At 38.2% G+C, this 144179-nt stretch overlaps 1 protein-coding gene across 4 annotated transcripts; it reads right to left on the bottom strand.

Moving 5' to 3' along the window:
- Positions 1-28806: 28806 nt before the first annotated feature.
- Positions 28807-141467, bottom strand: MYLK4 (myosin light chain kinase family member 4). Of its 4 annotated transcripts, none has more exons than XM_054591980.1 (16): positions 141366-141462; positions 139813-140083; positions 57394-57472; positions 56575-57025; positions 56210-56257; positions 55084-55385; positions 53831-53936; positions 51754-51847; positions 51573-51682; positions 50493-50634; positions 47712-47782; positions 46773-46901; positions 46020-46172; positions 42584-42662; positions 36948-37013; positions 34064-34125 (listed from the first exon to the last, which is right to left on the bottom strand). In XM_054591980.1, exons 1-15 carry the CDS (start codon positions 141380-141382, stop codon positions 36972-36974), a joined length of 2094 nt encoding a protein of 697 aa, XP_054447955.1. In that variant the 5' UTR covers positions 141383-141462; the 3' UTR covers positions 34064-34125; positions 36948-36971. The 4 variants fall into 4 exon arrangements, with proteins under 4 accessions (XP_054447953.1, XP_054447954.1, XP_054447955.1 ...); XM_054591982.1 differs by having other exon boundaries at positions 36948-37010; XM_054591978.1 differs by lacking the exon at positions 36948-37013 and having other exon boundaries at positions 28807-34125; positions 141366-141467.
- Between the last annotated feature and the right edge of the window lie 2712 nt (positions 141468-144179).

Here is a 144179-nt window from a genome sequence, read left to right as displayed (position 1 = left end):
TGATTGTGACAATGATATGGTATTTTAACTGTTGCTTTATTATTTGTTGAAACTAAACCTGTGTTTGTATATTTCTTGCCTATTTCTATTACTTTTTTAAAGCTTTAAATGATTTTTTGGTATTCTTTATCCATATTTTGATTAAATGTTTGTAGAACTTCCCCCCAAAAAAAAACTATTAACCCTTAAAACAATATATTTTACAAAATCCAATCATTATTCCTGATAAAATTCTCTGAAAACTAAAAATGGAAGAAAACTTAACCAATAAAGGGCATCTATGAAGAATCTAAGGCTAACATTATACTTAACATTGAAAAGTTGAATGCTTTTTCTCTAAGATCAGAAACAAGACAAAGTTTTCTGTCTTCAATATTATATTAGAGATTCTGGCTGATGTCATAAGATAAGAAAAGAAATAAAAGGTACCCAGACGGAAAGTAAGAAGTAAAATTGTCTGTATTTGCAGATGACATAAGCAACTATGCAAAACGTCAGTGGAATACACAAAGCTGTGAGACTTATTGAATTCAGTAAATTCACATGACATAAGGTTAATATACAAAATCAATTTTATTTTTATAATAGCGATAAACAACCCAAAATTAAAAATTTTATTTTACTTTTTCCTTTTAGATTTTATTTATATATATTTTAGAGAAAGGGAAGGGAGGAAGGAAAAGAGGGAGAGAAACATTAATGTGTGGTTTCCTTTCACGCGCCCCCCAACTGGGGCTCTGGCCCACAACCCAAACATGTGCCCTGACTGGGAATCGAACAAGCAAACTTTCAGTTCGCCAGCCAGGCTCAATCCATTGAGTTATACCAGCCAAGGTCCAAAACTAAAAATGTTAAATATTACATTAGCATAAAAAATATGAAATAGTGATAAAATCTGACAGAAAGAGCAAAAGACCTGAACACTGAAAACTACAAAACACTGATGGGATAAATTAAAGAAGATCTAATTAAATATATCAATACACTGTGTTCACATGTCAGAAGATTCAGTATTTTTAAGATGTTAACTCTCCACAACTTAATTTATAGGTTTAGTACAATTCCAATCAAATTCCAAGTAGAATTTCTTTGTAGAAATTAACAAACTTACTCAAAACTGTATATAAAAATGCAAAGAATCTAGAATAGCCAAAATAACTTGAAGGGAAAAAAAGACAAATACTTAATTTCAAGATGCTATAAAACTTCAGCATTCAAGACAGTGTGGTCTAAGCAGCCATAGATCATGAAACAGAATAGAGTCCAGACTACATAAATATGTTAACTGGTTTGAGGCAAAGGCATAAAGTTGTAGGCGGCCGCTTTGAGTGGCATTGGGGACTGTAGTCCTGTGCAAGCTGAGGCCTGGGCTAGGCTCCATAAGTCTTGGCCAGAAAACTGGTAATGCAGTTGATAGGCAGGACCCGATAATAACTCCAAGGGCCCCCAGAGAAATCAGGCCTGGAAGTAAATTATACTCCTTGAAGCATACCTTGTTTCTCCCTCAAGCTCTGTTAATCTTATACCAGATAACCAGCTAATGCTGGGAAGGAAATTTACATAATTCCTGGACCCTGACCCAAAACCCATTTGGCACCATAATGTTTACTTATCTTGGACCCAAACAATTCTATGTGTTCCTGCCATTTGTCTTCTTCAAACATTACTTACTCTTCATAGTTTACAAACGTAAGATACTTATGTAATTAGATTACCTATACATTCCTGCTAAGTATCTCCCACTGGTAACTCTCTCAATAAAAGCCATTGAGCACGGGGACTCGAGGCATTCCCCACTAGATAGAATCACCTTCCCCTTTCCTTGACAGGCAAACAGTGTATGGAATGATTCTTCCATCCACAGCAAATTCAGGGACTTTGTGGGCTGGAGTCTCCCATATAAAGTCAGTGTAACACAGAAAGGATTTTTTTCAACAAATAGTGCTGAAACTATTGGATATACATAGGCTAAGAAACAAACTTTTATCTAGACCTTGCACTATATACAAAAATTAACACAAAGACATTATGAATCTAAAAATAAAGTTTAAAATAACAAAACTTCTGGAGGAAAAGATAAGAAAAAATCTTTGTGACTTTGGATTAGACAAAGATATCTTAGAAATGACACCAAAATTAATGCATACAATAATAAATAGGTGAACTGAATTTCAAAAGATAAAAAATTTTAACACATAAAAAGATACTCAAGTGAAATAGTTATTAGATTATTTGAATTAAAATCACAATGAGATATCACCAGCTATCTATTAGAATAGCTAAATTAAAATGGCTAACCATACCAGGTGTTGACAAGGATGTGGAAGAACTGGTCAAAATGTCAAATGTCACAACTAGTATCAAAAACAGTTTGGTGGTTTCTTAAGAAGTTAAATATTTATCTACCATATGACACAGACATTCCAGCCCTAAGTAGTTTAAAAACAAAAATGAAAGCATTTGTTCATATGAAAACTTGTACATGAATGTTAATAGCAGCTTATCTATTATAGCCAAAATTTAAGCACAACCTAAATGACCAACAGGTCAATGCATTAAAAAGGTGGTGTCCCCATAAAATAAGTTAGTACTCAGTAATAGAATAAATAAACTAATGGTACAACATGAATGAATTTATAGATATAACAAGGATAAATCTCAGGGTAATTGTTGCATGAAAAGAGCCAGATGAAAAATTAGTACATACTGTATGCTTCCATTTATATAAAATTCTGGAAAATGCAAAAAAAAATCAGCTTTAGATCTGTTATAAAATAGATCAGTATCTGTAATGGAATGTGCAAGTGAGCTAGAAGGGCTGGAAAGTAGGCTTACAAAGAGGCATGAGGAAATTTGGAAGGGTGATGGCTATATTCACTATTTGATTATAGCGATGGTTTGATGGTCTTATGCTTTACGTTTGTGCAGTTTATTTTCTGTTAAGTATATCTCAATAAAGCTGTTAAAATTATGAAGACATTAGCTATTTTTCTATATGAGTTCCCTACATGCCCATTTTCAATGAAGAGTATACAAGGTCTGTCTGGAAAATGTCCAGTCATTATTAATACACTGAGAGCAGTTTGTGTGACATCAGTGTGACCTGGCAGCCAAGGAGAGTCGACTGGAATGTGCACATAGAAACAAAGATAACCTCACTGTACTAGTCAGTGGGGGCAGTAGATGCCATTAAGTGAGCATGTGTACTGTGTGGATGTCTGATTCAAAATGACTGAATGAGTAGAACAATGAATCTGCATCAAATTATGTGTTAAACTGGAACATTCCTCCACAGAAACAATTCAGATGATTCAGAAGTCTGCAGCAATGGGCAACTGGAGATTGGCAGCTTCATCACAGCAACGTACCTGCTCATGCATCACATCTTGTGCAGAGTTTTTTGGCAAAACATCAAATCACCCAGGTGACTCAGCCCTCCTACAGCCCAAATTTGGTGCCCTTCAACTTCTGGCTTTTCCCAAAACTAAAATCACCTTTGAAAGGGAAGAGATTTCAAACCATCAATGAGGTTGAGGAAAATATGATGAGACAGCTGATGGCAATTGGAAAAATGTGTGAGGTCCCAAGGTGTCTACATTAAAGGGGACTGAATCATTATTGTCTTATGTACAATGTTTCTTGTATCTTGTATCTTCTTCAGTAAATGTCTTTATTTTTCATAGTACATGATGGATACCTTCTGGACAGACCTTGTATATATTTTTACAACTTTTTTATTTCCTGTCTTATTTTTATTTTTTATATTTATTAAAGTATAGTTTTATGTCTGTTGCATCTAATAATGAAAAAATAAGGCTTATATTTGGATTGTTTTGTTTTTTATTTCATTTTGTTATCAATTAATTTTTCATTGTAATTCAGAAAAGTATCAAGTTTTAAATGGATTGGAAATTAAATACCCACCCCCCAAACTTAGTGTATCTTGAACTATAGATTAAAAAACACTGCTTTAACATAAGTCCTCTGTATTAAGATTGGGTCATATGGTCATGCTCTAACTACAACAGAATCCAGGAAAGGAAGAGAAGCAACTGACTCCCTGAGGTCAAAATATCAAAATAAGTGTGACCCAAAATGGTGGAGTAAGGGTTTCTGAATATTCACTGCTCTATTAGAAAAACACTGGAAAAAATTGTAAATATTAACCTTTTCAGACCTTTGGAAATTAATTAATGACTTGCAACAATCCAAGGAATGTTTATTCAAGAATGGCTGAATGTTATAGTACAGTCAGCTTTGCAGCATTTTAACTTACCTTATTCCCATTCTCTTTTCCCCACCTCTGTATAGTCTTGAAAACTATGAGCTTAGTAGTCATGGGAGGAGGCATACTGACTTCTGACTTTGAAGTTTCTCAAGAAGGGCTACCCAGAGAGCATTGTCATTATTAGTCTTGTCTGCCAACTTCCTGGGAAACCCCATTCAGAGCTTATTTTTAGTTTACCTGATTTAGAAATTCAGTTAGGAAAGCCCTATCCCCAAGGCATTTGTCAAAAACAACCAATTTTTTAACATCTCAGCTGCCTAATGTGGTGTTATCAGTTGGGGTAGACAAGAGGCTGGCCAAAACAAATAAAAGAAAAAAATTATACAGAGAGATCTGATCAGATCACAGGGGAGGAGGGAGGGAGAGGCCGGCAGGAGGAGGTTGCCCAAGGCAATGGTAAATAAGCTCCCACAGCACCTGACAGATCTCCCTGCCCTTGGGCAGAAACGTGGCAGGGAGAGATGCAAATTTGTCAGGTTAGGGAAGAACTGGCTGAGAAGTTGAATGCCTCTGGAGTGCATGGAATTATGGGCTGGAAGATTTAAGCAGAAGGAAGGCAGAAACTTGCTCTTTTTCTCTTCCCCGGAGTGCCTGGATAAACCTGCTGCAACCACCTGCATTTCCTTAAGGACACTGTTTTAAAGGGAAAAGGAACCCCGGCATAGCTTAGGACTGGCCTGGCCTGGCAGAGGATGGCAGGGTTATTTTTCTTTGTGTGCTCTAGAAGGGACAATCTGTGAGGCAGAAGCCTACCATTCTTCCAAAATTGTGTAGTTTTTGTATCTTATATTGTTTTACTGTGTAAACTAATCTTATAAAAATAAGATAAGTGAAAACTAACAAGGGGAATTATAAGATAATTGAAAACTAACAGCGGGAATTATAGAAATAAGATAATTGAAAAATAACATGGGGAATTAAACAGGGGGAACTGAAGAGTTAAAGATTTTAGCCTTAGTAGAGAGGCTTAAGTGATTAAAGCTAGAACTCAAGGATTAAAGATTTTAGCCTTAATGGATAAACTTAAGCTAATGCATGTGGAAAGCTGCTATTCCAAAATTGTGTAGCTTTTGAATAAATACGACTTTCCTTTTTCACCAAACTTCTGCATCCAGAATTTTGCCTAGAGGGTGGCAGCAGGCAGCAGAACCCCACATGCAGTTTGGTAACAAAATCTAGCGAGTTTTTAAAAACTATGACATATTTTAGGAGATATAGAAAGTCATGAATATGTAAAGGGCCATGTTCATAAAAAGTTAGAAAAGAGCTTGAAATTGGAAAAGTTGGTTTTCATACTGCCTATCACTGCCCGAACCAATAGGAAGAGACAAAGACAGAATCTTTATGAGTGCTTTATTCAGATGTCCAGTGATCTGAGAAGATGGCGGGCTATGTACCCTCAAAAACTGTCTTAATATCTCATTTCAAGCCAACATTTTTATAAGATGAAGAAAGGGTGGGTAAGGGGTTTGGAAAAAAGTTTAATTGGATAAAGAGTTGCAGTCCAGTGGTGATTTTCCTAGTACTGCTTTATCTGTTGATCAGCAATTCTTTATCTTAATTATGGATGTTCCCTTCCTAGAACACAATGGCTCAGATACCATCTCCATCACTTGCAGAATCCCTGGGGCACAAAAGTCAAATTGCTTGTTGACCTCCTGGAGTCACATGGTCATGCATTCCAGTTCCTGGAATAACAGCCTTCCACAGGCATTAATCATTTAAGCCAATCAATTAAGGTTAAAATCTTTAACTCTTGAGTCCCCCTTTCAGCTGAAAAAGACTTAACCTCCCAAGGTCTCCAATAATGGCTGAACTTGAAGCCCTGTGTGAGCAGAGAGGAAAGGCTAAGACAGAATTTAAATTTTAAATTCCGTTTTATTGAAGATGTGTTCCAATACAGTAAGAGCACCCCTCAGCAAAGGGTTTAATACTAATTGTTTAGGTCATTTACAAAAATCACTTTCTAATCATTAATTAACCACTGAGCTAACTGAACATAGACTTAAGTGGTCACAAATAAAAGGGAATACAGACTTTACAAAACTAGTCCAATAAAGTGATAAGTATTATCATCATCTTAAACAATAACAGCAAGAATCAATTTTCAAGTGGAAGGAATCTGATTTGCAGATTAACTATGTTATTTAAAATGTCCAATTCTAAACCTAGATTATGAAACACTAAAAGAAAAAGATAAGTATGACATGAAAGGGAACAAAAGTAATCAATAGAAATTGTCTGTGAGGAAGCCAGATTTGAGAATTTATTAGAGATACTTTTAAAGAGCTATTAAAGCCCTGGGTGGTGTAGCTTAGTTGGTTGAAGTGTTGTCCCATAACCAAAAAGTTGTGGGTTTGATTCCTAGTATGGGTGTGTATCGGAGGCAACCAAATGATGCTTCTCTCCCACATCATGTTTCTCTCTCTTCCTCCCTTCCTTACTTTCTATCTAAAATCAATAAAAAATAAAAATAAATAGCTATTAAAAATTTATCCAAATATCTAAAGTAAACCATGTCCGAAGTATTAAAGGAACATAGGAGAATAATGTCCCACCAAATAAAGAATATAAATAAAGAGATAGAAATTTTTAAAAATTAATAACTCTGAGGTTGAAAAGTAATAACTGAAGTAAAATTTTCACTGGAGAAACTCAACGGCAGATTTTAATTTGTAAAAGAAAGAATCAGAAAACTTGACAATAAGTTAATTGAGATTATGTAGTCAAAGAAACAAAAAAGAAAAAAGTAAAGAAAAACAGAGGCTTAGATACCAACATAAGCTCAATGGGAGACTCAGAGGGAGAGGAAAGGGGGAGGAGGGGAGAGAGAGTTGCAGAAGTGATGGCTAAAAACTTTCCAAATTTGATGGAAAACATCAAGATGCTTAACAGACTCCAAATAAAATATACTAAAAGAAATCCATACCTAGAAATATCTTAGTCAAACTGCCAAAGACAATCTCAACAGCAGCAAAAGAAAATGACTCAGAAAGTATAAGTGATCCTCAACAAGGTTAATCAGTGAGCATAGATGTCAGAGAGCTGTGGACTGGCATGGTCAGAGTACTGAAAGAAAAAGATGTCTGCTAATAATTCTGTGTCTGGTAAACTATACCTCAAAAATCATGGGAATTAAAAAAATAAAATACAATAATGGAAAAGTAAGACATTTGAAGAGAAACAATAATTGAGACACTGCATTGTTAGCCAATCTTCCCTATACAAAGTACTAAAGGATATCCATTTGTATGGCAATCATGCCTTAATAACATGGTTTTAAATAATAATAATAACAATAATCTTTGAGGCTGAAGCAAAAGGGCACTAGACAGTTACTAAAATCCATATGAAGAAAAAAAGAGTACTCATAGGTACATAGGTAAATATAGTATCCTCTATCTAATTTAAAAGGTAACTGTATAAAGGATCATTATAAAGCTTGTATGTTGATAGGCTGATAATATATAAAGATATAATTCATATAATAAAATCACAAAGGAGGAGATAGGAAAAGAGTTATTTTGTAGCAAAGTTTTATATACCATTGAAATTAATTTGGTATTAAAGCAAAGTAGATTGTTTTGACTTAACATCTTAACTGTAATTCCCAGAAACACCTCTAAGAAAATGACTCATGGTAAAAGAGACAACAAAAAGAGATAATCAAAATGGTACACTAGTAGATATTGTAACACAAAAATGAAACAGTAATAGAGAAGAAGAGAAATAAAAAAGACATGACGTGGAAAACAAGTGACAAATATAAATTTTATTTTAACAGTAATTACATTAACTAAAAATAAATTCACTACTATAATTTAAAAGCAGAGTTATGGGGAAGATGGTGGAGGAGTGAACGGGAGTCACGCTGACCTCCTCCCAAGACCAAACTGGAATTGCGACTAAATAGTGGAGAAATCACCTGGAAAACGATGGAAGGATAGAGGGAGAGGAGCTGCGGAGCTGCAGACAGACAGTGGATTCAACTCTCACACATCCCAACGTGTGAAAAGTGCAGTGGAGGCTCGAGAGGGTAGGCTGGGTGCTCACGGGCACCAGGAACAGAGGGACAGTGAAATGGCCAGTTGGAGCCCCCTGAGAAGAACAGGGTCCGAACCATAAACAGGGACCCCTAGACTACAGCAGCTAAAACCAGGAAAACACACAGACAAAATGCAACCCTGAAAAGCTAAGGGGCACTCTCTGGCAGAGACAGGCGGCTGGGGATGCAAAGAGACATTTAAACGGCCAACGCAAAAATTTGCAGTGGCAGCCGCCCTCCTTGATCTCTGGGTAGAGGCGGCAGCAGAGTGGGCTGGTGCCTAGGAAAAGATTGGTGAGGAAAACTGTGAAGAGAACTGAGATGTTGGCCGGCGGAGCCTTGGTGACAACTCATCTCCCACTATGCAGCTACCATCTTGCTCAGGCATAAGGGAATCAATTAACCTGCCTTTTGTGCGCTCAGCACACAGCTTGTGCAGGGGCAGGGGACAGGGTGCTAAGTGCAGACAAGCTGGAAGAAATAGAGGATCCCTGGCCAAAGGGGTCACACAGCTGCATAGAGAACCTTGAGGAGAGACTGGAGACAGGGGCGTTGGGGAAAGAACGGGAGGAGGAACCGGGGTCCTTGTTACGATCCCCGCAAGTATGAGCTCAGAAATTAGAGTTTGATCACACACTTTTTATTATTTGGCCAAGTTTTTACCTGCGCAGGGGCCACCTTTCCCTCGAAAGGAAAAAGGCGCGCTGCTGTTAGATTACATGGATTTTTATAAGCAGAGCAAGCAAGCAGGATACAAGGGCAAGAGGTGGCGGTTAGCTATTGGCTGTTTGGTTTTTCTACATTGTTACTGGGGGTGTCACAATTCTTCCATCATCTTGGGGTATTGTTTGTTCTAGTGTGGGTCAACTTGTTCCCCTTAGTCTGCCCATATCCGTATTGTTCTTGCCCTATGCCTCCTCCTTATTCTTGTCGACTCTGGCCCAGCTGCATGGGGGCTGCACCCTGATATGTCTTTCTTGGTATTAGTTCCTCCCTTATCCTCAGCTCTGACCCTGCTTTTACGGGCTGTTTATCTGAGTCAAGGCTCAGCCATTATCCTATCTTGTTACTAAGGGGGGCTCTAATTCTTCCCTTCATAAAGTTTGGCCCCTTCAGTCCTGACTCTCCCCATTCTGTAGTCTCCATTTTGCACAGGCAGGAGGCGCCCCCCCAAAGAGGCAGATGCGGGGTGCGCACGAGCCATACAGCCAGCAATTACAACGCCGGTCCACAGAAATAGTGGATCCTTCGCCGAAGGGGTCACAGAACTGCCCAGAGACCCCTGAGGAAAGACTGGAGACAGAGGCATTGGGGAAAGAACAGGAGGGACTGAGGAATCTCAACTCCTTCTCCTTTCCCCAGTCTCCAATGTGCACGGGCAGGACACACCCACAAAGAGCCAAGAGCTGAAAGCACACAATAGACAGCCCAAAACCACCCACTGCAGGCGCGTGTACACACGTGCACCAAGTGGTGGATGAGGGTTGGTGAGGTGTGTGCGGACCCACGCAGGCTAGCGAGGACTCCCCCAAGTTGGTGCTCATGAGGCCCGTGAGGGAGTGCACAGATCCGCAAGGGCAGGCGAAAACCGGCCCGTGAGTGCAGAGCGGTCTGCAGAAATAGTGGATCACGGGCTGAAGCGGTCACAGAGCTGCCAAGAGACCCTGGAGGAAAGACTGGAGACAGGATTAACCAGAGAATCCTGGAGCTGACTTCCTCCCATTTCTGTAGTCTCCGTTTTGCACAGGAAGGCGATGCCCGCAAAGAGCCAAAAGCAGGAAAAGCGCACTATAGAAGACCCTAAACTGACCAGTGCGGGGGTGTCCGCTGGGCAGGGGGCCAGACAAGTGCGCTAGGTTGTGAATAAGAACCCCTATCCTGGGGCAAGCACGGGCCCGCCCAGGCCTGTGGAGGATCCTGCTGGGCTTGGGAGCGCACTCAAGAACCCATCCTGAGCTTGCAGAGCGATCCACAGAAAGAGTGGATCCCTGGCTAAGGAGTCACAGAGCTGCTCAAAGCAGGAGTCAGACACTGACAGTAGACTCCTGGAAGGCTCAAACAAATGATCCAAGGTCATATAGGGTCAACAACTGACATCATCAGAGGCAGGCCCAGAAAGAAAAGTAAAGCAAAAATAAATAAATAAATATAAATAAATAAATAACTTATAGACTCTCACAAAAATGGGAAGAAAAAGAAGTTCCCCCAAAATGAGTGGAAAAGGGGAATCCCCACAGAGAGACCTAAATGAAATAGAGGCAAGGAAACTATCAGATATTGATTTCAAAACAATGGCTCTAAGGAAGCTCAATGAGCTCAGCCAGCTCAAAAATAACTATGAGAAACTGCAAAGACACTATCAGGATCTTACAGCAAACTATAGCAACCTGGAAAAGGACATAGAAACTATCAAGAAGACAAAAGAGGATATGAAGAATACCATTTCTGAATTAAAGAACACAGTAGAAGGAACCCAAAGCAGGCTGGATGAAGCCGAGGATCAAATCAGTGAAATGGAGGATAAGGTAGAAAAAAGCTCCCAGAAAGAACCAAAAATGGAAAAAAGACTCAAAAAGAATGAAGAGGCATTTAGGGAAATGCAGGACAACCTGAAACGCAATAATATCCATATAATAGGGATACCAGAAGGAGAAGAAGAGGAGCAAGGGATAGAGAACCTCCTTGAAAAAGTAATGATGGAAAATTTCCCTAATTTTAGGAGAGAAAAGATCTCATGGATCCAGGAAGCACAGAGGGCCCCACCCAAGAGGGACTCAAGGACGTCTACTCCAAGACACATCATCATTAAAATGGCAACTATCAAAGACAAAGAGAGAATCCTCAAGGCAGCAAAGGAGAAGGAGAAAGTAACATACAAGGGGGCCCCAATATGCCTAGGAGCTGACTTCTCAACAGAAACACTACAAGCCAGAAGGGAAGGGCAACAAATACTCCAAACCATGAAAAGCAAGGGCCTGCAGCCAAGGCTGCTCTACTCAGCAAGGCTCTCAATTAAAATAGAAGGGGAAATAAGGAGCTTCCCAGACAAGAGAAGGCTAAAAGAATACATCTCTACCAAACCAGCACTCCAAGATATGCTAAGGGGACTGGTTTAAGAAGATGAAGGAAAAGAATGAGAGAAAAACACAGGTACAAAAAGAAAAAATGAATAGGTTTCTATCAGTAATAACTCTCAATGTAAATGGACTAAATGCCCCAATCAAAAGACACAGGATAGCTGAATGGGTAAGAAAACATGACCCACACATATGTTGCCTTCAAGAGACCCACCTCAGAGCAAAAGACCTACACAGATTGAAAGTAAAGGGATTGAAAAAAATATTCCAAGCAAATGGGCAAGAGAAGAAAGCAGGGGTTGGAATACTTATATCAGACAAAATAGATTTCAAAACAAAGGCCATAAAAAGAGACCCAGAGGGGCACTTTATAATACTTAAAGGAAGTATCTATCAAGAAGAAAAAAACATTGTAAACTTATATGCACCCAAGATAGGGGCACCCGAATATATGAGGAAAATCTTGTACCACTTCAAAAAAGATATAGACAGCAACACACTGATAGTAGGGGATTTCAACACCACACTGTCAAAAGTGGACAGATCTTCCAAACAAAACATCAACAAGGATATTGTGGAGCTGAATGATGCAATACACCAATTAGACTTAACTGACATATATAGAACCTTACAACCCAAAGAGGAAATATACACATTCTTTTCAAATGTGCATGGAAGTTTTTCAAAGATAGACCACATGATAGCACACAAAACAAGCTTCAACAAATTCAGGAAAATTGAAATAATAACAAGCATTTCCTCACACCACAAGGGCTTGAAACTGGAAATCAACCTCAAGGAAAAACCTCAAAAGCTTTTCAACTCATGGAGAATGAACAGTTCACTATTAAACAAAGATTGGGTCAATAATGAGATAAGAGAAGAAATCAAAAAGTTTCTGGAAACAAATGAAAATGAACAGACAACAGTCCAAAATCTATGGGACACAGCAAAGGCAGTCCTGAGAGGGAAGTTCATAGCAATACATGCTTACCTAAAAAAAGATAGAAACATTTCAAATAAAAGACCTAACACTACAACTTCAAGAACTGGAGAAACAACAACTAATAAATCCCAGAACAAGTAGAAGGAAGGAAATAGTCAAGATTAGAGCAGAACTGAATGACATAGAGATGAAAAGAACAAGTCAAAGGATCAACCAATCCAGAAGCTGGTGCTTTGAAAAGATAAATAAAATTGACAAGCCTTTAAGCAGACTCATAAAGAAAAAGAAGGAGAGGACCCAAATAAATCATTTCAGAAATGAAAGGAGAAATAACAACTTATACCACAGCAATACAAAGGATTGTAAGAAACTACTATGAACAATTATATGCCAAGAAATTTGAAAACCTTGATGAAATGGACAAATTTCTAGAAAAGTATAACCTTCCAACACTGAAGGAGGAAGAAACAGCTTGAACAGACCGATAACAGCTGGGGAAATGGAAGCAGTCATCAAGAAACTCCCAGCACACAAAAGCCCTGGGCCGGATGGTTTCACAGGAGAATTTTTAAAAACATTTAAGGAAGAGCTAACCCCTGTCCTTCTCAGACTCTTCCCAAAAATCCAAGAGGAGGGAAGACTCCCAGACTCTTTTTATGAGGCCAGCATCCCCCTAATCCCAAAACCAGATAAAGACCCTACAAAGAAAGAAAACTACAGGCCAATTTCGCTGAAGAACATAGGCCTGTCCTCAAGAAAATCCTGCTAAAATCTTCAACAAAATATTGGCAGACTGCATCCAGCAATACATTAAAAAGATTATCCACCACGATCAAGTGGGATTCATCCCAGGGATGCAGGGATGGTTCAATGTACGCAAGTCAATAAACGTAATACATCACATAAATAAAAGACAAAAACCACATGATCATCTCAATAGATGCAGAAAAAGCATTCGATAAGGTACAGCACCCATTTATGATCAAAACACTCAGCAAAATGGGAATAAATGGGGTATTCCTCAACGTAATAAGGGCCATATATGAAAAACCTACAGCCAACATCATACTAAATGGGAAAAAACTAAAAGCTTTCCCACTAAGATCGGGAACACAACAAGGATGTCTGCTTTCACCACTTCTTTTCAACGTCGTATTGGAAGTCCTAGCCACAGTGGTCAGACAAGAAAAAGAAATAAAAGGCATCCAAATAGGAAGGGAGGAAGTAAAACAGATGACATGATAGTGTACATAGGAAACCCTGTAGACTCTACCAAAAAACTACTCAACCCAATAAGTGAATTTGGCAAAACAGCAGGATACAAAGTCAATATTCAGAAATCAAAGGCATTTTTGTACACCAGCAATGAAATAGAAGAAGAAGACATCAGGAAAAAAATACCATTCGATATAGCAAGAAGAAAAATAAAGTACCTAGCAATAAATTTAACGAATGAGACAAAAGACCTGTATGCAGAAAACTATACAACATTGAAGAAAGCAATTAAGGAAGACACAAATAAATGGAAGCATATACCGTGCTCATGGATTGGAAGAATTAATATGATCAAAATGTCCATACTACCCAAAGCAATTTATAGATTCAACACAATTCTTATTAAAATACTAGTGATGTATTTCACAAAATTGAACAGACATTTCAAAAATTTATATGGAACCATAAACAACCCCGAATAGCTGGAGCAATTTTAAGAAAGAAAAACAAAGTAGGAGGGATTCCAATACTGGACATCAAACTATACTACAAAGCCACTATACTCAAAACAATCTTGTACTGGCACAAGAACAGACCCATAGACCAGTGAAACAGAATAGAAAGCCCAGAAATAAGCCCAGGTCTCTATGGGCATCTAATATTTGACAAAGGGGGTAGAAGCATAAAATGGAGAAATAATAGCTTCTTCAACAAATGGTGTTGGGAGAGCTGGACGGCTACATGCAAAAAATTGAAATGTGACCATCAGCTGACACCATACACAAAAATAAACTCAAGATGGATAAAAGACTTCAATATAAGTCACAACACCATCAAAGTCCTCGAGGTGAACATTGGCAGGAAACTCTCAGATATCCCACGCAGCAATTTTTTCACCGATATGTCTCCTAAAGCAAGGGATATAAAGGAAAGAATAAACAAGTGGGACCTCATCAAAATAAACAGCTTCTGCACAGCTAAAGTAAACAACAAAATTAAAAGGGAACCAACCCTATGGGAAAATATATTTGCTAATGATACATCACATAGAGGTTTGATCTCCAAGATATATAAAGAACTCACTCGACTCCACTCCAAGAAGACAAATGATCCAATCAATAAATGAGCAAAGGACCTGGGCAGACGCTTTTCCAAGGAAGAGATACAGAGGGTCCAGACACATTTGAAAGGATGCTTGGCATCACTAACCATCAGAGAAATGCAGATCAAAACACAATGAGATACCACCTCACACTGGTCATAATGGCCATCATAAACAGATCAACAAACAACAGGTGCTGGCGAGGCTGTGGAGAAAAGGGAACCCTAGTCCACTGTTGGTGGGAATGCGGACTGGTGCAGCCATTGTGGAAAGCAGTGTGGAATTTCCTCAAAATGCTGAAAATGGAACTGCCTTTTGATCCAGCATTCCCCTGCTCGGACTGTACTCTAAGAATCCCAAAATGCTAATTCAAAAGAACCTATGCACCCTAATGTTCATAGCAGCACAATTTACAATAGCCAAGTGTTGGAAGCAACCTAAATGCCCATCAGTAGATGATTGGATCAAAAAATTATGGTACATTTATACAATGGAATACTACGCAGCTGGAAGAAAAAAAGAACTACTAAACTTCGTGTCAGCATGGATGGAACTAGAGAGCATTATGCTAAGCAAATATAACCAGGGGGTGAAAGACAAATACCATATGATGTCACGTATAAGCGGAACCTAACCAACAATACAAAGATGCAAAGAAAATAAGACCAGCAACACTGAAAGGAAAAGAAACGAACAGACACAAGAGGGATGGAGGGAGGGGGTGAGGGGGGAAGAGGAAGGGAAGGGGAGGGTCAAGGAACGTGTAACAAGGGTCATGGACAAAACCAAAGGGGAAGGGTGGAGGGAGGGAGAGGGGAAGGGCAAGGGAAAGTGGTGGGAGGAAGGCAGAGACAAATGTATTTGAAAAAATAAAAAAATATATTCACTTCAAAGAAATAAATTTAAAAAAAGAAATTTTTAAAAAAGAAAAAATAATCTAATGAAATACATAAAATTTCTATAGAGTAGTTCAATAAAATGGTTGGACCCCACTATTTCAATTAATAAAGATTAGTATTTTCCTGAAAAAAAAAAAGAAGTTCTGGGATGGGATCCCGGTAATGTTTTCAGTCTGAGTGTTGGTTGCATGAATGTATAGTTTTTTTAAATTTATCAAGCTATATATTTAGGCTATGTATACTTTTCTGTATATGAGTTACATTTTAACAAAAATCTTGTGTTTAAAAAAATAAAATAATAGCAAATATTGGCAAAATTAATTTTTTAAAAAATACAATCTCACTATATGCTGTCTGCAAGTGACAAAACTTAGATTCACAGTTAGCTTGCGTGGAAAAAGATATATTGCACAAACAGTAATCAATGCAGAGCTGGATGGCTATATTAATATCAGATAATATATACTTAAAGACAATTATTGTTACTAGTAACAAAGGGAGACATTTTGAAATGATAAAAGAGTCAGTTCATCAGGAAGACAAAGGTTATAAACATACATGTGTCTAGTTTCCGCCAAGATGGAGGAGTAGGTAGATATGCTTCACTTCCTTACACAACCAAAAGTATAACAAATAATTTAAAAACAAAAAACAACCAGAACTGCCAGAAAATTGAACTGTATGGAAGTCAGATAACCAAGGAGTTAAAGAAGAAACATTCATGCAGACTGATGTGCTAAAACAAAGAAATACAGCCCAAATGAAAGAACAGATCAAAATGACAGAAAAAGAACTAAACTATGAGGAGATAGCCAACCTATAAGATTGCAGAGTTCAAAACAGTGATAATCAAAATCCCCATAGAAAATGAGTATGATCACAAAATAAAGGAAGAAATGAAAGCTATACAAAGTAAAATAAAGGAGAATATACAGGGAACCATCAGTTAAGGGAAGGAAACCAGTACTCAAATCAATGATTTGGAGCAGAAGGAAGAAATAAACATCCAGCCAGAACAGAATGAAGAAACAAGAACCACCCCCCCTAGCCAAAAAATGAGGAGAGGCTGAGGAACCTCCAAGACAACTTTAAACATTCCAACATCTGAATCATAGGGGTGCCAGAAGGAAAAGAAGAGCAATAAATTGAAAATTTATTTTAAAAAATAAGAAAAACTTCCACAATCTATCAAAGGAATTAGACATGCAAGTCCAGGAAGCTCAGAGAGTAAAAAAGAAGTTGTATCCAAGGAGGAACACACCAAGACACATCATAATTAAGTTACCCAAGATTAAAGATAAGGAGAGAATTTTAAAAGAAGCAAGAGAAAAGGAGAGTTACTTACAAAGGAGTTCCCATAAGACTATCAGCTGATTTCTCAAAAGAAACCTTACAGGCAAGAAAGGGCTATTCAAAGTCACAAAATGCAAAGACCTACATCCAAAATTACTCTATCCAGAAAAGCTATCACTTAGAATGGAAGGGCAGATAAAGTGCTTCCCAGATAAGGGCAAGTTAAAGGAATTATCATCACCAAGCCCTTATTATATTAAATGTTAAAGGAGCTTATCTAAGAAAAAAAAGAAGATCAAAAACTATGAACAATAAAATGACAACAAACAACTATAAATAACTGAACCCCCAAAAAACAAAACAAACTAAGAAACAATTAGAACAGGAACAGAATCACAGAAATGGAGATCACATGCAGGGTTATCGGTGGGGAAGGGAAGGGGGAGAAAGGGGGAAAAAAATACAGGGAATAAGAAGCATAATTGGTGGGCATAAAATAGGGGGAGATTAAGAATAGTATAGGTAATGGAGAAGCCAAAGAACTTATATGTGCAACCCATGGACATGAACTAAGGTAGATGAGGGAGCATGCTGGTGGGAAAGGTGTGCAAGGCAGAGGGAGATAAAGGGGAGAAAAAAGTGGGACAACTGTAATAGCATAATCAATAAAATATACTTAAAAACATATATGTGCCTAATAACAGAGCCATAAAATACAGAAAACAAAAATGGAATTGAAGGAAGAAATAGACATTTACAATAACAGATACTGTAAAACCCCACTTTCAATGTTGAATAGAACAGAAGGCAGAAGATTGATATGGACATAAGAGAATTGAGAAACGCTATCAACCAGCTTCATCTAATAAACATCTATAGAGCACTCCAACCAACAATAGCAGAATATAAACACTTCTTAAGTGCACTTAAAATATTCTCCACAATAGATTCTATGTTAAGCCATAAAATACACCTGAATAAACTTATAAGAAATGAATTCACACAAAATATGTCCTCTGATTACAATGGCATTAAATTGGAAATCAATAACAGGAAAGTTAGAAAACTCACAAATAAGTGAAAATTAAGCAATATACTCCTAAATAACCAATGAGTCAAAGAGGAAATCACAAGGGAAATTAGAAAATACTTTCGGATAATTGAAAATGAAAACACAACATATCAAAACTTTCTGAATGCAGCTGAAGATGTGTTTATAGCCAAATTTATATCTGGGCATGGACATCATCATGGAAATAACTTGAGAATTACATCTAGTCAATTGTACTATCATATCACAAAACCATTTTAAAACTTTTTTTGGAGTATTTATTAGGTTATTCATTATAGTTTTTTTAAAAAACATATTCAATAACCACAGTTCTTTAAATTTAAATGTTTTATGTAATTTTTGAAAACAGAAGTCATTTGGAGCCACATTAATGAATAAGGTGAGTGGTGAGGCTAAATGATTCTATTCTTGGCCTAAAGATTAAGTGGCAGTTAAAGAAATGATGCTGATTTGCACTGAGGAATTTACAAAACATGACAGTGGGAGTTTTCTTCAGAAGAATTCCAAACATGGGCGAACTAAAGAAAACATGATTAAAATAAATGCATAGCAATAGAGAAGGACTATTTCGAGTACAATAGTCATTCAAATGTGTAAGCATTAGGCATATTTCTAAAAGTATGCTCAATAGCTCATTACTTATTATACCCATTGTTTCAAAATAATATTTATAAAACATAGGATAAGAGGCAATCTTATTACCAGGGGGTTATCATTATATCTGTCTCTGTTGCAATAAGAAACATTGGAAATGATGAGTAGGCAAGAGCTAGCCTAAGAGTTTGGCTCTGGGGTCAAATTTATGTTGATTAAATGAGTTCTTATTTGATCTTTATCTGTTTCATTGTTTTGACAACAGATCATCTCTACATAAGTCTAGGAATGTGTGCACATGTGCATGCATGCACATACAAAACATAATAGATTATTTTTAAAGTCAGAAAGTTCATATGTCATCTATGCATATCTAAACTTAACTCTTTTGCCCCCCAGCCACCTCTGTAGTGTTACCAAATATTATCTGCCAATAATTTATAACAATGCCTAAGTTACTATGCAACAGAAACTGCTATATAAAGTCTATAGAGTAAACATTGTTTACTGTTTACCGTAAGAAAATTGGAAATCTCATTCTGCCAATATGAACAAGATCTCTTCTCAGTCTATGTTTTACATGTTTTTTTTGAAATTACAAGTTCAAATAGATTGTCACAAGAGAAACAATTATCATGTGATTTGTTCTCCTTTGCGTCCTAATGCTGTTGAAGTGCCTCAGAGGACTGGTGTTTTAAGAAACATCTAGAAGATAGCCAGATTTGTAAGATAGAGCAACCTAAAGCAAAAGGACTGCTGAATGAGAGAGAAGGAAAATGCAACTATTACTGGAAAACAGCAACCAAAACTGTGGAACCTGACTTAGGGGAAGTTAGCAGAAGGTAGGTTTGGCAGAGTAGCACAACCCATGTTTTTCTCACCTTGGAAAGCTGTGAACTACTGCACAAGAGAAAAGCTGCTTACTAAAGAATGATAAAACTTGAGACGAATAGGAAGATTTTCAGTGAAAGTATTTTTAAAAACTATTTTTAAAGCATTAATGAAAGCAGACCATATGTTGTCTTCTGAAACCTTAGGAAAACTTCATAATTTTTGAAATTTAAAGTTCAATTTTATTAAACATATGGGTAAGTTTGCAATTATTCAGAATATTTAAATTAATTTGAAAATAATTAAAATTCAGAAAAACCTAATGTGTGCGTCCAAGTTCTGGGCAATGTTAATATGGTATAAAAATTGTGAAAGAAATTTACAGTGAACAGGTGTGTGAAGTAATTGAGGGGAAAAAGGTTTCAGACATTAATTAGCAAGAATTATGAATACCCTTGTTGGATTGTTTTCTCTCAAGTTGACATGTATTAAGCATATGTATAGGGCAAATGATTTTTTAATTATGAATACAAATGGAAAATAAAACATCATTTTTAATATTCTGCACTTTTGCCATTAATCACTTCATGAGACATGGAAGAAAAACAAAAAAATGGGGTCTAAACCAAAAAAATATGATTCTAAATATTTTTTAAAGTTTATTCAATAAGTCTTGTGAATAGTGTTGAAATGTTTTCATTCCAAATACAACAAAATAAGCATTCTTTAACTTCAAAGAGTATCTCTGTTGAAACTTGGAGAGAAAAGAATAATTATGCCAAAATAAGACCCCAACTTCTATACTCAAGTGAATTACAGCAGGAAGGAAGCCAGACGAAAAAAAAAAAGCCCAAGTTTAGATAATAATGTAACAACTGTTATAAGAAACATACAGAGGATGTCACAAGGACATAAGGACTTTACCCTGGATTGGGAGAGATGGTGGGATTTGAGTGTCCATCTGGTAGACAAGAATAGCAGAAAAAAATTCAGACAGGAAAAAAAGAGGCTGTATAAAGCCTTTGAATTATAAACAAGACTTGGACAATGCTATCAGAAGTTGTAGAGCACTACCATAAGAAAATCCCAAAAGGAAGAAAGCCTTTGAAAACAGCTGTGGAGAGAAGCTGGAAAGACTTTGGGGAGTGTGTTAATGAAAGCCTGAAGAACATTGAAGAGTGATTCATAAAATCCTAATGAACTTTGAGAAGGAGGTGAGTAAGGGCTTGAAGAAAATATTATTTGACACTGGGAAAAAAACAATCTTTGTCACATAGTGTCAGAAAGTGTAGCCCACAGTCACCTGTAAGAATAAGGAAAATGGAAAACTCACCATCATCAAAATGTCCATACTACCCAGAGCAATTTATAGATTCAATGCAATCCCTATTAAAATACCAATGATGTATTTCACAGATACAGAACAAACATTTCAAAACTTTATATGAAACTATAAACAACCCCAAATAGTTGCAGCAATTTTGAGAAAGAAACACAAAGTAGGAGGGATCACAATACCTGACATCAGACTATATTATAAGGCTACTGTAATCAAAACGGTCTGGTACTGGCATAAGAACAGACACATAGATCAAGGGAACAGAATAGAGAGCCCAGAAATAGCCCCATGCCTCTATGGTCAATTAATATTCGACAAAGGGGGCAGAAGCATAAAATGGAGTAAAAACAGCCCCTTCAACAAATGGTGTTGGGAGATCTGGACGGCTACATGCAAAATACTGAAATTGGACCACCAACTTACACTATACACAAAAATAAACTCAAGATGGATAAAATAATTAAATATAAGATGAGACACCATAACAATCTTAGAGAAGAACATAGACAGGAAACTCCCAGATATTCCACACAGCAATATTTTCACTGCTATGTCCCCTAGTGCAAGGGGAAAGGAAAGAATAAACAAATGGGACTTCATCAAAACAAGAAGTTTCCACACGACTAAAGATAACATCAGCAAAATGAAAAGGGAACCAACCATATGGGAAAATATATTTGCCATTGATACCTCGAACAAGGGTTTGATCTCCAAAGCACATAAAGAACTCACATGATTCCACTCCAAGAAGACAAACAATCCAATTAAAAAATGGGCAAAGGACCAGAACACACACTCCTCCAAGGAAGACATACACAGGGCCCAGAAACATATGAAAGGATGCTCAGCATCACTAGCCATCAGAGAAATGCAAACTAAAACCACAATGAGATACCACTTCACACTGGTCAGAATGGCCATTGTAAACAAATCAACAAACAGCAACTGCTGGTGAGGTTGTGGAGAAAAGGGAACCCTAATACACTGTTGGTAGGAATACAGACGGGTGCAGCCATTGTGGAAAACAGTTTGGAATTGCCTCAAAAATCTAAAAATGGAACTGCCTTTTGACCCAGTGATTCCACTGCTGGGATTATACCCTAAGAATACCAAAACACCAATTCAAAAGAACCTATGCACCCTAATGTTCATAATAATACAATTTACAATGGCCAAGTGCTGGAAGCAATCTAAATTCCCATCAGTAAATGAGTGGATCAAAAAACTATGATACACTTACACAATGGACTACTATGCAGCAGAAAGAAGGAAACTCCTACACTTTGCGACAGCATACATGGAACTGGAGAGCATTATGCTAAACGAAACAAGCCAGGTGGTGAAAGACAGATATCATGTGACCTCACCTATAAGTGGAACCTAATCAAAAAACCAAATAAGCAAGAAAAATATAACCAGCAACAGTGAAAGAGAAAACAAACCAATGGTAATGAGAGGATAGGAGATAGATGAGTAACAGGGAAAGGAAGAGAAAGGGTCAAGTCAAGGAATGTGTGTAAAGGACCCATGAACAAAGCCAAAGTGAGGATGGAAGTAGGGTGGGTGGGGCAGGGGAAAGTGGTAGAGGGAAAATGGAGATAACCGTACTTGAACAATAAAAAAATTAATTAAAAATATAAAAGTATAACATTTAGCTAAAAAAAGAAAAAGGAAAAGAAAACTCACCTAATGAACTCTGTTATGTAGCTAAGAGCATTTCTATAGACTACTGAAAGTGCTTCCTGGTTTCTTATTTCTGCCTGTCATAAAATTTGAAAAGACAGATAAACTAAAGGAAGGACTTTTAAGCAAAAAGGAAATTAAAAATGTCAGCCTTTGAAGACAACGATTAACACTATAGTTAAGAAAAGACTTCCTGGTAAAGATCAAATTCAGTGCACTCTGAAGAAAACATGGTCTAGTCATAAAGCCAAAAATTTTAAATTCTTTGTTAAGACTTCAGAAATATCCAAGACAGTGCATCAAAGAATCATTTAAATAATAGAGCTTCCCTAAAATGTTTGAAGGTGTCCCTCAAAGGCTCAGCAGAAGTCCAAGGAAAAGGAGAGAGAATCTCAGAGATTTGTGGGTAAGGTCTTTGACTAATGGAGTCAACCCCAATAAAGTTCACAGAATACCTACAAACTCTTAAAGAGATTTATGTTGCCAGGTGCACCACCAGCTTGGGCTGAAATGGATAGAGAGAGAACAAAGAGGACAGAGGGCTTTGTATTTTCAAACTTCTACTGGCAGGAAGTAGGCTAAGAAACCTACACAGCTGCTCAGACAGACTAGCTTCCATGGAAAAGAAAGAGTGACTCAGAGGCTAAAACCAAGAGCCTTCAGAGTGGAGCCAACCATCACGGTCAATCAATTCTGAGAAGGAGTAAGACTGAGTCCTTAAAAAGGAATTCCCAACACCGGCCCTGCTGAATTTTATAATTGTTATGAACCAGTGATTTGTGAATGTTGTTCCTTTTTCCTCATTTTGAATAGGAATATTTTTAATGGCTGTCCTATTCCTGTGCATAATCATGTCTTAGGTATGGATGTGCTGGGGGAGGAATAAAGTTTCTCTTTAGTTTTCATGTCTTTGGACCAAGCAGAAATATGTTCAAGGAGCTATACTTAAGGCATTTCAGTCAGTGAGACCCATCTACAAGTAGTCTTTACTGAGAAGATGGGATTCTTGACTTTTAGCTGATGTTGTAATAGGACAAGACTTTGATGGGCAGTTGAAGTGGATGAATGTGTTTTGCATATGTGTTTTGCAGCTGCTAGGATGAGGGATGGGTGTTGGGTGATGGGGGATGGGCAATTGTTGATAATCACCCAAAGAGTGCCTGATGGTTTTCACCTCTTGTTATTCTTGCCTTGAGTAGTCCCTTTCTGCATTTTATAGGGCATTGTGGAAATTAGGGAGTGTGAATGCTGCTGAGAATAGGTCATAAAAGTGATTGAGTTTTCTATTAATTTCTGTTTCACTACTTGCTCTGAGAAGCCAGCTGTCACATGAGCAGCCCTGTGGAGAGGTTCATATGGCAAGAAACTGAGGCCTTTTATGAAAAGTCAGAATCAATTTGCCAGCTATGCAAGTTAGCCATCTGGGAAATGGATCCTCCAACCTCCCTCATGGTCTTCTCCAGCGCTAGTCATCTGTGATAAGGAGAAATAACAGCACAAATTGTCTGAACCATTTGTTAGTGACTGAATGGTCTAAACACATTAAATTCAAAATTTTAGCAACTGTGGTGTTCAAAAAGATCCATGTCTACAAACCTAGTTTGGTCAGAGATTCCATATGATGACCCTGCTGAGGCCAAGGAAATAACTCCTATACCTTTAGAGTAGAGAGGATTGGGGAAAATGCGGTGAGCGGTGTTGAAAAGTAAGATAAACCATGTTAGTACATGAGATCTTAAACATGACACTAAGGAGTTTAATTATTTTTTTAGGTAAAGGTTAAACTTTAAAGTGATATAATTAGATTTGTGTTTCAAAAATAGAATTATCATCAATATGAAGGATTAGAGGAGAAAGAGACTGGAGTCAAGAAACCAGTCATGAAATCCAGGGAAATCTATAAGGTATGAAGAGTGTAACAGTTTATACTCACCAACACAAAATTAGGGATTAGGGATGAAGAAGTACAAAGCAGGTTGTTATTTAAGCAGGATATTTGCTCATCACTAGTTTAACTCTCCACAGAAAATCATAGAATCTTCATTTTAAAAAGAATGCAAACACGAAAGGGCCATCTCTCTGGAAGAAATGAGTGTTCCCTAGAGTCCCCTCGTGCATAAGGTTCTTGCTGTTCCATATCTACTTTAGGGACTTACTTCATTAGGCTGTTAAGAGGGATGGAAAACATTCTTATTTAATAGCTCTGTGATGATTCATAAGCATTAGCTAACTCTATAAGGTAGAGATGTCACTACAGATAGCAGGCAGAAATTCAGGGATTCAGACAGGCCTGATGGCTTAATGAGATGTGCATTTTGGAGCAGACAATTTTCATGGAAGAGAGGGAAGATGAAGAGGATCTGTAGCCCATTCCTGTATGATCCTCAATAGGCTAAGTGAGGGCTAAAAGCTGAAAGAGATTGTTTTAGAAAAAAATGTGTGAGACGTTGTGGCAAATCTATGATGTCTGTGATTTACTGTAAAATACTCTGGCAGAGAAATTGGTTAACATTTGAAAGATACTAATCTAATCAATAATATATACTTCATGGTTTGGTAGGTAGCATTTAAAATTAGCATAAGGTGGCTGGTTGGTTAAATCTTGACTTATATCCTTATGTGCATTTAACACCCAAAGAATTTGAAACTGGCATAATGATACTAGAAAATGACTTTTTTCAAGTGGTGAAGTATATTGTGTTTAAAGTATATGGATTGGCTAGAATTGTTGTGCAGACATCGACACTTTTAAAAGAAGAATGAGAATATAATATTAGAATGATAACAATAATGTAATAATTCTTACATAATAGTATAGGAATCAAGAAAGCTCAGAAGCCTATGTGCTTGGAAGTGGTCCCCAAACCTTAAAATTCCACTGGGTTCTCTGTTCAGCCACTTACGGAGGATGAGATAATCTGATCTAACGACTCAGTTACCTGGATCTTGCCATTAGAATACCATCACATCTTCTTGAGTGACCCTTTCATGCAAAGGGCCTAAAAGACCATACAGCTGGGACTTCACTGGGCTCACACAGCAGTGTGTGTAACTGTCTGTACTAACTGTTCATCATTCAGCCTGAACCTGGTTGAATTTCACTGCACCAAATACCATCTAAAAGTCAGGTTATGGGGGGACTGTTGCTTCACTCATCTCTCCCTGCTGCTAATAGCTCACAAGAAGATCCTAATAGTTGTGATGACCTAGTTTTCTGAGCTCTGAGCATGAAGAATGAGGTTGACAGGGTAGTGAACATTCTTTGCACTTCTGTGTGACTATGTGACTGTGCACATAGCGTTAGTGTAATGGGGATTCCAGGAAATACATCACTGGTACCTAGAAGGCTGGTCTCTTGAGGGAGCCAGGAGGCAGTGCCCTTGGCTAAGCCCAGCTGTTGTTAGGGTGCACTGGTGCAGCAACAGTTGGTGTCCTGAAGAAAGAGGTCACCCTCCCTGCCACACTGGTTCCTAAACTTTAAGATTATTTTGGAAAGCTCTAGAAATAACTGGGTAAGTTTTGAGAGGGCTCAGAGGACCTCCACTCTGCACTTGAGGCCATGAGCTAGCTAAATACAGATTAGTATGTTTCATGAGACCCTATTTGTACCCTCAGCAGTGTCTGGGAACATACATTACAAGTTCTCCAGAGAGTCTTACAGCTCCATGGGAAGCTATAAAAATAAGTTATTAAGGGAGGAACCTCGAGAAGCCTTTATCTTCCCAATGGGTCTGGATCCTAAGGTGAGGTTGGTGCTCAGAGGAAGTGATGAAGTGGGTTTCATTGCACTTCCTTTGTGGGAATGGTGAGGGGGACTTCCCCACTCCACTTTACCCCAGGAGAAGAGCCAGGGAGGATGACCGATTCTTATCTTCCAGGCCTAGGACCTGAAACTCTAGTCTTTTTAAAAAATATATTTTATTGATTATGCTATTACAATTGTCCCAATTTTTCCCCCTTGCTCCACCTCTACCAGGTATCCTCTATTTCCCCCAGGAATCCCCAACCTACTTCATGTCCATGGGTCATGCATATAAATTATTTGGCTACTCTATTTCCTATACTGTTCTTAATACCCCCATGCCCATTCTGTACCTACCAATTTGTACTTCTTTTTTTTTTTTTAATATTATTTTTTTTTATTTTTTAATTAATTTATTTACTTTTTAAATACATTTGTCTCTGCCTTCCCCCCCCCTCTTTCCCTTGCCCCCTCCCACCTTCCCTCCCTCAGCTCTTCCCCTTTGGTTTTGTCCATGAGTTTTTGCTATATGTCCCTTGACTTTCCCCAATTTGTACTTCTTAATCCCTGCACCTTTTCTCCCATTTCCCCCCATACTGGCTCTTAGCTGATAACCCTCCAATTGATCTCCATATCTATAATTCAGTTTCTGTTCTGCTTGTTTTCTTAGTTATTTTAGATTCAACTGTTAATAGTTGCAAATTCATTGCCATTTTAATGTCCATCGTTTTGATCTTCTTTTTCTTAAATAAGTCCCTTTAACATTATATATGATAATGCCTTGATGACGGTGAACTCCTTTAGCTTTACTTTGTCTGGGAAGCACTTTATCTGCCCTTCAAGCCTAATGATAGTTTTTCTGGATAGAGTAATTTTGGTTGTAGGGCCCAGCTTTTCATCAGCTTGAATACTTCTTGACAGCCCCTTCTTGCCTGCAAACTTTCTTTTGAGAAATCAGCTGAGTCTTATGGGAACTCCTTTGTAGGTAACTCTTTGCTTTTCTCTTGCTGCTTTTAAGATTCTCTCCTTATTTTTAACCTTTAGCAGTTTAATTATGATGTGTCTTCATGTGCTCTCTTTGTGTTCATCTTGTTTGTGCTTCCTGGATTTGTATGCCTGTTTCCTTCATCAAATTAAGGAAGTTTTCTTTCACCATTTTTTCAAAAAAATTTTCAATTTCTTGCTCTTTCTCTTCTCCTTCTGACATCCCTATGATTTAGATGTTGGTATGCTTGAAGTTGTCCCAGAGGCTCCTTAGTCTGTCCTTCTTTGGGGGCATTCTTTTTTCTTCTTGCTGCTCTGATTGAATGTGCTTTGCTTCTTTATGTTCCAAATCATTGATTTGATTCTCAGCTTTATCCGCTCTACTGTTGGTTCCCCGTAAAATTTTCTTTATTTCACTTAGTGTAGCCTTCCTTTCTTACTGGTTTTTTTCATCTGTTGAAGTATCCAGTGAGTTCCTTGAACATCCTAATGACCAGTGTTTTGAACTCTGCATCTGATAGATTGTTTATCTCCATTTTGTTTAGTTCTTTTTCCGATGTTTTGTTCTGTTCTTTCATTTGGGCCATACTTCTTTGTCTCCTCATTTTGGCAACTCCCTGTGTTTGTTTCTATGTATTAAGTAGAGCTGCCTTGACTCCTTGTCTTAGTAGCATCGCCTATTGTAGAAAAGTACACTGGTAAGTTGAATGGGGTGGAGACTTAGGTAATCAGCAGAACAGGGCAACCTATGTGAACCAGTTTGATGGATTTTCCTATATGCTGTCACCACTCTGTGGCTTTGTGTGGGAGAGAGGGGGGCTCAGAAAGGGCACAAATCTGTTGCCTGACCTCAGGAGTTTTGTCTGGGAGAAAGCTGTCCCCTGGCACTCACCCTGATGCCAGACACTTCACTTTCTCCCCATATGCCACTGGTGCCCTTTCATTGCTGCCCCAGTGCTGGAGCCCAGACAGATTGAGTCTGTGTACGTCCTAAGTCTATTGTGTGCCCTTTAAGAAGAGACTCCTGAGAATTCCACAGTTTATTCTGCTGCTCCAACCCCCACAGGATTTTATAGGTAGAAGTTATGGGGACTTATCTTCCTGGCACTGGAACCCTGGGCTGGGTGGTCTGGTGTGGGGCTGGGATCCCTTGCTCCCAAGGTATTCCTCCCATATTTTTATTTACCACATGTGAGTAAGGGACCTCCTCTTCCATGTCTCTTCATCTTCATGTCTCCACACCTCTCCGCCATCTCTGCGTCTCTACTCCTCCTACCCATCTGGATAAATATGACTTCTTTAATTCCCTGGTTGATGGACTTCATACCACTCAATTTTCTGATGATTCTGTGTGATAATTGTTTTGGACATTTAGTTGTAATGTTTGCTGTGTGAGGAGGCAAGTTGTGTTTACCTACGCCTCCATCTTTATCAGAAGTCCCCTGAAAACTCTAGTTTTGAGAATCTAGGAAAGGGTGGAGCTTTCCATTGGGATCTACCGCATGCCAACACTGGAGGGTAAAGGAAAACTATTTCTCTACTCATTACATTTTGACCCTAAATGTGTGGGGGTTTTTTTTCCTTGCATTGAAACAGTTCTGACACTAACTACTTGGGGTTAGCACAGACCCCACAAGTTAAGGGCTCAGTCCCACAAGACTGTCTCCATTTTGGACACAAGTGGTGGGTCTCCAGGTTACCCAAACTTCAGTCTGCCTTGGCCATAAATAAAGGCTTCCCACAACCGCCTACTAAGGTTAAGTAATTTTCTCTAATTGCTTACAGAAATCAAGGAAAAACTTTACTATTACCAGTTTATTATAAATGACATAATAAGAATACAAGTGAACAGCCTGATGAAAAAGTACACAGGGTAAGGTTCTGGGAAGGTTCTAAGCACAGAAGCTTCTGTCCCTTTGGAGTGCCACCCTCCTGGCATATTAATGTGTTCTTGTTCACAAACCTAGAAACTCTCCAAACCCCTTTGTTTAGGTTTTTTTTATAGAGGTTCCATTACATAGGTATGATTGATAAAATCATTGGCTCTTAGTGATTAACTCAATACCCAGCTCCTTTCCCCTCCCTGAAAGTGGAGGGATGCAGCTGAAAGTTTCAACCCACTAATCATATGGTTGGTTCCTCTGGCAACCAGGCCTACCCTCCAAGAGCCACCTCAGTTGAGGAGACTCTGGTATGATTGAAAGTGGCTGTTTATGAACAACAGCAGATGCTCCTCTCACCTCTGTCACTTAGGAAATTACAAGAGTTTTAGGAACTCTGCGCCAAGATCCAGGGACAAAGACCAAATATATAGTTCTTGTTATATCACAGAATATCAGAGGATCAATAAGTTTTCCTCACTTCGGGGAAGAAGTTAAAATGCCTGCCTCACCTAGAAGTTTAAGGGGGGAAAGCCTGGGGCTCAAAAAAGATGGACAGGATTGCTTTACATGAGAACACATGCCTGCAATTATGACAATAGATAATTCTGTGGGGCTGTCTCAAACCAAGTTGGGGTGGAGGATTTTGTTGACACCAAGAGAGTCAATCACTGCCAGGCTAAAATGTCAATGTTAACATGGACCCAGATGTCATCCTCAGATACGTAGGCAGGCCTGGGAGCTGAACAGTCACAGTAGCATTTCCAAACAAGACAGTGGTAGAGTTTCTGAAGCAAACATTCTTTAGGGTCTGAAAAATATTCACTGAGGTATATTAAAGGGATTGAACTGCCACTAACTGCTTTAATAATTTATTAAACACCGTTCTGACACTATATACTTTATATCTCAGTAAACAGGGAAGTTTTTTTCCTCCATGGAACTAGCCTATATTCCTGCAGATGGTTCTGGGGTTCCTATAAGTGTGACACCACTCTTTTAAGGTATCTCGAGTTCTTAATGCCATATGTTTTAACATGTCAGAATTGTCATAAAGGAGAGAGTTTGCATTGCATTTGTGAAGACCACTTACTTGAATAATTTGGCTCATTAACCAAAATATGTATAAGGTCCACATTTATTCTTCAATATAAGACATATAAATGACTGTATTACATCTTTGTAAGGTGATGAAATACAGCTGAATGAAATGATATTCAGAAATAAAAAATGTACATGAAATATGCAATCACCACATTATGAATCCATTTTTATTTATTATCCACCCAGATACACTCCATCAGAAGGATCCACTGATGTCTACCAGCTGAAACAACTACAAAATATATGTAAGGCAACACATGAACACTCAATATATGTTTTGTGCTCTTCTGAATAAGTAGTAGTTGAGTTATAAGCCTTCATTGAAGGTGAAACTGCTTATGTAAAAGACCACTTATGAAAAACACACCTGACTAAAATGGAGCTAGGGGAAATATATAGAATTTCTAGTATGAGACACTGTAGACTCATGCTATGCAAGGAAGTAATCTTAATCTAGGAATTGAACATCTAGTAAATTCAGTATCAAGTTTTCTTTAGGAAAGAAAGCAGTTTGACTTTTGGAAATAAATTTTTACTCTAAAAAGGCTTTTAAGGGGACATCATAATGAATGCAAAGATGAACTTTGACTCTAAGTTAAGAAAAAGAGAAAGAAGTAAGAAATAAAATAAAAAAGAGCAAAAGTGAAGCTGGAATCATCATGGCTAGGGAGGATTGAAGGGCAGTGGTGGTGTACCCTGTACCCATGACCAAATTACCAGAGAACGGAGAGCTAAACTGGAGAGGTGTCCTCGGTCTCCTTGCCACTTCACTTTCACAGGCGAATTTTCCAAATGATGCTCCCTCAACTGGCCTACAGCCAAATGAACAAACACATTGTATGTATACTGGCTACATTTGCCAAACTGCTGTGGTAAGGTAGTGGGGCAGGAGGGACAAAAAAAAAAGGAATGAAATAAAGAGCAAGACCCTCATTTCCTTAATATCAAATTCACATTTTGATTCTAAAACAAGATAAAGTTTGCTACATTAATTTTCATAAAAATTATGAAAATATAAGTATTCACACACCTTTCAAAACACACATCAAAGTATGCCATGACAGTGGCAACATGCCTATTTACATTTTTGAGGAAAGAAAGCAAAGTAATATTAAGTCAGGCAAAAACAACTGAAAAAGAAACCTATGGTACTCAACAAACATGAGAATTATCTAATTTTATCCTAGAAATCTATTTCCCAAGTTAGTTCAGATGATAATCCATTTCCATTTCAGAGATTTTTGTGCCAAAAATAGGAGCATGAGCTCTTCCTCCCTGATTTTTAAGTAGCAACAGATTCTGAGTAAATGCAGGTATCATAAATTATAAATGGGGACATGCTTTTGCTGTAATAGTTTGTGAGGTTTATTTCTCTCCAGGCAGTGGGAAGTGCCAATTCAATGTTTAATTTGCTCCATTTACTAAAGGAATGGCAACTGCCTAATTCAAGTGAGTGAAGCCATGTAACCTCATTAAGAGGCTGGAGCAGAAATATAGGCCCTCAAATCTTAATGGATTCTTGGAAAAATCGATCACAATAGCTCCAGTCTAGCCAGGCTCAGCTTATATGTGTCCATGCCAGTTGACCCCTCTGCTGTGCAAACCCTCCTTTGCCATCACATTGGCAATCTACCCAGTTGGGGTTCTTGCTGGAACAGCCACACGTGGGTGTGGAAGAAGGCAACAGAACAAGCAGGAGACTTAAAATTATCCCCTTTCACCTAACGCTAGACTGTAATAATCAACTCTGCACTGCAAACTATCCTCAACTCTCCTGTAAAAGGCACCCTGCTGGCATGGGGAGGCCTCCTCATCCAAATGTGAAAATTCAAAGGAGATCTACTTTCAAAGTAGAGTCCCCATTCTAAACCTTTTGTGAAAAAAAATCACACCCACTAAATATAGGATCATCGGTGGATTCATCTGGTGAAGAAATAATTCCTTTATCTCACCTAAGCTGTCTCTTCCATGTGTGGTGGGGCTTGGGGAAAGTTTTATCTGCCAACATGAGGCAGAACGGGAGCTGGATGCAAACTGCACGTCACACAAAAGACCTCTGCTCCATCTGGTGGAGAATGCACACCACAGGACTGAAAAGCCTTCCATGTGGGCTTTCAAATCAGACCCTTGTGTCTTATTTAGCATTTGAGTTAATGCCAACTCTCTGTGGTCTGAGTATTAATGCGTGTACTGGCTTGTATTTTTCCAGACTCTATGAATACCATCAGCTAAAGATAGCACAGCAATATAACACTTCAGTCACAGGACTTTTTTTAAAGGAAACTAAATTAAACATTTTAAGCATAGTCACATAACAGGAACAGGAGAAACCAACCTTGGATAAATGCATAGGCCAAAGGAAAAAAAAGAAATGCATTATAATGTAAGAGCCAAGGCTAGAAAAGAGTAAGTTTTATAGCTAGCATGACCACTAAATTGGCATGTGGCCTTAACTAAATTAAACATTTTCTTCTTTCTCTACTTCCTCTTTACCTTACACATGAAAATAAGGACATTGCTCAGATAGTTGCTCACAGGCAATGCCATAGCGATTCACTAGGTGCATATGAGAAATAATGCAGAAAAGCCAATACAAGTTAAAACTGCCCTCACTTATATAGCCACCAAGTTATTCTTATTTCATTCCATTGTTTTTGTGACAGCAAGAGCCTAGAACAATTTACAGTAAAAAATAAGACACTTTTTTAGCTGATCTCAGTAGAGCAGTTATTTGGAAACGGACAGTGTGAGGACAGTATAAGAAGCTGAACGGTGAGCTTTGTATTGGGTGTGTAATTGGAGTTAAGTGTAGCTTTGCACTACGTCTTTTTCATAAAGAAACCATTCTATGCTTTATTCTTGAGTGACCCTGTGCCCCTTTGTGCCTTACATAGTAGAGCTTATTTCCCTCATTAAATATCTATTATAAAATGGTACAGGAGCTTGGGAACAAGAAGTTTCCAACTGGAAATTCTATTTGTTAGGTCAAAAAAAGTGAGCAGTGGTGTCCCTATCACCTTTGATTTCTGAATGTCCTTTCTTCACAACCACCAAGCCTTGTGAGACTCCATGTAGGTAAGATCATGAGGCTTGACAATTGTTTGCGTTTACTTGAGGACCATTTCCCAAGTCACTTCAACATTGCAAGCACAGCACTGTCCTTCCACAAGATGCACAAGACCCATATTTTCTTTTTGACAAGTACAGCGTGAGAAAAGCTCTCATCACTGTTAACATTATTCCAAAGGTTTTTAAAAACCAACCATAAATAGATATCTCTTGTACCACCTCTCAAAACCAGAGTATTTCACACAGATGAATATTAATTCAGAAGAAAGTGAGGATGCATTATAAAAATACATGTTATTCATTTGAAATAGAATCAGCTACTTGGGAGAAACTGATGTACTTGGAGGAAAATGAGTAATAAATGGAAAATAGAATGTCTGATGTCTCTTGCCTCAGAGTTCAAAGAAAGCTTATGTTCCAGAAAGCAAATTATTTATCATTGGATTTACCTGATTTCAAACCATATCAAAATAATGAAACCTGAGAAACTTAGTGTTCAAGTGTGCACCAGACTTTGAATTTTTTTCCTAGTATATAATTACCCTTTTGAAAGGCATGGTGTATTGACTGTAAGCAGTTTTCTCCCTCTAAATGCATCCTCCAGGTTTTAAAATAAATCTCCAGTATGAGTATGCTAGTAAACTGAGAAATGGCAGAAATAAGCACCCCTTGTGCCATAACTAAAATCAAGAAATAAAAATAAAAAGTAAAAAACTCAAGATGGCAGGAAAATATCTTCTCAGTTGTGCACTACCATGGAGCGTGGAAAGTGAGGAAAAAGGTTTAGGGCTTGTCTGTACCCCTGGAACCAAAGCTCTGGGAGTCCCCCCGGAACAGGGTGCTCTGTGTTCCAGTGCAGCAGCCCCCACGTTCCCAAGGCCACCAGTCATCATGGAGGTCAAGGCATCAGAACTGCTGATTTTTCCAAAAATCTCAAAGCAGCAGCAACTCCAGCAGTTTTCCTGCAAAGCAAACAAAATATGACTCTTGTTAATTCAACAGGGCTTTTAAAATTGTAATTAGTTGGTGTGCCCTTAGGAAAACCACACATGATTTTTTTTTTATAATATATGTGTGAATGTGAGAGAAAAAAAGAAACCCCTTGAAGGATTCCAAATCTTTACCAGAGTGAGGTTGGGCTTTTTTCTTTTTTTCAGTTTATGCAAGATATTTTAGTACTATTTGCCATATCGAAGGACAAGGCCTCTTTGTTCTCTCTAAAGCACAGCTAGTTCCTGAAGTTGTTGCCTCCTGTCCATTCTGTCAGCTTGATCTGGCATCAAAAGGAGACTGCGGGCCGTGCGTGGGGATACTTTCATTTGCATTAGGACCACATCTGACCCGGGGCCCCACACACTATTTGCTGCCCTATATCATTCCTATACACTGAGGAGGCGTCCTAAATTTATATCTCACAGGCTAGTAAAAGATGCAATGGAAACAGAAAGTAAATCTACAGTGTTTCTTCAGTGCATCAAAAAGCCTTTAACAAACTGCAGGAGATTTATATGCCACAATTTACATTGTGGATTATGCCTTATTCATAGGGCCCAGAAGTCATAATTTTTCCATAGAAGTAATCTTTCAACCACCAGATTTCTAAAATCAATATTATCTCAAAGTTGGTTTTACTCATAATATATCTTGCCAAAAACGCCACCTTAGCCTAGCAGAAAACATTGTGAAGAATAATCTATTTTTTAAAAAAATAAGGCTGTTCCTGGAGTTACTATCTTAAATTTATATTTTAATTTGAAAAAAAAGTAAGAAATAAGACTAGGAAGTGTCCACATTGTGTGGACCTGTAAACACTCTCCTGCCTGCCTGTGGTGGGAACTGGTGAGTTTCTGTAGCAAATGGAGTTGAGGGATACAGGGAAGGAAGGCATCCAGTCCATGTGATTATCAGGACACTGACATGACCAAATTCAGAGAGCGATTTCATCCATTTATTCTAACAAAGATGGTGCTACCTAACCGCACCAGTTCAAATGCTTTAGTCTTTGTCCTCTGTATAAGTGTCACTGCTTGGGCTGCCACCGTCTTCCACAGCTTTGGACTCAAAGTACCAACATGGTATGGACAGACTTTACCACCTTCCACCAGCCATTTCCTCCCATCTTCCCCAGCCACACCCTGGCCACAGGGTTGCCTTGCAATGCAACCTCCTGTCTCCCAACGCGTTCATTTCCACCAGGCCTCAAAAGTGACTCCAGTGTTTATGGTGGGAAAGTGGTTTGTGCCAAACCTTCAGGGTTTGTGGTAGCTGGGGACAAAACTACTTCTGCAGAAAGTGTTGGGAAGGAGACAGAAGGAACCACACAGGCCCACTGCCTGTAGACTCTGGCCCTCACCACTCACAGCGAAGGCTGGACTGCATCTCAGCCCTGGCAGCATGCAAAGTCCTTTCTTTCTGCACATTGTGACAACATACAAACTACCACCTACTCTTCCCAGAATGTTAATATTCTTGCTAAAAGCACAAGCCTTCCTGTTGACTTTTCATAGATCTCTAGATGAGTGATAGACTCATATGTAAGTGACCCTTATACCAAAAGTCAAATGCTTTTCTAATACTAGTTTGTGACTTTTATTATGACTTATTGATTACTCAATCTTATTCTATAAATGATTCAAGGCAGTTTACAAGAATATATACCGTCAAACAGACTAACAGAAACCTCAAGACCAGAATAAATACAAATTAGAATAAAAATTAAGAGCCAGTGGGTCTCTTAATTGGCTCTTAATTGGCTCTGAAGCAGCTGCTGAGTGCCCAGGAGGAACTGGGAAGACCCTGGGCTATTGGGAGCTCATGGGGATGCTGGGTCCCAAAGCTACAGAGACACCTGCAAGGGTGGCCACGGCCTCTGAGTTCCCATCCCCAGACCCAGCCTGAGCTGGAGCCCAGCCCAGCTACCAAGCACTTGCTACCTCTTGCACACTCCTGTGATTCATTAATCCCGAAGATGGCCACATCTGATTATATAATAAAAGAGTCAGACCAGGGGGCAGCAACAATTCAGGTTCATAAATTTTAAGTCCTATATAGTTGTTAAAATTTAGTTGCAAAAAGGACATAGACTTACTGCCCAAGATTAGGAAGCTGACTTGCTGGAGGGTGAACGGACCCCCAATAAGGACATAAATGTTCGGATTTTTAAAAGTTCTCTGTAATAAGTACACTTTCTTAGGATTCTCCTTTAGGGCATAAGTTGGGCAAATTTATTGATATAACAGAAGATATTCATGTGTAAAACTATTTCTTAAGAATTCCAGCAGCTCAGGGGAAGAAAAAGAATGGAGGTTTTAGATTCAGAGACACCTGAGAGGATTACACTCTGCAACTGACTAGCAGTATGACCTTGGGTGAGTTATTTAGTCTGAGTCTTTGAGACTTGGTTTACCTGTCCATGCAAAAAAGATATGACTTCCTCTGATCTAATACAGTTGTGGTAAGGACTACCAGGAACAGTTTCTGTTCAGTTACTGAAACCTGTTGAGTATCTTGTATGTTCCAAGCCCTGGTCTCAGGGCTTTGCTTGAATTATCTCATTGAATCCACTCAAACGCTTAGGAAATAAGACTATCCCCAACCCACAAATCCAGATACTGAGGTTTCTCAGCTAGAAAATGGCAGATACAGGGTGCAAGTATGGCAGTCTGATTTTGCCCCCACCCCACCTCAGCCAAAACACTTCCCTGCTTCACACACAGTGCAATGCACATTCAATTTCTCTTCAGGTTTTCACAAATACCTCTTCAGGAAAAGACATGGGACCAACCTTTCAATGAGCACCTTCTGTAGACTATTTGGTGACAAAGTCCCCAGCATTGGAGTTGCGATTCTTCTAGGAAAACCAGAGACATTTTGGAAAGGATTAGAACTTTTTTCATCAGTTCCTGACTTACAAAAACACTTGAGTAAATAACTCGTTCTTGAGTAGAAATTTTCTTCAAGACAAGGTTTTGAAGCCTAATTGCTAATGACTCTCTGACAGATACAATGACCTGCCTTAAGAGTCTAGCTTGAAAATGTCCCCCACTCTCCTCTAGTGGTCCTGTCATCACTACCCTTCCCCTCAGAGTCAGGGACAAAGAGCTCAGCACTTCATGACACTTAAAATTTACACATGTTTTTGTCAAAACTTCCTTTGACAAATACTCACTTAAACAAAGCACAAGAGTCAATACTGAAACTGGGGCTGCAGTTACTACAATGAGTAAGACACAGAAACTGCTTCTTCCAAAAGTTTTCAAATCTAGTGACAAGAGTTAAGTGCAACAAGAGAGCTTCAAGAAGACAGAGAAAGCAACTCCAATTTAGGGATAGAGAAAAGCCATCTTAAAGGAGGTGGCATTTAAAATAGGCCTGACCACTTCTATTCAACACAGTGCTGGAAGTCCTAACCACAGAGATCAGACAAGAAAAAGAAATAAAAGGCATCCAAATTGGAAAGGAGGAAGTAAAACTGTCATGTTTGCATATAACATGATAGTTTACATGGAAAACACTCCATGTAGACTCCACCAAAAAACTACTTGACATAATAAGTGAATTGGGTAAAGCAGTGCGATATAAAGTCAGTATTAAGAAATCAAAGGATTTTTTGTACACGAACAATGAAATAACAGAATCATAAAACAAAAAAAATCCCATTTGCTATAGCAACAAGAAAAATAAACTATCTAGGAATAAACATAACCAAAGAGGTAAAAGTCATAGACTCAGAAAATGATTACAACACTGAAGAAATAAATTAGGAAGACACAAATAAATGGAAGCATATACCACATTCATGGATTGGAAGAATTAACATCATCAAACTGTCCATATTACCCAAAGCAATTTATAGATTCAATGCAATCCCTATTAAAATACCAATGATGTATTTCAGATACAGAACAAACATTTCAAAACTTTATGTGGAACCATAAATGACCCCAAATAGCTGCAGCAATTTTGAGAAAGAAACACAAAGTAGGAGGCATCACAATATCTGACATCAGACTATATTATAAGGCTACTGTAATCAAAACGGTCTGGTACTGGCATAAGAACAGACACATAGATCAAGGGAACAGAATAGAGAGCCCAGAAATAGCCCCATGCCTCTATGGTCAATTAATATTCGACAAAGGGGGCAGAAGCATAAAATGGAGTAAAAACAGCCCCTTCAACAAATGGCGTTGGGAGATCTGGACGGCTACATGCAAAATACTGAAATTGGACCACCAACTTACACTATACACAAAAATAAACTCAAGATGGATAAAATAATTAAATATGAGTTGCAACACCACAAAAGGTGTAGAGGAGAACATAAGCAGGAAACTCTCAGATATTCCACACAATATTTTCACTGATATGTTCCCTAGAGCAAGGGACATAAAGGAAAGAATAAACAAATGGGACTTGATCAAAATAAGAAGTTTCTGCACAGCTAAAGATAACATCAGCAAAATGAAAAGGGAACCAACCATATGGGAAAATGTATTTGCCATTGATACCTCGAACAAGGGTTTGATCTCCAAAGAGTCACCTGACTTCACTCCAGGAAGACAAAAAAAAACACAATAAAAAATGGGCAATGGCCCTAAACAGACACTTCTGCAAAGAGGATATACACAGGACCCAGAAACATATGAAAGGACGCTCAGCATCACTAGCCATCAGAGAAATGTAAATTAAAACCACAATGAGATACCACTTCACACTGGTCAGAATGGCCATCATAAACAAATCAACAAACAGCAAGTGCTGGTGAGGTTGTAGAGAAAAGGGAACCCTAGTGCACTGTTGGTGGGAATGCAGACTGGGGCAGCCACTGTGGAAAACAGTGTGGAATTTCCTCAAAAAGCTAAAAATGGAACTGCCTTTTGACCCAGTGTTTCCACTGCTGGGATTATACTCTAAGAATCCCAAAACACCAATTCAAAAGAACCTATGCACCTCAATGTTCATAACAACACAATTTCCAATGGCCAAGTGCTGGAAGAAACCTATGTTCCCATCAGTAAATGAGTGGATCAAAAAACTATGGTACATTACACAATGGAATACTACTCAGCAGAAAGAAAGAAAGAGCTGCTACACTTTGCGACAGCATGGATGGAACTGGAGAGCATTATGCTAAGTGAAGTAAACCAGGTGGTAAAAGACAAATACCATATGATTTCACCTATAAGTTGAACCTAATCAACAGAACAAAGAAGCAAGAAAAATATAACCAGCAACACTGAAAGAAAAAACAAACTGGCAGTAAGGAGAGGGAAGGAGGGAAGTGAGTAATGGAGAAAGGAAGGAGAGGGTCAAACTGAGGAACAAGTATAGATGACCCATAGACAAAGCCAAAGTAGGGAGGGATTGAGGGTAAGAGGTGGGGATGGGTGGGGCAGGGGAAGGTGGTGTCCAGAAAAATGGAGACAAATGTATTTGAACAATAAAAAAAATTTTAAATAGATAAAATAGGCTTAAGACAATCACCATGATTTGGGCTGATCTGGAAGGAGCAGTGGAGACAAGACTGGAAACGGAGATCAGGAAGTATTAGAGCAGGCCCAGACTGTTTGGTATGTCTGGTGTGGATAAAGGGAAAGGCTTGAAGACTGTTTGATCAGGCATGATATGATCAGAGTTGTAATTAAAGATATTATGATTGGTGAATTAAAGAAGAGAGCTGATGGAGATTGAATATCAGCTCATGGGTTATTTTTATTAGTTCAGTAAATTGAAAGGAGGGCATGAGGTAAGGGAGGAGCACTGGGAATGGAAAGGGACAGTAGAAGGTTTATTATTTAGCTCTTGGAGAAAGGAAACCAGGTTGCTGTGTTCAGTTTTTCTTCCTTTGGCTCCAAAGCATTCATTGTCTATGGAAGGGGCTTGCCAAGTTCTAATAGATTTGTAGTTTGGGGAACACTTTGATCCACTCCAGCTAACTGTGTCTGATGGAGGATAGGTTATGCGTGGATGGCGGGGGTCATAAGAAAAGCTGACAACCACAGCATGCCATCTTGAGCTTAATACAGAAGGCACCTTAATTTTTAAGAAAAAAAATTCATTCTTTTTAAATTCAGTGACTGAGTAGGGGCATGCTGAGTGATTATGAAGCAGTAAGTGCTTTTAAGCATGACACTATCAAAAGAGATAAGTAAAAGTTTATAAATGGCTTTTTAAAAACAGAATTAAGATTTAAATAGTAAATAGTTTGGGATAAGGGTTAAATTTTCACAATAAGTTTAAATTCTCCGTTTATAGAACGTAACAGAACCAAGATTTTTCCAAAAATGAATATTCTAGAACAATTTAGTCTTTAAAAAAATGAAATATATCGAGCTTGAGTATTGGCTTTCAATAATACCAAAACTGTACAGTAAGTACATGAGTCCTTCTGGAAACATCATGAGGCTCCCTTCACACAGTAGCCCATTGCCCAGCGGGATAGCAGAGGGAGGAAGCTCCGCCCAGACGCCAGAGCCTGCCTGCCTCCTTTGGGATTCTAGGTTGTCACTTGCTCCTTGTGAGATCATGTACAAGTACTGATCCCCTGTCCTCAGTTTCCTTGTCTAAATAATGAGGAGAATAACAGTGCTTGTTCCACAGGATTGGCATGAGAATTAAATGAGTTAATTTGTATAGCAGTCAGAACAGTGCCTGGAACAGTGCCATACAATTACGATTTCATGATAACTAACCTGATTTAAACAATGAAAAATGTTTAAAATCCTTACACCATTTTTTAAATATCTAGCCACCTTAGGTACCAGAAGTTAGATAAAATAACAAAAAGGTGATTTTTTGTTGTTGTTACATGGTTTTAGAAATATTTTTAAACACTTTATAAACTGCATAATGTTATTAATTATCTGCTGTGGTTTCCATATTGTCCTACCATGTCAAGGTGTATTTAGACACCAATAAGCTTGGATAAAAATACATTGGTGGAAAATTGACCCAAAATAGATTGGTAAACCTAATAAGCAGTTTATGTAGCCTGGGTAAGGTACCAACTAGGTAATAGGTCTATTTTTACTTGACATCAGTACCAATTATCAAGGAAAGGTATATTCAGACATAAATAAAATTTAGTACTGATGCTGAATTTAGAAACAAAGTTAATTTCAATAAAAACTGAATGTGGAAAAAATGAATACCTGAAGCATAGTCATTCCAAGGTTTGCTGCTCAGTGGAAAAGCTCCATTCCAAAACCCCAGGGAACTGGGGGGGGGACAAGGGGCACAGATGAAGGAAAAAGAAGTATCAAATGCATGCTACACCGGGATGTGATGGAGGCATTCTAGCTGATGCTTGGTCAGACCTAACTTCAATGAACCTGAAGGCATAGACAGCTTATTGCCTCTGAATGTATCTTGCCCAGCTGAACATTCTAAATGTTTGGAAAGTTAATTAAATGTTACACATCTGCTTCTATGTCATTTGTACGATCCACAGTGATTTGGATGGAGATAGTCTAGAGGAGGCTATTGTGGTCATTCAGGTGAGGGGTGTCCAGAATCAGGATAGGCATGGGGGTGAAGAAGTAATTAGGAAAAATTAGGTAGAGAACTGGGAGATAAATATGAGATGAGAGGATTGAGGAAGAGGGAAAAATGTCCTGAGGTCTAGTTTAGACACTGAGTGAGGGTCGTTCTGGGAGGATGGTTGAGGTTGAGGTGATGTTGGGGGAGATGAGTTCAGTTTAGGAAGAGATCCAAGTGGAAATGTGCAGTACACGCATGGATATATGCACCTGAAGTTTAGGAAAGAAATCCGTACAGAAGGAACAGACCGGGAGTCAGAATATAAATGGTAACTAAGGCAATGAGAGTAGATAGGAAATTTATTATACGAAGTTATTGCGGAGTGCAGACTCAATTATTCTCAACAAATACTTTAATTATTTTCATGTAGTCTTTGGTAAGAGTATCCTTCACATATAATTACAATATATTAATATTTGCACCAATGAACAACAATAAAAAATTTTTTAAAATATTTGCACCAGGCTGAATATTATAGTTTTTGATACCCGGAGCAGACTAAACAAAGTAAGTGTAGAAGTTAGAATTCTGAGTTCTGTTTTAAGGACTCATGACCATATAGTCTCCCAAACTTTATGTTTATATAATCTAGGCCGTGTGTGTGTGTGTGTGTGTGTGTGTGTGTGTGTGTGTGTGTGCGCATTAAGTATGTATGCATAGGATAGTTTATAATGAATACAATGATTTAACAATAAAAATAATAACATTTATTTTTAAAAACAAATTGCGCAATAGAAGCAATTTAATACTAGCACAAGATTTAAAGGCTGTGAGAAAAAGAATTAGAAGGAACTTCTCTTAAGGTTAAAACACTTCTATCATCTGATCATCAAAAGACTGAAACCAGCTAAGAGAGGAAAAACAAAGAACCCTGGTTACCTGTGTTTTGAGTCTGGAGTGGAGCTTTTGATCTGACAACCAAGGGTGCTTGAGAGCTTCACTTGCACTTATTCTCCAACTAAAGGGAAATTCAGAAGGTTACTACTGGGAACACGCCTAATGAGCTCTGCAACTGCCATTCAGCCTCATCTCTGGCCACTGCCTTTGGGAGACCAGATGCCGAATGTTAAATTCAGCGTCAATCTGACTTCTCTGGAATTGTTATCAGTGTTGTGTAGGTTACCATCTAATTCAACCAGGGTAACAACATGAGTAAGACAAATCAAGGCAAAAAGTTAAAAATTCTTGTTAATAACTGAACAACTACCATTAAATATAATGTGGAAGAAAAGGGACCACATGTTAAGCCCAACAAGCTGAGGGGAGACCTGCGTGATGGCTTTGCAAACCTGGAGACCTAAAGTAACCACATAGGGTGGTCTGCAGCTAAAAAATTTTCTAACTAAAAGCAGGTCATGGTGGGCAGTCATGTCCTAGGCTGGAATCTTCCATGGCAAAAGTCAATCTTTACCTTAATTGAGCCTATTGCCTTTTTGCTTCTACAATAACACACCTCTGGAATGTCAGATTTCCTTTTTCTGGACCCCTCAAAGCACAGGCACCACATCAGAGGGGACCACAAATCTTCTCCTTGTTATTGTTATCATGTTAATTGTGACTATTAACTATCCTGTAACTACTCGTGTAAAAGGAGTATATGTCAATCATTTTATTTTTTTATGTAGTCTCAGAGGTTTCCCTGCTTTGCATTCCATCAATCACCCAGTGGACTTCATGTAACCCACTTGCATCTTCTCTTTTGATTGTAATGAATAAAATAAAGTGCAAAACTGCCATTTTCCAAAGCATTTTCTCAATCCTTTGAGGTTTTGCTTCCCAGTAATTGTCATCAGTTTGACTCAAATAAACTCCTAAAAATTCTTACAGGTTTGGACATTTCTTATGTTGACAATAAGTAGCCATTCTTGATGTAATGTCTAAGTTTCATAAATTGAACTTTTATCAGTCAGTTGAATAAATGTATGTTTATTATTGTAAGAAGAACATGTTACAATGATTCTTGATGATTGCAAAAGCAATTTACATATTAAAACTGCTGAATATGTATTACTAACTTTTTAATTAAGAAGTTGTAAAGAGTTAAATAGAGAAATAGCTGGAAAGTTAATATAAATACTGAGAGAGAGTGTCTCATATTCTGTGATAGTGGTATTTGACATTGGCCTTAAGTTCAAATATTGACCTGAATACTTAGCCAGTTGTCAGTCTGCCCAAGGGTGTATTTGTGGCCCTTTCGATATTAAGACAACCTTCAGACTAAGGGAGCGGGAAGGACATGAGGGCAGAAGTGGACCAGGCCTGGCTCTCAACCTACTCTAAGGAGCTTTGTGACCTCTTCACTGCTTTCAACCTGTCAAATAATGGTGATAATAGCGATGCACCTCAGGACATCCCGATGATTAAGTCAGATAACACATAAAAGTATATAACAGGTCCTTGAATAATGTCATTTTGGTCAATGTCATTTCCTTATAATATTGATGAGAAAAAAAATCTCTGTCTGCCAGGGCCACTGTCTTTGGAGTGTGCCCTCTGTCCCCACAACTGCGAAGGTTTTCTCTGGGGACTTTGGTTTCCTCTGACATCCCAGAGCAGTGCATGTGAGGTGAATTGGCACGTTTACACTGTTCAAGTCTGAGTGAGAGTGGGTATGTGTGTGATGTGCCTACAATGGAAGGGCGTCCTGTCCAGGGTAGGTCCTGCTTGAGCCCTCAGCTGCTGAATGGACTCTGGCCACTTTCCACCATGAAGTGCAATAAGTGGTGAAAAATCATTACTGTGTTTTTATTAATTTTTCTTAATATATGTATAGCTCTCCTTTATTTTTGGTGTTTTGGGTCTTTATTTAGAAGTTTGTTGATGCTATGACCAGAAATATGTCATAGGAGCTTAACTCTTGTTTATATCAACTAGCCTAAGGTAAAATTGGTTTTGTTATATGTCATTTTTCTTAAAGTTGAGTTTCCAAGAACCTATGAATGACATTAAGTGAGGACACACTGTATCTCTAAATAGGTTCTCAGTAAATGTGTATTTCTTATCTACCAAATATTTGATAGTTCTCCCTTTCTCCACTTCTTGGCATTCAGTATTATAAAAAATATTAAGATGAGATTTTCATTAATGTGCATTTCCTTAAAAATAAAACCAATGTCTATTCATTACCCCTTCTCTAAGACTGAGACATCAGCCTCACTAAGTCCTCCTCACCTTTTAGGACTCAGCTCTGGCCTTTGTCAAGATACTCTATCTTTGCATTACCTACATTGTATTACATCTTTTTAAAAACGCATATCTCTTTTATTAGATCATAAGTTACCCAAAGGCAGGAACTGGGCTCTATACATTTTCCCTCAATGTATGAAACATATTTCCTGGTAGATTGAAGGTAATTAATTAATTGCTTGAGGAAAAGAAACTTCTGTGTGTCAGGCACTCCCCACACCCTTTCCGCATGTTGTTTGTTACAAGCCCCCGCCCTGTACCCTGCTATGTAGTGGCTCCCAGCCATGTATATTAGTAACTTAAAAGCCAAATGGATCACAAAACAATAAAGCAAGTATTGTTGGCCCTGAGAATCTTAAAAATTACCTATTGTAGTATGTTTTAGATTTGAAACAGTGTGTTTGCCAAGGTAATGGTGATGTCCTTTCTCTACCCATAATTTTAAAATGCAAGCCCACTCTTCTTCATCCACTAAATTTTAAGTAAATGTTGTCTTATCATGACAGAAAACAGAAGGCAATGTAATGTGTAACAGTTAAGTGCATGACGTTGGGGGAAGGTAGGCTTGTGTTTGATTATAAGTCCTACCACTTATTAGCTGTATAATCTTGAGCAAGCTACTGAATTTTATCCACAAAGTAGTAATGATAATTTCTACCTTATGGAATTAGGTGGAAATTGACAGAGATAATTTCCATAAAGCACATGGCATAGTCTGGCCCATTGTAGGTTCTCAGGTGAAATGATAGTCAAGTGCTAAGCTCTACAGAGCTGTATATGAGCTTTGTAAATATGAAAGGTATCATAGAACTAACTTATCCCAAGCCCTTCATTTTGAGGGTGAGTCCACTGAGACCGAGCAAGAGCCCCTAATTGCTAGAGCCTTATTACAGAAATCAAAGGAGGGGTAATTTGCAGCTCCATTCAAGCCTCGTGATCAAAGCAGTACTGTATACCAGTAAATTTGGTTAAGAGCATCAAACCCTCCCTATTCACAACTTTGCACAGGCATCAAAGGTTTTACTAAAGGAATTCAATAGTTATCTGACATGAATTCTAATATGCCTGGTAGTATACTGCTCCTCTATTACCCCAATTTCTTCTGGGGCCCAGGATGAACTTGGGTTACCTCTTCTCCTTAATTAGAAGCTTGGAGATGAACTCCTTGGCCTCCTCTGAGATGTTTTGAAATTCTTCCTCCTCTAAGTCCCACCTGCAGGCCAGGATATTGTTCAGGGTCTCAGCATCGTTATCACCCAGGAAGGGGGACAAACCACTAAGTCTACAAGAGACAAAGTCCAGAGTGAGTATTTTTAAACAGCTTCAAACCCTTAACAGGTAGGTTGCTTTATTTTTCGGTGCTGTCATTTAAAATTGAAAGAAAGCAAATAACCTAAATTTAAATGTAATTTTATCCTATACCTTTGCAATGAAAAAGATGCTTTCCTCCCCCACCTCCACTCCTATTAAAGAACTTCAGTTACACAGACATCAGCTGCACCTGAACGTGCACCCCACAGACCAGCACACTTTCTCTTATAGCATTTACAGAGCTGCAAAAGTTTGACACAGACACATATGGCAAACACCAGAGTGTCACCTCTGAGTAGTAAGGCTAGCATTACCATTTAGGAGATCAGGACACAGGGATGGTTTGTTGGTTTGTTTTTTACTTTCAACACATTGGGTGGTATCCTAGGAATAAAGTGACCCTTTTCTTAGACCCCCAGGATTCAACAGAGTCTAGAAAGTAACTGCATATGGTACAAAGTTATTTATTTTTAAAAGACCTAAATTAGAGCTTTTATTCAAAGTAGCAAAGCTTCATAGAATATGCATGATGATTAAGAATAAGTATCAGAGAAATTGGAGATCTGCTTACAACATATAGGCAATGACCCCCACGCTCCACATGTCAGTGGGAAAGGAAACAAAATCATAGTTCACAACTTCAGGGGCAAGAAATTCTGGAGTTCCAAAGTTCACCTTCAGCTTCTCTCTGGGTTTGTATCTGGAATGTAGAAAAGTAGAGGGATAGAAAGTGTCAACCAAAGATTATGGAAATTTAAAAGATACATTCTATAAGACAAAATAACTTTAGCCATACAGTAAATTTAAAATAAATAGACTTTAAAGGAAATCACATAGTGTCAAAAACTTGTGAAAAAGTTCTAATATTTTTAAGTCATAATTCATACAGTAAAAATCTTAGTAACCTGAAACAATTATGAGAAAAGCCACTCAGAATAATTAGAACACCTGAATTATAGAATATGAAAAGAACAACTTACATGACCCTTGACATATAGATGTATTGAATAAGCCTTTATTAATGAATAAATTAAATGCAATAATTTAAAACATCTAGGTTATATTCATCGTTAATGTGTTACAGTCCATATAAATTCTTGGTCCCTTAAGAACCTTAGGCATGCCAGAAGTCTTTGCAATATTGTTTACATTTTTTATTTTTTTCTTTATACATGTGTTTTTTTATTAATCCTTAAAGTAAATATCTTTACTGATGGGACAAATATAAACGATTAAGACAAACTCTTACAAATTGTAAATTAATATTTTCAAATTCAATAACTTCACTGTATTAGACTTTAATTTTTCTATTTTTCTTGCATGCACTGTAGAAAATTCTAAACATTCAACTCTGACAGTCAGGAAAGAAAGCTGAAACAATTTTTGTTAAGTTAAATCTAAATAAGGATATGAAACCAATGGGTACATCTATCAGATTTATCTTTGTAAAGAAAGAGCACCCATCATGCTCCCTAACTCCATTTACACACCTATGTTTAAATAGACATACCTTCTGGCCAATCCAAAATCAATAATTTTTATTTGTTTAGTATCCCGATTCACACACAGGATATTCTCAGGCTGCCAGGAGAAGGAGACACATTAGCAATGAAAACAACCATCATTCACTCAAATTGTCCTTGAACCACAACTAAAAATACAGCGATGCTCAGGAAAAACATATCAGGCCTTTCACTTTGGGATTGGCTTGTCTGTGTGGGTATTTTCTCTTTTAATTATGTGGTAGACGAGGTTTTGGGTACTATGCCAAACTTGCATTACCCTGACTGTTCCCCTCCCTGGTTCTGCAGTTTACCATGATGTGTGAGTTCAGGCAGAGGCCTCCTTGAGGGAAGAAAAAAAGGGGGGACTACTTCAGTACTTTCTAAATGCACTGGTGGGAGGTGTCTCAGGCTTGAAATTTGCCCTCCTAAAATTATTAAGTATGAATTTCTCATTCTTGGAAGAATATTTTACCCAAGGATTTATGACTTCTAAGAGAAATGGCCTGATTCATTCAGACAGCCACCCTGAATATGCAATATAATGTAAACGCTCCTGGCCTCCAGATTTTCCTTTGTGCTTAGTTTACGGGAAAGTCATACGTCAAAAGAAGGCTTTCATTCTTCATTCTCTGCAATCCCAAAGTTTTGCTGAATTCGGTCTCCATGCCTAAAACCCTTGACTAAATGTTTCCTTGGAGGTTGACTCTGGTAAGACTTTGCCCTGCCCATCTGACAGCCTTGGGATGAAGACAGAGAAACAAAGACAGAGCACTGTAACCAAGTGTTTATAGAGTGTCTTACAAACATACCTACACTTATTAGGACCAAAAACTGAGGCCAGAGATATATAAGAGATTTAATTTCAAGTTAAGGTTATTAATAAAAGAAAAAATTTTCAACAAATTTCCTGGAATTCTCAAGCTCCAATCCATCCCTACCCCTCCTTGATTGCTGCAGGGCATCAGCTGACCCACTGGATCACCAGGATCCCATGTCCCATCCTTTAGGTGGGGCCATGGCTGCCCCTCACCCCCATCTGGGTGGAGAGGAAGTTCAAATGAGATCAGAAACTCAGAAAACACTTTATGAAATAACATAGTCCATTTGGTTAGGTATAATGTCTTTGGAAGCTCTTTTCTAAAATATCTTTAAAACAGATGTCTATGAGTAAAAACTATTTATAGAGAAGTGGGTGCTATGTAAGAACATTTGGTTTTATGCTTAAATAACTGATCAATCATGTGTAAAGGGGTCCAGTTATCAAAAACTACTACAACATAAAAAAATGTAGAATGTAAAGAAACAGCTTTGAGGGCACACCAAGAGATAATTTTTTAAAATTATGAATAAGATTTATAAAATATAGAAAAATATAAAGGAAGCCATTTTTAAGTCACCTGTAATCTCTACATATGACAAGCACTCCTAATATTTTTGGTCTTTTTCCTTCCAAGGAGCTTTCTGAAAGGGATGACTGCTCCTTAATGACCCATCCAGCTGTCTCCTATATTATTATCTTTACATACAAGCCATAACTAAAATTGCTCATTTTCAATCAGCATTATGAAGCCACATATGGAGTTGTTTGACTTATGATGGGTCAGGTCCTAGTTCCAGTTGCCAATCAAATCCCTTTAGGAATATCTGTAGAATATCCACACTCAATGAAATGCTCCATGAAAATACACATTACCAAACTCAGTTTATAGCCAAGGGCTTTGCTAATGATTTTTAACCTCTGACTTTACCATTTTATATACCACTTACTCCTGCCTTGTAGATGCGAGAGGCAGTGCACATAAACCGAGGCAGTGCACATAAACCAAGCAGTGAGGGAAGCCAAGTTACAGGAAGAGAGTCCAATGGGACACGGTATAAGGAAGTTAAATGTGTTTAGCTCTACAACCCCTGGTGACTTACCATAGATGGTATGTTATATGGAATACTTTATCTCACTGCCATGCTGTGAAAACAGGGAAATGAGAAACTGACTTAGCCACACAGAAGATGTACTTCATGATGCTAAGCTCCAATATCAGAGCTGGCCAGTTATTAGCCCTGGGTCTTTCATTGGTTATAACTAAGTACAGTTCTAGGGACTTCATAATGGGAGAGAAATCAAAAGGAAAGAGTCATTAAATAAGAGAAGAAAGGAAGACATTTGGACTCCAGCTCCTCACAAAACCTTTCCACCATTTCCAGTGTGGTGTCCAGCCCCACTGCCACTGCCTTTATCTGCTCCTTAACATTTTACCACTATTATTCTGGGTGCCCTATATCTCATTCTGCCATTGGTTACTCCTCAATGCTCTAGCAGGTCCACAGAAAAACAAGTCCATAAAGTCCAGAGCTTCCTGAATGAGTTTTAGGAGAATGCTGGGGACTCTTGGAGAGCTGAAAAGTGTGACTACTACTAGAACATTTTGAGTTTGTAAAATCCCCCCACATACTTAACATACAATGACAGGAACACAAGGGTACCATGTTGGTGATGGTGGTGGTGGTTTTGATTCTAAAGTTTTAGGAAGGAAATTATCTCCCATGTGGATTCCTTTAACACAGGCAAGTTACAAGAATCTGAATAGTTGTCTCTAAAAAAGGAGACATGTAAATGTTAAGACGTGACAGAAGTTGGGAAAGGTGAGAGGAGGTTAAAAATCTGGACTTTTATTAATTCTTGAATATGTACCTAGTGGCAGCATCAGTGTCCCAACATGGTGTGTGGTATCTGATGGGGCCCTCTGATCCACATGAGGGGAAAGGTTGGGATACAAAACATACTCTACCTTCAGGTCCAAATGGAGAATGTACATCTGATGCATGTGTCGTATTCCTTCACATATCTGCTTGATGAAGAGGATGGCATCAAGCTCAGTCAAATTGTAGTTGTCATCAATGATCCGGTCAAACAGCTCACCTCCATCCACACTGCAGAGGGAAGAAGAGTGGAGTCTGGAGTCATGATTCTTTTATGAACATGCCTTTCTTGCAGTTTAAGCTCTTCTAACTCTTGCAACAGAGGTACACACACAGCTATTTCTCTGCCTTCTTTGCTATCTCAGTTAGATGACTCAGGTTGAAGGCCCTTGTCTTACCCATCATCAGTTTCACAAAGTCTCCAATTCTCTTTGAACCAGTGGCTACAGTTCTTCAGTGAGTCCACATCTGACATTTTCTAACATACATGGAAGATTAAGAGGACTCCAAGAAGGCAGAGAGAGAAATTCCAAATACCAGCCAAGAGTCAGGAAGGCTCTCCTCAGACTAATTTCAGTGATAAAGTCCTTCTATGTGGCTGATGTTAAATATTTAGTATTCAAAATTCCTTATTGAACAATGAAAAAAGAAACCAAAATGAGGAGGGAAAAATGAACTGAATCACATCACTGATTCAGTGTTAGAAGTACTCACTTTCTGACTAAACATGTATTTAGTTTTTATAAAGCTGATTTTAAATGGAAGATTCTTAGCCTTAATTATTAAAAGTTTGACATGAACTTTGTATTCATGATTAGGGCGAAAGTGAAATGCAGTTCAAAAATCACTTTCCTCCAGGTTAACCAGAATAATATTTAAGCTGGGTTTTTGACAGTATAGTTCACATATAAAGTTAGACATATGTTGTCATCCTACTTCTTATTAATAAAATTATATATAAACATATTTATTTCTAAATAATTTCCTTCCTGAAACTAATGAGATTATCTACTACCCACAAGTCAAAACCAGCCATGTAACAAGTGTGGATCTAGCAACTTCTGAGGTAGGACAGAGCTGCACCCCATGGTCACTGGTGCTGAGGGACTTTGAACATGTGTGCACAGCTTTGCAGGGAAGTGGAAGAGGGAGAAGAAAGGAACACATACTACTCCATGACCAGGACAATGTCATTCTTAGACTCAAAGGCATCATAGAGCTGAATGAGGTTCACGTGATCCAGCTGGTTCATGACAGTGATCTCATTCTTCACTTCATCCTGAGAAGAGGGACAGACACTTAGTACAGTAAAGACAACAACAAGGAGATACCACATTGCAGGGCCTTTACCTTATCCTTCCTGCCTCTGGTCTTGATGATCTTGGCGGCCAGCTTCAGACCTGTTGCTTTCTCCTCACACTTGTGAACCTGGCCAAAGCGCCCCCTGCCAAAGAAGAGGATGAGGTGCAGCATGGGACTCTGTCTCTACCAGATCTGGCTCAAATCACTGCCAAGTAGACCAGGCAGTTGTCCTAGGCATTTGTCTTTTTGAGTTTGCAACTGTTGTAGCCAGTAAATGTCTGCAACAGTGTCAGGGTGTGGTCTGTGGGTCACTGGCATCAGAATCTTCTAAGGTTAGGAATACATGTTTCCCATCTCTACCCCACACCTGTTGAGACAGGAGTCTGAGGTGAGGCCCCAGAATCTATATTTCACAACATTCCTTGGGTAATTTATATGTAACCTAAAACTTTGTAATTTCTTACAAATTAATCACACACAGAAATGCAACCTCATCAACAATTTTTTAAATCTGACTTGCTTGCCTTGATTCCTAATTTAGGAAAACAGATAGAACACTGGAGCCTGCCTGTACACTGGTGGCTATCACAGCAGGAGCAACAGGGAATCTTCCCTAACAGCATTGTCAACCTAAGGCCACTGCAGTCCTTGGAGGACTGCAGAAGTGAGGGTCTTCGCAACAACCAACAGAGGCAGGGCGATGTCTACCACCACATCCCATTCAACTCAGCCACACACTGCAGGCAGAATCAGATGGGTCCATAAACAAGCTAAGTGATGCCTTCAACTCCAACCACCACTCAGGCATTCTTTACTGGAACACGTGAACACAGTCCCAGGAGCCTCACATGTGGCTGCTGATTAAGAAAATGCTTTTTTCTCTAGACTAGCAAAAGCCACCAGAACTGCCAGGCCCAATAGAGGTTCCATATCATGTTTAACTTCAGCACTACCCCAACTGCCTCACATGATTTATTATGTAAGTGCCTTGAATGATTAAGCCACCTCCCAGTATTCCTGCTGTTCCACCATACTGATAAATTCACTCTAACTGAATATGTTGAGTTGGGATTATAAATACTCCAACAAGATGGGAGGTGAACTCCAGGAAAATTTAGGGGCCTGACAATGCAGGCAAGTTTTTGGGATTCAGTGGTCCCTTGCCAAAACTGAAAAATAATTTGCTGCATCTGGAACCTCTTATTACTGAAAAGGAGATACAGCAGCTGATGTTCTTTTTGCACTCTAAGGCACACAATATACATTTGATTGTCTTCTTCTAACTCATTTACCAAGTGAGTATGACACCAGTTCTGAGTAGAGCCCAGGCAAGAGATGACCAATAGCTGGTCCAGACTGCAGTGTGACCAAAAAGATCCAACACTGCCCGAATGGGTGGAAAGGAACTTCTTAAGAAACCATTGACAACCTCCACCAGAAGCACAGCACAAACCTGGGTACAGTTTCAAAGCTACTTCTGCCAAACAACTGCTCTCCTTTAGAGAAACAGTTGCTAGTTTGCCACTGAAGTCCTTAAAGATCCAAATAAGCTGCCACAAGCAGTAATACTTCAGGCTCCATGGCACCTACTCATGTTTCAGAATTCCCATTGCTCCCTCAGCTCATCCTCACAGTCTCAAGGGGAGTTCTCCACGCTCAGCCAGCTGAGGAGGAAAAAGTTCAGATGGTTCTGTGTGGCAAAGGGCAAAAGAAATAAATAATGGGAAGAGGAAGAACAAATAACCATACACTCAATGACCAAATGCAGATACATGTATTATAGTAGCTATGGATATTTTCCAATGTGTTGTTAAATAAATACATATTTGTACAAATTTTCTGATTTCCTCTTCCTACTTTATATATATGCTTATGGTAATAAACTTTATAATTTAGGCTTTAAATTACAAGATATTAAATGTTGAGTTTAGTCACTGTCACCACATTAACCTTTCTGGCATCAATGATGACTTTTCAGAAGCGGTTAAAATCCCTTAAAATGTTTGTTTATGACGTTTCTGATTCTCAGGCTGAGATTGGCAAATATTTATGAAACCCTTAGAGTCAGCCTCTTTGAAAGTTCTCTTCTATTGCTGAAAGTGTATTAAAATAAAGCACAACTTACCCTCCTAAAATTTCTGTTCTGCTCATAGTATAAAAACTGTTGATGGCTGTCTGTTTAGCTGTTACAATCCGGTGATGGAAGGGTGCAGGAGGAGCCAGGCAGTCATCTAGAAGGTGAGAGGGAAAGAAGGGCCATCTGTTAAGCAGTCAAAACTTTTTATGGCATAAGCATTGGGCCTCAGAGTGAAATTTTGCTCATTTAATAATAAAATACAACAGGCCATCTGTTTTATTCCTAATGATCCAGGGAGTATAAATTTTCATTTCATATTATGATCTGTGATTCACAAAGGTAACGCCTGACATCTTTGAGAAAGAATGTCACGACCACTAGCCTATAGTTCATACTATCTTCAGGATAACTTTTAGAAATATCAAAATAGTTGAAAATCTCCAACCTCAATACAGCCCAAACAGGTTACACTTCCAGGCCTGAGGCCATTTAAATTCAAACATGAGATATTGTTTGTTCTATTTCTTAAGAACCACAAATATAGAGAGAAAAAAGTAAAAACTTCCTTCATGTCATTGAAATGTTTGACATTATTACATATTATTTTCCAAAATATTTTAGCCTTTATTTAAGATACACTTAAGGCACAAAGATGGATTTTTTTTTCTGGCTGGAAATAAAAAGCCCAGTAAAACTGGCTAACTATAGATTCCACAGCTCTCAAATTTCTCCCACTTTCTACCTTCTATCCTAAGTGTTTAAACTATAGTTCACCTCAGGATTAGTTCTAAAGTACAAAATTGTATTCTTCCAGTATTCTTTTTACTTCTCCATGATTACTGTTGTTAAAATTTGCTTGCTGTGAACCTATTCATTTCCCCATTTATTCATTATTTAGCATCTACTGCATGGACCTTCTTACATGCATACAAAAGATACAAATGGAGGTGAATAGATAATAACTTTGCTTTCAAAAATTTGTATTTATTCAGCATAAAATTCTTGAACACTTGTGTTAGGCACTCTTCCAAGTGTTAATATTTTTTAATTGAGATAATATAAATATCTGGGAATCTGATTTGATATGGACATTCACTTCTCACATCATAAAGAAGTCACAAAAGAATTCTCTTGGTGACATTCATCTCTTTGGATCAAAAAAGTGATCAAGTTACATTCACAAATAGAATCAATATGGCATAATGTCTCCTTCAGGCTGTTAGGCTCAGTGAAATTTAGCTGGAAATGCTTGTGGATGAGGTTAAGGAGCTTGAAAAGGCTGAAACAAATCCATTTCCTACCCAAAGGAGTCACCAGATCTTGCTGCCTGGAGGTCTGAATTCCAGCGGACTCCAGGGGTTGGTCTTGTGAGTGCCCCTGGACTTGTCTGGTTTCCTGTGTCCTTCTCAATGTGTGTCCTTCAGCTGTCCCCGCTACATCTGTTCTGCACTTTTTGCTGTCCTCTTTGATGAATCGCTCTTCCATCACACTCCACTTACTACTGATAGCATGTTCTGTTTGTTCAGCATCCTGGAAAATGGGTCTTATTGCTGCATTTCCCAGGACTTGTGATGTGGAAATGGCTTTTACATTGGTGATACACCTGGAAAATAAAACTCAGCTGCAGCTCCCATAGTTTTGGTCAAATTGCTACCTAAAGCTTTCTCAAAATAGTTCTTTGGTGAAGGGACTGAAGCTTCATGAGAGACAGTTGGCAGTGTCGTTGTTTGGGGATAAAATGGAGTACTACGCTTCCCCATCAGATCTAAGTAGCAGAGCAATGGGTGTAGGCAATTAGGGTGCCAGAGAATCTCCCCAGTGACCTCATTGGGACCCCAAATTATTCCATTGACCCTTTACAAAAGTAGTCATTTCATGAATACTTAACTGACTTGATTTTTATTTTTTTCACTTCCTTTATAAAAAAGAGAGATAACTAAATTAATGCACAATAAAAAGAAGTTATAATCTCTCTGAATAATAGCAGTGAGAGTTAACCTTTATGGGTGAAAGTATTGAAATCATTTCAGGTTTGCAAGAACCTGAAACGTGAAGCACATCTTTGAGGCAATAGACTTTCTTAGTAAACATAGTATTTGATTCTTGGAAAATTAGACTTCTCTATGACTAGGTTTCAAATGCTGTATTAAAAGTTAAATAAGAATTATATCTTCAATCCCTAAAAAAAAGACATAGATGTTTGGATATTTTGTATTCCAAAAAGATTCTGTGGATCATCATTGTGCAGAATAATTAATTTTAATTAGCTACATAATTACCTACATTTATACGTGAAATTTTGCAGTTGAGTAGGATTCATTCAATAATCTCCTTCTTACTCAATCCTCACAGTGTTTGGGGGGAAATAGCCAATTTATCATGCATAAAGAGATAGGTAAACTTTTTAAGAATTAAATTTTAACTTACAGATAAATCTGATCATCACTCAATTCTTGATCTTCGAAAGGATATGCTCTACATTTTAAAAATAAAAAAAATTTTACTTGATCTTTTAAAAATTTTTATTTATGTGAGTACTAATAATCACTATCTTTGTCTTTGGGTTGGTAGGAAGCTTAGAAAACAATGCAATGCATAAACATGTTGCAGGCATGAAGAAAAAATAATGGCATGAAAACATGGCTAAAAAAAATCTACACAAGTGAAAACTGGTTTCTAAACCATTGCCTTAAAAATTTACTTCAGTTATCCCTTTGATATGCCCTTAAATTGCAATGACATGTAGATCTACAAAAAAATCACCTGTAGATGTATAATATTTTTACCCCTACCTTTTACAGAACTGATCACCATTAGTTTTATCATCATTTTGCTTTTTATTTGAACACTTGTCCATCACTGCTTCATTTGCAATCAATGACCCTCTTTTTTTCTCAGGTTCTCTTTCATTGGTATCTTCCTTAGAATGAAGCCCCTTTTCCTTTTCTTTGAACACTGGACATTCAGTTTTATCCACAGTAACTTGTTTATCATCTCCAGCACTATTGTTTTCTTGTCTTTTCACTCTCTGTGTGCATAAAATGTCTCTTCTATCTGTATCTTCTCTTGGCTCTATGGGCTTTCTTAGAACAAAATCTTCTACCTCATCTTGTTGTCTTCTTGTATGAAATGTGGCAAAATTTCTCTGAACTAGAGAGGCATTGGTCTTCTCAGAATTTTTCTTGTTGAGTTTATTAACATATTCTTTGTCAGAAGACAGCTGGTTCTTCTGGGAAGATCTATCTAAAAGCCACCACAGAATACAAATTATTTTAATACGGGATGTATTACAATATACGATCAGTATAATTTTATCTTCACATAATGGCATCTCTATTCAGGTTTGTCTTTATCAACAGAGATAAGCTTTGGAAACGCAAAGTAGAAGTTGAACATGCCCTACTAACTGACAATTAAATTCTCAAAGATTTTCTAGTTTGTAACCTTTTCTAGTTTGTAGGACCCAAAGCCAATCTAATAAAGATATTAAAAAAGCACTTCTCCAGACATGGGACTTTATGAATGTGTAACTTCCTCTGAATAAGAACAATAACAACTTTTACAACAGAGCTTTCCTTCTTCAAAAATATCTAATCTTCTAAAGCTGTTACCTGTGAGAGCTGATGTCCTCTTTCCTTTGACAGGTGCCGTTTCCTTCAGGTCAGAGTATAACCACACCTTCTCCTCAGCCTGAGGATACACAATTGAGTAATTGAGATTACATATCACATCAGGGTTTCTCAGCTTCAACCAGTACTCAGCAACACCCAGAGTATAACCCAGTACTGACACCTGGGGCTGGATAATTCTTTATTGCAGGGAATGCCATGAGCACTATAAGATGTTTAGCAGCATCTCTGGCATCTACCAACCAGATGTTAACAGTATCCTCTCTCCCAGTTGTAACTTTCAGAATGTCTTTAGAAATTGCTAAATATCCCATGGGGGCATAATCACCCCAGACTGAGAACCATATATTATGTGATTCAAACACAGGAAAAAATTAATAGTATTTAGTGGGTGGAACAGTCTGAATTAATGGAACTCTATATAGACTACAATATTAGAAGACAAATGAACTCACTATTTTAAAAGAAATCCTGTAAAACTCTGGCACTGTTTATACAAAAAGGCCAATCTTTATGAATAGATTAAAGAATATTGATAATAGTCAAGTCATCATTGAGCTCTGTTTATATTGTCTTGATGTGGTTCATATATAAATCAAATGAAAATGAGACAACATTTGTGATTGGGTTTTGTAAACCAGAAAGCAGAAGACTAAAGTAAGCTTTTACAAATGGATCTTTTACATTGCTTAGAACAGATGGCCCCTTTCCTAAGCAGATAAACATTCTTCTCACAGTCCTGGCTTCTCTGAATTAACTTAGCAAACCCTCTTTAAATACTGCATGAATGGTAAACCAATCTGCCCAAATTATCATAAATATTAAAGTTATACATTGTAATTAATAAAATTTTTCAGATATCCAAAGAATCAGCCTTTTTTTCCATTGGAAAAGAGAGCAAAATTTGCCTTAGGGTGACTTGAAAGCACGAAATGCCATGTTAGCACAGCTCACAGATTTCAAGACAAATTGCAAATTGGTTTGGAGCATTTCCATTTTTCAGACAGGGACCTTGAAACACAGAGGCATATTAAGTAAGTCTGTAAAAAAACAAAATTAGAGATTACAGCCTCAAAGACTGTAATTTTCTCTTCTCAGTGACAATGTAGGGATGATGGATGCCTATTTCTCCCTTTGTAAGGGACAAGTCCTTTGGCCTCCTCAGGCACCAGCCAGTGGCCCCCTTACCTGAGCTTGTGCAGCACTCAGCACATACCCCAGTCCAGCATTCCTTGCAATGTTTTATTAAGCTTCTTTTCATTTTTCCTCAAATAACCAAGAAGACTGGTTTAATCTTTGAATTCCTGATGTTTACCCAAAGACTGAGACATCGTGATAATGATAATGTGGTGATGATGATGGTAATAATGATTATAGTGGTGGTGGTGACTAACATAGACCAAGCACTGACTACATACCAGGCACTTTTCTATTCTTGTTATGTTATTAACTCAGTTGTTCCTCATAGCAACCCTTTGGGATAGGTACTATTAACTCTATTTTATAATGAAGTTGGGTAATTTCACAGGGTTGTATAGTTCAGAAATGGTATAATCAAGATTCTAACTCAATTATCTACTTCACTCTGTGCTCTTAATTCCTTCATTGTACCGTCACTCTGAAAAAAGAAATATATGATTATAGCCAAGGTATATATTGGTAATATTTATTGAATATCTATATACAGCCAACCTACTGGAGATTAAACAAAAATAAGATTAATGCAAAAGGGTATAAAATGAAAACAAATTAGTACAGTGAAGAAATAGACTTCCAGTTAAGATGGTAGCATAGACAGACATGGCTCACCCTTTTACACAACATCATCAAAATTACAACTAAAATAGAGAACCACCACCACTCAGAACTGTCATAAATCGAGTTGAACAGAAGTCTAACAACTACGAAATTAAAGAAACCACATCTATCCAGAGTGGTAGGAGGGGTGCAGATGCGGAATAGGCTGGTCCCTGTGTGGTGGTATGTGGTCATCCATGTGAGGTAGATAAAAATTCAGGAGGGATGCCTCAGAAGCAAGGAGTCCCAGCCCCACACCAAGCCCCCCCCTGCGCAGAGTTCCAGTGCCAAGAAGGTAAATCCCCACAATTTCTGGCTGTGGGGATTGAGCTGGTGGAATAAACTGCTAGAACCCCAAGCAGTTCTTCTTAAAGAAACCACACATGGACTTACTCAGACTCACTTCCTCTGAGCTCAAGCACTGGGGTAGCAGCTTGAAAGATACCAGTGGCATAAAAAAAAGAAACTGAAGTGTCTGGCATCAGGGCAAGCAGAGGCCACTGTCCCTTTTCTAAACCATCTCCCAGCAGAGCCACAGAACTAGCAAGCTGGTGCCATATCTGAGACTCCATCAACCTGGCTAACACTGTTAGACCTGCCTTGGAGATTCCCACAGACTTTGCCCCACACAACTTATGGGCCCACCCAAACTGCTTTTCCATATGAATGGCTGGTCCTGGCTTATACTGCAAAACTTCCCAAATCCTCTCAAACAAGCAACAGCTGGTCTCAGTGAGTCCCAGACTTAACACTAGCAGCAACCAGCCTAGATTCACAGCTTGGCTTTGCCTGGGAATCTCCAAGCCCAGCACAAGTAGCAGCCTTCTCAGATTGCTTTGTAGCTTGGGCAGTGTGGCCTCATGCAAAACATAGATGAGGGCTGACCTTGGCCTGCACCACCCAGGAAACCCCTGGGCCAGTGAACCAAGTGGACAGCTACAGACTACATCAGAGCACCACCACTCTCCCCCTGCACAGCTGATCCTCCACAGAGGGCAGAGGTTGGTGGTAAGTGGTCACAGCCTTCCTTGCAGCTGACTGTTCCCTCCCATTGATCTGCCAAAAGCAGCCAAAGCTCAACTACAAGAGGAGGGTGTACTCAGCCCACACAAAGGGTGCACCTCAAGTACCCAGCTTGGGCAATAGGGGAGGCTCTGCAACGGGACCCTAAAGGACACCTACTACATTAATCCTACCAAGACATGGAGTCAAAACACCTCTATGTAGTACATAGAAATAAACACAAGGAGGCCGCCAAAATGAGGAAACAAAGACATATGGCACAAATGAAAAAAACAGATCAAAACTCCAGAAAGAGCTAAACGAAATAGAGATAAGCAATCTCTCAGATGCTAAACTCAAAACACTATTTATAAGGATGCTCAAGGAACTTACTGAAGACCTCAACGGCATAAAAAAAGATCCACTCAGAAACAAAGGATACACTAATTTAAATAAAGAACAATTCACAGGGAAACAACAGTGGCGTGGATGAAGCCGAGAATCAAATCAATGATTTGGGACATAAGGAAGCAAAAACAAACATGAAGAACAACAAGAAGAAAGCAAGAATCCAAAAAACTGAGGATAGTATATTCAGCCTCTGTGACAATTTCACGAGGTCCAACATTCACATCATAGGGGTGCCAGAAGGAGAAGAGAAAGAACAAGAAATTAGAAATCTATTTGAAAAAATAGTGAAAGAAAACTTTTCTAATTTGGTGAAGGAAATAGACATACCAGTCCAGAAATTCCAGAGAGTCCCAAACAAGATGGATTCAAAGAGACCCACTCCAAGACACATCATAATTAAAATGCCAAAGAATAAAGATAAAAAGAGAATCTTAAAAGGAGCAAGAGAAAATCAGTTAATTATCTACAGGGGAGCTCCCATAAGGCTGTCAGCCGCTTTCTCAAAAGAAACTTTGAAGGCTAGAAGGGATTGGCAAGAAATATTCAAAGTCATGAAAAGTAGGGACCTACAGCCAAGATTGCTCTACCCAGCAAAGCTATCATTTAGAATGGAAGGGCAGATACAAAGTGTCCCAGACAAAAAAAAAAAAAAAAAAAAAAAATCCAACAAACCCTAAAGGAATTCATCATCACCAAACCATTATTATATGAAATGTTGAAGGGATTCATTTAAGGGAAAGAAGATCAAAGCTATGAACAATAAAATGGCAAAAAATACATATCTATGAACAATTGAATCTAAAAAACAAACTAAGCACGCAAAAAGAACAGAAACAGAATCATGGATAGAGAGAGCATTTTGATGGTTACCAGATGGGAGAAGGGTATGGAGGAATGGGTGAAGAGGTGAGAGGATTAAAAAGTATAAATAGGTAGTTACAGAATAGCCATTGGGATGTAAAATACAGTGTAGGAAATGAAGTAGCCAAAGAACTTATAGGCATGATGCATGAACATGAACAATGGTGGGGGGACTGCCTGAGGGAGTGGGGCTGCTGGATAGAGTGGGGGAAAGGGGAAAATCAGGGTGACTTTATTAGCATAATCAATAAAATATAATTTTAAAAAAGAAATAGATATTTATTGGTCAAAAAATTAGAGTTAACATGGAAGAGAGACAAGAAAGAGAGAATTTAAGTCTAATTTTGAAAGCATATATCCAAATTAATCAAAAAAGATAGTTCAACACGTTTTTAAGCTATTTTGTTACTTTGTCTTCCAATGCTTCTCTTTTGAAATGAAAATTCCTGGTGGATTGGCATTGTGTTTCTTTCTGGATTTATTCTGGATGGCATGAATACAATGGTAAAAGTATATGTGGATTTAGTCATGAAAACTGGTATGTTTCAGTCAATTTCAATCCATTAATGTGTAAAATTGAGAATTTGGTTTAGGACTCTCCAGGGTGATGACCAATCAGCGTCTGCCTCTAGGGACAACTAGGGTGTCAGTGGCAAATGTCCACAAAATGAGCCAACATATTCTGGGTACAGCAGCCTGATGAACAAGAGAAGCTGTTGTTCAATCCTGAGGAATACAAGGAGCCAGCTTCCACTAGAGACTATTTCTTCTTCACCATATATATTACATATGTTTTACCATTTAAATAATGTAATGTCTTTATTCATTGCCATAGACTATTATATTTTTGTTTCCCTATGTAATACTGACATCTAGAGGAACTTCCAACTGAAGAGATTCCAAGAAACACAAGTTGTATTTCTCCTTTTCTGTTTCTGGACAACTTCAATATGAAGTTACATGTGAAAGTTGCTGAAATAGGAAACACAAGCCTGTGGGTCCATCTTCTTAGTTGTCAAAAACTGAGCCTATTTTTTCCTGATTAAAGAGGAAAGGACAGAGCTGTTAAGCATGTTGCTCCTGTAAGGATCACAAGCACTCTCTGCTAACTGATTAAAATCATGTCAGACATTGTTTCCTCTGCTAAGTTCACACTGATGACCCAGATCATGAAGAGGGCCTCAGTTCACCAAATTCACTCATTATTCATTCACTTAGTAATTGCTGTTACATTTGCATATGGATTCCTTTTGTAACCATTTACCCATTCCTTTTTTTTTTTTAAGTAATCCTCTCCTGAGGACATGTTTCTATTGATTTCATTGATTTTACAAGAGGAGGGGGAAGAAAGAGAGAGAGAGAGATAAACACCAATTGGTTGTCTCCCATACCATCCCCAACTGGGGATCAAACCCAAAACCTAGGTATGTGCCCTGACTGGGAATCGAACTGGAAGCCTTTTCATGAACTGAATGACACTCCAACCAACTGAGCCATGCAGCCAGGCCTACCTGTTGCTTTTAAAATAATATATCAGTGAATTTAAAATGATACAGAAAGAGGACTTGGACCAAATGCCCAAGAATTCAAAACACAGTTCTGCTCCTTGCAATCTGCCCAGTTTCCTATTCTGGCATCTTCGATGGAGTGTATGTACACAGAAAGTGTTCAAGGTTACCTTCAGGGAGTGTGAAGGAAATGTTAGAACACTTATCTTCACCTTTCCTCCCTCCCCCAGCACCACACAGGGGGTCAGTGTTCTAAAATGCTTGCTGAACCTGCAAAAAATGAAGGGAAGAAGTGCTTTTATGACTGGTGCTCCCATTGTGAGAACATCCTTTCAACATCATGGAAAAGCAAGGCTATCCTGGGAACCACTGGAAATACATCCCTGTCACTGACTTTAATAGTCTTTGTATCACTTAACTGGTGATAAGCGATATCCACATCTCTTCCTTTTTGGATTATAGTTGCTGCAGAAAATTGTTTTCTTAACATCACAATGAGATATGGCTAGAGTAACTACATACCCTCAGCTAAGGGCTTTTCATATTACTGTTTATGAAGATGCCAAGATGAACACTTCTTGGTCATTTTAACCTAATGACTAGAAGTATAAAAACAAACTTATAACATTTTATAATAACTTATTAAACTTTGATTAGGCTTCCCATGGGGGAAAGGAAAAAATGAAGCCTAAAACAATACAAAGAGAGGAATTTTTATAATAAATATTAAAATACATTTACTTACCTAAGCATAGAAAATAATTTTAGAGATCACTTATAAAATAAACCTATTTTCTTCATCTTCAGGACATACTCAAATTCTGTGTAAGTGATAAAATGAAAAACTCCCTAAAGTCCCTGACTGATGAAAGAAATTCACAAAGTATAACCCATTTCATGACCTGCAGGGAATGGCAAGGAAAATGGACAGGACAGAATTTGACTGACTGAATCCAGAAGGGAAAGTGGTAAACTTGACTTCTGAACTCAGTAAGTGAACCTTCCCTGAGCTGCTGAAAACACCAGGAATAATCAAACAGTAACCTAAGAAAATAACCCTGCCAGGAGAACCAAAGCCTTTGATGCATCCATTATGACACAGACAATGCTTCATTCGTAAATCAGGTAAACAGGACTCCTCAAGGATACATATATATCAAGAAAGAGTCTGAAATTAAATGTGTTAGTTCAGAAAAGTCTAATAGGACTAGAGCATCTGACAAATGAAGATACATGGCTAATTTTACTTTTATTTGTTTATACTATGTATTGTGCAGTACCATAAACAAAAATAGGTGCTACCACATTTAATAGCCTCTCCAAGCATGCATAAATAAATAAATGAATAAATAAATAAATAAGACACTGAATGGAGAACAGCGTCAGCTGAATGGACTGCATCAGGTTATTTCTAATTGACTACAGATTTTTCTTAATTTAAATACACTTTCAAGTTTTCTTGTCTCAATAACCCCCTTGTTATAGCCTAGACCATATGGGCCATATGTTCAGACCTGAGGAGGTGTGTGAAGACCAAGAGCTAAAGGGAATAGCTGACTCCTAATATCTGCCCAGCCACTATCAGGGGCAGGCTATGGATCAGAGATACAAAGTATTTAAAATATTTGTTCTCCTCCATTCTACCATCCAGCCTGTTTTGTTGATTTTAAAGTAACAAGTTAGAAATAACTTGGAACAAATTAAGAATTTTTACCTAAATATTTAGTCACATTAGGTACTTTGATCATATGGGTTTTACTTTTTTCCCTCATCAAATATCTGTTGGATGAGCTTACCTCAGACATCTACTAACGGATTCATATTTTTTAATTTCCTTCTCACCACCCTGTTTCCTGTCCTCCCCAAACAGAAAATGGTGAGCCCTCTGAATTGTACCTTCTCATTTTTCCCACTCAAATTGCCCACATGACATCACTGTGCCTGCAGGCCTGTGAGCCATCCCAGCCCTCCCAGCCCAGACTCTCCTTTGCTCTGATACAGGTTCTCAACCACCTAGAAGAACTAGTGATGCCTGAGTCTTGTCCCTAAAGAGTGGGTGGGAGTGGATGCTGTTATTTTTACTTCCTCTCCCTATGCCTCCTCCTCCCCCTTCTCCCCTCCCCCATACACACCCCAGTGACTATACTGTACTGTGAGATTTGGGAGCCTCTGCCTCCCTCAGCTCCAGCTCCTGTCACTTATTTTTTAGTCCTTACCACCCAAGCTGTTCTTTCCACCACAGTTTTTAATGATATATTAAAACTAGAGAAACAGTGTTTCTCTTAATCCTTGACTCCTTGGCCAATCAGCAAGTGTCTTAAATCTTCTCCCAGATTGATTGTCCAGCAAACCCCTGCTTCTTCTTGACTCCCTACCCAGGTCCACACATGTGGAACGAGTCTGAAATATACTGCCCCAAGACCACATCTCCCCTCCAAAAGTGACCTCAAGGGCCCCCAGGGAAGACAGCCAATAAAAAGCCAATGTCTCCAACCAGATCTCTGATCCTGAGCCTGAAAGCTTCTGCTTTACTTCCTGGTCAAAATATAGTAACTGAAAGTGATTTAATTCCTCCACCACAATGGAGGTGAGCAGACAAGGGAAGGACTCACAAAGGGCATGGAGCTATTTACAGCACTTCACACAGAAGTCCATCTCAAAACCATGTGTTCTGGCAAGCTTTTGTCTTCTTGGGAGTCTGTCACCAGAATAGCACCTGAGGACTTCAAAAACTGTGCATAGAGATTACTAACAAAGTACTACCGGTGTGGAGGGGGAGGCAAGGGCGGGGTGGGAAAGCATGCATGCGCCTTAGTAACCAATTTTATGCACAGATATAAATAGGATTATAGCTCCTTGATGTTCACTTGATAAAAATTAGTCTTAGTAAAATTCCTTTTTTATGCTGCACAAAACCAAACATTGAAATGTTTTCACATGAAGTTTACAGTAGTTTTCATCACTTAATGAAACTGATTTCTTACTGCCTCAGGCCGTTTTCATAAGCATTCATTTCAAATGGTGTTCTCAGTATGCTTTTTAGTGTTTATGTTAAGCTCCCTTTATCCTTCCATCTCCTGTCTCCTGCCCCCACTAATCAGTGCGGCTCAACCACTCCCACCCCCACCCCACAGGCTGCCTCATGAAGGTGGCACAGGCTGGCAGAGGTTCACAGAGCAGTGTTTCCCAAAGTGAGGTGATGTGTGGTCCCGTGTGTTAGAAGGAAAGTTCAGAGATCTGAACTTAGATTCACTGAGAAAAATATTTCACCTCCTAATGGTTTACATCTTTCCCTGTGTAGCAAATTGCACAAGCACACTACAAAGTGGTTTTCAAAAGCTATCTCTGAGAAACAGTGAGAAGCTTCAAAGCTCTTAAACAGTCTCTGAATTTGGAACATGTATCACAAACTCAGTAGATATAAAATAATCATTTATGACTATCCCCAAACATTTAGTTGTCTAGTCCCTTCTACTCAAAGTAGACAACAGCCACAGCATCCCCTGAGAGTTTGTTAGAAACCAAGTATTCTCAGCCCCTCCCTGTTTCTACCACAATATGAATCTGAGTGCTAACTAATCCCTGGGTGTTCCCATGCACATTAAATTTTGAGAGGCATTGGTCTTGATAATATAGTTGATGATTTGCTATGAAGAACTACTTTACAAAATACCTTGTGGCCTAATGTATTTGTTTAAATCTTGCCTCCATTAACAAAGAGCTAGTGTCACACTTGGGTAAGCTTAGAGAGAGGACAGTGGAGAAAGAAGGAAGGAGCCAAGGCAATGCTTAGCGGGTCTGGGTCTCAGTTGACCTAGAGAAGAGTAACCAGTGGAAGACTAGCATCATGATATTAGTGAGCTTCAAAAAATGTCCAGAATCTTGACACTGACCCAGGAGTCTTGGAAGAAACTCAGAAGAGAATGTAACACATGCTATCATGTGCCTAGAATTTTTTATTAATCTTTACATCTAACGAATGCCTGAATTTGGGCCTCAAAGAAAAGTAACACTAAGGTATACAAGTTCTCTTATGAACTGAATGTTTGTGTCCCTTCAAAATTCATATATGAAACTTCCCATATGATTTTATTAGGAGGAGGAGCCTTTAGGAGGTACTTAGATTTAAATGAAGTTATGAAGGTGGTGTCCTTAAGATAAGTATCTATAAGAAGAGACAGACAGAGACAGACTGAAGCTTTCTTGCTTTCTCTCACTCCCTCCTTCCCCAACCCCACACAAAACCCCCACCCCTGGCCATGTGAGGACATGAGAAAGTCTGTATCTGCAAGCCAGGAAGAGGATCTGCGTCAGAACCGCACCTTGCTGGCGCCTTGATCTTGGACTTCCAGCCTCCATAACTGTGAGAAAGAAACATTTGTTGTTTAAGCTATCCAGTCTATGGTATTTTGTTACAACAGCATGAACTAAGAAAGGTACAATGAAAACTGTGCCAACAGTAATCTTTAAATAATTAGGAATATATTATGATCGACTCCAAATCAAAGAATACAGTTAAGATTAGTAATGCAAGTGCTATAACTTGGTTGCTATAAAGGTGACTATCAACTTTAATAGGAACAAAAGTATTTTTATTTAGCCCAGTTCTTATGAAACAAAAATTTTAAAGCACACTGATAGTATATACTTCCTAATACCATATAATTGTCTGTGCTTTTATTCTTAAAATAGAATTAAACTGTAGTTGATGGAGAACATTAATATCCACTGAACTCTTCATGTTTTTATCTTATTGTCTTTGTTTTATTGTGTAGATCCAGAGGAAATATTCATCTGGTGCCCTGGTACTGTACCATTTATCAAAATAGAGAAATTTCCATACTGGCTGGTAAGGAATAGATGTCCTGAAACTTCCAGAAGCCCCATTTTCAACTCCTGACCTCACCATCCTGCCCAGCCAAAGTACCTTCAGAGGATCCAGTAACTAGAGGGTTAATATCTAGCCTGGAGGAAGACCACCAGGACCCTGCTCCAACTCAATCCATTCTGATAGGCCAGTGACAGGACTCCCAGTTACTAAATTTAATACTGCACCAGGCAACATCAATATAATATGAATGTGCACCTGGCCACAATGGTAGGCTCCTGGCCATGTAACTTTTGATATTTGATTAAAGTCTTTTTATTATAGTTACGCTATCCCTGCAAGTTAATTATAAACAGGAAATTGGAAAGTGTGCCATGAAAGTCAAAGAGAGAGCAATGGCTAATGAGTGAAAAAAAGGTACAGTAGTTAACTACCAACAACACCTATGCCTACTTCAGACCTTAGGACAGTGGTCTTAAAGCTATCTTATCCTGCCCCAGAAAGTTTTCATCAGTATGTCTGAGTTTGAGCTCAAGAACATTTTTCACAAGTTCTGGAGTGGTTCTGATGTAGGTAGTCCTGGGATCATACTTTGATAAAATGTATGGAATTCTTACTCATCATTCAAGACCCTATTCAAAAAGATATTTCTTTGTGAATTCTTCCTTGAAACACTCCCCCTGTCCCATTCTTATACCAAAAGAGCAATCAATCTTTCCTCTACTTTTGTTAGCCATGCATTTGTCTTGTATATTTCATGCTGTGTTAAAATTATGTGTTTGCATGTTTGGCCTTCCTTAGGCAAACACTGATTGATTGATTAGTAAGAAGTGCGAGGGCAAGGGGGGCAGGGAGACTAATGCCAGGCATCATTTACTGAACATCTCAACCACCCATATAAATATTTTCTTAAGGGACACCATAGTGTGCCCTTTATTATATCTTCCTCAATTTTAATCCAGCATCCTGCCTCCTGTGGCACCTGGGAGTTCTCACTGTCATGCAGTGCAACCTGGTGGCCTGTGCCTCCGGGAAAAAGCTTATAGTCTTCTCAGGCCTTTTAGGGAATTCAAAATGTGTCTGTCACCAATAACACCAGAGAATCTATCCTCAGTGTTGGTTTTGAAGTAATTTAGCATTTAACCACCTTCTTAACATGTTTTATACCTAATGAAAATCAGAACTATAACATTCATTTGCTTAATGTATATATTTAAGATATATTACTCATATTTGTGCACTGATCATAACTTCTTGAACATTCTTTAACATATTAGCACAGAGAGACACAACGAATACTTTTGATGGAAAATGAAAAGAGGTTTGAATTAGATTTTCCTGCTGCCACATTTTATTATTATTTCATTATGATTATGGAACTTAATTTTGCCAGAAGGCAAAACAAGCTATTTTTTTTAATGTCTGACTAAACTTTTTTTGTGCATCACCTAGCCCAACACTAAAATAGATGCTAAATAAATGTCTTTCGTTTTTTTTGAGAATCAAGATGGCGGAGGAGTGAGTGGAAGACACACTGACTTCCTCCCAGGAACAACCTGGAATTACAACTAAATTGTGGAGAAATCATCTGGAACAAACAACTGAACAATAGTGAGAGAGAAGCCTTGTAACCTTGAAGACAGGAGAATCAGCTTTAGTTCAATCTAACTGGTAAGGAGTGCAGTACAGACTTGAGAAGGCAGGCAGGGTGCCCACGGGCAGCAGCACCAGAAGGATATTGAAGCGGCCAGTTGGATCCCCCTGAGAAAAGCGGGGTCTAAACCAAAAGTGAGGATCTCTAGCCCACAGCACCAGAGCCCAAAAAGTACATAGAAAACAGCCAGCTGTGAAAAGCAGCAGGGTTGCTCTCTGCCAGAGACAGGTGGCTGGAGACTCAAGAGCCTTTTAAAGGGCCAGCAGAAAATTTTTATTTGCAGCCACTTACCCTGGTCTCCGGCAAAGGCAGGGGCAGAGTGGGCTAGATACACCTGAGGAGACACTGGGGAAGGAGTCTTTGGGGAGAGAACTGAGAGAGTAGCCAGCGGAATCTCAGTGCTGACTCATCCCCCATATGGAAGCAGCCATCTTGGTCAGGCAGAGACCACTCCCCCTAAGCAGCACCAATGTCAGAGGACCCAAAAGTCCTGCTCCCAGGTGGGATTCCACCCTGCCCTGTGCTGCCTAAGCTGCCTGCTGAGTGCAGTTGGCAGCCACAGACAGTAGATCCCTGGCTAAAGGGGCCGCAGAGAGGTCTGGAGACACTGGAGGAGAGACTGTGGACAGAGGCTTAGGGGAGAGAATGGAGAGAGTAGCCGGCGGGATCCCAGTGCTGACTCCTCCCCCATACTGCAGTGGCTTGAGAGGACCCAATAACCCTGCCCCCAGGAAGGACTCTGCCCTGCCCTGAGCGGTCTAAGGCAGCCTGCTGAGGGCAGAGTGACTAGATGAACAGGTGAAGGAGACAGCCACAGCAGTAGATTACTGGAAGTCTTGAACAGACTGCCTAAGGTCACACAGGGTCAACATATGACATCATCAGAGGCAGATCCAGAAAGTAAAAACAGCAGTCTCCTACCACAGAAGTTCACACCACAAAGTCAGGAAATCAAGACAGATCAACTTAAGAAGCAGACACAAAAGAAAAGAGTCTCACAAATAATGGGAAGACAAAGAAAAATGCCCCAATTGAAGGGAAAGGAGGACTTCCCAGAAAGAGAACTAAATGAAATAGAGGCAAATAAACTATCAGATACTGAGTTCCAAACAACAGTTCTAAGGAAGCTCAATGAGCTCAGTGAGCTCAGAGAGAATTACAAAAAACTACAGGGAAACTATGAGGAACTTACTGCAAATTATATCAGCATGAAAAAGGACATAGAAACTATCAATGAGAAACAAGAGGAAATGAATAATACAATTTCTGAATTGAAGAACACAGTAAAGGAATTCAAAGCAGGTTAGATGAAGCTAAGGATAGAATCAGTGAGCTAGAGGACAAGGTAGAAAAAAGCTCCCAGAAAGAGCAAGAAAATGAAAAATGACTCAGAAAAAATGAAGAGGTATTTAGGGAAATGCAGGAGAACCTGAAACGTAGTAATATCCATATAATAGGTATACCAGAAGGAGAAGAGAATGAGGAAGGGACAGAGAACCTGTCTGAAAAAGTAATGATGGAAAACTCCCCTAAATGGAGGAGGGAAAAAGTCACACAAGTTCAGGAAGCATAGAGGGTCCCATTCAAGAGGAACCCAATGAGGCCCACTCCAAGACACATCAACATTAAAATGGCAAATATTAAAGACAGAGAATCTTAAAAGAAGCAAGGGAGGAAAGAGGTAGTAACATATAAGGGAACCCCAATACGGCTAACATCTGACTTCTCAACAGAAACACTACAAGCCAGAAGGGAATGGCAAGAAATATTCCAAGCCATGAAAAACAAAGACCTGCAACCAAGACTGCTCTACCCAACAAGGCTCTCAATTAAAATGGAAGGCAAAATAAGGAGTTTCCCAGACAAAAGAAGGCTAAAAGAATACACCTCTATCAAACCAGCACTGCAAAATATGCTAAAGGGAGAGACTGCTTTAAGAAAATGAAGAAAAAGAGTCTATGAATGCTCAGTTCCTTTCACAGTTGCCAATACTTGATATTACCAATATTTTTTAATACGTATTAATCTGATTATGACAATGATGTGTTATTTTAATTGTTCCTTTATTATTTGTTGAAACTAAACCTGTGTTTGTATATTTCTTGCCTATTTCTATGACTTTTTAAAAAGCTTTAAATGACTTTTTGGTATTCTTTATCCATTTTTTGATTAAACGTTTGTAGAATTTTTTCCCTAAAAAATACAAAAAACCTTTAACCCTTTTTTCGATGTGTTTCAAATACTTTCCTATTTTATTACTTGTCCTTTAACTTTTTTATGTGTATATTACTGTATAGTCTTAAATGTTTAATATAGTCATATTGTCAATATTTTACTTTATAGCTTCTGGGTTTGAATATTTTACTTCAGAGTAAGAAAAATATAATTTTATGTTTTCTCCTAAAACTCCTTAGATTCTACATATTGATTTTTAACTCACCTGAATATTTCTTGTATAATGTGTGAAATAGGTCTCTATATTTGTTTTATTTCAAGTAAAAGTTGTCTGTGCACCTTATTTGTTAAATAAATCTTATTTTACCCATTGATTTGAAATATCAACTTAATCATATATTACATTGTTAGATATACACGTTTGTCTCTAGAATGCTCATTATATTTCATTGATCTACTTGATTATTTCTGTGCTGGTGTCATGTTAGTTTAATTGCTGAGACTTTATAATGATTTTAAATTTTTAAATATTTTATAATTTGACATTAAAAAATCAATCTGTATGAAAGAAAGAAAGAAAGAAAGAAAGAAAGAAAGAAAGAAAGAAAGAAAGAAAGAAAGAAAGAAAGAAAGAAAGAAAGAAAGAAAGAAAGAAAGAAAGAAAGAAAGAAAGATGGAACTCCTACCTTTTGCAACAACATGGATGGAACTGGAGAATATTATGCTAAGAGAAATAAGCCAGTTGATGAAAGACAAATACCATATGGTCCCACCTATAAGTGGACTCTATTCAACAAAATAAACTAAAGAACAAAATAAACCACAGGCATGGAAACATGGAGCAGACTGAAAGTGACCAGAGGGGATAGGGAAAAAGGACAATGGTGGAAAGGAGGGGAAGTGAGTAGACAAAGAACATGTATGAATGACCCATGGACATGGACAACAGAGTGGGAATTGACTGTGGGAGCAGGTGGTGGTGGTGGAAAGGGTGGAGTGGGTAAAGGGGGGAAATAGAGACAACTGTAATAAAGTAAACATGATTTATAAATTTTAAAAAATTTAAAAATAGATAAATAAATAAATGCTTTTGTATGTACTATTAAAGTCCCTTACCATATTTCGAAAGGTGATTAAGTAGTCAGCCTAACTGTATATCACATTCATTACTCTAATGTTCCTTCAGCTCTAAGTTCCATGATGACACAGAATCTAGAGAAACTTTGGCCCAGTTAAAGAGCATGCACTGAAGCTATATATGCTGGCAAGAAACTACTTCTCAGGTGCTTTTCCAAATATCTTCATCTCTGGAATCTATCCTCCATTGTGGTGATGATTTAGTAGCAACCGGATGCCTAAGTAAAAATGTCTGTATGGACTATCATAGAAAGAAGTATGTTTGTTTGTTTGGTTCTGCATTATTTATTTAATTCTCCCTTTCTCAGCAGGTGAGGGCTTTGCTTCAATGTAGTTATATGGCTCTCCCTACCACATTAGTCCCTGTCAAAGCAGAAGGAGTTCTCTTGAGGAATTTATCAACAAAGTTTTCCATTTTCCCCTTTCTATAGGGGAAGGGAATGTGATGGGAATAGTCCTCGGGTTCTTCTAATGTTTCTTGTCAAATGTTGCTAAAAGGCCATACACAGTGATCTGGATATGAGCTTCTAAGGCATGCCCTTCCAACCTCTTCTTCAATTCCTGGTCTCAGGCAGCCAAAGCCAGGAATCTACCTCCCTCTTTAAACAAGCAGCTTCCTTTGCTGATTCAACTAAAAATAACAATTTCCAACATTATCCTCCAAGACAAGAAATTGCCATTTCAATGAGCACAACCAAAACAAAGCAAAAGGTAGCATTTTGTTGTTGTTGTTGTGGAAATCAGCTATTTATTGTCCATGTTGACTGAAGACAGAATAGAAAAAAAATCTAAAAATTCGGCTTAAGTTTAACATCACAGATTTAAATTAGACTTTAGAAAGAAATCAGAAGAAAGTGCTTTGTATTCCCAATTACACAACTTACCACAAAAGAACACAACATTCTAAATGTTCTAAATAAAATATTCTAATTAAGACAAAGAAATAGAGTCCTTTCTAAATCACAAAATCTACTTTGAATTTGAAGAGACTTTAAAGACCATGCAACCCAAATAGCTCAACTGAAGATCAGAAATGAGGTTTATCTGATTTTACCTAATTATAGATTTTAACAATTCCTAAAATGTTTTCACAAAATGCAATTGCTACTCAAAATACCCAATATTTTTTCTACAATATCATTATTCTTAAAAATGTAATAAGACATTGTGGCAAATTATCTCAGTCTTTATTTTCTCTCATTAGACATCCACCTACTGCAATACATTTTTCAAATGTACACATAGTTCTCAATATTCCATTTCTTAATATACCTCAATATTCTTTGATGTTTAAAAGTAAGTAACTATAGATTAATTTATGTGAGTTATTGATATAAACATTGGATTGCTATAGCAAGAAGTACATAGCTTGGTCAAGTAAACTTTAAAGTGAATATTTTTGTTTGGTGGGGAAAAATCTGGATTAAGCATCTAAAATAAATCTGTAGTACCTGCAGTAAGCATCTAAAGTGAATTTGTAGCCTTAGGCTAGACAGCACCTAAAACTCAGAGGGATTGGTACACTCTCCTTGGCTTGTGGAGAGTCCCACTTGGAAATTTCTGTGTGAGAGGAAGAAGTGATACCATGCTTGGCATGGATTTATTTCCATAGGAAGAAAAAAAAGTGCAGACTTGCTCTTCTATCTTTCTGGAGGCTGTTTACTAGCCTAATAAAATGTCTACAGTGTGGGTATTCCAGAAACAGGGTTAAAGTCTGTTTTCAGTTAGTAACCTCATATAAAACTGTGCTCCATCTATGTTTACTACATGCAGCTGCACCTCTCCCAAAATGCTTAATTAACTTTTGTGTGTGTGTGTGTGTGTGTGTGTGTGTGTGAATGCTGACTTATACACAAAGATAGCAACCTGAAGTAAATACTGTGAGCAAAATACTTGCATGAAACAATATAGGCCAATATATGTTCACTTTTCTTCCATTAACTGAGAGGTACTACGTATTTCATACTCATGTGCTAAGCTATTTCATCAAATTCCAAAAACTAAATCCAAACTGCAAAAGGAGAAACTGCTAAAATAAAAACAAAATAGAAATTATTCTTGCCATTTCTCATTATTTTCACATATTAAAATTTAGGTGGTAGGCTAAATATACTTAAATTTCATATTTAATGAGATAAGTTCAATTTGGCAATTAACACTGTAAAATTTTTCATTTTGATTTTTTAATTCAATTATAAGCAATATATTTTTCAAACTGACCTCATTATTGGTAGAACACATTTACACAAATATATAACTTACTATAGCAACATCAGTCAAATCTGAACATACAAAGTTCTTCATGTATTATTACTTTGCTGTTGTTCATTTTTTATTCACACCCACAAAATTACTCATGTTGGCAACAACTTTTCCCATCTAAGAGAGAAGTAGTGTTACTTAAAAATAAGTTTCGTTTTCAGGTAGATGTTATAAAAAGTGTTAACTACATTTATGAATTCTACTTTTAGTAAAAATCACCTCAAAAATTTTCTCTACTAAAGGTTATTACAATAAATATCAAAGTCAAATGCATTTTTTTAATTTTAAAGAAAATTAACAAGATGATGATTACAATTTCTATGAAAATCCACATTCTATAAATAGGACTCCAGCTGCAAAAAATTCCTCAAATAAAAGTCCTAAAATCTGTATGTTTCTTCAAGTTAGTAAATTACTAAAACTAATGTATTATATAATATAAATGTATATTTTTAATGAAATGGCATACCATTCATACACACTTTATAATCATCCATATTTTATTAAATATTGCTCCAATCAATACTAATTTAACCAAATTTATGTATGCAGTATATATTCTTTACCCCAGATGATCTAATATCTTTAGTAAAATTAAAAATATGAATTTTGATAGAATTATCCAAACCTTATATCTAAATATACTTGCTAAAAACAATATTTTATTTTAATAATTAACATATTACAATGTTTCCTCCCAAGTTCAAGTTCTAATCAAAAACACCAACTCAGGGATTAAGAAGTACAAATTGCCAGTTATAAAAACAGTCACAGGGATGTAAAGTACAGCATAGGGAACATAGTCAATAACATCGTAATAACTATGTATGGTGTCACATGGGTACTAGACTTATTGGAGTGATCACTTCAGAGATATGTAAATATATAATCATCATGTTATACACCTGATAGTAGAATAATGTTGTATGTAAACTGTAATTGGAAAATAAATTTTTTAAAACAAACCACCAATTCCAAAATAGAAGTTAGAAAAGTGACAGTGAATCTATTAACATATCTGTGCTTAGGAATAATAGAAATGTATGCTTATATTCTTTGCTGAAAACTCCATTATTTTAAAAATTGCCTTTAAAACTTCTGGTCAAGATGGAGGCATAGGTAGCCACGCTTCATCTCCTTGCACCACCATGAAAAGAATAGCAACTATATCTCAAAGTGAGTAACTTACTGAACCATCAGAAAAGCGAGCCATGTGGATGTCTGACAAGCAAGGATTTAAAGAAGCCACATCCATCCAAATGAGTAGAAGGAGCAGGGTCATGGAGGTGGCAGGAGGGGTGAGGAAACATGTGTGACATGGAGAGACACCACAGCAGTGGTGGAATATGGGCAAGGGCAGTCCTATATTCATATGTGGTGGATTAAAAATCTGGAGGGATACATTGGGAGCGAGTGATCCCAACCCCAGGCCAGACCACACAGCCCAGGGTTCCAGCACCAAGAAGATAAATCCCAATAACTTCTTTCTGTAAAAACCAGTGGGAGTTGGGGCGGCAGAAGAAACTGCCAGATTTTCAGGAAACCCTGCTTAAAGTGGCCTCAGTCTTAAAACATACGTGAACCCACCCACTCTGGGCTTTGACCCCAGAGCAACAGGTGTCAACTGGAAGGCACCAGTTGCATACAGGGAGTGGATGAAGTGACTGGAAACTGGGTGAGTGCCAGCAAAACCTCCAGAAGCCAGAAAGAGGCACACTATCCTCTCCAAGCCCTCCTCACACACTGAGCCACAAAGCCTAAGGCGGGTTGCCCCACCTGCATGATTACCTAAGGCTCTGCCCACCCAATTTACAGGTGCCTTTTCTACCCTAGGCCATGCTACTAAGACAGGGAGTCAAAGCAGATCTATCTAATACATAGAAACAAACACAGGGAGGCTGCCAAATAGACAAATTGAGGAAACAAAGAACTATGGCCAAAATGAAAGAACAGAGCAAACCCCAGAAAAAGAACTAATCAAAATGGAGGAAACAATCTATCAGATGCAGAGTTCAAAACACTGGTAATCAAGATGCTCAAAAAACTCATTAGGTACAGCAACAAAATAAAAAAGACCCAGGAATAAATGAAGGTTACACTAAAGGAAAAGAAAAATATACAAAGAATCAACAGTGGAGGAGGTGAAGCCAGGATTCAAATCAACTATTTGGAACATAAGGGAAAAATAAGCATTCAACCAGAGCACCTCAAAGAAAAAAGAATTTTAAAAAACAAGGATAGTATAAGGTGCATGGGGCATCTCCAGGTGTAACAACATCTGAATCCTAGGTATGCCAGAAGGAGAAGAGAAAGAACAAGAAATTGAAAAAATTATTTGAAAAAGCAGTAAAAGAAAATGTCCCTAATTTGACAAAGGAAATAGACATATAAGTCCAGGAACCACAGAGAATCTCAAACAAGTTGAACCCAAAGAGAACCACACCAAAACACATCATAATTAAAATGCCAAAGGATAAAGATAAAGAGAGAATCTTAAAAGCAACAAGAGAAAAACAGTTACCTACAAAGAAGTTCCCATAAAACCATCAGCTGATTTCTCAAAAGAACCTTTGCAGGCAAGAAGAGACTGGCAAGAAGTATTCAAAGTGATGTAAAGCAAGGACCTGCAACCTAGATTGCTCTATCCAGAAAAGCTATCATTTAGAATGGAAGGACAGATAAAATATTTCCCAGACAAGGTAAAGCTAAAGGATTTCATCATCACCAAGCCAGTATTACATGAAATGTTAAAGGGACTTATTTAAGAAACAGAAGATCAAAACTATGAACACTACAGAGGCAACAAATTCACAAGTATCAACAACTGAATCTAAAAACAAAACAAAAAACAAACAAACAAACAAAAAAACTAAGCAAACAACCAGAACTGGAATGGATTTATAGATCTGGGGATCATTTGGGGGTTTATCAGCTGGGAGGGGTAGGGAAGAATGGGGAAAAGGTGCATAGATTAAAAAGCATAATTGGTAGGTACAAAATAGACAGGGGATGTTAAGAATAGTAGAGGAAATGGAGAAGCCAAAGAACTTATATGCATGACATATGGACATGAACTAAAGGAGGGATTGCTGGAGGGAAGCGGGGTACTGGGTGGAGGGGGTCAAAAGGGGAAAAATTGGAGCAACTGTAATAACATAATAAAATATACTTTAAAGAAAACTTTAAAAATATATCTTTAAGCATTATATTGTGTTATATTCTCCTTCAATGGTTGTGTGAATCATTTTTCAGAGAATACCAAAGAATTAATCTTTACTTACCAGTTTAACTTCACAAATTTGTCATATAGTATAGGCATCATTGTCATGAGTTTTGGCTGTGGGGGGAAAAAATCATGGCTCACTTTTCTATTTTCTCTACTAACAAAACAGGAGGAATTACCCAATCTTAAAAAATATATCTTTATTTTGACTTAAGCCATTAGTTTCATTAGTCTTAGGTATGACTATTCCTAATAGGCTCAGGGATCTTGTCAGCTCTCAGCTTCTCACAAGAGTTGTTTTGTTTATACCCAGGACTATGTTCCAGTCCACTTAATCCTTTGGCTTACTACTTTGTACTCCAACTCGTAACTAAATGTTCTGATCTCTTCCCTACATGGATCCCTCAGTGCAGAAATCATATTATAGAAAGGCCAGGGTTCATTGTCTGGCTTCTATACCTCAGTATATTTTCCAACATAGCTCATATCCTTTAAAATACTATCTTCTTTCTTTCTAAATGAGCAATTCTCATATGGCACTTTTAAAAATATTTAAAATGTTTGCCCTTTCTTCATAAGCCATGTGCCTATCAGCTTCAGATGGTCCTCATTCTCTTAGAAGATCCTTTGATTTCTTTAGCCTAGACATTATCCCAATACTGATAATTATTACTTATGCATAATCAAAAACTGATAGTTGTGTGACATTCCTTCCTGCCTTGGCCATAATAACATTCTACCAGCTTTCTCATTTACTAGTGTATTTGACATCTATGAACCTTGAGCCAAGATTTATTCCTTTTGGAAAATTTACCAACATTTTCAATTAAACTCTGTACAAGTGAACTCAAAATTCTGTCTTTCTCTATACAATTCCAATTATTAGTAGATCTTAAGATTTGATCATACTATAAGAATTTTGAACTGTACATATCTAAAATAAAACTCAACATCTTATACTCCACATTGTTTTATCTTTCTGTTGTTCCAATTTTTGTCAGTAGTGCTGTGACACTTGTGTCTTGTTTTTAGATCTTCCAGAGAAGCATCAGATCCCACTCAAAGCAAGAAAGGGCCAGAACTGGATCTTGCAAAGAGATCCCCATCTTTCCATTAGGTACAAAGGAGGCTCAGCCACTTTTGTGCCTGAGCCATGGCAAGCAACAGTGTTTAGACTGGTGCATGGCAAGTGAGCACAGCAGAAAAAATAGAATTCCAGAGAAACACTGGTCTGAATTCCAATTAGAAAGACTAAATATTAAAATTCTAGACTCAGTTCTCACATGTACAACCATAGCTTGAAATGGGGACTAGCAGAGACTAGTCCTAATATTTGGGGCTTCCTTGGGAAATGCGGTGCTCAGGTGTGAGTATTTGTCCAGGAAACCAATTATGAGAATTCGCAGTGCCCGCAGGGAAGAGCTACACATTTGTGAACTATGTAGATGCCAGGATCAGCTGAAGCTTCATGCAATGGCTTGACCAAATGAAGCCCAGTTTCTCTGTGGAGACACTTCATTTCCCCAAAATTCTACTATGGAAAAATTCCTAAAATAAAAGCTCCCTTGTCTAAGGAAATGCAGAGAGGTTATACCTGCCCAGAAGTTCCTACTTCACACCAATCCTGTGAGTCTACAGCTTACTGAGGTTGGTCTGTGGGAAGCTAAAGCACAAGATACCTTGGAAAGGAGATGAAGCTTATACTTGGAAGTCATAGTAACAAGGTTCAAAGTCAAAACACATAGATAGAACAGTGACCCTCAACCCTAGCTGCATAATAGAATCACCTGGGGACCCTTTGAAATATACCAATACTGGTGTTCCACTCCACACTAATTATATCCAGATCTCTAGAGTGCAGCCCACATGTTGGTATTTTATAAAGGTGTAGAGTTGTCATATTAGCAAATAAAAATATAATATATCCAATTAAATTTAAATTTTAGATAAACAACAAATAATTTTTAGTATAAATACGGCTCATATGACATATGGGCCATACTTAAACAACATCATTCACTATTTATCTCAAATTCCATTTTAATGGGTGCCTGTATATTTTCTCTGGCAATCCATGGCACTCTAATGTGTAGACAATGGTTGGGAACAATTGTCCTAGGGCCAGCTTGTAAAGCCTGTCTTAAGTGGAAAGGGTACCTTGTTTCCCCAGTTAAATCTCTTCTTTTAGGTTTGGTTAACTAGGGTTTAAGTCACAAAATTTAATAGTATGTGTTGAAGATGCATTAGGATTTGACAACAGACATAAATAAGATATTGCCCCTGTCCTCAAGAAATTAACAGTCCAAAGGTTAAAAGACAAAAAAATCTTCCATACTTAAACATGTATTTCATTAAAATAAGAAATACTTTATCTAAACTATTTACCTAAATAGTAGTTAATCATGTAGACATTTCCATTTATAAGAGATGGGCATGAACAAGCTTTAACAGGATAGGATTATCTGAAAAGCTCTGAGGTCCAAAAATGGTTTGGAAGAGCAGCTAAAATAGGCATTTAACATGTAACACTTTCACTGATAAAACACAACATTTCAGTAAAGACAAAGTTGGATATCTTTGGTTAAAAAAAATAAGGCAAACTTTAAGGTATATATATTTTAAACTAAGCTTTGAGAATTTCATTCCAACAAGCATGATACAAATGATAATTGTTTTTCACAGTAACTAAAGCTCTTCCATCCAATCATGGTATCCCTTAATAGAAAGTCACTTCTGTAGATACAAATGATAAAAATAAAAGTTACACATTATGCAGGTAAATATATATAAGACTATATGGCAGAATTGGCCATTTGAAATTTTCTTATTTGTTGTTTTAAAGCAGAAGAGAGACTGCTGTTAAATAGTTTATTGAAAGAAATCATCGCCAGGGTCCCCCTAATACTCACTGTAATCTAAAACCTTGAAGCACTGATACCACTCTCCCTGTAACAACAGATTCACCATGTTCTGAGGCTCATTTGTAGCAGAGGCTACCCAAGCCAATGAATGACCTCTGTGGAAAGAAGCCGTAAATCTCAGCTGGTTCTTTTTGTCTATCAATGGTGTACACCTGCTATATTTGTGAATACCCATGTGCCCTCTCTGATATGTAGGTCTCAAATTAGCAAGTTCCAGAAGATGGACTATTTATGCATGGGCTTGCATATTTGCAAATAGCCTGATAAGCCCTGCCCAGATCAGTGTGTCTACTCAGGCCATTTAAAAATCTGGTTAAAAGCCACCAGTTACTCAAAGAACATCATCAGTGATATAAAGTTTCAAGTGACCTCTTACTTGAGCTAAGCAGAGCAACAACAACAACAACAAACAAAAAAACACAGAAAATTCATTAGTCTATGTCACTCATGTTTTGAGAAGTTGATTTTAATGATCATAAAAATTAAAAGCAGTGGTTCTAAATTTAACCTAAGTAGAATTAACCAAACTGATTATCTAGGGCTTTGAGGAGTGCTCAGTAGTATCCACTGAGGTTAAGAAGGCCTATCTGAGAGAGATGCCTAGACTTCACAGAGCTGGACTCCTGCATTGGGCTTTAACACCAAGACTTTATGGAGAAAGGGCTAGACATAAAGCTACTCTCTGCCACCTCTCAAGAGAGCACCTTGCTTCAAGCCATAAAAACTTCTGAAGAAAGAAGGCTATTTAAACCCATGAAAAGTTAATTCTCAGAAGGGATTATCTCCATCAAAACTGATTACTGGTCTACAGTTAGGATACTGGGTTTAGTCCCATTTCTGCTAACCAACTGTGTCCTTGAGGGAAGCATTTAATATCTCAAAGACTATGCTTCTCTCTGTCAAATGGGCTTACTTTCCACCAGTTCCAAATACTGTGAAGAGCTAAGATACAGTGACAAATGTGAAAGTGATTTGAAAAAAGAAAAGCAATAAAAACACTAACTCAATTTAGTCTTTCATGAACAAACATTTCAAGTGTCTACGCATAATGTCTGTTCTGAATCCTCTTTCTACTGACAGAAGTGAAGTTTCTCCATGTCACTGTGTCAAGTCTATCATCACTGCTGAATTAGGACTGCTTCTGCATGACCCTGACACATGTAAGAACATTCTCCCTTTTATATAAAGGGTGGCAGAAAGCTGCCAATGGCATTATGTTAAACAGGGTGCATCTCCCACCCTGAGAGTCAGGACAGGATTTAACTTTCAGGGATCCCTTGGGGAGGTCACTGAGGATCAGCATAACAAGGTGGTGCATGGTTTCCCAGGCAGTACCTTTTAAAAGTTGTATCCCATAGTAGGCCCAAGCATAGGCTGGCAAATGTTCTCTGAGCTACCATTCAGGAGAGAACTTTACTTTTATTATATTCCTCTTTGAAACACAAACAAGTCATGGCCACACCCAAACCCAATGTGATGAATAATTTTTCTTGACTGAAAAGTAATAAAAGCCAAAACCATAATGAGATACCACCTCATACTCATCAGATGGCTATTATCAAAAAAATTAATAATTACTGCACAGCTAAAGAAAACATCAGCAAAATGAAAAAGGAACCAACCGTATGGGAAAGTATGTTTGCCAATGATATCTCAGACAGGGGTTTGAGCTCCAAAATATATAAAGAACTCTCACAACTTCACTCCAGGAAGACAAACAATCCAATTAAAAAATGGGCAAAAGGCCTAAACAGACACTTCTGCAAGGAGGACATACACAGGGCCCTGAGACATATGAAATGAGGCTCAACATCACTAGCCATCAGAGAGATGCAAATTAAAACCACAATGGGATACCACTTCACACCAGTCAGAATGGCCATCATAAATAAATCAACAAAAAATGGGTGCTGGTGAGGCTGTGGAGAAAAGCAAACCCTAATATACTGTTGGTGGGAATGCAGGTTGGTGCAGCCACTGTGCAAAGCAGTTTGGAATTTCCTCAAAAAGCTAACAATGAAACTGCCTTTTGACCCAGCAATTCCACTGCTGGGATTATACTCTAAGAATCCAAAAACACCAATTCAAAAGAACCTATACACCCAATGTTCATAGAAGCACAATTTCCAATAGCCAAGTGCTGGAAGCAACCTAAGTGCCCATCAGTAAATGAGTGGATCAAAAAAGTATGGTACATTTACACAATGGAATACTATGCAGCAGAAAGAAAGAAAGAGCTACTGCCATTTGCAACAGCATCGATGGAACTAGAGAGCATTATGTTAAGTAAAATAAGCCAGGGGATGAAAGACAAATACCATATGATCTCACCTATAAGTGGAACCTAATTAGCAAAGCAAGCAGGCAAGGAAAATATGACCAGCAACGTTGAAAGAAAGAAGAAACTGACAAGGACGAGAAGTAGGGAGGGAGATAGGTAGAGGGGAGGTGAAGGGGAAGGGTCAGATCAAGGAACAGGTGTGAAGGACACATGGACAAAACCAAGATGGAGAAGGATTGAGGGGGGTGGTAGTGGGAGGTGGGGCAGGGGAAAAGTGGTGGTGGGGAAATGAAGACAACTGTATTTGAAAAATTTTTTTAAATTAATTAATTAATTAAAATAAAAATAATAAAAAAATTAAACATAGTAAGTGTTGGTAAGGATGTAAAGAGGTTGGAACTCTTGTACATTTTTGGTGGGAATGTAAAATGATACAGCCACTGTGGAAAACAGTGTGGCAGTTCCTCAAAAAATTAAACATAAAATTACCATATGATCCAGAAACTCCACTTCTAGGTGTATACCAAAAGAATTAAAAGCAAAGACTCAAAGAGACATCTGTACAGCCATGTTCACAACAGCATTTTTCACAAAAGCTAAAAGGTAGAAGCAACCCAAGTGTCTACTGGCAGATGAATGGATAAGCATGACATGATGCATATATGCAATGAATATTATTCAGTCTTTAAAAGGAAGGAAATTCTGACACATGATACAACATAGATGAACCTTGAAGACATCATGCTAAGTGAAAGAAGCCAGTCACAAAAGGAAAAACATTATGATTCCACTAATACAAGTTACCTAGAATAGTCAAGTTCATAGAGGCAGAAAGTAGGAGAATGGTTACCAGGAGCAGAGGTTGGGGATGGGGTGTTAGTGTTTAATGGGGACAGAGTTTCAATTTGGGAAGATGAAAAAATTCTGTGGATGGATGGTTACACAATTATGTGAGTGTACTTAATGCCAAGAACTGTATATTTAAGTTAATAATAGTTAAGGTGGTAAATGTTACATTACATATATTTTATCACAATTTTTAAAAGTAATAAAAGCTAATTTCATGTTTTGCTTTTTGAAAAGTTTCTGAGGAGAAAGTATGCCAGACAACAGTGGGCAGAGAAAAGTGCTGTGTTAGGGTTTCCCTTCTGCACCAAAGGCCTGAGCACCAGAGATTTTATTTACAAAGGGAAAAGAGAGTATATTCCTAAAGAGTATGTGAATCAAAGCTTTTTGCTGACTTCCAAGAATGAACTATTCATGCTTCAAGTGTTTGGTCTGTGGGTGATGATCAAAATCATGAACAAATATGTTCTTCTCAGGCTCACCTTTGCATAAAGTCTTGCTCACTCTCTATTTCTGAGAGAGGTACATATTTGTAATGTGTGGCAAATGAATGTATTTTCCCTGCCAGAGAAGGAGATGAAATGCTTGAATAGAAAACCTCAGAACATGTGTGAAACTAAAGTCCTTGGAAACCCCAAGATTTATGGATACTTTTCTGTGCTAGCCAGGAGTCCAAAACTTGTTATGTACCCCAGCTACGCAGGCTCCCAAGACTGTTGCTGCCATAGATTTTAAAGCCTTCATACTCTGCTCAAAGCTTTCTGCTCCCCGGCTCCTTTTTTATAAAAACCTCAGGTTTCTTTGTAAATGTGAAGGAAAAAAAAAGGCTATGAGCAAGCAATCCTGAATAATACTTTGGTTAAAATAGATAATTATCTTTTCCTTACTTCTTTCCCTCTTCCCCTAAGGATTCAGGTTACTACTATGTGGTTAGGACATTTCAAAAATTGGATTTGGGACTTTTAAAATTTGATCAGTAATTTTAAATGATCAATATTTTTATGGACACAAAGTCAATGAAATTTTCAAGCTATCATAGTTAATCAAAATTAATCATTTTTCACAAGTTAGAAACAGACCTGCATGCATTAGCAAGGAAGAGAGTATGTTTAAGTTTGACTCTGTTTGGACAAATCCTTTAAAGCATGCATATATACACTGGTATGCGCATTAAAACTTCTAGAATAAACAACAAGAAATTATTGGAGAAAGAAACATGAATTACCACCACAGAACTTTCTCTACACTTTAAATTTGTTACTCCATGCTATTATGTATGTATACAGACACATTCATTCAAGATAAAATTCTGGATATACTAAGAGGAATAATACAGAGAAGATCCTATGACAGAAATTTTCTTATAGTAAAGAAACTTATAAGTACATTATTAAAATAATTATCATGTATTTGCTGTAATTGAGAACCTGGGTTCAAATACTGACTTGGCCATTTTCTAGCTGTGTGATCTTGGGCAAGCTGCTTAACCTCTTTGTGCCTCAATTTTCATCGGTCAAATGAGGATGACAATAATAGTTCCTACCTTGTGGTGTATTTATGATCATTAAATGAACGAACATATGTAAAGCACTTAGAACAATACCTGGCACATAGTAAGGTCTCAATAAATGCTTGATGTTGTTATAGTAAAGATACAAGAAAGGTATTACACCAGCATAGGAAAAAGAGGGATTGATTTCTTTGACCTGGGTCCTGGGTTATCAAGGTCTTAAAGTGGAGATGCTGCTTGAGTCAGGCCTTCAAAGATATATAGGTTTTTGCCAGATGAATAGAAAAAGGGAATTTCAGGAAAAGAGAACAGTTTGAGAAAAGGCAGAGAGGTGTCACTGCCTGGACAGCAGCCCAAAACAGGCAATGTGAACTCCTGAACTTTCCTTCCAAGAGTTTCTCAAGAAAGTGAAAAAGAAAGAGCAACTTTGTACATTTTTAAAGTCCAGTACGTAATTTGTATAAAGTCTGACCCTTCGTATGGCATTTCAGACTTACTTGTTAAATTGCTTTTTTATAGTCTTCTTGGTAGAAGTTCACACCTGATCAAACATCTGTAAATGAGCTAGTATAAAAAAATGAAAATCCTGATATATAAAGTAGTTATGCAGACCTCCAGAGCACAGACATGCCATATGCAGCAGGCCTTACACTTCTTGCAATCCAATTTACACCTGCTACTGGGGTTCAGTTATTTACAATACACTGTTTGGTATCAAGAAATAACCTTATGACAGATCCATCAGCACCCACATTTCCCTGGCTATCCCCAAATTTGAGGTTACACTGTAACGTTGGGTTCCTCAACTTAAAGTTACATTGAGGAAGCACCTATGATTTTGAGACTCTGCACTCAGAGACTTTTGCAACCTCATCTCATCCAATTCTCAAAAGGCGCCTATGGGTATATGTTATTTCCTTCTTGTAAGGGCAGGGGCGGGGGATTGAGATTCTGAGAAGTTAAGCAATTTACCCAAGTTCCTGACCGATAGTTCAGGATTTGTATTATGTCTTCTAACTACACATTCAATACTCTTTTCACTGCTACCTGCTGCCTTCTCTGAGAAATGCCTTAAACTCAGCACCCAAGATGTCAGCATCATAAAATCATAGTGTGTTAGAGATGTAAAAAATCCTGAAAATCTAGCCCTTTGATCTCCAAACCACACACGGAGAACCCCCTCATTGCCCAAGATTCCAAATATACGCTCAGCATTTTCTATAGACTGATCATGTCATAGATTGCCTCTCCAATGTCTTTTTCCCACCTTCTCTTCTAACAGACACCTGGATAATGTGCTCTGCTGAAGAACTTCAGCCTTCTTCATAGATGAGGTGGCCATTGAGACATAAGAATAAAAGAATAAAAAGCTTTCAAGAAAAACTTCTTTCTTTCCATCACCCTCCCCTCCTCAAGCTTCACGAAAAGCATATATTGTAGCAGAAACTCCAGCAACCACCTTGGGACCATGAAGAAAAGCTATAAAGTTTCAAAGACTTTGGTTATAAACCAGCACCTCTGGATTTCTTTATCTTAAATCTTTATGTATTTAATCCATCAGAGCTAGAGTTCTGTTTCTAGAAGCCATAAAATATTCCTAAGTGATACACTGACTAAATATTATCATGTATGCATTATGAGGGTTGCTTACATGATTATTTATACTGGTGTAGTTAGTGAAATGCAATCTTATTTGAAAAAGTTGCTGAATATAAATAACCTTTAGTCACATATTTTCTCAACAGGAAATAACAACAATATAGCTGCTAATATAAGGGAGTCTGATAATTTTTTTCTTATATATTAATAAGGCTGGAAGTCACTAGTGTCATTTAATCCTTAAAGTGACTTTTTAAGGCCAGTTCTCTGGACTCTTTATGTAATTCTCTTGTCACTAGCCCATTAAAATCACTTTGGACTGCTATTGCAGACAGACTGTACTAGTCAGGAGTGAGCAAAACCGAGGGACTCTTCTTAAGGAAAGTCAGCACTCTTCACAAAGAAAAAATTCTTCTAAATGCAGATTGTGCAGCTAAATCTTGACGTACATCCCTAAGTCACATCAAACCACACACTGGAGAAAACACTGCAGTCAACTTCATGCATAAAGACCAGCCCATTGAATGTTTATCTATGAGGAGTGAGGGAGGAAGGGATGGAGGGAAGGAGGGAGGGAGGGAGGGAGCGAGGGAGGGAGGGAAAGGGAAGACAAGAGCAATGGGTAGTAATAAAAAGAAACAAACCAGCACTTCCATGAACTAGAGGGCTGAGGCACAATTTCTGCCATGTTTTATTATAGTCCCACAGACTAAAAAGAGGCCCACCATTTCACAAGTAAAATTGTGAATTTGAAAGCAATTAAATTTAGTAATTTCTCACCTAGCTACAGAATCAAATGTGCCAAATAATTTAGTATTAATTGACTGTGAAAATGCATGGTATTTTACAGGCCTTGAATTTCTTGACTGTTTTAATGATTTATTAATTATAAATGGCATGTTATATTTCACAGTTTGTCTTTCTGTTATTTTTGTTACAGTAAGCCTTAAACAATTCCAAATTCAGGTAGATGAAAGAAGTCTGTAAAAAAATTATGGAATTTGCTAAAACAGAAGCACAAATTTTATTCCAGTTCTGTTAATTCAGCAATACAAATTAATAGCTAATAAAGTGTGGTTCAACTGTGTGTCATATTAGATTCATATAAACAAGCAGCATTTGTAATCTGAAGAACTAGTTTGTCTTTCTACATGTAAGTTCTAGTAATATCCTTGAATATTTTCTCTCTTATCCAGGTTACCAATCTACAATCTTGTTTATACTAATATTTTTAATGGAATCCTCTCCCTGTCATATAGAACAAAGATAAACCTGAACCAAGACCATTATCACTAGTTATAACTTAGTAAGCTAATTATAACTTAGTAAACTAACTTGACTTAGTAAACTTAGTCAGGTTAGTGAAGCTTGACTACATGAGGTTTTACTGTTTAACTGACTAGGATGCTAATGTTATCACATTTAAAGAAAATCCAAATTGTTTATAAACTATTAGCTCCTTTTTGAATAAATAAAGTGAAGTCAAAATTATTGCTGATATTTGTATATGAATCAATAGGACCCTTAAAATTCAAAAGATACCTTCTCAAAATATCCTTTCTTATCTACTCTTGCAACCTGTTCTGCTCTTTATTTAAACCCCATTAAGATAACAGTAAAGGGACTTGTGAAATGGCCAATACACACACACACACACACACACACACACACACAGAATCAAAAAAAAAGGCAAAAGAAGAGAACAGTAATAGAATTTTGCAAGCTGGAGGCAGATAGAAAAGCAGCAATCAACCAGGCATAGTCAGAAAAATGTGACTGAAGACAACAAAGAACTTTGAGAAGCAACTTTAATTATCCCACAAAACCCTCATTACCTCACCTGAAAAGCTTAAAATACATTGATACCTGTGTCCTATTCTCAAAGATTATAATTTAATTAGTCTGGCATGTGTCCTAAACTTGAGAATTTTTAGATTTTTTGGGTGATTCTAATATGCAGGCAGGTTTGGGGGCCCCTGCCCTAACATGGAAAACAGAGACTAAAACTAATGAAACAAAGCAAGTTGGAGGAAACAGATTAGGCAGAGAAAACAAAACAAAACAAAACAAAACTCATTGATATTCTCAAAGAAATAACAAAATATTAAATCTATATAACAAGAGCAGGATTCATAAAAAATAAATTCTCAGAGAATAAAAAAAGTTTTTGAAAATTAAGACTATAATTGTAGACAAGAAAACTTAAAGAAAAGCTTCTGCAATAGCATAAAGGTCTCCCTGAAAATAGAGAAACCAAATATAAAAGAAAAATAGAAGCAAACAGATAAGAAATTTAGAAAATAAGACTAGGAGCTACAACATTCAAATAATAGGAGTTCCAGAACAGAAATAAAAAATAAATAAAATTGTCCAAAAAGTCTCCCAGACTGAAGGATACGAGAGACCAGCACATGTCCTGCACGATGGATAAAACATCCATTACAGGGTCTGTCACTGTGAAAATTCAGAATACCAGAAGCAAATAGAGAGTCTCACAAACCACTAGAGAGAAAAATATATGTCACAAAAGACCAGGATTCTGAACTTATTTGGACTTCTCAATAGCAACATGAAAGCTAAAAGACAATGATACAATGTCTTCCAAATTTTGGAAAGAAATTATTTCCAGCCAAGAATTATACAGCCAGATAAACTATATCCAAGTGCATGTGTAAAATAAAGACATTTGCAGACATGAAAGATCTAAAAATATTATATTTTTCCATCACTTCTCCAGAGACTATTGGAAAATGTATTTCATTTAAATAAAGGAGTAAAACAAGAAATAAAAGCAAATGATATCTAATAGAGGATACTCAACATAGGAGACGAATCTCTCCAGACTGATACGGAGTAGAGATTCTAGGAGATCAGCTATGCTTCAGGTTTCATGGGCAGCTGCTGTAGAGAGGACTAAAGTTCAGGCTGATCAGAAGTCTCTGGGAGAAAGTCCTCCAATAAGATAAAATCAATAAAATACCTAATATTTCTGAAGTTATGTAGAAAAGATTTAGAGAATTATTTAGTATTTGTTTTTCTATTTAAGTGGGTTTTTTTTTTAATTAGCAAGTTCTTAATAGCAAGACAACCTGTAACTCTGTAGAAAGAAAACACTGAGCCAGAAGTAAAAGTTCATAGTAGTACTCTATATGTCTCTCAAGCATGAACAGAATTTTCAAAATCATTATAACTGAAACACTGGATTTTTATTTAACTACAAATTATAACTATTTGGGGAGGATAGGGGCAGGATGAAGGATATAAAACTCAGAAAATAAAAGAATCATCTAAAACAAATAAAAATGTTTACCTCTGACAAGGAAGAAATGGGGACAAGATAAGTAGGGACTGCTGTTTCTCACCAAAGCTTTGCAGAACTTGATGACTCTGGGGCAGGACATCACACAGGCCTCCTCACAGAAGCAGCTCACAGAGTACATTGGGTTTAAAAGAACTTATTTCAAGGAAGAAAAAGATGGTGGAGGAGTGTGTGGGAGTAGCGCTGACCTCCTCCCAAGACCAAACTGGAATTGTGACTAAATAGTGGAGAAATCACCTGGAAAACAATGGAACAATAGAGGGAGAGGAGCCTTGGAGCTGCAGACAGACAGTGGAATCAACTCTCACACATCCGAACAGGTGAGAAGTGCGGTGGAGGCTCGAAAGGGTAGGCTGGGCGCCCACGGGCACCAGCAACAGAGCGACAGTGAAATGGCCAGTTGGATCCTCCTGAGAAAAACGGGGTCTGAATCATAAAGAGGGACCCCTAGACTACAGCAGCTGAAACCAGGAAAATACACAGACAAAACGCAACCCCGAAAAGCTTAGGGGCACTCTCTGCCAGAGACAGGCAGCTGGGGATGCAAAGAGACATTTAAAGGCCCAACGCAAAAATTTGCAGTGGCAGCCACCTTCCTTGATCTCTGGGTAGAGGCAGCAGCTGAGTGGGCTGGTGCCTGAGGAAAGATTGGTGAGGAAAACTTTGTGAAGAGAACTGAGACAGTGGCCAACAGAGCCCCAGTGATAATTCACCTCCCACTCTGCAGCTACCATCTCGCTTAGGCATAAGTGACAATAAACCTGCCTTTTGCGCACTCTGCACACAGCTTGCGTGCGTGTGGGCTGAGGGCTCAGTGCAGACTGGCTGGAAGAAATAGAAGATCCCTGGCCAAAGGGGATACACAGCTGTCTAGAGACCCTTGAAGAGAGACTGGAGATGGGGGCATTGAGGAAAGAACTGGAGGATTAGACAGGATTTCCAGGGTTGACTCCCTCCCCATTCCATAGTCTTTATTCTGCGCAGGTAGGCCATGCCCCCAAGGAGGCAGAAGGGGGCACATGACCCAGTTGGCGTGCAATTACAACACGGTCCACAGAAATAGTAGATCCCTGGCTGAAAGGGTCACAGAGCTTTCCAGAGACCCTCGAGGAGAGACTGGAGACAGAGGCATTGGAGAAAGAACTGGAGGAGTGGCCAGAAAGTTCCAGAGCTGACTCCTTCCCCTTTCCATAGTCTCCATTTTGCATGAGCAGGCTACTCCTCCAAAGAGCCAAAAGCGGGAAAGCACACAACAGACGGCCCTAAATGGCCCAGTGTAGGGACATGCTCGCCAGTGGCCAGCAGGTGCATGCGTGCGGGCCAGAGGCAGGGCAGGCCCAGCAGGTGCCCGCATGGGCTGGCAAGGCTTGAGTGGGCCGCCGTGCGAGTGCAGAGCGGTCCACAGAAATAGTGGATCCCTGGCCAAAGGGGTCACAGAGCTGCCCAGAGACGCTTGAGGAGAGACCGGAGACAGAGGTGTTACGGAGAGAACTGGAGGTATAACCATGGAGTCCCAGTGCTGAATCCTCTGCCAGTCCACGTTCTCCATCTTGCTCAGGTGGATTACTCCCCTGAGTGACAGCAGCCTATAAGGACATGATAGACCCGCCATCAGGAGGCACTGCTCTGCTCTGTGGTGCCTAAGCCTGACAGATGAGGACAGAGTGACCAGACTGAAAATTACAGGAGACAGACACAGACAGTAGATTCCTGGAAGGCTCAAACGAACGACCCAAGGTCAGATAGGGTCAACAACTGACATCATCAGAGGCAGACCCAGAAAGAAAACAAAAGAAAAAATAAATAAATAAATAAAAACACCCACCTACCACCATAGAAGTTTAATCCCTAAAGTCAGGAAATCTAGATGGATCAATTGAAGCACAAACAAAAAAAGAAAAAAGTGGCTCTCACCATGATGGGAAGAAAAAGAAGTTCCCCCCAAATGAGGGGAAAGGAGGAATCCCCAAAGGGAGAACTAAATGAAATAGAGACAAGGGAACTATCAGATATTGAATTCAAAACAATGGTTCTAAGGAAGCTCAATGAGCTCAGCCAGCTCAAAGATAACTATGAGAAACTGGAGAGGAACTCTCAGGAACTTACAGCAAACTATATCAACCTGGAAAAAGACATAGAAACTATCAAGAAGACACAAGAGGATATGAAGAATACCATTTCTGAATTGAAGAACACAGTAGAAGGGATCAAAAGCAGGCTAGATGAAGCAGAGGATCGAATCAGCGAGCTGGAGGACAAGGTAGAAAAAAGCTCCCAGAAAGAATGAGAAATGGAAAAAAGACTCAAAAGGAATGAAGAGGCGTTTAGGGAAATATAGGACAACCTGAAATGTAATACCATCCATATCATAGGGATACCAGAAGGAGAAGAGGATGAGGAAGGGACAGAGAACCTGTTTGAAAAAGTAATGATGGAAAAGTCCCCTAATTGGAGGAGAGAAAAAGTAACACAAGTCCAGGAAGCACAGAGAGTCCCATGCAAGAGGAACCCAATGAAGCCCAATCCAAGACACATCCTAATTAAAATGGCAAATATTAAAGACAAAGAAAGAATCCTAAAGGCAGCAAAGGAGAAACAGGTAGTAACATACATGGGAGCCCCAATACAGCTAGCAGCTGACTTATCAACAGAAACGCTATAAGCCAGAAGGGAATGGCAACAAATATTCCAAGTCATGAAAAGCAAAGGCCTACAACCAAGAGTGCTCTACCCAGCAAGGCTCTCAATTAAAATAGAAGGGGAAATAAGGACTTTCCCAGACAAAAGAAAGCTAAAAGAATATGTCTCCATCAAAGCAGCACTACAAGATATGCTACAGGAACTGGTTTAAGAAGATGAAGAAAAAGAGTGAGAAAGAGAAAAACACAGGTACAAAGGGAAAAAAATGAATAGGTTTCTATCAGTAATAACTCTCAATGTAAATGGGCTAAATACCCCAATCAAAAGACACAAGATAGCTGAATGGATAAGAAAACATGACCCACACATATACAGCCTACAAGAGACCCAACTCAGAGCAAAAGACCTACACAGATTGAAAGTAAAGGGATGGAAAAAAATATTCCAAGCAAATGGGCAAGAGAAGAAAGCAGGGGTAGCAATACTTATATCAGACAAAATATATTTCAAAACAAAGGCCATAAAAAGAGACCCAGAAGCACATTTTATAATACTTAGAGGAAGAATCCATCAAGAAGACATAAACATTGTAAATTACACAGGAGCAGACAATGTAGGAGCAGCCAAATATATAAGGAAATTGTTGGACGACTTCAAAAAAGATATAGACAGCAACACACTGATAGCAAGGGATTTTAACACCCCACTGTCAAAAATAGATATTCCACACAAAACATCAACAAGGATATCGTGGAGCTGAATGATGCCTTAAATCAAATGGGCTTAAGTGACATATATAGAACCTTACATCCCAAAGAAAAAAAATGCACCTTCTTTTCAAAGGCTCATGGCAGTTTTTCAAAGATAGACCACATGATAGGACACAGAGCAAGCCTCAGCAAATTCAGGAAATTTGAAATAATGCCAAGCATTTTCTCGGACTACAAGGGCTTGAAACTGGAAATCAACCTCAAAGAGAAACCTCAAAAACCTGCAAACTCATGAAGACTGAACAGCACACTATTAAACAATGAATGGGTCAATAATGAGATAAGAGAAGAAATCAAAAAGTTTCTGGAAACAAATGAAAATGATCACACAACAGTCTAAAACCTATGGGACACAGCAAAGGCAGTCCTGAGAGAGAAGTTGATAGTAATACAAGGCCTACCTAAAAAAGATAGAAGCATTTCAAATAAATGACCTAACCCAACAACTTCAAGAATTGGAGAAACAACAACAAATAAATCCCAGAGCAAGTAGACGGAAGGAAATAATCAAGATCAGAGCAGAACTGAATGACATAGAGATGAAAAGAAAAATTCAAAGGATCAACCAATCCAGGGGCTGGTTCTTTGAAAAGATAAATAAAATTGACAAGCCTTTAAACAGACTCATCAAGAAAAAAAGGGAGAGGACCCAAATTAATAATATCAGAAATGAAAGAGGAGAAATAACAACTGATACCACAGAAATACAAAGGGTTGTAAGAAACCACTATGAACAATTATATGCCAAGAAATTTGAAAACTTTGATGAAATGGACAAATTTCTAGAAAAGTATAATCTTCCAACACTGAAGGAGGAAGAAACAGAAAGCTTGAACAGACTGATAACAGCTGGGGAAACTGAAGCAGGCATCAAGAAACTCCCGACACACAAAAGCCCAGGGCTGGACGGTTTCACAGGAGAATTTTACAAAACATTTAAGGAAGAGCTAACCCATGTCCTTCTCAGACTCTTCCCAAAAATCCAAGAGGAGGGAAGACTCCCAGACTCTTTTTATGAGGCCAGCATCACCCTAATCCCAAAACCAAATAAAGACCCTACAAAGAAAGAAAACTACAGGCCAATGTCACTGATGAACATAGATGCTAAAATCCTCAACAAAATATTGGCAAACTTCATCCAGCAATACATTAGAAAGATTATGCTCCACGATCAAGTGGGATTCATCCCAGGGATGCAGGGATGGTTCAATATACGCAAGTCAATAAACGTAATACATCACATAAATTAAAGGAAAGGAAAAAACTACACGATCATCTCGATAGATGCATAAAAAGCATTTGATAAGGTACAGCACCCATTTATGATCAAAACACTCAGCAAAATGGGAATAAATGGGGCATTCCTCAACGTCATAAAGGCCATATATGAAAAACCTACAGCCAACATCACACTCAACGGGCAAAAACTAAAAGCTTTCCCACTAAGATAAGGAACACGACAAGGATGTCCACTTTCACCACTTCTATTCAACATCGTATTGGAAGTCCTAGCCACAACGATCAGACAAGAAAAAGAAATAAAAGGCATCCAAAGAGGAAAGGAGGAAATAGAGCTATCATTGTTTGCAGATGACATGATAGTGTACATAGAAAACCCTGTAGACTCTACCGAAAAACTCCTCAACCTAATAAGTGAATTTGGCAAAACAGCAGGATAGAAGGCAGATGCTTTTCTAAGGAAGAGATACAGATGGCCCAGTGACATTTGAAAGGATGCTCAGCATCACTAGCCATCAGAGAAATGCAGATCAAAACCACCATGAGGTACCACCTCACACCGGTCAGAATGGCCATCATAAACAGATCCACAAACAACAGGCTCTGGTGAGGCTGTGCAGAAAAGGGAACCCTAGTCCACTGTTGGTGGGAATGAAGACTGGTGCAGCCATTGTGGAAAGCAGTGTGGAATTTCCTCAAAAAGCTGAAAATGGAACTGCCTTTTGATACAGTGATTCCCCTGCTGAGACTATACCCTAAGAATCCCAAAACACCAATTCAAAAGAACCTGTGCACCTCAATGTTCATAGCAGCACAATTTACAATGGCCAAGTAATTGAAGAAACCTAAATGCCCATCAGTAGATGATTGGATCAAAAAATTATGGTACATTTACACAATGGAATACTACACAGCAGAAAGAAAAAAAGAACTACTATGCTTTGCAACAGCATGGCTGGAACTAGAGAGCATTATGCTAAGCTAAATAAGCCAGGGGGTGAAAGACAAATACCATATGATCTCACCTATAAGCGGAACCTAACCAACAAAACAAAGATAACAGGACCTTTCCAACAAAGGAAAGTAAGACCAGCAACACTGAAAGAAAAAAGAAACCAACAGAGACAAGAGGGAGGAGGGAGGGGTGACTGGGGGAAAAGGAAAGGAAGGGGCAATTCAAGGAACATATAGCAAGGACTCATGAACAAAGCCAAAGTGGGGAAGGATTGAGGGAGGGAGAGGGGGGAGGTGGTAGGGGAGAGTAGTGGGGGGAGGGAGGAGACAACTGTATTTGAAAAAATAAATTAATTAATTAAAAAAAGAACTTGATGACTCTAAATTTTGTAAATGTGTGTTTGTCTTGTTTGTTCATTGGTAGCTTTCAGTTTTATCCCTTACATATGAGTAAAATCATGAGGTGCTTGACTTTTTCTATTTAACTTATTTGGCTTAGCATGATATTCTCAAGATCCATCCATGTTTTCACAAATGGCAGTATTTCATCTTTTCTTGTGGCTTAGTAGTACTCAATTGTATTTATGTACCACCTCCTCTTTATCCAATCATGTATTGAAGGACCCTTTGGTTGTTTCCACATCTTGGTTATCCTGAAAAATGATACAATGAACATAGGACTACATATGTCTTTAAGAATAAATGTTCTCAAAATATTTGGTGGGCACCCAGAAGAAGGTTTGCTGGGTCACATGGTAACTCTATTCTTAATTTTTTTGAGGAATTTCCATATTGTTCTCCATAGCGGCTATACCAGTTTATATTCCCACCGGCAGTGAGTGAAGGTTCTTTTTCTCCAGCCTGTCCAACTCTTATGATTAGTTGTCTTATGGGTAACAGTCATTCTAACAGGTGTGAGGTGGAATCTCATGTAGTGTTGATTTGCATTGATTTGATTTGATTTAGCTAGAGAAGTTGAACACTTTTTAAATTTATCTATTGGCCATTTTTATGTCATCTTGGGAGAAGTGTCTGTTCCAGTCCTCTGCCCTTTTTTAATTGGATTGTTTTGTTGTTGTTCTTGTTGTAGAGTTATATGAGTTCTTTATGTATTTTGAATAGTAGCCCATTATCCTGGTGTTGTTGGCAAATGTCTTCTCTCATTCAGTTGGCTGGCTTTTTTGTTGTTGTTGATGGTTTATTTTGTTGTTCAGGAGCTTTATACTGTGATGGAGTCCCATTCATTGATTTTTTATTTTACTTCCCTTGCCCTTGAAGTCATAAAATCTTCTCTTAGTCTTAAAGACCAAGGTCCATAAGTTCAGTACTTATGTTTTCTTCTATGCCCATAAACACAGACAACAACATCGTGGTTACCAGAGGGAAAGCAGGTTGGGGGAAAGGTAATAAACAGTAAATGGGTCAAATAAATGGTAATGGAAGGAGATTAGACTTTCGATGATAAGAACAAAATACAATATACAGCTAATTGTATTAACCAATGTCACCCCAATACATTTAAATAAATGAATACATAAATTATGTAAGTATATAAGTATGACAAATTTATTAAAGACATACAGATATTTATGTAAAAAATATAACCAAAATGTTTTAATTATGAATTAATTGCCCCAATTTGAGACCTTATTATATCACCCTAATAATTTACTTTTATACTTAATAATTTACATCCTCAGTGGTATACGTCATATTTTCACTTCTTTTATTAACAAATAAAAGCTATATGAGCTCTGATAATTATTAAAATGAGGTTTTAAATGTACCCTTTTCTATCCCTGTAGAACATCAGAAAGTTTATTTTAAAGCTTAAAGTTGAAACAAATTTACTCAAGCAATTCAGCACTCAAATATTTGTAAATACAAAAGATACAAATGTCTGTCAAAAAAAACTACATAACCGACCTCATCCTGGGGTCTCTGGGGGTTCTCTAGACCTCATAGCAGTCAGCGTCTGCATTTGTTCTTTCATTTAGAATCAGTTTTCTATATTTCCTCTTCACTTGTGTCCCAGTCAGAGCTTCTCATAAAATTATGTTTTTGGCTTTTTGCATCCTCAATAAGCACTCATGTGAAAGTGCTTAGACTGTGGGTGACTCAGGCTCCAGGCCTCTCTAGCTAGACAGGCATCTGCTATGATGGCTACCATAGGAGCCTCACCATTCCTGGGCTTTGAGACAACTTGGTTGTCTTCTACACAAAGTTATTTCATCTGTTTCTGATACCCTGCACACTGACTCTGACTGATCATTTTAAAAATGATCTTGACCTCCTTTGGTCTCCCTGTAGCCAAGAATGACCCAGCACTTATTTGCATGAGGTAAACACATAAAGGATGTTCCACTGGCTGCTTCATCATCACCACCAAAACCCATGGATCTTGATGTTCCTGCTTCGGAGGGTCAAGTAGGGATTTGTTCTAAATATGGATATATTAAGTAAAACAACAAGAATCCCAGAGGGTTCAGCTCCATAGGAGCTATGAAAGGGGTGCTCTGACTTTGACCTGCTGAGGAGAAGCCAAGCCGTATCTCAAGCAGAAAGGCACTAAGAGATCTTTTGTCACCTGTGTTTAGGAATGAAAGTATGAGGGATCAATGAGACCTATAGGGGAAATAATGGAGGAAAGAGCAGAGCTCTCTTTTTTTTTTTTTGCACCAAGTTAAAATTACACAATAAAAACATGTCTTTTTTACCTTTATAGTCAGTTGTTAAATAGTCCAAAACATTTAAACCTACAGCTCATTGGTTCCTGGATATCTTGAAGGAATCCATTTTATTGTAATGGGGTGAACATGTAGAGCACAGCTTGGCTGGTTTTACTTTCTAAGCACTGTAGGTAGCACTGCACCACACAAATGAAAAGTTAGAAATGCCTTTATGATGATAAAAAAATATCTGACAGGGAGAGCCTTATGGAGATCCTCATATTCTCTTAACTCAAGAAACATAATTTTCTAAATTAAAGTTTATAAAGCAAATAACTCAAGCTCACTAAAACTATATATAATTAAGAATATTTTATATAGCTAAGTAGGATGTTGGACTTAACATTTTTAAATTAAATTTTGATATGTAGAGTATTTTTTAAAATGACCTCTTGGCTATTGGGGGAATATACCTCAGAATTCAGCATACATCAGGACTCAGTGTATTTAAAAAATCAAGAATCCTACATTTAGGAGGGGCATGTGAATGCATCTCCTTCAAACCCATTTTATAATATCCCTGGTAGATGCCTGTCCAGCTTCAAGCTCATGACTACATGAGCCTGTTCCACTATATCATGACCTGAGTATTTGGAAGGTATGTTCTCATTTACCATGCTTAGTACTCCTGGTCTCTTTTATCTTTAAGACACTGACTTGGAGGAGTTTACCAAAGAGCATGGCTCTGATGGCGCTGAACACCCCTCCTCTCAGCTCACTTCTCTCATTATCAGTTTCGCACATCACCACATGTCTCATGGGGTTAAGGAGCACTGAAACCTCTCTTAAAAATGCTAGAAAATAATCAGTATCTCCAGTGTATTTAGGAAGTGTGTACTGCTTCCAAATCCAAAAAGGGTACTGACACTTTGTAACTGCAGATTTTTTTTTTAAGTAAAATGTTTCAAGTTACAGACTCACTCCCTGTAATAAAAAGCAGACAAGATGTAGTAGGTGAGATGAAGGAGGGAGGTCTAGGTGCACAAAGCCTACCCCTTTGCCAGAATATGGTTTAATGTGTTTTGAATCTGTAGGTGAGTGGTTTGTGTGAAACCAGATCTCAGTGTGAGATGTCTGTTTAAGTAAATCCCATCCTTGATGCGCTCTCCTCTTAGCCATTGAGAAAATTACTCATGCCAGCTTAGAGGAGAGACAAAAGCCATGAAGCCATGGTCAGAATTGTTAGGCCATTATAAGAAATGAGAAAGCACAGAGAAATGTCAGAGTAGCTCAAAGGAAGCCCAGACCAAGCAGCCCCCAAATTCTTGGCTTGGTTTCTATATAATTAACAAAACGGTAACTCAGGCTGAAACAAATGTCTGTGTAAATACCTTAAAACTGTAGTATTACCATACAGCAGGAAAGACCAATTTTGTGATACATAACACTTTGAAATTGTAGATATGCCAGATTCTGTTATTATTTAAAATGTGATCCTATTAAAGTCTACAATGTAGTTTCAGAAAGCATAGATACAGGTGAGGAATAGAACCTCAAGGGCATGAAGGATTTGCTTTATTTCTGGTCTCATTGTCAATCTTTATGAATCTTAAAGAAATGGCTCCATTAATTAAATTAAAATCAAAGACTCCTACTCTTTAAAACAAAACAGAACTCCTTCCTTGCCTCAGTCACAAAAAGTTTGGTTGCTACAAGTCTAACACTCTGGCCACAAAAAAAGCAGCAATACACTGGAAAGCCCCACAAGGCTTCTGGGCTAAAAGTGAACACTTAAAAGGATGGGATGAACACCAGGAAGAGGTGCTGCCCTGCAGCTGGGGGCAGGGGGCACTAGAAAGCTCCTCCTACTCCCCCAGAGTCTCAGGGGCACAACTTCCTCTCTAAATGTGCATGAATTGCCCCCAGGATGGCTATTTTTTTTAAAGAAAGCAAAAGTTGTTGTTTACAAAATTTTAGAAAGCCTAAGAATCACTGGAGGGTTGTACTTAAACATAAGGATCAGAAATTTCGTTCCATAGGTCTGGAGTGGTGCCCAGAAATAAAATACACAGCTAGCATGTTTGGTTCATATCTGTTGTTGTTGTTGTTGTTAGCAGCTAGCATTTACTGAGGACTTCCAATGGCCTGGCACTGCCCTTATTTAACCCACCTCAACTTTAGAAGTGTTCATTTTCCCTCCACTCTACACACAAGTAAACCAAAGCATGGAAAGGTTAAGAAATGAGCCCAAAGTCACTTGGGTAGTAAGTAGAAGAGCTAATATCTCAATTTTTAAAGGTGACCCAGGTACCACAGTTTGAAGAAGAAAGTCCCAAAAAGTGGCATTAGACATTGGGTAGCAAAACGGGTGGTGCAGTCAAAACTTAATGTTTGCTGCAGTATGAGAGGCTGGGACCTTGCCCCTCTGGAGGGGCCACCTTTATGTCTTTTATTTAATTCATCATGTATTGTTTGAAGAAAGAGCTTTTTAAAAAATGTTTGATACTGCCCCACTTTCAGAAGATTTCAGCTCTTGTATCAGGTTCTTGGTGGCCTTGAGCTTATTACTGTTTCATCCTCATCATCTGCCACCTCCCATTTTACTTCTTTGCTTGTTGGGCTCTGCTCACCAGTGCACTGTCTTCTCTCTGTGACTTTCCTCACTGCCCCTTCACCCAACTGACTTCCTCCTTCTCCTCCTTCCTGGTTATACTGAGACTCCAGCTGAGCCTGAGGCTGGGAACCACCTGGGAGTCCGCAAAATACCTGTCTCTTCTGTACTTGTTATTACAGTGACCAAAAGTCCTCTGTACCAAGCAGGCATCTCTTCACCAATGAAGAAATGCAGTAAGTTCACATCTGCTATTTCCTGATTTTCAAATTAATTAATCAAACCCTTGCCTCCAAATCATGCTCTGGTTTCTTCCCCCTGAGAAGAAGGAGCTAGAAAATATGAATCTCAGGTGTCTGGCATTCTGTCCTCTGTTGCTGCATTCCCATTGGGCTACTACCGTGCACAGCACTACAATGACATCTTTGCGAGTCCCTGTCATATGTTCAATCAATGGGTCCTGTGTGCTCCCACTTCCTAATGTGATACAGTGTAACTGCATTCACACCTGGGCTCCCTGATTTCCAGCTCTGTAGCTCGTAGCTATGGCCACACAATACCTTATGTACAGCAACTCACAGGCCATGCTCTAAATACAGGATGCCCAATAAAAATACAGGATGCCCAATAAAATTTGAATTTCAGATAAGAAACAAGTAACTTATTTGTGTAAGTATGTCCCAAGTATTACATGGACATATTTACACTAAAAATAATATATTGTTTATCTGCAATTCAAATTTCACTAGGGGTCCTGAACTTTATATTGGAACACTTACCTTGCCACTACCTGTAGACCCTGGGCCAGACTCCCTCAAAGAGAATCCCTTTAGGGCTCTTGGGATACTTTCCAGACTATAGGCTTTAGTTCATCAGATGTGTTTTAATAACTTTGAACCTCACTGGGGAGAAAGTGAAGGCCTAACATTTTTTCTCTCTAGCAGGCGCCTCCTCGGGGGTATTTTTTGACATTAACACACCAAAATCACTGGAAAAGGAGTTTTTGACAAACTACAAAAGATCATGTTTAAAAATATCTTCAAAGTAGTGGTTTCTGCAATATTTTTCATTTACATAACCCAAAAGGGTCAATCAAGCAATTTCTCCCAGCAGGAACACTCAGACCAAGACAAATTTTTACCTTCATCTCGATGGAGACAGTTGGCACTATTTAATGTTAGCTTCTCTCATTCCTAAGGCACTGTCTTACTGAGTAACCCACTACTCTTATCACAAATACCTTATCTGGATAGAGTCTTCTGAATAAATTGCCACTTGTTCAACAAGAGTAAATGGACAGGGGTCACTGAGAAAAAAGTTCTGTATTCTGGCAAAATGTCCACATTTGGTGTATGGTTCACACACTGAACAAAGTTACTCTTCAAGGAGGCAAATGTACCAAGAGCCAGTTGTGCTCCCAGGGCTAATCCCAAGGATCTTCTCCTATTAGCATTGTCTGCTGGTCAAGATGTCAGCACACAGGGCATTCAGGAGGGTGTCCCCACAAATCCACTGCCCTGAAGAGAGCACCTTTTAAAATTTTGCACAAAGGGACTTAGAGTGACTCTCCAGCTCCAGGAGAACTGTCCAGGGTAGAAGAAAGGATGAGAAAACATAAGTAGGAGTCAAATCTCAAAAACCCAGTTTTCTTTAAATGAAGCATTTTGAATAAAGGTCTCTAAATAGCCACCAGAGCAGGTCCCTATGTGGTTAAAGCTTCTGGCATTCACTTAAGAGACTAATTTTCAGGCTACATTCTCTTACTCAGCACTTTAAATCAAAATAATCAGTGTAGTGTCTGAGGAGGAAGAGGGAATGAATAGGGCAGTGTAAAAATCCCTTGTTGCTAATGAAATATTAAAAAATCCAGGACAGGGATGTCCTGTACAATTTAATACAAAAAAGATGCTTACCATGTCCCCCTGCCCCGCCACACACCCTGGGGTATTTTTATTTGCAAAAGGAAAAAATAGAATTTATGCACCTTAAAAAAATATGAAGTGAAAAATTATTCATTAGCACAGCAAAGACCTATTTCCAGGAAACAGGTTTTAAAAGAAAATTCTTGATGTCCTGAGGTTAAAACCAAGAGGTGTCATGACTTTGAAAGTGAACGATGAAAGAGCCACTGTGTTCCAGGTGCAAGGCAGGCTTGCCTCATTTCATCTGTTAAGGGAGGCTGGTTAAATCCCTGGTTGTAGTCCAAAAATATCCTGGCAGTTAGCATCCTGCATTAAAATTTATAAACCACGAAAGACCTTTTCTTACAGAAAAGTTAATTCAGGCTGGATAGCCTGAAAAAAAAAAGTATTTAAAAGGGGTAGTCATGAGAAGTGGTTATATGGAAAACTAGAGGTAAGTAATGCTTTTTACTCTCCCAAAACATACTAAAAATATAGCAATGGAAATTTCAGAAGGAAGGGAAATGGTACCATTTCTAAGAAGTCCCAGGAATGAGCCCTGGGACCACCATAATTAACTTTTAGGGGTGACAAAATAAAAGTAGGAATATTAGTAAGAAATCAGACCTGTCAGAAGCATGGAAAGAGGCTACTCTTCTGTATCTGTGTTCAGGGGCCAAATAAGAGGGGCCACTGTCTCTGGATTGTAGCTAGGCAGGTCAGACAGGGCAGGCTGCCTCTAAGCCACAGCCCCTGACTGCTTTTCCCCATCTCTCTCTGCCTTGCCTCCTTCCTTCACTCCCCTCACTAAACCTTACTGAGGAGTGCCTTCTCTCTGCTGCTCATCCTTCAGGTGCAGACTGAAACATCACATGTTCAAACAGGCCTTTCTTAATCCCTACACCTTAGGTAATATTGCCCTGTATCTGCTTTTACTCTTAACCTTTAGCACTCTTTTCAATTGCCTGACTTCTCTGTAAGATTGTTGGGGTGGGGGATTTTATTCATCACTGCATCCATCCTTTCCCATTCACCCATTTGGTAATCAGTGAATACTGGTAAAATAAATAAATGCCAGATTGTATGATTCCAGTTTCAAATTTCATATGCTTATTTTATCTTTTATTCTAAAAGGACTTGGATATTCGATGCCAAAGTTAGAGTTATAAAGGGATTGGTAAAGAAGAGAAAGTGGCAGCAAGGAGAGGGTAAACACTAAAATAGATGGTCCTAACACTATTCCTTCTATGAGGTAGTGAGGTTATCTACAGTTAATCTGGCTGATGGCCTGCGGGGTGACTCCATTTCTGCATAAACCTAAGTGAGAGTAGAGAAAGCCTTAAACAGGGTCCTCTCTCAGCCTCACAGTACAGGAAGTCACCCTGGAGCAGGCTGCTCAAGAACCACACTTGAATTTGCCCAGACTTGTTTTCTTACTGGTTCACATAATCAGACATTTTAACCTCAACTAAATGATAAGCTTCTACAGCAACAGTAATAATAGATTAATAATAATGGTAGCTTCTATTTATTGAGTGCTCACTTTGTATCAAGCATATGCTAAGCATTTTGCATATAGCCTCTATGTATTCTGCACAACAGCCCACATGACAGTGATATTAATCCCATTTTTCAAATACCTATTTAACAAGTTACAGTAATTGATACAGGTCCAACAGCTAATCATAATGGGCACAGCAAATTCCATTTCTTTAGCCATCTCTATAGAAATTGCATTTCTAGTCACAGTAGTTCTCATCTTGGCCCACATATACAGCTCTAGTCACTTGAGTTGGACCCTGATCTTGACAGAGTGACCATGGGAATCCTGTGCTCTGTCAGGCCATGCTTAGTAAGCCCTGAAGCCGCTGGAGTCTAAGGAGTATATGGGATCAGTATTCTGGGTGGTTAGCTGAGTCTTCTGCTAATACATAAAACTCAGACTCTAGAGGGTTTTGCAAGAATGGCCAAAGGGACTGCATCCTCTCTGCTGAGAGTGATCTCACAGTGCAGAAAGTTTGGGATTCACTCCACCTACTCTTGGCTGTTCCTCCCAAACATTCTTTCACGTACAACCTTCCCTGACCCTATGTCCTCATCTATTTGTGGATATATTTAGGGCTCACAACACTGGGGTTGAATTTCAGTCTACTTCACAAGTAGATTCAAGGAGGGTTTGCTTTATCATAATTATTCAGACAGAAACAGGTCCTTCTACCTGCTCGCACATAGTGCAAAAGGATTCTCAGCTCAATTCTTCTTTAATCTTTGTATTATATCCTTCTTCTTTTAAAATTATTTTAAGTTATTGGTTTTATCCTGCATGAATCCTCTTTGGCTACCTCAAGTATAATACACATGATATCTCTTCTACCAGACTGTGAAAGAAGCCAGACTTCTCTCATCAGAAGATTTCTGACCCTACAGAACATTTCTTGTTTTAGTTTTGATGCAACTGATGCAAAGATAGAAGAGTTATGGCAGAAAATGAAGTATATACATAAAAACTATAGTTCCCACAAAGACCTCAAAAATGAAACAAGCAATAGGAGGGACAAGAAACTCAGTAATATCAGCTGATTCATGTAGCATTGACTCAGAACAAAGAATCAGCTAATATATGTGTTATTATCAGCCTTATTCTATAAATAAGGAACATCAAGAGGTCACAAGACTAACCTAACTGTAAGAGGGAAGGGTAATGAGTACTATAGAACAAATATTTCAAATTTTCAATAATTTTTTTATAGTCTAACCAACCTTAAGCACTCACACAATATTACCTCCTTAGTTGTATATTTGCATCTCCTGATGTGAGCAAATTAGGGGACAGAAGAAGAAAAATGATATGGATAGTAATCAAATGGCTTTACTAGAACAGTGCTAACCTCAGTTCTGATGGGAATCTCCTGAGACTTGCAATCAACACAGCAAAGTAGGTAAATGCTGTGCTCACCTCCTCTCACGACCTGTCTGGATTCATACTATGAACTTTCTTCAAAGGTTCACAAACCCCAAACAAGGAACATCTGGCCTTGGCATGCCCATACCTCTTGATAAGTGGCCCCAAGCCAGGCACTAGTGGCAGCCAACCTCCATTCCCAGCTTGGCCTCTCCCTGATGCCTCCAAGCCTAGCACAGGTGGCATCCTTCTGTAGAGCACTCTGTAGCTCCAGCCAGTTGGCTCCATGCCAGACAAAGGCAGCAACCTAACTTGGACAGCACCAGAGCACCTCTCAAGAAGCCCCAGAGCCAACATACCAGGTGGTCAGCTTCAGACTACACCAGAGCACCACCCAACCAGCACCACAAACAATATATCCAAAGGGTAGAGTCAGCAAGCACCAGATCCCCATTAAAGCAAATTCCACTAGGTGAGGCTAGCTTCTGCACAACAGCTCATTCTCTGTACTCATGGTCATTCCTCACAACCCGTCAGCCTGAGAGGCAGTCCCTCATATCACATCACAACAGGAATCAAGGCTCAACCACAGAAGTAGGACACACACAACCCACACAAGGGACACACATGAGGACCCAACTCAGGTGACCAGGGGGATTGCAGTACTGGGCCCCACAGGACACCTACTGCATAAGGTCTCTCTGCCAACACTGGGAGACATAACAGATTTACATAATGCAGAGAAAAAAACAGGGAGGCAGCCAAAATGAACAAAGAAACATATCCCAAATAAAAGACCTGGACAAAACTTGAGAAAAAGAGCCCTAACTGGTATGGCTCAGTGGGTTGGGCATCATCCCACAGACCAAAAGATCACCAGTTCAATTCTCAGTCAGGGCACATGCCTGGGGTGTGGGCCAGGTCCCTGACTGAGGACATGCAAGCGGCAATCAATTGATGTTTCCCTTGTGCATTGATTTTCTCTCCCTCTTTTTTCCATCCCTTCCCCTCTGTCTAAAAATAAATAAATACAATCTTTAACAACAACAACAAAACCTTTGAGAAAAAGAACTAAACAAAATTGAGACAATTTACCACATGCAAAGTTCAAAATACTGGTTAAAAGGATTCTCAGTAAACTTAGGGGAAGAGTAGATGAAATTCATAAGAACTTCAATAAAGAGATAGAAAAGTTAAAAAACAAGATAGAAGACATTAAAAAAAACAGTCAGACATGAAGAATACAGTAACTAAAATGAAGACTGCATTAAATAAAGTCAATATCAGACTAAATGAATCATAAGATATAATCAGTAATTTGGGAGACAAGGTAGGAGAAAACACCCATTTAGAACAGAAAAAAAGAAAGAAAATTAAAAATGAGGATAGTTTAAGGGACCTCTGGGACAACATCAAGTATAACAACTTACACATCATAAGGATATCAGAAATAAAAGAGTACAAGGGATTGAAAACCTATTTGAAGAAGTAACGACTGAAAACTTCCCTAACCTTGCCAAGGAAATACACACACAAGTCTAGAAAATGCAGAGTCTCAAACAAGATGAACCCAAAAAGCCCACACAAAGATACATCGTAATCAAAATACCAAAGGTTAAAGACAAAGAAAGAATCTTAAAAGCAATAAGAGAAAAGCAGTTACTTACCTATTACAAGAGAGCTTTCATAAGACTCTGATGATTTCTATCAGAAACATTTCAGGCCAGAAAGGATTGGCACAGAATATACAAAGTGATGAAAAGCAAGGACCTACCACCAAGATTACTGTATCCAGCTAGCTATCATTTAGAATTGAAGGAGAGATAAAGAGCTTCTCACACAAGAAAAGACTAAAGGAGTTCATCACCACCAAACCAGTATTACTGGAAATGTTAAATAGACTTCTTTAAGAAGAAGGAAAAAAGTTCAAAAATATGAATAAGAAAGTATTGCAAAGAAAAATTCTCACTGACAAAAGCAAACAGAATAGAAGCAATGGATCTACTAACACTATAGCTAGCACAATGATTAAAAGGCAAAAATAGGAAGATCGTGTGTAATTACAACAGTAAATTAAGGAATACACACAAACACCCACACAGAAGAAGTAAAAAAAAAATAACAACAAAAAACATAAACATGGAGGGATTGTCTAAAATGGTAATGATTCCAGAATGTGTTCAAACGTAAGGAACCATCAGCCTAAAATATACTGCTACAAACATAGCTTGGTATATATCAAGCACATTGTAACCACAAACAGAAAATCTACAAGAGATAACCAAGAAATAAAGAGCAAAGAATCTAAACTCAACACAACAGGAAGTCATCAACGTACAAGAGAAGAGAACAAGAGAATAAGAAAGGAACAGAGAATAAATACAAAAATAATCAGAAAACAATTAATGACAATAACTACCTACCTATAAATAATTACTTTAAATGTAAATGAATTAAATGTTCCAATCAAAAGATGAATGGATAAAGAAGTGGTACATATATGCAATGGGATGTCACACTGCCTTAATAAATATTGAAATCTTTCCGTTTGAGATTAAACACACCCAAAATAAAAGAGATTACATGGCTGGACCAAGAGATTACATGGATGGATCTAGAAGGTAATACGCTATGTGAAAAAAGTCAGAAAGAGAAAGACATGGAAGCGTAGGTAGATACACTTTGTCTCCTCACACAACCAAAAGAAGGACAACAACAAATTTAAAAAAAAAAAAACAGAACTGCCAGAAAATTGAACTGTATGGAAGTCTGACAACCAAGGAGCTAAAGAGGAAACATTCATCCAGATGGGTAGGAGGTGTGGAGATGGGCAGCTAGAGCAGAGGAGATGGACAGCTTGGGCAAAGCAGTGGCTGGCAGACCAGGCAGTCCCACATTTGCATGCAGATAAACTGGAGAAACAGTTAGGGAGTGAGACAGACCACACAATCCAGGGTTTCAGTGCGGGAAAAGAAAGCCTCAGAACCCTGGAGGTAAAAACCTGTGGGGGTTTCCACAGCAGGAGAAATTCCCAGACTCATAGAAGAGTCTGTCGGAGAGACCCATAGGGTCCTAAAATGTACAAAACCCACCCACCTGGGAATCAGCACCAGAAGGGCCCAATTTGTTTGTGGGCAGTGGGGGAAGTGACTAAAAGCTGGCCAAGAGCAGAGCAAGTGGCATTATTCCCTCTCAGACACCTCCCCTACAGACAGCATCACAAAACAGCAACCTGAGTGGCCCCACCCTGGTGAATATCTAAGGCTCTGCCCCTTCCAACATAACAGGTGCCCCAAGACAAAGAAATATGGCCCAAATGAAAGAACAGATCAAAGCTCCAAAAATAGAACTAAGCGATGAACAGATAGCCAATCTATCAGATGCACAATTCAAAATACTTGTAACATCCACAGATGGATGGTCACTGAATTGGTTGAGTATGGTTGCAAAATGGAGAAAAAAGTGAAGGCTACACAAAGTAAAATAAAGAAAAATATACAGGTAACCAACAGTAAAGGGAAGGAGACTAGCACTTAAATCAATGATTGGGAGCAGAAGGATGAGATAAACATTCAACCAAAACAGAATGAAGAAACAAGAATTCAAAAAATTGAGGAGAAGCTTAGGAACCTCTGGGACAACTTTAAATGTTCCAACATCCAAATCATAGGGGTGCCAGAAGGGGAAGAGGAAGAGGAAGAAATTGAAAACTTATTTGAAAAAAATAATGAAGGAGAACTTCCCCAATCTGGCCAAGGAAACAGACTTCCAGGATATCCAGGAAGCTCAGAGAGTCCTAAAGAAGTTGGACCCAGGGAAGCACACACCAAGGCACATCATAATTACATTACCCAAGATTAAAGATAAGGAGAGAATCTCAAAAGCAGCAAGAGAAAAGGAGACAATTACCTACAAAGGAGTTCCCATAAGACTATTGGCTTATTTCTCAAGAGAAACCTTGCAGGCAAGAAGGGGCTAGAAAGAAGTTTTCAAAGTCACGAAAAGCAAGGACCTATATCCAAGATTACTCTATCCAGCAAAGCTATCATTTAGAATGGAAGGGCAGATACAGTGCTTGCCAGATAAGGTAAAGTTAAAGGAGTTCATCATCACCAAGCCCTTAATATATGAAATGTTAAAGGGACTTACCTAAAAAAAAAAGATCAAAAACTATGAACAGTAAAACAGAGGGGAGAGGGAAGAATGGGGGAAAAGATACATGGAATAAGCAGTATAAATGGTAGGTACAAAATAGGCAGGGAGAGATTAAGAATAGTATAGGAAATGGAGACGTCAAAGAGCTTATATGTACAACCTTTGGACATGAACTAAGAAGAGGGATATGCTTGGGGGTAGGGTGGTGCAGGGTGGAAGAGAATAAGGGAGGAAAAAAATGGGAAAACTGTAATAGCATATTCAATAAATATATATATAAAAAAAGAAAGAGAAAGACAAATACCACATAATTTCACTTGTATGTGGAATCTAAAAAACAAAGTAAACAAACAAATGAAACAGAAACATACTCATAGATAGAGAGAACAAACTGATAGTTGCCAGATGGGAGGGTGGTTGAGGAACTGGGTGAGAAAGGTAAAGGGATGAAGAAGTACAAATTGGCAGTTACAAAATAGCTATGGGGATGTAAACTATACAGCATAGGAAATATGGTCAATAATATTATAATAAATATATATGGTGCCACGTGGATGCATGATTTATTAGGGGATCACTTCATAAGTTATAAAATGTCTAACAAATATCCTATACACTGAAATAAATATAATATTGAATGTCAACTGTAATTGTAAAATAAAAAAGAATAATAAAATAAAAGCTATCACTAATCTTCCCCCCAAAAAATAAACAAAATCAACAAACAAACAAAAAAGAAATAAACTCCTAGCTACAGGGAACATTTTGGTGGTTGCAAGATAGGAGAGGGGGCTGAAGAGATGGGTGAAAAAGGGGAGAGAATAAGATGTACAAATTGCCAGCTATAAAAATTGTCATGGGGATGTGAAGTACAACACAGGGAATGTAGTCAATAATACAGGGAGGCGTGAAAGTAGGTTTACAATTGTGAATATGCAAAACAGTTTATTCTTGTGTTATTATTTATTAATTATTGTATTATTTTCCATACAAACAAAAGTAAACCTATTTTTGCCCTACCCTGTATTTTACTACGTATGGTTTGGGATGAGTACTAGACTTCATAAGTTATATAAATGTCTAATCACTCTTTTGTATACCTGAAACTAATATAATATTGTATATCAACTGTAATTGAAAACTAAAAAAATTTCTTTAGTGAACCCTCTGGTGGTTATTAAAAACACAGATTCTCAGGCTCCACTCCTGGAGATTCTGCTTCTGTAATTTTAGGGAAGGCCTGGGGATTTGTATACTCACTCACCAAGCCCCCTCAGTGATTTTCATCTTCAGAAGAGTTTGAGAAATGCTGCCTTAGAACAGTGGTTCTCAAACCACATAAAGAATTATCAGAGTCACATAACTTGCTCAAAGTCAAGGTCATTTGTTTAATGTGAGTATCAAAGCCCAGATGGGGCCACAAACTGCAGATGCCAGTAATCTTTCCACTTGACCCTGGGACCTTCTGAATCAAAAACCATCCTAAAACCAGCAAGCGTAGAATGCAATGGGTTCAGCCACTCCACAAGACATGTGCTCACTTTTACATGCCAGAAAGCACCTACAGAAGTAACAGAGTTACAAGACAGATTCTCACTGCCCATGTTCCTTTATTCAGCACATATGTGGCTCTCATATAAACTGCCTGTTGCTTGGCTAACAAGGACAAACCCAGGAATTTCCATGACACAGTATCTCATCACAGCTCCACCACCTTTCAAATAGTGAGAATCTCAATGTCCTGAGAGACCCAGAGTGACCTTCACAGGGAAGGCAGGTCATGCTTGGCTTTGCACGTGTTCTCTCAGCAGCCCTTGCCATCTTCTCTAACTGGCCATAGTACAAGTTTTGTATTTTGTCTGCCTGGGAAATCTAATGGAAAGAACTATTATTAGGCATATTTATTTTACCAAGAAAAATATGCTCTGAAAATATTCAAGAAAGGATATTGTCTGGTTCCCAAGGAACAGTCTGAGAGACTCCTGGGAGAACACACACACACACACACATTCTGGACTTGTGTGTATATATATGTAATATACCTCTATACTTGGGTAAACATATTCACAATTGCAGCAGTAAATTTTTATTTTTCTTTCAGCAATTTTTTTACAGGAGATTTTAATTGACCCTTCATTTTTCAATTTCAGGAGGTAACTAATATTCTAGCACTTCTCAGACCTTAATGTGCACATTAATCATCCAGGGACCTTGTAGTAGTGCAGATTTTTATTCAGTAGGTCCAGGTGGGACCAGGTGATGCTGATGAATCATAGACCACTCTTAAAGTAATAGGATTCTAGTCAGTATGGATTGACCACCATCATCACACGTAAAATAGCAACTTCCAAAGATTAGAACATATAAAAGAAGACAGCAAACATGTAAAACCTATGTTCAAGTAACTTACTATTTTTTGATAATTTCAAAAGGGACTTCAGAATCTACACAATGACTCTTGGCTAAAATCATAAACCATTTTCACTCAATTTCATCAGAGCCATTTTAGAGTGCAAGTTGATAGGCAAATTTTGACTTGAAAGAAAGAGGTAGCATATTACCTTGTTCTTCCGAAGCGGGCAAAAAGCACTCAGAACTACATGTAGATGGTATTCCCTTTTAGAGGACAATTTGATCTGTTAGTAAATTAAGGAAACCTGGGGTACATCAGATCACCCCAGCCTCTCAAAATTGATTCTGCCAGTCGGCCTCCTGCAACTCTGTGGGGAAATGTCCAACATCAATATTACTCCAAATATTTAGAATCTTGCTATTTAGAGATTGGTTCTATGCATTACTTTGTTTAAATATTTGAGATAAATATATTAATAATTATGCTCACTTCTGAGATTTAAAATATTAAATTGTTTCTATCATGTGTCAGTAATATCAAGAACACAAATGAAAATGGACTTTAACAGAGTTGCTACGAATGATACAAAGGAATACAGGGAATGATCCCCACAGAGGAAGGAGACCCAGCTTTTTCCAGAGAAGAGGCCAACCCACGAAATGAGAACACCAAACTTACCCATGTAAATGGTATATCAAAGGGAATTTAAATGGGTTCCTTAAAGGATGATGCAGTCAATACAAACTGGGGAGGTCAGATTAGAATTGACTGTGATAAGATCTGAAACTGGCTTTGAGGAACAGAAAGCATTTCAAAAGGCTTAGAACCAGAGAGAGAATGAGGACAGGTGAGGTAAAAAGTAAAAAGGTGGAAACAAATTAAATTTGGGGTCACATCTCTGTGCCAGGCACCAAGCTACTTGTTAACAGATAGATTAACTAATTCAATCTTCCCAATTATTCTGCCAGGAGAAATTATTACAACATTTTGATGAACCCAGCACTGAGACTCAGGTTAAATGACTAAAATCACACAACCAGAAAGGGTTCCACAAAGATTTATATCTGGGTCTCTTTTATACAAAGTCAATAATTGGTCCTCTGCAAACAAACCAGCATTCCCCAAGGTACATCTTAGGGCATGCTGAGATGTGAATATCAGTCAGAAGACAGAAGAGTTCAGTGGTCAAGTAAATTTTGAAATCTCTTGGGATAAATACTAATGGTAATAATGTTTCAAATATGAGTTCACATTTATTAAATGCTTCCCATGTGCCTGGTTAAAAATGGTTTTGTTGTTGTCATTATTTAAACAGGGGGACTTCTCAGAGCTTTTAATATTTTAATGTGCATTGAGAATTTACAATATTATGTGTTGGGTAATATTAATAATCCCACATAAAATGATGTTGATCCTGCAAACATATAATATTAAAATAGAATAATTGGAAACATGTCATAAAGTTTTAGTTATAAGTCATTATCTGGTGGACAAGCTTAAGAATTATACATTATGAACTTTCCACTTTTTCCTTTATCTCCAGTTAATTTTATTATAATATACAGCTCTGTAATAAATTATATGTGGCCTTGTGAGCCTGGGACCAAGAATGGCTCTCAGGGAACAAGGACAGAAAGTTGAGAAGTAGAGAATGCAGTTTCCCCTGTGGTATCCAACAGTAAGTAGGTCAGGTCTGATTGTTCACCATTTAAAATGCTGAGACAAAGGTTCTAGACAGGACATCAGCGAAACTTCTCCTGCTCATTTTGTCATTACAGTGATAATCATTGTTGTAATTTGTAAGTTTATAAATTTTTGTAAACAGTATCTGTGTCAATCTTGAACAAACTACTCATTGTGCAGTTCCATGGCACACTGGGTAATGTGTTCAATAAAATAATAGTCTCTGCTTTCTCTCATATTCTGTTAAGTTCATGTGGCTAAATCCTCTGTATATCAAATAATATGATCTCACCACTAAGCATTTGATTAATCTTTTCACTTTTAAAGTCATGTACCCATTGTAATCCTGTATACAGATTGGCATTTTGAGAGAGAATTCATGCTGAACTGGATGGAGTACCTTTCTCCCTTTTCAGAGAAGATAAGTCATCTGTACACACAGTGTCCCTTAGATGACAGTGGGAGAAATACTAACCCATTTTGCCATTATTCCAGTGGGAATTAAACGGAGAAATGTAAGAAGGCTTTCAAGAAGCCACATATAGAATTTAGTGTCTGATGTCTGATAAGATGTGATGGGGATAGTAAGGGTCAATAGTACAGGAAAACTAGGCACCAAGATTTCTAAGGTTTCCAACCCACTTCTGTAAAACATAGAAGGAAATTCAGTGTGGAAAGACAGCAGAGGAGAAAAGTCCATCAAGGAAGCTAGATCTGTGGCGTTCACAGCAACAAAGAGACAAGGCCACACAAAAGACGCCCAGTGTGTAAAGCTTACTATTTTGATTACAGAATAATTTCTCTATGCCATCCATTATGTTAACTGATGTGTACAGCAATCCTGTGAGGTTGGTATTATTAACCCCAAATGAGGAAATGGGCTGAGTAAGGCTCAATAAGGTACTCAGTGTCATAAAGATAGCAGGAGGCAGAAATAAAATTCAAGCTGTGGTCTTACACTAAACTATATCACACAGTAAAAAATGTCTCACATTGTAACTTCTCATTATTAGGAAAACTATGTGTACACAAACTGCCAAAATGCCAAGTAATATTCTAAACACTAAATAAGATAATCTTTGGATTATCCACCTTCCTGATCTATCTTTAGTAAAAAGTTAATTCCATTTAGTAGTCAAGATGTAATTATTATTAATAAAGTACGAAAACATAGAAATTGTTATGCAGTGTAAAACAAAAATTATTTTATACAGTGCTGACAAAGAGCATTTAGTTTATAATCTTCTAATCTTATTATATGTTTGAAATAATCATTAGTTCCAATGTATTCTTCCTGCATCCATGAACCAAAGGTTAAGAGAATGTGTCTGACTGCAGACACATGACATTCATTGATTTCAACAATTGGAAAGACTGGCCTGAAGTGCTCTGATTTCACTGCTTGGCTGCAGTAACATTCACAACTTCTGCCCACTGGAGGTCACTGTTATCTTGCAGTTCCAGAGACAAGCCTCTATATGCTGTGAAATAGAAACTAGCTTATGTTATCTATCCAGTCTGCCTGTGTTTACACCTTTGTGCCCAGATTCTATATTACTTTACTCAGTAAAGAATTGGAACAAATAACCAAAATAATCATTAAATGTGAACTATATTTCAGATAATGTAAAGATAATACAAACTGTTCTTAGAAAATTCATCAGAGGTGATTTGTTTTCAAATTTAATTTTAAAACATCTCATTTTAAAAAGCAAGTTCCAGTCAAATTTTCTATTAATAAACTGAATTACCTGTGTCATGTGTTGGGCAAGTTGATCCATTCAAAAAGAAATGTCATGGTATCTAGTTGCATAACTTTGGGCAAGTTCCTAATTTCCCTAAGCCTCAGTTTACTTATCTATAAGAGAGAGGTGAAAATTATACCAAATTCATGGGGCAATTGTGAGGATTAACTGAGGTGTGGTATGAAAAGTGTTTATCACAATGCCTGGAACACAATAAACACAACATAAATGTTTGCAATCATTATTATTATCCATAGAGTTCAACAGGGTAGTGCCTACAAGGTTTAACCAAGTTCATATTTGTAAAGAGCTTAGCACAGGGTCTGGCACACAGTGAGGACAATTTACATGTTTGTTAAATAAGTAAATAAACCCAAGTTTAACACATAAATAGGTGAAATGCAAAAACGGCCTTAAGAATGTAGAAACTTGCCCTGGCTGGGTAGCCCTCAGTTGGAGCATTGTTCTGATACGTCAAGGTTGCGGGGTTGATCTCCAGTCAGGGTACATGAAGGAATCAACCAGGGAATGCATAAATAAGTAGAACAACAACTTGATGTCTCTCTCTCTCTCTCTCAAAGATCAATTTAAAAAAAGAATGTAGAAACTCATATCATAACAATTCACCATGCTCGTACTAAAAGGTTAGAAAGAAATGAGACCTAACTCTTGTAATCACCCATTTTTTTAATTTCTAAATAACTAGAAATTTCCAAGTAGCTTAAAGTAAGACTTTAATATAAAACATCTCTATATAAACATGTTGAGCTGCAGACTGAAAGGAAACAGCCATTTGCAACCCAAATATGGATCCTATGTTCACCCTTTAAATAAATGATCATGTTTTATCAGATTCTGCTTCTTTTTGAGACTACCAGTGACCTTAGCAAGTGAAACTTTTTGCATCTTTGAGTTTCAAGTATCTGTCCTTCAAACCAGAGTTGTATTTGGCAATAATAATGAGAGAATCCCAGCAGATCCAATGCTGTGTCTTTCATTCAGTAGGGGGCTCAGCAGTTCTTTATTGAGTAAATTAATATAGAATCTAGACACAAAGATTTAAGTGAATATTTACCTTTTAATACAGTCTGATTAAATGTATTTATGTTCTTGTTTCATCAAGTATATTCTTAAGCAAAACTGGCTCTATAAAAAACAAAAACTTGGAGTGTCTTGTGAAAAAAATGCTATGATTACTAGTATACTTTGGTGCCACTTTATTTCGTGCTGAGATGCCATTAGCTTCACTCACAATGTCTGTTCTTCATTAATGCAAATTTCAAGGCCGGGAAAAAGGCAAAAGTATTAGAATTATTTTGAGAATAATTTTGTCCTTGCAGACATCTGAAAGAGCCTCACATCTTACCCTCAGGAGGTCCAGGGTGCTCACTTCAAGAAATGCCCTCTTCTGGATGATGTCCCAGGAAAAAGCAGTGCCAGACAATATAGACTTATCAAGTGCGTCCCTTGCTTGTCCTAGTTTCTCCTTCGCAGGCAATTAGGAAAACGCCAAGAGCTGTTGGGAGCTTCCTTGGGGTTCAGGCTGGAGTGGGTAATGAGCATTTTCTGAAGTTACACTCATGAGACTCTCTGAAGCTCTCTATGGAGAACTGAAGGGTCTTGAGTGATTCAGGGGAGTGCTAAGGCCTTTGACAGACTATGGGAAATTTAAAAGTTCCAAACAAAATCTTCATCTCCAGCTGTTTCCTCCTCTTCTATTCCCTAGGCATTCTTGGGAGCCAAAACCCCTTACAGAATCTGAAAGCATCCAGAGGACTAAATATATGCTAGACTCAGATACCAAAGCTGAAATGGGTCAGTAGAACTGAGAGATGCTCTGGAACAGGCCCATGGTGATAGGACAGCACTACCTGGTGGTGAATTATTCCATCCTATCAGCATTCCACAGTTAAAAATTCCAGTGGTATATCTGCACCTCTGCATACCAAAAACAATGGAGCAAAAATGCCACTTAAACTGTATGGCTGAAAGTGAGAAAATGGTACTATAAAATGTTTACATTTTACAGAAGATAGAATCCTTTCTCAGGGACACATAAAAAAATACATTATGAATTAAAATCTTGTCTTCATAATTCATTGTTATATTTACCCTTTATCTTAATTTAGTTCAGGTAAGGCTTAAACTGTATAAAAAAATATAAGAACATAACTTTACATCCTTGTTCACTGTTCATATTTGGAATGCAAATACTACAAGCTAAAAGTCAACTGACTAGACAGGTCAGGGGTTTGGCTCACGCACCCCTCATTCCTAGCCTAGCCATTGCCTTTACTGATACCTGGCCACAGACAGGAGCACTAAACCTGAGCTCCCAGACTAATGCCTTGATGACATTTGTCTTAGAGGAGGAGCTTGAGGCACAGGTAAGTTAAGAAGCAGGATGCTCCTACCCAGAAAGAGGTGGCACAAAAGCAAGAGGCCAGCAGACCTGGTTGGTGGCCGGCCACCCTGCTAGGTGCTCTGGCTGACCCAGAGGCTGCCCTGGTCACTGAGGTGCTGCGCCCACATGGGAAAAGACCAATAGGGAACCTGAAGAGTGACTATGCAAAGTGCTGTGCACCTCCTCTGTGATGAAGGCTGGCTCTGACAAAAGAAAACATGGAAACAATATAGAAAATGTGGTTAGAAGACAATTCTGATTTTAGGAAAGGATAGTTCTTGATGTCACAAATATTGGGCAAGTCAATTTTACCTCTCTTGGACTTTGAGTTCTCCCATCAAAAAGGATTTGAATGAGCTGAGCTCCAAGGTCTCTCAAGGCTGCATTTCTCATGTTCTTAACCTTTGAGTCACAGCCTTCATGCTAGAGCACAGGCCTTTCCTATCCATCCATTATGGAAATGCCACAATAACCTGCGCTCATGCAAATCCCTGACCAGATGACGCCATGAGCCATGGATCATGTGCAAGTTTGTGTTGGTATCCAAATAAGCATTTATCATTTTTACACAATCGACAGACTAGAAAATCACCTTCCCCTAATTGCAAGCTGCAAGGGTAAAGTGTTACCTGGGAACTCAATAGGAACCAGGATTCACTGATATGCTGCTGAAAATTCCATAGGGTTAGTCAACCCACAAGACAGCCCTTGACTAGTGGGGATGGCACTGGTAGGTTAGGGCCTCCCTCAGTCCTATGTGTGAACAGCTCTGAGGTCACCACCCAGCAGTGGTCAGCTTGGCAATTGAACTTGCTGGTGCTTCCTTCCTTCCCTCCCTATTTCATAATCAGGCTCCCACTCTTATTCCTTGAAATCAGTTCTCCAAACAAACCATCTACACATATGCTCTCGACTCAGCTCTTCTTTCTGATGGGACCTCAAAAGCAACAATATGGAGAACACTGGTCCAGACATGTAAGAAACACTAAGTAAACTTTACCTGTTATCTATTTTCTATGTGCCTGCTGTGTAGAGAGCAAAGTTTTCAGACCTCTCTTCTCTCCACTGCTGACTGCTTATCACCAGTTTCTCTGATCTATGTTATTGCTACTACATGGCAGGCAGAAAGTGAAAAATGAAGTTGAAAGAGCCAAATGGCATATGGTAGAGACCTGGAAAGAGTTTCCACCAGGTGACTTGGGATCACCTCATTGTTAGGGATTTGGGGTTAACTAACAAAATCACTTTTAAAATTTATGTGTATGCTTTTGTGTTATTATATATTTGAAAATTTAGAATAAGCATATCATAACCATGACTTCACTGTTACTGCTTCTGCTAATATTTTTAAATGACTTGATATATAAAAATAATTAATGGGGTAAAATTAGTATGCAAGTATTGCAAAAGTCATAAAGGTGATATGTGAAAAACTGATGTTTGGGGAACACTAATAGATCAATGTGCTTTTTACAACCATAATGTTTTAGGTAAGTTGATGTGAACATTTAGGAATTTTGTTGTCAAGTATGTTATATATTTTCTCACCTAGGGACACAGACTTAATGTGCAATATTTAAATTTTTTACTATGTTGCTTTAACTTTCAGAAAGAGAAAATAAAATATTTTTCTCATATTACCCCCAAATAACATAGAACTATCAAGAATTTTAATTGTTCTGAGAACCTGAAATGACACAAACATGATCTGCGTGTTTGGTACAGCACACCAAGAACTACATGGACAGGTATCTGCACCTGGTTCTTGGAAAAACCTTTCAATTGTTTTATGTCCTGAATGGGTACAGAGCACATTAATACCACAAATAGGATTCTCTGATGCCCCTACAAAAGACTGTTTTTAAACTGCTGTGCTTATAGAAATTTCTAAGCCCACATTTCTAAATAATCATTAGCAATGAGGAAAAGTACAAGGATATGTTGTAGAATCTGACTTTAAATGCACATCAACATACTCCTAACTAGGCCATATACCTTGCTTATCTTTTCAGTGGGAAATATTATGAGGACTACATTCTCATATCTTGGGTGAATAACATTCTTTTCCATTTGGAAGATGAATACTCTTCTAGCATTTCCCATAGGAGATATGTTAAACAGCCAAAAATTACTAATGCTTGGGCAACTATGACCAAGTTTGAAAATACAGACCTAACCACGATATTAGGTCAGATCTAGAGGCTTAAAATATTTAAGATGTCTTGTTGTTGTTGTTTTTTTTTTTAGTTCATGTCTGTCCATCTTTCTCCCAACTCTTTTATTTTGTCCTTAAGTAAGATAGGTCAAATGATAAACTGTTCCAAGATTTGGCAGTTCCTCTGAAAGTAAACTTAATGGTCCCAGAGATACTGTGTCAGGGCCTCCTGGAAAGGCTCAGAAACATCAGGAAAGCCGGACTCCCAGGGCTCTCGGTCCTCTAAACACCACCAAGATGCTGAGTTGGTAGTTTCTTGTTGAATAAGGCATAAAGAAAGTATTTATATGCAGGGTACGGCAAAGGTAGGTTTACAATTGTTCATATAGGAAATAATACAATAATTAATAAATAATACAAGAATAAACTCTGTTTTGTGTATTCACAACTGTAAACTTGCTTTGCCCTACCCTATATTGGTAGCATAGGAATATATTGTCCAAATGACCTGGAGAAATTTTTTTAGCAGTAAACCATGCATTTCAATGAGGGTGATATCACCCCCTGGGGGGTAAAAATTGATTCCTTAGGAGGGGTTAAAAATATTACTTTTTATGCATAAAATACAGATATATCTTTAATACCTAAACAGATATATAGTCTACCTATGGTATTAACCCATAGGAAGGATTCAACTAGGGGGAAAAAACCAAAAGTCTCTGGAAGTGAAATAGAGAATGAAAAAAAGTTGAGGAACTCTACTGTAAATCCACATCCTATAGAAACAGTGACTCAGACTGTTTCCTGTGGCATCTTCTAAACTGTCTATACTGTTTTAAAAATAACTTATTCTGTTAATTGATAAAAAGAATTAAATATGAAGAATGAATTGTTTTTCCAGATACATATACCTTCTCTTAGAAAATGGTAAAATCCCTAGAATCTGAATTGTTCTTCTTCTTTCAGAAGCCTACTATTATCCTGGCTGAATTTCATTCCTCAAATAGCTATGGTATCAAGTGAAAGGGATTGTCAGGCAAGGTTCAAAGGAAAAGGCATAGAAGGCTGTGCTAGATAGCTTTCTCAGTATGGGTGATTACCCTTTAGACACTGTTTTTGCCAAAGACCTCTTAATAACGGGAAAGAAAGTTTTGTTTTTGTGTTATTTTCATAATTAAGCCATATAAGAAGTAGAAGAACAAAGAGATGTTGACATTAATTTTAGTTCTTACAAGCAAAAAAAAAAAAACCAGACCATCAACTTTAATATGTGCCAGGAATGGTAGTTTAAGTTTCCCTGAAAGTCGGGACAGATGTCAGAAATGTTGAAATCTGCCTTTATTATCCCCCATGCTCTCCTGAGAGGTCAGTCTTGGGCATGCCTTCCAGCCCCTTTGTCAGGCACCACTCCCTGACTGGAAACATTCAAATAGAACAGTAAAATTAATCTGTTTTAGTTAAAAGTGATATTAGTACCTGTGTGTCCTCAAGAGCAGGAGCCTGTCTGCTACCTCCCCGTGTCATCATGGACCGGAACACATGCCAAAGTAAAGAAGATGAGATGAGGCACAGACTACCTACAATCCAGATGTCCTTCCTTATAAGTGGTGAGTCCATTCTCCGGGAGCAGTTATAGAAGTCACTTGGCTTATATGATCCTTCTCTCCCCTGATCTAGCACAAAGCATGTTTCCATGCAATCGGTTGTTATGTGCTCTGTTCTGAGGAGTAGGCGTTGCGAGATCCCAGGGGCCCTGCAATAGATACTTCCAGTTATACGATCCACAGATAACCTGCCTCTTTAAAAGGAAAAATATGATGGTCTATGTAACAGATCTGAAACAGGTGCAGGGTCAGAGAGAGATCAGTGGTGACAATTGACACCAATGCAAAAGAGCTTGTCCCTAGTTCAAGGACAATTAATAAAGAAGTAAGGGTGGAGAAATGTAACTTTAAAAAATTACAAAAGTTCCACCCTCCTCTGCATTATTTTGAGATCTAAGCTATAGTCTTTTTTTATTGTTGTTCAATTACAGTTGTCCCCATTTCCCCCCATTTCTCTCCCCCTGCCCTACCCACCACCACCTCCCACATTCCACCCTCCCCTCGTATTGTCTTTGTCAACGAATCCTTTATACATGTTCCTTGAAGACCCTTCTCCTTCTTTTCCCTGTTATCCCCCTCACTCTGCTCCTATGGTTCCTGTCAATTCATTATTTCCATGTTTCTAGTTCCATTTTGTTCGTTTCTTTGTTTTGTTGGTTATGTTCCCCTTAGAGGTCATATTATATGGTATTTGTCTTTCACCCTCTGGCTTATTTAGCTTAGCATAATGCTCTCGAGTTCCATCCATGCTGTCATGAAGGCTAGGAGTTCCTCTTTCTTTCTGTTGCATAGTATTCCATTGTGTAAATGTACCACAGTTTTTGATCCACTCATTTACTGATGGGCACTTAGGTTTCTTCGATTACTTGGCCATTGTAAATTGTGCTGCTATGAACATTGGGGTGCATAGATTCTTTTGAATTGATGTTTTGGGATTCTTAGGGTATAATCCCAGCAGTGGAATCACTGGGTCAAAAGCAGTTCCTTTTTTAGCTTTTTGAGGAAATTCCACACTGTTTTCCACAATGGCTGCCCCAGTCTGCATTCTCACCAACAGTGTACTAGGGTTCCCTTTTCTCCACAACCTCACCAGCACCCATTGTTTGTTGATTTGTTTATGATGGCCATTCAGACTAGTGTGAAGTGGTTTCTCATTTTAATTTGCATCTCGCTGATGGCTTGTGATGCTGAGCAACCTTTCAAATGTGTCTGGGCCCTGTGTATGTCTTCCTTGGAGAAGTGTCTGTTCAGATCCTTTGCCCATTTTTTAATTGGATTGTTTGTCTTCCTGGAGTGGAGTTGTGTGAGTTCTTTATATTTTTGGGAAATTATTGGCAAACGTAGTTTCCATATGATTGATTCTCTTTTCATTTTGCTCATGTTTTCTTTAGCTGGCAGAAGCTTTTTAATTTGATGAAGTCCCATTTGTTTATCCTTTGCTTTATGTCCCTTGCTCTATGGGACATATCAGTGAAAATATTGCTGCATGGAATATCTGAAAGTTTCTTGACTATGTTCTCCTCTAGGACTTTTATGGTGTTGCAACTTATATTTAAGTCTTTTATCCATCTTCAGTTTATTTTTGTGTATGGTGTAAGTTGGTGGAAGAGTTTCATTTTTTGGCATGTTGCCGTCCGGATCTCCTGACACCATTTGTTGAAGAGGCTATTTTTACTCCATTTTATGCTTCTTGCCCCTTTTGCAAATATTAATTGTCTATAGAGACATGGGTTTATTTCTGGGCTCTTTCTGTTCCATTGATCTATGTGTCTGTTCTTATGCCAGTAGCAGACTGCTTTGAATGGCCTTGCAATATAGTATGATATCAGGTATTGTGATCCTTCCTCCTTTGTACTTCTTTCTCAAAATTGCTGCAGATATTCAGAATAACTTATGGTTCCATATGAATTTTTTAAATGTCTGTTCTGTATCTGTGAAATACATCATTGGTATTTTAATAGAGATTGAGTTGAATCTATAAATTGCTTTGGGCAGTATGGACATTTTGATGATGTTTTTTGTTCCAATCCATGAACACGGTATATGCCTCCATTTATTTGTGTCTTCCTTAATTTCTTCCTTCAGTGTTGTGTAGTTTTCTGGGTACAGATCTTTTACCTCCTTGGTTAGACTTATTCCTAGGCATTCTGTCTTGCTGCTATAGCAAATGGAACTTTTTCTTGATTTCTGTTTTTGATATTTCACTGTTGGTATATAAAAATGCCTTTGATTTCAAATATTGACTTTGTATCTCACTGTTTCGCCAAATTCATTTATTAGGTTGAGTAGTTTTTTGGTGGAGTCTATAGGGTTTTCTATGTGCACCATCATGTCATCTGCAAACAATAATGGTTTTACTTCCTCCTTTCCAATTGAGATGACTCTTTATTTGTTTTTCTTGTCTGATTGCTGTGGCTAGAACTTCCAATACTATGTTGAATAGAAGTGGTGAAAGCGGACACCCTTGTCTTGTTCCCGATCTTAGTAGGAAAGCTTTTAGTTTTTGCCCATTGAGTATGATGTCAACTGTAGGTTTTTTATATATGGCTTTAATTATGTTGAGGTATGTCCCTTCTACTCCCACTTTGCTGACTGTTTTTAACATAAATGGTGCTGTATTTTATTAAATGTTTTTTCTGCCTCTATTGATATGGCCATGTGATTTTCATCTCTCCTTTTGTTTATGTGATGAATTATGTTTATTGATTTGCAAATATTTTACCATCTTTGCATCCCTGGGATGAATCTCACTTGATCATGGTGGATGATCTTTTTAATGTATTGCTGGATGCAGTTTGCCAATATTTTGTTGAGGATTTTAGCATCTATGTTCATCAGCAATATTGGCCTGTAGTTTTATTTTTTTGTTATGTCTTTATCTGGTTTTGAGATCAGGATGATGCTGACCTCATAAGAAGAGTTTGGGAATCTTCTCTCTTCTTGGATTTTTTGGAAAAATTTGAGAAAGATAGGGGTCAGCTCCTCCTTAAAAGTTTTGTAAAATTTTCCTGTGAAACCATCTGGTGCAGGAGCTTTACTGTGACAGGAGTACTTTTGGATTACTATTTCAGTGTTATTAGCTGTTATCAGTCTGTTGAGGCTTTCTGCTTCTTCTTCATTCAGTTTTGGAAGATTATATGTTTCTAGAAATTTTTCCATTTCACCCAGGTTTTGACATGTAGTTGTTTGTAGTAACTTCTTACAATCCTTTGTATTTCTGTGGTATCAGTTGTAATTTCTCCTCTTTCATTTCCATTTTATTTATTTGGGTCCTCTCTCTTTTTCTTCTTGATGAGCCTGCTTAAAGGCTTGTAGCTTTTGTTTATCTTCTCAAAGATCCAGTTCCTAGATTTGTTGACCCTTTGAATTGTTCTTTTAGTCTCCATGTCATTTAATTCTGTTCTGACCTTGATAATTTCTTTCCTTCTACTCACTCTGGGCTTTGTTTGCTGTTATTCCTCCAGTTCTTGTAGCTGTAGAGTTAGGTTGTTTATTTGAAATGTTTTTGTCTTTTTTAGGTATACATATATTGCAATGAACTTCCCTATCAGGACTGCATTCACTGTGTCCCATAGGTTTTGGATTGTTGTGTTTTCATTTCCATTCATTTCCAAAGACTTTTTGATTTCTCCCTTGATCTCATTATTAACCTATTCATGGTTTAATAGCATGCTTTTGGGTTTTTTTAATTAATTTATTTATTTTTTCAAATACATTTGTCTCTGCCTACCCCCCACCACTTTCCCTTGCCACCCTCCTCCCTCCCTCCCTCCCTCAACTCTTCCCCTTTGGTTTTGTCCATGAGTCCTTGCTATATGTTCCATGACTTTCCCTTTCCCTTCTTTTTCCCCCACTCCCCCTCCCTCCTTCCCTCTTGTCTCTGTTGGTTTCTTTTCCTTTCAGTGTTGCTGGTCATATTTTCCTTGCATCTTTGTATTGTTGGTTAGGTTCCACTTATAGGTGAGATCATATGGTATTTGTCTTTTGCCCCCTGGCTTATTTCACTTAGCATAATGCTCTTGAGTTCCATCCATGCTGTCACGAAGTTTAGTAGTTCTTTTTTACTTTCTGCTGTGTAGTATTCCATTGTGTAAATGTACCATACTTTTTGGATCCAATCATCTACTGATGGGCATTTAGGTTTCTTCGATTACTTGGCCATTGTAAATTGTGCTGCTATGAACATTGGGGTGCAGAGGTTCTTTTGAATTGGCGTTTTGGGATTCTTAGGGTATAGTCCCAGCAGGGGAATCAGTGGATCAAATGCCAGTTCCATTTTCAGCTTTTAGAGGAAATTCCACACCGCTTTCCACAATGGCTGACCAGTCTGCGTTCCCACCAACAGTGTATGAGGGTTCCATTTTCTCCACAGCCTCGCCAGCACCTGTTGTTTGTTGATCTGTTTATGATGGCTATTCTGACCGCTGTGAGGTGGTACCTCATGGTGGTTTTGATCTGCATTTCTCTGATTGCTAGTGATGCTGAGCATCCTTTAAAATGTCTCTGGTCCCTCTGTATCTCCTCCTTGGAAAAGCGTCTGCCCAGGTCCTTTGCCCATTTTTTGATTGGATCATTTGTCTTCTTGGAGTGGAGTCGAGTGAGTTCTTTATATATCTTGGAGATCAAACCTCTATCTGATGTATCTTTAGCAAATGTAGTTTCCCATAGGGATGGCTCCCTTTTCTTTTTGCTGATGTTTTCTTTAGCCGTGCAGAAGCTTCTTATTGTGATGAGGTCCCACTTGTTTATTCTTTCCTTTATGTCCCTTGTTCTAGGAGACATATCAGTGAAAAAAACTGCTGCGTGGGATATCTGAGAGTTTCCTGCCAATGTTCTCCTCTAGGACTTTGATGGTGTTGCGACTTATATTGAAGTCTTTTATCCATCTTGAGTTTATTTTTGTGTATGGTGTCAGCTGATGATCCAATTTCAATTTTTTGCATGTAGCCGTCCAGCTCTCCCAACACCATTTGTTGAAGAGGCCGTTATTGCTCCATTTTAGGCTTCTGCCCACTTTATGAAATATTAGATGCCCATAGAGACCTGGGCTTATTTCTGGGCCTTCTATTCTGTTCCACTGGTCTATGGATCTGTTCTTGTGCCAGTACCAGATTGTTTTGAGTATAGTGGCTTTGTACTATAGTTTGATGTCCGGTATTGTGATCCCTCCTACTTTGTTTTTCTTTCTCAAAATTGCTGCGGCTATTCAGGGTCGTTTATGGTTCCATATATATTTTTGAAATGTCTGTTCTATTTCTGTGAAATATGTCATTGGTATCTTAATAGGGATTGCATTCAATTTATAAATTGCTTTGGGTAGTATGGACATTTTGATGATATTAATTCTTCAAACCCATGAGCACGGTATATGCTTCCATTTATTCGTGTCTTCCTTAATTGCTTTCTTCAATGTTGTATAGTTTTCTGCGTACAGGTCTTTCATCTCTTTGGTTAAATTTATTGCTAGGTACTGTATTTTTCTTCTTTGCTATATCTAATGGTATTTTTTTTCTGATTTCTTCTTCTCCTATTTCATGGCTGGTGTACAAAAATGCCTTTGATTCCTGAATATTGACTTTGTATCCTGCTGTTTTGCCAAATTCACTTATTAGGTTGAGGAGTTTTTTGGTAGAGTCTACAGGGTTTTCAATGTACACTATCATGTCACCTGCAAACAATGATAGTTTTACTTCCTCGTTTTCTATTTGGATGGCTTTTATTTCTTTTTCTTGTCTGACCGCTGTGGCTAGGACTTCCAATAACATGTTGAAAAGAAGTGGTGAAAGTGGACATCCTTGTGATGCTCCCGATCTTAGTGGGAAAGCTCTTAGTTTTTGCCCGTTGAGTATGATGTTGGCTGTAGGTTTTTCATATATGGCCTTTATGACGTTGAGGAATGCCCCATTTATTCCCATTTTGCTGAGTGTTTTGATCATAAATGGGTACTGTACCTTATCGAATGCTTTTTCTGCGTCTATCAAGATGATCGTGTGGTTTTTGTCCTTTCTTTTATTTATGTGATGTATTACGTTTCTTGACTTGCGTATATTGAACCATCCCTGCATCCCTGGGATGAATCCCACTTGAACACGGTGGAAAATCTTCTGCATGTTCTTCTGAATGCGGTTTACCAATATTTTGTTGAGGATTTTAGCATCTATGTTCATCAGCGAAATTGGCCTGTAGTTTTCTTTCTTTGTAGGGTCTTTATTTGGTTTTGGGATTAGGGTGATGCTGGCCTCATAAAAAGAGTCTGGGAGTCTTCCCTCCTCTTGGATTTTTGGGAAGAGTCTGAGAAGGACATGGGTTAGCTCTTCCTTAAATGTTTTGTAAAATTCTCCTGTGAAACCATCCGGCCCAGAGCTTTTGTGTGTCGGGAGTTTCTTGATTACTGCTTCAATTTCCCCAGCTGTTATCAAGTCTGTTCAAGCTTTCTGTTTCTTCCTCCTTCAGTGTTGGAAGATTATATTTTCTAGAAATTTGTCCATTTCATCAAGGTTTTCAAATTTCTTGGCATATAATTGTTCATAGTGGTTTCTGACAACCCTTTGTATTTCTGTGGTATCAGTTGTTATTTCTCCTCTTTCATTTCTGATATTATTAATTTGGGTCCTCTCCCTTTTTTTCTTGATGAGTCTGTTTAAAGGCTTGTCAATTTTATTTATCTTTTCAAAGAACCAGCTTCTGGATTGGTTGATCCTTTGACTTGTTCTTTTCATCTCTATGTCATTCAGTTCTGCTCTAATCTTGACTATTTCCTTCCTTCTACTTGCTCTGGGATTTATTTGTTGTTGTTTCTCCAATTCTTGAAGTTGTTGGGTTAGGTCATTTATTTGAAATGTTTCTATCTTTTTTAGGTAGGCCTGTATTGCTATGAACTTCCCTCTCAGGACTGCCTTAGCTGTGTCCCATAGATTTTGGACTGTTGTATGTTCATTTTCATTTGTTTCCAGAAATTTTTTGATTTCTTCTCTTATCTCATTATTGACCCATTCATTGTTTAATAGTCTACTGTTCAGTCAGTCTCCATGAGTTTGCAAGTTTTTGAAGTTTCTCTTTGAGGTTGATTTCCAGTTTCATGTCCTTGTGGTCTGAGAAAAAGTTTGGTCTGATTTCAATTTTCCTGAATTTGCTGAGGTTTGCTTTGTGTCCTATCATGTGGTCTATCTTTGAAAAACTGCCATGAGCATTTGAAAACAATGTGTATTTTTTTTCTTTGGGATGTAAGGTTCTATATATGTCAGTTACATGTATTTGATTCAGTGCGTCATTCAGCTACACAATATCTTTATTAATGTTTTGTGTGGAAGATCTGTCCATTTTTGACAGTGGGGTGTTGAAATCCCCTATATCAGTGTGTTGCTGTCTATATCTTTTTTGAAGTCATCCAACAATTTCCTTATAGAAGGGGAGGCTCCTATATTGGGAGCATATAAATTTACAATGTTTAAGTCTTCTTGATAGATTCCTCCTTGAAATATTATAAAGTGCCCCTCTGGGTCTCTTTTTATGGCCTTTGTTTTGAAATCTACTTTGTCTGATACAAGTATGGCAACCCAGGCCTTTTCTCTTGCCCATTTGCTTGGAATATTGTTTTCCATCCCTTTACTTTCAATCTGTGTAGGTCTCTTGCTCTGGGGTGGGTCTCTTGTAGGCAGCATATGTGTGGGTCATGTTTTCTTATCCATTCAGCTACCCTGTGTCTTTTGATTGGGGCATTTAGTCCATTACATTGAGAGTTATTACTGATAGAAACTTATTCATTTTTTCTCTTTGTATCTGTGTATTTCTCTTTCTCACTCTTTTCCTTCATCTTCTTAAACCAGTCCCTTTAGCACATCTTGGAGTGCTGGTTTGGTAGAGATGTGTTCTTTTAGCCTTCTTTTGTCTGGGAAAAATCTTATGTCCCCTTCTATATTAATTGAGAGCCTTGCTGGGTAGAGCAGCCTTGGTTGTAGGCCCTTGCTTTTCATGACTTGGAATATCTGTTGCCATTCTATTCTGGCTTGTAGTGTTTCTGTTGAGAAGTCAGGTTCTAGGCGTTTCGGGGCACCCTTGTATGTTACTTTCTCCTTCTCCCTTGCTGCCTTGAGGATTCTCTCTTTGTCTTTGATAGTTGCCACTTTAATGATGATGTGTCTTGGAGTGGACCTCCTTGGGTTCCTCTTCGGTGGGGTCCTCTATGCCTCCTGGAGCCATGAGACCTTTTGTCTCCTCAAATTAGGGAAATTTTCCATCATTACTTTTTCAAGGAGGTTCTCTATCCCTTGCTCCTCTTCTTCTCCTTCTGGTATCCCTATTGTACGGATATTATTGCATTTCAGGTTGTCCTACATTTCCCTAAATGCCTCTACATTCTTTTTGAGTCTTTTTTCCATTTCTTGTTCTTTCTGGGAGCTTTTTTCTACCTTATCCTCCATCTCACTGATTCGCTCCTCGGCTTCATCCAGCCTGCTTTGGATTCCTTCTACTGTGTTCTTCAATTCAGAAATGGTATTCTTCATATCCTCTTGTGTCTTCTTGATAGTTTCTATGTCCTTTTCCAGGTTGATATAGTATGCTGTAAGATCCTGATAGTTTCTCTGCAGTTTCTCAGAGTTCTCTTTGAGCTGGCTGAGCTCATTGAGCTTCCTTAGAACCATTGTTTTGAATTCAATATCTGATAGTTCCCTTACCTCTATTTCATTTAGGTCTCTCTGTGGGGAGTCCCCTTTTCTACTCATTTGGGGTAACTTCTTTTTCTTCCCATTTTTGTGAGAGTCTGTTAAGTAATTTATTTAGTTAGTTTTGCTTCTGCTTCAATTGGGCCATCTAGATTTCCTGACTTTGTAGATTAAACTTCTATGGTAGTAGGCGGGTCTTTTTATTTATTTATTTATTTATTTATTTTTCGTTACTTTTCTTTCTGAGCCTGCCTCTGATGATGTCAGTTGTTGACCCTATATGACCTTGGGTCATTTGTTTGAGCCTTCCAGGAGTCTACTGTCTGTGTCTGACTCCTGCTTGGGGCAGCTCTGTGACCCCTTCAGCCAGGGGTCACATATTTCTGTGGATGGCTCTGCACTCTCACACCGGCTCCTTGATTGCGCTCCCCAGCCCGGCAGGATCCCCCGCCTGCCTTGGCTCACGGGTGCTTGCCCCAGCCCAGAGGGCTTCTCGTGACCTCGCATACTGGTCTGGCCTCTCAGGCCCGTGGGCACCCCGGCAATGGTCCGTTTAGGGTCTTCTATTGTGTGCTTTCCCCGCTTTGGGCTCTTTGGATGCGTTGCCCACCTTTGCCAAATGGAGACTAAGGAAATGGGAGCAAGTCAGCTCCAGGACTCTCCGGTTCATCCTGTCTCCAGTCTCCCATCCAGGGACTCTGGGCAGCTCTGTGACCCCTTCGGCCCCGGGATCCACTATTTCTGTGGACTGCTCTGCACTCGGGGCCCACGCAGGTCTATTTACACCTGCCCTCGCCGATCTGCACACTCCCTCGCAGGCCCTATCGGTGCCAAGCTGTGGGAGGCCTTGCCAGCCCTCATGAGCCCTCACCAGCCTGCATGGGTCCACGCACACACTCGCCAACCCTCACCCACCACTGGGCACAAGTCCATTGTTTAATAATAGCATGCTATTCAATCTCCATGAATTTGAATGTTTTTGAGTTTTTACCTTGTGGTTGGATTCTAGTTTCAGGCCCTTGTGGCCTGAGAAAATGCTCGGTATGATTTCAATTTTCTTGAAATGGTTGAGGCTTGTTTTGTGTCCTATCATGTGGTCTATCTTTGAAAATGTTCTATGTGCATTTAAAAACAATGTATATTTTGTTTCTTTGGGAGATATATATATATATAATCTCAGTTAAGTCCACTTGATCTAGGGCATTGTTCAATGCTGCAATATCCTTGTCGATATTTTGTTTGGAAGATCTATCCATTGCTGACAGTGGGGTGTTAAAATCCTCTACTATCAAAGTGTTGCTATCTATATCATCCTAGAAGTCCTCCAAGATTTTCCTTACACATTTGGGTGTTCCTATGTTGGGTGCATGTATGTTTGCAATGTTTTTGTATTCTTGATGGATTCTTCCTTTAAGTGTTATAAAGTGTCCTTCTGGGTCCCTTTTTATGGCCTTTCTTTTTAATTGTCTGATATAAGCATTGCTACCTGAGCTTTATTTTCTTTTTCATTTGCTTGAAATATTTTTTCCAGCCCTTCCCTTTCAGTCTGTGTAGGTCTTTTTTTCTTAGATGGGTCTTTGTAGGCAGCACACATGTGGGCAATTTTTTTTTTATCCATTCAGCTACATTATGTCTTTTGATTGGAGCATTTAATCCATTTACATTTAAGGTTATTATTGGTAGATACTTATTCATTGCCATTTTACCCCCTTTGTATCTGTGTTCCTCTCTCTCTCACTTTTTCTTCATCTTCTTAAAGCAATCTCTTTAGCATATCTTGTAATACTGGTTTGGTGGAGGCATATTCTTTTGGCCTATTCTTTGGGAAACTCCTTATTTTGCCTTCCATTTTAATTGAGAGCATTGCTGGGTAGAGTAGTCTTGGTTGCAGGCCTTTGCTTTTCATTCCTTGGAATATTTCTTGCCATTTCCTTGTGGCCTTTAGTGTTTCTGTTGACATATCAGTTGCTAGCTGTATCCGAGCTCCCTTGTATGTTACCATCTGTTTCTCCCTTGCTGCCTTTGAAATGCTCTCTTTGTCTTTGAGTTTTGCCATTCTAATTATGAAGTGCCTTGGACTGGGCCTCTTTGTGTTCACCTTGATTGGGACCCTTTGTGCTTCCTGAACTCGCATGGCTTTTTCCCTCTCCAGGTTAGGGAAATTTCTTGTCATTGTTTTTTCAGACAGGTTTTCTATCCCTTGCTCCTTTTCTTCTTCTGATATTCCTATGATTCAAATGTTGTGTTTCATGTTCTCTTGAAGTTCCCTTAAGCTATCCTCATTTTTTTAGTCTTTTTTTCATGCTGCTGCTCTACCTAGGTATTTCTTTCTACCTTGTCTTCCAGATCACTAATTCAGCACTCTGCTTCATCCAACCTGCTTGTGATCCCTTGTAGTGTATTTTTTATTTCAGATACTGTATTCTTCATTTCTTCCTGGTTTTTGTTTATAGTTTCTATTTCTTTTTTCATGCTGTTGTCATTCACATTCAGTTCCTTGTAGTTGTCACTGAGTTCCCTGAGCATCCTTATAACCATTCTTTTGAATTCTATGTCAGATAGTTTGCTTGCCTCCTTTTCATTTAGTTCTTTTACTGGGGATTCTTCCATTCCTTTTAATTGCAGTTTCCTTCTTTGTCTCCCCATTTTAGGTGGCTTTTTTTGTTTGTTTCTGCATTTCCCAAAGCTCTGCTTTGCTAGCTGTCTTCATGGGGTGAAATTCTGTGGTAGGGGTTCTGTGGGATTCAGTAGTGCAGTCTCTTTGATCTCCTTGTCTAGATGCTCTAGGGTTGCCCTTTCTTCCATTTGTGTGTGCTCTCTTATTGTACTTGGGCTTTACCTGTTGGTGGCTTCTTTGTTGGTGGGTTCTCCCCTCCAGTGGGCTTCTTAGAAGTTGCAACTCCCACCTTGTCTTGTATGCTGTTTTATAGGTGTTGTTTAACAAAGCAGCGTTACCAAACAACCAAACTTACACCAGCAAAAAGAAACCCCTTACAACATCAGCAATCTTATCTGCCATTGCAGTAACATTAATAAAGATGAGGAGAGATTGCAGATATCATAAGATATGTCAAAGGGAATATGAGATGACTAAAAGAGGGGGAAATGTTATTGTGTGGTAAGAGGGAGGAGAATTAATAAAAGTTGGGATAAAACTGAGGCAAAGAAAGGGGGAGAGCACAATTTACAATGTAAGTAAAACATGAAAGGGCAATGGGAACAATGGGGTAAGAAAAGAGAAGAGTATACTATAAGGTTTGAAGTAAAATTGAAAAGGTATTGGACCAACGGAAGCAAAATTGCAGAGAAACCCAGCAGGGTCAATAGCAACAACAGCTGTATGAGATTCGATAAAGGTGGAATGGGAATAAGAATATTGTAGAAAAGCAAAAAGGGAATATGAGATGTCTACAGTAAAGAAAAATGAGAGGTTGGGGGAGGCAAACTAATAAAAGTGAGGAGTAAAGCCCAGGTTGAGAGAATGGAAAAAGAGACAGAGAGAGAGAGAGAAAACAATGAAATAAAATTCCTCACTCAACTGGTCAGGAGCAGGGGAAAGGCAAAATGGAGTAAGACAGCAGGAGAGTATTCTATGGGATTTAAAGCGCAAACAAATAATGAACAAATAGGAGTTTCTTTGGAGAAGCACAGCAATAACTGTGATATTTCACCCAACTAGCCACTGTTTATAAAATGTAGAAAAGAAATAAGTCTCTTGTAAGAGGGAAAAAAAATGTGAGGTAACTTAAGAAAGAAAAGTGCTTATACAAGGTTAGATGGAGGAGAAATACTGAGAGTAAGAGATGGAAACTTGGCATAGTGTGAGAGAAAATCAAGTTTACATCAATAGTAATAAAGCTCAGGAAGATGTCAAAATGGATTAAGACCAGGGAAGAGTGCTGTGTAGGACTTGGAATAACAATAGTATGATAAGAAATATATAATCTGAATATAAAGAATAAAAAGTAGAAGACAAAGAGTACTGAGTGATGTGGAATACAAGTGACATGAAAGAAGAAAAATTAAAATGCAACATGAAAGGGAGAGTAAAAAACAAAATAAATAATAAAAACAAAGAAACAAACAAAAAACTAAATAAATGGAAAGAAGAAAGAAAAAATTTTAAAACATGCAAGTTCTGATGAAGAGCAAAGTGAAATTTGTCTCAGCTGCTGGGTTTTGCCTTCTGACTTCTTTCTGGATTTGTCTCTGGTTTTCTCTCAGCTCTAGGTCTTACTGTCTTACTCTTGGAAAAAAAAAAAATGAAAAAGCCTCCTGTTAATTGTTATGCCTGCTCAGCTAATTTGCAAATCTTCCTGGTTCCTGCAGGAAGTTGGTGGCTAGGCTCTGTTTTTCCTTTCCTGTGATTCCACAAGGATGGGGTCTCAGCCTGGGCTACAATAATCACAGATACCCAGTTTCCAGCCCATGCCCTGAGAGCACTGTGCAGCCCGCACTCACCACTCTGTGCAGTTGCACCAGGCTGGGGCCAATAAGCCACCTCATTTTTCACCCCTTTGATCAATCAGTGAGGTGCACTGAGAGGGAGCTAATCACATCCACATTCCTCCCACTTTATTGGCCAGGCTGCTGCACATATGCAAGGTCCCTGCACAGTGTGCCTTAGTTCCCTCTTTGAAAAAAGTCCCTTTGGGTACCGCTGCTGCTCTGAGCCACCACCAACTTTCCATACAATCCAACTCTCTGGCAAGTCCAAAGTCTATCTGGATCACAGCCAGTCACAGCCCACCTCCTCTCCCAGCTCCAGGTGCCACCAGGATCCCCCAAATTCTCTAGCACTGTCACAGCTGTCAACTGCTGCCCCAGCCTGGGTAGGTAGCCGGTTGTGTGTGCACTTCTTGCTCTTTTCCTCTGTCCCCAGCAACTTTATGCATCCAGGTCTCCCCTGGCAGGGGTCTGGGACTTCCCTGCCCTAGTTGAGGAGGGAGCAGGTAGGCTACTGTCACTCACCTGGCTCTCCTCCAATGTTCCTGCAGCAGCTATGGTCTCTGGAGCCAGGCCCAGGGACCTTCCCTGTTGGCCAAATAAAACTCCTTACTACTCATTTTGAAGAGTCCGCTGCATACTTTCGCTTCCAAAGTTCCTATCAGCTAAAATTCTGTTGGCTGTTCACTTTATTTTTTGTAAGATCAGCTAAGGGTCCCAGTTGAGTGCATGAGCAAGTGGGCTTAGCTCCCACCTATATCACCACCATCTTCTCTCTCCAAGGACCCTTTACTTAACACCTAAGCTATAGCCTTTATGAATGCCATTGATGGTACAATTTTATAGCAGTTAGTCAGGAAATGCCACCTGCTATTAAAAGCACCAACTGCAATCAAAATAGGTAGATCCAAGTTTTTCTCCAACCCACTCTATCTTATTCACACCTTTTAATAAATATTCTCTTTTGTTTGGTCTTCGGAGCATTTGTATCAGACATTTAAACATTCCACAGACTGTTAAGTCCTGCCTCTGTTAGGGTCATCCTTAGTTTCTATCCCACAGCTTTGCCTCACTTTCCTGATTAAGACCATGCCTTTTGGATGGAGGATAATAAGTTGGGGTGTACCGGAAGGTGGGGAAAATCAAAGAATAAGGAATGGTCATAGGTAATCTTTGGTATAAAATGTAGGAGAATGTATAGCAAACAGGGGAAGGCAGAGGGAAGCAGACAGAACCCAATGGGAGAATGGAACTCTGGCTGCCCCAAAAAACCATCTGGCTCTTTTTTCTTTCATTAAACAAATAATGTGTGTGTGTGTGTTCATATTAAACAATAAATTAGATTTGAGGGAAATGAAGAAAAAGGGCTATTCATATAAGAAGTAACAAAAGAAGAAATCCTGAATGTGATTGCATAAAAGTAATAATAATTATAGTTATGAGTCATTTATCAATCATGAATTTATGGTATATACACAGTAGCTATTAAACTCATCACTCATATGTGGCAGATTAATTTCCTTTAGGTTTTACTTGATTTCAACAGTGTATTATGTATGCCTAGATCTAGTTTATTATGGCATGTCTGCTAAAACTTCTTAAAATTTTACACTGTTTAGGTAATCTTGAACACCCTTTAAATATAATAGAAAGAAAAAAAAGTCACTAGAAAACAGGATAAAAAGGACATAGAAAAATGAAATCAACAAACATGCTAGAAAAGTAGAAGATGGAGTATTTGATAAATCCACTGGAGGAAAAATAAATGTAATAGAAAAACCTGGTTAAGAGCAGGAAAAGAAAAAGAATCTGAGCTTTACCAAACCATGTTAACAAATATAAGTTGTTAGATTTACAGATAACTTGCCCTGTTGAGACTTGAGAGTAAAGACTTTTCTAGAAAGAACTGAATTTAAAGCCTTCAAAACACAGCTTCCACATCACATAGTGTCTAAATGGCAGAGTAAATTCTTTCCAGTGCACCAAAGGGAAGGTTTTTACTATGATTAGCAGTGCTAATCTTCTCAAACAGAGAAGAGATAAAAGAGGCAAATACGTGGAGAAAATTATGGTGAATGTTTTTTTAAAAATAACCTCTGAAGAGGAAAGAGTATAATTTACTGTGTCCCCAAAAGAAGATGGAAACATGTCGCTCTAGCTCTGTCTACATACCCAATGACATCTGAGCTGCTGGAATGCCCTACAGTACCCACCACCAGGGCCTGCTGGCTACCCTGGCACCCACTTAACAAGCAAACAAGAGCCTCCAGCACCACGGCCTTGGCAGCCATGGAAAGGAGAAGAGGTCTCTGCCTCACATTCACATGCCCACATATCCTCCACAAAGCAAGAAAGAGAGAGGGAAATGTATTGCTGACATCTCTGGGCCCTGCATCATTTACAAAGAAGAAACTGAATGGGACATAGAGATCTACCAGTGATTCCTTCCCACGCCTTCCACGCAGCACTGACTGAAGAACCAAAGCCAGGAGGCCCAGGTTACACAGGGAACATCTAATTAATTGTTAAAGATGTTCTTTTAGGGTTCCTGAAGAACAACATTCTCAATCTTTGCCTCAAAAATATCCTAAAATATTTGATGACCAAATAATTTGATTTCTAATATTCCAGAACAGTTCATCACAAAAATAATGCTTCCTTAAGATGTTCATGTTTCAGCTTAGCACCATCTCACTATTTAAAGAGGTTGCCCACTTATAAAAATTATATCAGAATATGGAGAAAAACAGAACTGGAAAGATAATCAAATTTAAATAAACTGTTAAGATAGTTGGTTATATCAAAGTTATCCAAGAAGACTATTTTGTTATCTCTCTCCAACAGAAATTAATGAACAGAAAAAGAAATCCTTCTGTTTGTACTATACACAGCCCTAATGAAGAAGTCTTTCATAGCTAACTGAAATTTTTCCTGTGGAAATTTCTTCTTGGTGCATACACCTTGAACAAGATATTAACTCATATGGAAAGCTGAGAACTCAAAAAACCTAAATTTCAACCTCACTCACTTCTCTCCAGTCTATCCTCTGCCTTTTATACCTAACACCTCTTTCATTCTGTTGTTCATTAGAAATGCTCGTTGCATCTGAATAGTAGTTGGACAAAAAAGGTCTTTCCTAAACCAGCTTAATAAGAATTAATTGCTCTGATTAATAAAACAGTGACTCCTAGGCCTCAATGAGAAGGCAGATTTCCCTTAAATAGATCTGTTCCTTCCACAAACACTTTTTTCTTTTTTTTGGTGCCTACTATGTGCCAGTTCCTAGAAAAGCAACTGAGAATGCAAGGACAAGCTATATGAGGTCCTGACCTTGAGGACTGATAATAGAGAAAAGTGATAAACATATTCAGAACAATTGCTTCTGTTAGAATAAAGGCATAGGCAAAATGCTGTGAGGCCCATGTGAGTCCAGGAACTGCCTGTCTGTGGAGCAAACTGACTGAGTGAAAGTCGGGGAGGGGATTGTTGCTAACTATCATTTATTAATGCTTATCACAGAGGCAGATGCTACGCTAAGTGCTTTTCATACATTATCACACTTAATTTTCACAATTATCATCCCATTATCCAGATGAGGCAGCCCATGGTTGAGTTTAGTAACTTGCCATAGATCAAGCAGCCACAATTGGGCTCAGCACCCTTGTACTACACAAATGAGTACATGTGTTTGTCATCAGGCAAAGGCTTGCTTTTCCATCTCTCTGACCATCAGTGTCAACAATTCTACCACCTACCCTGTGAGAAGCTTAAGGTCTTGAGATTTGAAACTTCTTCAGAGCAATTATACCCCTAGTGGTGGTTCTCAGACTTTCATGCCCAAATCCACCCTTTTAAATGATCCTTCTTAAGAAATGTGCTTCCATAAATTTCCTTTCATAACTTTGGAGCCACTAACTACAATGTAGCCTGCAGGTAGAGATGCTTATTCAAAGTCCTTCTAAATATTTACCAAACTCAATTGTATAATTTACAATGCATAATCCTCAGTGAAACAAAATTAAAGATTGTCTATTTATAAATTTTCTTAATTCTACACTCAAGTCACAAAGTAAAATTTTTAGAGTCTGATAAATGGCTATCTTTATTGATGTATGTAAGAAAAGATAAGGCAGAATTAACACTTTTCAAGAGACTAAATTAGCACACAATTACCTCGTTATTTCCAGATCCTGAATCATGTTCACTAGAACTTTTTTCCAGAAAAGATTTCATCTTCTCATCCTTTTCAATGCACTGGAAAAAGGCCATTTTCTCCAGATGGTTACTGTTGTAACACGTGGTGATTTTTTCCAGCCTCTTCACTTTTAATATCTTGGTGGTGAGTTCGATTAAGTTACTGTCTGGAGCGTGGTTTTCATCCCCCTCTCTCCCTGATTTGTAAATCAAGACACAGTCACGACTTTTGATTACACCTTCCCCTTGACTGTAAGGAAAGGAAACAAAGTTCGTATCACTCACATATTTGAGTTTTGGGGAAATGACCAGTAAAAATTTTCAAGTCTCTTCTGTTTAAACTAGAGAGAGGATCCAAAAAAACAGGAAGAGAAATGCTAATATTAGATGAAACTTTAAAAGAAAAAAGTTTTTCCTCATATGTTCCTACAAAAGCAAATAATAAGAAGCAACTGTAAGTTTCACCAGGTAACACTGCATAAAATAATATTTATATCAGGTGGCAAGTTTAAATACAGAATATTAAGTTTCTTTGTACTTAATTTGTATTGAAGGTTTTGCCTCTCTCTTTATCCCCAGTAGGAAGGGCTTCCTGTATAAAGGGTTTCACATGCTTCCCCTGGGAATTTTGCCCCCTTCTGGGAAGTAGTCTCCACCAAATGAGTCATTTCCAGAGCCATTCTTTGCCTACACTTTAAAATGCTTGGTGGTTTTTTTTTTTAAAGAAATGTGTTTTCTTACAGCCCTCTTACATAGATAAAATACCCAGATAACTTTCTTTTCATCTTCATTAATAGCTCAGTAGCATGGAGTTCAAATCCTTGTGCTTGCCTTAAAATACTTTCCTTACAAATAGGTAATACACATAATATTGCTTTGATACTAGAGATCCACATGCATGTATGCATGCATGTATCAACACATCCCTTGATTATGGGGGCTGGTGTGATTTAAATTTGTGGAAGTTTTGCACTGCCAACTCCTGAAGCCCCCTGCTGGAGATGTGTTGAGAATTTCTTCTTCCAGCCTTTGTCAATTTGAAATAATCTGTACTTATCTCCACAAAATTTTATTTTTCATTTTCTCAACTCACATAGTAAAATAACCTTGAGTTTCAAATTATTTAAAATTCAGTGCTCTACAAAATTCAACTTAGCCACATAAAGATCTTACATTCAAGCACACTAAAATGTAAATAGTATCAACCAGAACTATTAGAATTCTTTCAAATTGCTCTGGAAAAAAAATTCATTATTAAAATGAGGAGAGAAATGAGTGACTGTTTCTAAGGCAAATTATTACTAAAATATAATATGTAATTGCAAATGGTACTCAAGTTGAGTCAGAAACCCACAAAAAAGTAACATATTTAAAAAACGCTTAGGTCCAACACACAATAATTTTGGGAAAAATTAAATGTTAATTTTTACCTGGAATCTGAAAAACTTGTTATTTAAGGCAACATGGAGAGAAATAGAAGACGTTTGAGAGGTTATAACAATACTTTTTTTAAAAAAAAATAGAGTAATTACCATGTATAAGAGGACATTCTGTGGTTTTGGCCACTCCAAGTGTAGAGTATAAGTTCCGACAGATAAAGGGAAGTTTTTCAGAGTTCAGAATAACTACAATCTTCTGGTATAAGTCTTCACTGTCAGTCAGTATAAATCTTCTGAAAAGACAAGTCTCCACTAAGAAAAGGAGTATCTTCTCTTTCAAATGCCACTCTAAGCCCCTGTTTAAACTAATATGGTCCTTGATCTCATGTTGCTCAGCTGTTGCCTTCTTAGTCAGATGGAGAAGAATATTAATTTTAGACATCAGGCTTTTCAAGGCCAGTGGCTCCATTTCAGAGGTCAGGTAAGGAAAGGATAGATTGGGAGCAGTGGATGAAATATCACCTTCACTTTTTCCTCTCATCTGTGTAAGAACACTCTCAGAATTGTAAAACTGCATTTGTCTTTGGCAATCATATGTCCAGATATGCTGCCCCTTTCAGACTTGTGATTATATAACTGCTCATTCCCAGACAGGAGGATACTGGGTGAGGGAACCCCCAATTGCCTTTGTTTACCCATATCATACTTTGAACATGAATATGAGAAATCCTCTGAAAGCACTTAGCAAGTTTTAATTTTTTAATCCTTAAAATTATTTGCAGTTTCTCCAACTGTTTATAGGTCTAGGGAAAGATTGAAGGCACAGGCATCTAGGGAGTTACAAAGGACAGGAACGAATTTTCATAAACTTTCCTTACAGGCAATGCTGTACCTTTCCTCCTATTTTTCCATCACAGGACAAGAAAAGAAAATCTGAGCAAATAATGCACCTACCTGATTCTAACAGTAGTGCATTCCTAGCTTTATATAAGTGGCATACATCCTGGATCGCTTAGAAAAATGGAACTACTAATACAGATAATTATACAATTCTTCAAGGCCTGGACAATTTTCCTCTCTTTTGGGGGAACATTTGCCGATTCTTCCACCCCCACTCTAACAGCATTTTATGGTGTTCTCTTGATTTTCAAAAAAATCTTATCTTTAATTCCAATCAAAGATATATTCTATATAAAACAAAATACACATTTCCACTTAGATAACATATAAAGTATTATAGCAAAATCTTTAAAAAGCAGAACTTTTGGTATTTTTCTAGAATTAGAAAACTTGGTTCTTCAGGAAGAATAAGCAAAATTATGTATTTCTTAGAAATAAATTATTTGATAAAATTGTTATGAAAAGACTGAACTGACCAGGTTACCAATTTTTCTTGGCATAATAAAGTATGAAATAGTGCTGGTAAGTTGATAGGTCTCTCCTCAGAGAGAATACAATGTGTGCAGCCTTCTGATGACTTGACCACACCCTCTACTCAGACCATCCAAACTGCCAATCAGACTTTCCATCCCTTCGGCTTCAGCAAACCAGCCACAGGCTCTAGTGAACAAGAAACTAGCAGAATCCATTCCTTTGAGGTTTCTTCCTAATTTTTTAAAAATGTTACAGTATTTTTAAATCTACGAAGTGGTGAAAAGTGGGAAAATAGCACTGAGTTTCCCTATGCCCATGCCCAAATTTCTGTTTTGGAAAACTTACATTGATATTGTCATAATTAATGAAACAATGCTGATACATTATTAACCAAACTCCATAGCTTATTCAGATTTTATGTTTTTCCCTAATGTTCATTTTCTGTTTCAGAATCCCATCTAGGATTTCATATTCTACTTGAAACCAATAGGCTTTGTGATGGATTGTGATGGATTGGATGGATTGGTGTGAAAGAAAGATGGTAGACAAGGATGGCCTTCCAAATTTTTTTCTGAGCACTTGAAGAGAGAGTTGACATTAACTAAGATGAAAAAGGCTATGGGAGGAGCAAATTTGGGGGTAAAACTCAGGAGCTCATTTATTGACATGTTCAGTAGACATTCAGGTTGAATAGGTTGTGGAGAAAAATCTGGACCTAGGGGTTAAGATCCAGGATGGAGATATAAATTTGGAAGTCATCATGTATAGATACTTCCATGTACAGTATGTACTCAATAAGTATTTGTTGTTTAATCACTAGAGAGAATATTTTTAACTATGTCTATTTTTCCTAAAAAAGAAGAATCGGCTAAAAGAATCCACACTACATTCTACTTATCTTCTAAAATTAGCTAACAGTAGTCCAGTTTTGCTATTTCATACTATTTCTAGCTTCTGATAACACAGAAGATGGCAACCTGGTATAACTCTTGACCACTAGAAAAACAAAAGAACAATCAGGTAATGCATGCATATCCATTGTGGTTTACTCACCTGGCTTCAGCATCCTAAGTCTAAAAAATATTGGGAATATCTTAAAGATGCTCTTATGCTTGAAAAACTTCACAATGAGACTAAGAGCAGACCCAGTGACACTCTTCCCAGTTTCCACTGATATTTTGGAATCAGAGGTCTTAAAAAATATTAATCTCAGGAAAACAGCATTCTACAAAACCATGGAAGATGGGGTACTTTTTCAAGGGACATTTTCATTAACTAGCCAGAATCTATGCTGTCAAAGGAGCAACACAAAATTATTAATTACCAATGACACTATACTGTTGGCATTCAAACCACATTGGATAAGGTTAATAGTTTATATTTGTACACAGCATTGTGAATGTTTCCAGAATGTCTTACAAATATCAAAATGCAAATGAAAAACATATCCTGTTATCCACATAACTATTGATTTTTCTTCCTTTCAAAGAGCCCCACTGAGAATGACCCATAAAAGTGAAAATGGAAAAATTGCATGTCATTGAAATTCAAAAATATTTCCTTTTCAAAAGACACCATAAGAAAATGAAAAGA

Source organism: Pteronotus mesoamericanus, unplaced genomic scaffold, assembly GCF_021234165.1.
Source record: "Pteronotus mesoamericanus isolate MK-2021 breed Mesoamerican mustached bat unplaced genomic scaffold, CSHL_Meso_final scaffold_31, whole genome shotgun sequence".
Taxonomy (NCBI): Eukaryota; Metazoa; Chordata; class Mammalia; order Chiroptera; family Mormoopidae; genus Pteronotus; species Pteronotus mesoamericanus.
The sequence above is the reverse complement of the archived record's forward strand: the minus strand, read 5'-3'. Positions and strand labels throughout refer to the sequence as shown.

Bases quoted from the DNA above. Each gene is read 5' to 3' on its own strand.
- MYLK4 (XM_054591978.1), bottom strand. The intron at 57,473-139,812 runs GTAATTGTGTGC...GTGTATCCTCAG, and splicing joins CAGGATCTGGAAATAACGAG to GCTGAGGAGAAGGTGTGGTT. The intron at 42,663-46,019 runs GTAACCCAAGTT...ATTTCCCTTTAG, and splicing joins CTTCTAATTAAGGAGAAGAG to TTGGAGAATAAGTGCAAGTG.